General features: G+C 51.5%; 4 protein-coding genes across 15 annotated transcripts; 3 read left to right on the forward strand and 1 right to left on the reverse strand.

The window, feature by feature from the left end:
* Positions 1 to 4,446: 4,446 nt before the first annotated feature.
* Positions 4,447 to 63,675, forward strand: AKT2 (AKT serine/threonine kinase 2). Of its 11 annotated transcripts, XM_064381312.1 has the most exons (17): positions 13,303 to 13,783; positions 14,240 to 14,434; positions 15,773 to 15,848; positions 22,038 to 22,126; positions 26,245 to 26,374; positions 33,776 to 33,904; positions 35,577 to 35,688; positions 48,965 to 49,118; positions 49,584 to 49,715; positions 51,490 to 51,555; positions 52,584 to 52,652; positions 53,488 to 53,610; positions 54,624 to 54,752; positions 54,869 to 55,083; positions 55,628 to 55,715; positions 55,832 to 55,934; positions 57,011 to 63,675. In XM_064381312.1, exons 5-17 carry the CDS (start codon positions 26,329 to 26,331, stop codon positions 57,088 to 57,090), a joined length of 1,446 nt encoding a protein of 481 aa, XP_064237382.1. In that variant the 5' UTR covers positions 13,303 to 13,783; positions 14,240 to 14,434; positions 15,773 to 15,848; positions 22,038 to 22,126; positions 26,245 to 26,328; the 3' UTR covers positions 57,091 to 63,675. The 11 variants fall into 11 exon arrangements, 9 of the variants coding, with proteins under 9 accessions (XP_012316813.1, XP_012316815.1, XP_012316818.1 ...); XM_064381311.1 differs by having other exon boundaries at positions 14,240 to 15,848; XM_012461388.3 differs by lacking the exon at positions 15,773 to 15,848.
* Positions 63,676 to 66,794: 3,119 nt separating this feature from the next.
* Positions 66,795 to 74,646, forward strand: CCNP (cyclin P). The gene is made up of 12 exons (XM_064381313.1): positions 66,795 to 67,055; positions 68,580 to 68,669; positions 68,748 to 68,903; positions 69,804 to 69,962; positions 70,051 to 70,202; positions 70,859 to 71,097; positions 71,508 to 71,899; positions 73,102 to 73,199; positions 73,453 to 73,643; positions 73,724 to 73,823; positions 74,184 to 74,248; positions 74,608 to 74,646. The coding sequence occupies exons 1-6, from the start codon at positions 66,795 to 66,797 to the stop codon at positions 71,028 to 71,030; spliced, it is 990 nt and encodes a 329-aa protein (XP_064237383.1). The 3' UTR covers positions 71,031 to 71,097; positions 71,508 to 71,899; positions 73,102 to 73,199; positions 73,453 to 73,643; positions 73,724 to 73,823; positions 74,184 to 74,248; positions 74,608 to 74,646.
* TTC9B (tetratricopeptide repeat domain 9B) lies at positions 74,469 to 76,745 on the forward strand. Its single transcript, XM_012461385.2, has 3 exons — positions 74,469 to 74,889; positions 75,446 to 75,628; positions 76,530 to 76,745. Exons 1-3 carry the CDS (start codon positions 74,469 to 74,471, stop codon positions 76,637 to 76,639), a joined length of 714 nt encoding a protein of 237 aa, XP_012316808.1. The 3' UTR covers positions 76,640 to 76,745.
* MAP3K10 (mitogen-activated protein kinase kinase kinase 10) lies at positions 76,256 to 97,862 on the reverse strand. Of its 2 annotated transcripts, XM_012461387.2 has the most exons (10): positions 97,181 to 97,862; positions 92,744 to 92,924; positions 86,994 to 87,142; positions 86,329 to 86,504; positions 85,470 to 85,716; positions 83,634 to 83,750; positions 79,931 to 80,099; positions 79,723 to 79,835; positions 78,713 to 79,414; positions 76,256 to 77,834 (listed from the first exon to the last, which is right to left on the reverse strand). In XM_012461387.2, exons 1-10 carry the CDS (start codon positions 97,860 to 97,862, stop codon positions 77,512 to 77,514), a joined length of 2,859 nt encoding a protein of 952 aa, XP_012316810.2. In that variant the 3' UTR covers positions 76,256 to 77,511. The 2 variants fall into 2 exon arrangements, with proteins under 2 accessions (XP_012316810.2, XP_064237380.1); XM_064381310.1 differs by lacking the exon at positions 76,256 to 77,834 and having other exon boundaries at positions 78,045 to 79,414.
* Between the last annotated feature and the right edge of the window lie 38,634 nt (positions 97,863 to 136,496).

Here is a 136,496-nt window from a genome sequence, read left to right on the forward strand (position 1 = left end):
AGGTGGATCACGAGGTCAGGAGTTCGAGACCAGCCTGGCAAGCATGGTGAAACTCTGTCTCTACCAAAAATACAAAAAATTAGCCAGGCATGGTGGCACGTGCCTGTAATCCCAGCTACTTGGGAGGCTGAGGCAGGAGAATTGGTTGAACCTGGGAGGCAGAGGTTGCAGTGAGCTGAGATCACGCCACTGTGCTCCAGCCTGGATGACAGAGCTAGACTTTGACTCAAAGTAAATAAATAAATAAACCACATTTAGTCAACAAAGATTTTTTGATCCCCAAGTCCCAACTATGTGCCTGGTGTAGGGGAGCAAAAAATGGCTTCCCTCTACCCTTCTAGGTTCTTTGGGCTACATATTAAATTGACACAAGCAGATTAACAGAAGAAAAAACTCATTTTAATTATGTAAGTATGCACGGGAGCCCCACAATATATGTGATTCAAAGAAGGGTCAGAGGATTGAAGCTTATATAGCATCCTGAGCTACAGGAAAGAAGAGGGGCTTGGGGCTTCTGGGAAGTGGTGGAGAGATAGGTTATGGGAAGGTGCAGGGAGGAAGTGTATGGTGAATACAAGTTGTCTTGTTATGCAGATTATGTCTCTTAGATAAGAAAAGTTGTAGTTGTCCCAGAAGAATAGGTCAGGGTGTGGTGCCAACCTTGAGTCTCCTCTCCTGTGATCTGAGTTCATCTTTCCTTGATTGAGAAGATTCCTGGGGAGGGGATTCATGACTATGGAGTTCCTTTTGGAGGATCCATGCTTGGGCAGATAAGGGAAAGTCAGAGAAAGTCCTCCCTGCCCTTGCTGTCCCCCAGGTTCCCTTCCTTTGAAGTAATCAGCATATCAAAGGGGCATATTTTGGGATGGCATTTCTCAAACTTCTTCCTTTCTCCTGTCTGAAACTTCTCTAGAAGTCCCACTTGCTGCCGGGTGTGGTGGCTCACGCCTGTAATCCCAGCACTTTGGGAGGCTGAGGCAGGCGGATTACCTGAGGTCAGGAGTTCAAGAACAGCCTGGCCAACATGGTGAAACCCCGTCTCTACTACAAATACAAAAACAAAAATTAGTCGGCTGTGGTAGTGTGCACCTGTAGTCCCAGCTACTTGGGAGGCTGAGTCAGGAGAATCACTTGAACGCGGGAGGCAGAGGTTGCAGTGAGTCAAGATTGTGCCACTGCACTCCAGCCTGGGTAACAGAGCGAGACCCTGTCTCAAAAAAAAAGAAGTCCCACACACTAAAAGTTGAGTTGGTGATGGATGAGAGAAATATCAGATTAGTGTCTGAATAGTATGAGACCTGGGACTAGATCAGTCCAATTAAACAGCTCTGTCTCGTTCCAGGAGGCGGTGCGGCAGGTGGGCTCCTATCAAAGTCAGGTTTCTATGGCACAAGCGCAAACAGGTATTTAATAAGAGGAAACAAAAGAAAAAGGTCAGTTAATGTTTGGGGCACTCTGTAAACTAGTTTCTGAGCCTGGAGGGCAACCAGTTGAGATGATTTCTAGATGTTGGGCTCAAAGTATCTTCAGTTGGAGTAGGGGCAGGCAGTGATAATTTGACAGATTTCCTGGTTGCAATTTGCATCGGGGGTTCCAGTGAACTTTCGTTTTCCTTTTTTTTTTCAGATGGTGTTTCGCTCTTGTTGTCCAGGATGGAGTGTGGTGGTGTGATCTTGGCTCACTGCAACCTCTGCCTTCCGGGTTCAAGTGATGCTCCTGCCTCAGCCTCCCAAGTAACTGGGATCACAGGGATCACCATCACGCATGATTAATTTTTGTGTTTTTAGAGATGAGGTTTTGCCATGTTGCTTCGGCTGGTTTGAACACTTGACCTCAGGTAATCCTCCCACTTCGGCCTCCCAAAGTGCTGGGATTACAGGCATGAGCCACCACACCTGGCCTCAGTAAATTTTCTGATTAGTTTGTATATTAGTAGGCATGAAGGTGGTCTATACCTTAGTGTTTGTGGGTGATTTCTCTGAAGTCTCTATCAAGTCTTCCAGTTTTAGCTTGCAAGCCTTCAGGAAAGGAAGTCTTGGCTAACACCCTTTTCGGCCTTAGCCCACCTGCACCCAGGCGAATTAAAAAAATAAAGAAAAGGCCGGGTGCGGTGGCTCACGCCTGTAATCCCAGCACTTTGGGAGGCCGAGGCGGGTGGATCACGAGGTCAAGAGATTGAGACCATCCTGGTCAACATGGTGAAACCCCGTCTCTACTAAAAATACAAAAAATTACCTGGGCATGGTGGTGCGTGCCTGTAATCCCAGCTACTCAGGAGGCTGAGGCAGGAGAATTGCCTGAACCCAGGTGGCGGAGGTTGCAGTGAGCCGAGATCGCGCCATTGCACTCCAGCCTGGGTAACGAGAGTGAAACTCCGTCTCAAAAAAAAATAATAATAATAAAATAAATAAATTGCCGGGCGCGGTGGCTCAAGCCTGTAATCCCAGCACTTTGGGAGGCCGAGGCGGGTGGATCACGAGGTCAAGAGATCAAGACCATCCTGGTCAACACGGTGAAACCCTGTCTCTACTAAAAATACAAAAATTAGCTGGGCACGGTGGCGCGTGCCTGTAATCCCAGCTACTCAGGAGGCTGAGGCAGGAGAATTGCCTGAACCCAGGAGGCGGAGGTTGCGGTGAGCCGAGATCGCGCCATTGCACTCCAGCCTGGGTAACAAGAGCGAAACTTCGTCTCAAAAAAAAAATAAAAAATAAAAAAATAAATAAATAAATTAAAAATAAAATAAATAAAGGAAGTCTTAATTTCAGTAACTCCAAGTCAGAGGGTGGAAGAAAAACTGGAAATGTCAGTTTGGAGAGTCATAGCCAGACATCTGAGGAAACTGAAAGAATTCAGGATCCAGTCAAGTTTCCAGATAAATAACAAACCCTCCAAAACAATGAACTAGAATCTAATAATGGATACACTATCGTTTTCCTCTGAAATATAATTTTTCTCTCTATAGTCACCCCCGTTTCTGCCAAACAATCTCAATAAGATCAGTTGCTTGCCGGGAGTGGCGGCTCATGCCTGTAACCCCAGCGTCTGGGGAGCTGAGGCAAGGGCAGATTGCTTTAGTCCAGGAGACCAGCCTGGGCAACATGGCAAAACACCATCTCTACAAAAAACACACAAAAAAATCAGACGTGGTGGCACACGAAATACAAAAAAAAATTAGACATGTTGGTGTATGCCTGTAGTCCCAGGTACTCAGGAGGCTGACCTCAGAAGGATCGTCTGAACCTGGGAGGTGGAGGCTAGAGTGAGCTGTGATCCTACCACTATACTCCAGCCTGGGTGACAGAGCAAGACCCTGTTTCAAAAACACAAAGATCAATTTGTTGCAAAATAAGGTTAGTTTCTTATTAAACATGATCTGATTGTTTATGTAAGAGCAGTAAGAATAATGATTGATCATATAGGTTCTTTTTTTTCTTTTCTTTTTCTGAGACGGAGTCTTGCTCTGCCGCCCAGGCTGCAGTGTAATGGTGTGATATCAGCTCACTGCAACCTCCGCCTCCCAGGTTCAAGCAGTTCTGCTGCCTCAGCCTCCTGAGTAGCTGGGATTACTGGTGCCCAACACCCCAACCAGCTAAATTTTGTATTTTTAGTAGAGACGGGGTTTCACCATGTTGGCCAGGTTGGTCTCGAACTCCTGATCTCGTGATCCGCCTCCTCGGCCTCCCAAAGTGCTAGGATTACAGGCGTGAGCCACCGCGCCCGGCCGCAGGGTTTTTAAGACCTTTATGGGCCCAAGTTACAGTATAAAATGTTATATCTCAGATTCACTGGAATATGTACGAGAGCAGGTGGCATTAGTATTTGGCAGTCATGAACTAATTGGTAAAAACCGTTTTGTTTACATTAAGAGTTCAAAAGCCAGCGACACGATGATGTTTCCATTTAGCAGATGTGGATACTGAGGCACAGAAAACGGTCAAGACTTCTGCCTACAGTCACCAGAAAAGAGGAAATTCAAATCTGGGGTTGCGTGGCTTCAGAGCCTGAGTTCAACCATGACGAGCACACTGAAAAGGAAACCCCTCCTAACTCCTGCTCCGGGGTCCTTTAACAGCCTCGAAACAAGATCAAGGCGTATGTAAATACGGCCAGCGGCTGCCGGGAAATAATCGCTGCCACGAGTCCCTAGGGAAAGCAGGCGTCGGAGTCCAAGTGCGCCTGCGTAGCCCCATCTCGCCTTCCGCCTCACGCCTTAGCGAGGCCCATCTCTAACCCACATTGGCCCAAAGTTGTCTAATGTGCGCAGGCGTCCTGCTGTGAACCCGCCTCCTTCCCTGCCCTGCGCTTGCGCTCTCGCTCTCTCAGAGTCCGTCTCCAGTGCTTTGTACGTCACTTCCTGTTTGTGGAGCGAAAGGGCGGTATTTCCGTCCAGAGGGTGGGAGGGGGCGGTAAGCGGGGGCTGGGGGGAGGGGGCGGGGGGGCCGCGCCGCGCGATCTGTTGGACCTGGCTGGGAGGAGGCGTCGTAGCCGCCGCTGCCTTCGTAGCCGCCGCCGGGAAACACAAGGAACGGGAACCAGCGCAGCGTGGCGATGGGCGGGGGTAGAGCCCCGCCGGAGAGGCTGGGCGGCCGCCGGTGACAGGTGAGTGCGCCAGCGCGTGTCCCGGAGCTCTCCCCCCTCCGCGATGGTCGCGTCCGGGCCCCCCGCAGTGCCGCGATGGGCTGTACCACGGTGCCCGCCGGGGGAACCGCGGCCCTCGAGCCCCCCCTTCCGGAGCTGAGTTGGGGTGGCCGAGCGGGGGCGGTGGGACTAGCCCCGGGGGAACGGGGGCGGTGGCGGCGGACCGTACCACTGAGGCGGCGGGGGGAGCGCCGCGAGTGTGTGGGGCAGGGAGTGCAGGCCCTAGCGTGCGCGGGCCCGGGGCTGGACCTGCGGGCCGTGGCGGGGAGATGGAGCTTGGCGTGCGCGGGCTAAACCATCGAGGGGTCGCGCCGCATCAAGCGTAGAGGGCTGTACCTTTTTGGAGCTGTGGAAGCCGTTTCTGTACTGTATTTACAGGGGTGGGGGCTTCTGGGGAGGAGGCTGTACCGAGTGGCTGGGTTATATCATCACAGCGCTGGGGGAGCCCTGCTTAGAACGTAGGGGAGCCCAAATCAGAGGGCTGTGATGTTTGTGCTCTTTGAGGGACTGGGAGAGGGTGGGACAGGGGTGCGTGGGTTTTAGGGGCGCGTTTTGGGAGGACTGTTATGCCTAGTGGTGAGGAGGGGTTTCTGCTTCCTGTATTTGACGTGTGTGGGGTTGGGGGTTTACACTGAACTCAGCCTTCATTGAACTTCTTAATGACTTTGGAGAGAACCGCATGGTTACTGGGGTGCTTTGGACCATGGAGTGCTCTGACTCCATTACCCTCTCAGATTATTCACCAGGCAATAACAGTTCCTTCCATGATGGAGGGAGGAAAGATGTGTTAGAAGTCACTGAAGTTGTCTGAGCTTTAGCCTCCACATTTGGAAGAGGAAGAGGGATTGGGCTTGGATTTGAGGAGCCGTGCCCCAGGACCAGCTTGTTAAGACTTGGGAAGAAGCAGTGTTTGGGGGAACACCTCTTCCCCCCGGGGCAAGTTTTCTAGGGGCATCTTGATCTTAGGATTGTGAGGACCTCTTCCTCTCCTTTGGAGACCTCTTGGGGCTCAGCAAGACGCGTGGGCTGGAGTAACTAGGGCCTCCAATGGGCTGCTTTTCAACCTCATCTACTACTCCCTTCCCAGAGAAGCAGCAGGAGTTCAGTCGGGGGCTGACCTTGGTTGGCAGTGGGTGTGAAGGGTCCAGGAACCAACACAGACCACTGCATGCTCTTCCGTCGCTGGCCACGAAGCTGTTTGTGTCTCCGGGTTACCAGCTCAGTCACACATCGTGTTTACACTCTCCACCAAGGCAATAACAGTTGGCCTTGCAGTGAGGCCGAGAGCTGTTTTCCCAGCTGTTCCTCTTTGCATAGGCCAAGGGGACTTGGAGGGGGGTGCCCCTGACCCAGCCTGCCCCAGCCTGGCCCAGGGAGGAAGGCTGCTCTGAAGGGCTTGGGACAATCAGGTCTCCCACGGATCTGGTGTCTTACTGTGGACTGTGGGCTGGTGCTGGGAGCAGCCAGCTCCAGAGACCAGTGTCCCTGTGGCCAGTGTCCCTGCTCCCTAGGCCAGATCATGACCTTGGCTTGCCCTGTAGCCTTTGCTCTGGGTCTGGAGTTCCCGGAGGACTGGCTGCAGTCCCTGATTGACCCAGCAGACCTGGGCTGGTGATGTGGTCAAAGGGGGCAGACGGTTGCCCCTGGTCAGCAGCGGTGACTTCCAAGCTGACTGACTTCCATGCCTCGTGGTTCCTGGAGATAAAGGTCCCACAGTTGGTAAGGCAGTGGGGGGCTCTGTAGAATTTTTCTCCATTAGGGGTTTGTTCCTCTGGTCCTCTCCTGCCAGGTTTTAGAGGGTTAACCTGATGGGGCTAACAGCAGCAGTGAAAACAGTAATCATGAGATTGGCTGATAGTAACTGTGTGCATTCCGTGGACCACTCACTGTTTGCAATGCTTCATATAGATAAACTTGCTGAATACTTGAATTCTAGAGTGGTAGACATGGTTGTTATGCTCCCTCTTTTAGATGAGAAAACAGCGGCTCAGAGAGGCTAAGCATTTCCAGAGCTAGTGGATGCCCAGTGTTTATAGCGTTCACCCTATGCCAGGCCTGTGACAGGCCTTTTGCACATGTGACCTCACTGAAGTCTCAAAACACACCTGTGGTTAGGCCTGTTTTATGGAGACCTATGAGCTACTGTGATACCATTTTACAGATGAGGAATCATTTCACTCGCTGTGAAGTGCGAAGATGTCCCTGAGGTCTCATAGCTGAAGTGGTGGAGGTGTGATTGGCCTCAGCTCCTCTTGTCAAGGAGAAATTGGAGCAGTGGCTTTTGTCTGTGAGCATATACTCTGCCCAGCCCTGTGTGTGCGGCTTCATATGATGTTTGTGTCCTTTTCTTGCAGAGTCCAAAATTGGAAGTTCAGAGGAGAAATTGCCTTCCCCTAGGTCCTATCAGACCCTGTGGGGGCCATTTGAACCCAGGTCAGTGGACCCCTAGTGCCATGCATTCCTTGCTCACCAGGTCCCAGGCTGGGTGAAAGGAAGGAAGGGCATAGGACAGAGGTGACTGTATCCCATGTCTTTCCTTTCACTCCTGAACCTCAGGCTGCATTGAGCACCTCTGCCTACAGCCAGTCCAGCATTTCTTCGTGCCTCCTCAGAGTTGAGCGAGGGCATCCTGTAACCCTGGGCAGATGTGTGCTGGGAGCAGGAGAAGACAGCAAGAGAGCCATGCAGCGGGTGACACAGATTTCGGGGAGCTGCATTAGCCTGTGGCCGGATGGCGAAGTGGGTTTTAGCTGTGTGGCCTTGGACCACAGTGTTCACTCTCATACAGTGGTCTCAGAAGGACGTCCACTTCGGGCTGCTGTGAGGATTAAATGAATTAATCCATGAGAAGCTCCTAGAATGGTGCCTGGCACTGTGTAAATCTCGGTTGGCAGTCATGATTATGTTGTTATGGAACCAAGGCATCCAGCCTCCCCCACCTCCTACCTTTGGTCCCCTTGAGCGTTCTGGGATCCAACTCCCCAGCCTGGCCCAGCTAGTATCCAGGACTTTGATGTTCTGGTTTCCAGCCTCTGTGAAGAGCTGCATGGAAGCGAGTCAGAGCACAGGGTTCAAATGCAGCCCTGCCACTCCATGGTTGTGTGACCTTGAGCATGCTCCCCAACCCTTCTGAGCTCATTCCATCATTAGTGTCATGGGGATGATGATAATTCCCACCTGATAGGATTGTTGTGAAGGTTGAGTGGACTAATTTGTGGGAAGCATTCATAACTGTGCTGGCATACAGTAAGCCTACCAGAAACGTCTCCTCACTAAGAAGAGTGCCCGACACGTGGTGAGCCATTGGTATATCTTTGCAACTGTAATTCTTAATATTTCTGCCAGGACTTTGAAGGCCCTTGCGAGTCCACAGAACCATGTCAGAGAGCACTAGGAGGAGATCAGGGCCCAAATTAGCATCTCAGTTTTCCAAATGCAGAAACAGAGGTCGGGGGAGACGTGCAATCAAGTCAGAACTGACGAGGGCAGCTCCCGGGCCCACTCCTCTTGCACACAGTGGCTTTGCAGCCTGAACTCCTCCCAGGTAGACACATTCAAGTCTTTTCAGAGGTCAGGCTCTGTGCTTTTTTTTTTCTTTTGAGACAGGGCGTCGCTCTGTCACCCAGGCAGGAGTGCAGTGGTGTGATCACAGCTCACTGCAGGCTTGACCTCCTAGGCCCAAGTGATCCTTCCACCTCATCCTCTTGTGTAGCTGGGACTGCAGGTGCGCACCACCACACCCATTTAATTTTTAAATTTTTTGTGGAGACAGGGTTCTCACTATGTTGCTCAGGCTGGTCTTGAACTCCTGGGCTCAAGCGATCCTCCTGCATCAGTCTCCTGAGTAGCTGGGACTACAGGTGCATGCCACTGCCCCTGGTTCTCAGTCCTCCACAGCTCCGGGAGTGGCAGGAAGGCTGTGCCTGGGCAGGGGGGCAGCAGAAATGCCTGTGGGAGTCAGTAGCTGTGCTTTGCAGGCCTGTGGGCCTGAGGGAGAGGTGAGGATTGATCCTGAGGGCATTGTAGAGCTGAGGAAAAGGTTTCACTCATCTGCCACCATTTACTGAGCACCTCCTATGTGCCAGCATTGCATCAGTACTGGGAATGCAGCAGTGTACTTGTCAAGGTCCCTATCCTCATGGGGCTGAGGGAGACCCACCTGAAACAGGTGAATAAGCAAGGAGCTGGTTAGAGGGGAGGTGCTAGGCAGCGAATTCAAATCAGGTGACGACTGGGTGCTGCTTTAGATGCAGGCGGCCTCAGGGAGGGCCTGTGAGCTGATCCCAGTTTGGCAAGGTGAGGCAGTCATGTGGGGTGGGAGGAGAAGAAACAGCTCTCCAGGTGGAGGGAACCACAGTGCAAAGGTCTGAAGGGAGGACAGAGCTTGGTGAGGTGCAGGGACAAGCCTCACAGAGGCCTGTGTGGCTTGGCAGAGTGAGGGAGCAGGGAGGAGACCAGACCAGGGCTGTGGGCCTGGCAGGGCCTGTCACTGGGAGCCTTGTGGACTGTCTGAGAAGGAGCTTGGAGTTGCAGCAGGAGCAGCCTGGTCAGATTTAGGGTGTTAGCAGGTGACACAGGAGAGAGTGACAGGCTCCTGCCTGGGGATTTGGGGAGATTTGACTGAGCCAAGCAGGGTGTTTCACAGGCCTCCCACTTCCCTTCAAGTAGCATCACTGCCTTGGAGCCAGCAAAGGCCTGAGGGTTGCCTCCCTCTCTGTGGTTTTCACACTGTGTTCCCCAGAGCCCGAGGCTGTTACTTTTAGGGAGAGAGGTGAGGAGGCTCAGTAGGCCGATTTTTCTGCCCATCCCTCCCCACCCCAACCAACTGGACTAATACCGAATAGCAACACAGAGCAGCAGTCCACATCTGATACAGACAGCACCCGCTGACCCTGCTTCCGTGCCGCTGTGGGCCTGCAGGCCTGCGCCATTCCCGGTGCTCCTCTGGAATTGGAAAGACCAGGCCTTGTGACTGGCACCCAGCAGACATGTCTCTGGTGGGCATCAGGTGTGGTTGATGTTACGAAGGCAAAATAAATGAGGGCCAGGTGAGAGTGTGGCCATGTTTCTCCACTGTAGCTGGGTGATCAGGGAGGACCTCCCTGAGAAGGTGACTTGTGAGCAGGGACTGATGAAGTGCTGTGAGGGAGCCATGGGAGGATCTGGGTGAAGACCCATTAGACCCAGGAGAAATCTTCTCTGATTCCCGCTTTGCAGTGGTGAGGCATGGAGAGCCTCTGTAGCTGGTGCTGGGTCCCCCAACCAGGAAGTGTTGGGGACAGGCTATGAATCTGGGTCTCCAGAGGTTCCCCCAGCACAGCTTGGTAGCCCCGGTGCGTGTGACTTCTGATCCCACCCATGGGCTCATCCCTAAGGCTTATCTTCATATTTAAATTTTTTGTGGAGCTGGGAGACTCGCTGTGTGGCTCAGGCTGGTCTTACTTATCTTGCAGGAGCAGGTGCCCTGGCATTTGTTTTTTTGAGATGTGTTCCAGGGTATCTTCCTAGAAGGAGCAGAACCCCTCAGAACAAACCTCTAGGGTCTCCAGAAGCCCCCTGGGATGGGTTGGGATGGAAAGGAATGTCTTTCAGACTTGAGCTCCAAGCCCCTGGAGGGCCCAGGGACACCCCTTCCTGGGCCTCTCTTCAGCTTCCCGGAGCTCTCAGCGGAAGGCCCTCAACCACAGGCCTCCAGGCCGCACGGTGGGGTGGTTCTATGGCAGGCTCTTCTGGACAGCCAGCCAAGCAGCGAGAGGCCCAGCTAGGGGAGACAGCCTGGGAGCGGGACCAGGAGGGAGGGAGCGTGTGTGGGAGGGGTGCTGGGTGGGAGCGCAGCCTGGCCCCCTTGGGGCAGGACCCACTGCCAACTCGGCACCCACAGCAGAGCCCGGGTGCTCTGAGTGTGCCCAGCAAGGGACAGCAAGCCGGGCCAGCCAAGAGGACAATGGATGTCAGAGGTCCCCGCAGGAGTTTCTCCAGCCCAGCTGTCCTGCTGGAGAAGCTCGTCCGCAGATGTTGTTTCTAAGGGTGAGGCCAGAAACCTAAGCCTTCCTTGGTTTGCCCCCTTGTGGGCCCTTTCCGAACGGGCTGGGGCAGCTGCCACTCCCCGGTTCTCCTCTCCAGCCTGGCTTCGAGTTCTTCATGATCTGGTGGGTCATTGGTGTACCCTTACTCAGCTGGGGCTGCTTAGTGACCTGGTCCCAGGGACAGCTGACGTGGGTGAGAACCCTGCTCCTGGCACCCCTTTCGGTGGCCGTGGAACCCTGGGGCTTGATTTCATCTCCCTAACGTGCAGTTTGCTCAGCTGTAAATGGGAACCTTCCTGCTGAGTGGGGCAGTGGGGTGATGCCGGGAGCTGCTGTGTTGGAGGGTGCAGGCCTCCTGAAGAGGTACGGGATGAATTTGGGCCAGTGCTGCTGGTGGGGATTGCCAGACACGACTGACGCACCTGAGAGCACAGAAGAGTCTCTGCGGGGCAGCTGGCACGGGCTCATCCTTGGTCCTTGGGAGAGAGTGGTGGGGCCTGATAGCTGATGGGAGGGTTCTGAACAGGAATATGAATTATTCCCACTGCTGCACGTTAGCTCAGCACACCTGCACAGCAGCCTGGAGGTGGGCAGTGTTAGCACCCCATCTCGTAGATAGGAAACTGAGGCACGGGAAGCCACATAGAATGTCCAGTCGTTCCCGTAAGTAGTCGCCTCTCTGTGCTGGGAACTGCTGCACAGTTTAAGGTGTCTGCTCTCATTTGTCCTCACCACAGCCGGGAAGCTCACTGTCACAATTGTCCCCATTTTCCCGGGCAGGAAACAGGTATAGGGAGGTTATTGGATTTGTCCGAGGTCAGTAATAGGCAGGACAGTTGAACCCTGCTCTGTCGGCGAAGCCGCCTTTTGAAGACTGCCTCGTCTCCTTGCCCTGCCTGCTGTGATTGGCGTTGTCGCTGTGGTCTTCATGGTTTCTTTCCCACTTTCTCTTCTTCTAGACAGCTGGCACAAAGTAGGCCTCAGTCATCCAGAAATGACTCCATTCCATGCCTGCTCGGGAGGTGGGGTGTGGCTGCTTCTCTGCACCCCCAATGCCATGACCTTGGCCCTTCCTTTCCCAGAGCCCAGGGGGAAGGGGTGAGGGTGGGAGGCATCCCCTCCCGGCTGCCTGCCGTGGGGTCTGATTGCCAAACAGCCTCAGGAGCCAGCCCTTGGCTGTTCTTGGTCGTTTGTGTATTCCATCTGTCAACAAATACTGATTGAGTCACTACTGTCTGCCACGTGTAGTTCTGGATGGGGTCGCAGGAGGCAGAGACGTTGCATTTGCCTGTGAGTGCTTGTTGTGGCTGAAGGAGGGAGCAGAGACCAACTGGACCTGGTGGGAGAGGGGCCTGGGAAGGCTGCTGAGGAGCCCCTATGACGTGAGAGCCCGAAGAGGTGGGCTAGGAGGGTGATATCTGGATGTGCTGGTGGAACAGCAGGCCCGTGTGACTGGAGCTGGGGGAGTGGATGAGGGGGAGAGAGCAGGGTGGCAGGGCGCAGGGCCTGGCTGGGCGCGGAGCCAGGGCTTTATCCCCAAAGAGGAGGGACACAGGTGGGTGGGGAGGGACCTGTGGGGAAGACAGCTGGTTAGATTCAGGTGCTGCCAGGGATGGAGAAAGCAGACCATATTCTGCTTTGGAGACAGGATCCCCTACAGCCCAGCTTCTCAAACTGGTGTCCAAAGGCCTTGGGAGGTGGGCAGAGGTGTCTGCAGGGCGTTGACTTTTTTTAGCTGTGTGTTTTCATTTAGACGATACTTTCAGAAAGTTAATAGGGGGATTTTGGACATAGGATGATTCCTTTAGAACCAAATGGTGACAGCAGTAACATTAACTTGCTACTCTGTGGCTCTGACAGGCTCAGGACGGTCCCTGACTTCAGAGTTCTTTAGGTAATTTGCACCTATTTTTCAAGCACTGGCCCTGTCCCCAGCTGTGTGTGAGGCCATCTCTTTGGTCCCCAGGACAACTGATGGTTATCAGAAAACTTATCTTTTTTATTTTTCCTTTTTATTTGAGACAGGGTCTGGCTCTGTCACCCAGGCTGGAGTGCAGTGGTGCCATCATGGCGTATTGCTGCCTCGACCTCGTGGGCTCCAGTGATCTTCCCACCTCAGCCTCCTGAGTAGCTGGGACTGCAGGCGTGGACCATCACACCTGGCTAATCTTTAAAAACAAATTTTAGTAGAGACGGGGTCTCCCTATTTTGCTCAGGCTGATCTTGAACTTTTGGGCTCAAGTGATCCAGCTGCCTCAGCCTCCCAAAGTGCTGGGATTACAGGCCCGAGTCACTGCACCTGGCCTACAAAAATTCTTTTGAGATAACATAAGCATGTGCTTGGGCAGATTGGTGTTAAGATCCCATTCTACAGGCCGGGCGCGGTGGCTCATGCCTGTAATCCCAGCACTTTGGGAGGCTGAGGCGGGCAGATCACGAGGTCAAGTGATGGAGACCATCCTCGCCAACATGGGGAAACCTTGTTTCTACTAAAATACAAAAATTAGCTGAGGCAGGAGAATCACTTGAACCTGGGAGGCGGAGGTTGCAGTGAGCAGAGATTGAGCCACTTCAGTCCAGCCTGGCAACAGAGCGAGACTCCCTCTCAAAAAAAATAAAAGATTCTGTTCTACAGATGCGGAAGCTGAGGTTCAGAGGAGTGACCTGTGTAGCCTGGAAGTGGTAGAGTCAGGATTTGAGTTGACTAGAGGTGTGAGTTTGGGCCTGAGTCCTGCTCCAATTCCCCCCGGGTAAGCTGCGCTGGGATGCGGGAGAGTTGGGGTGTAGCATGTGAGCTTCCAGCCAGGCTGAGATGATCCGGCTCCTCTTGGGCCTGTGAGAGTCACACCCCCGCCTCCTGCCTTTAGGCTCCCAGTGCTAGTTAGCAGGGATCCCATAGAGTTGCACTCCAAAATGGTAGCTACTAGCTATGTATAGCTTTTAAAATTTTAATTAATTGTGATTAAATAAAAGTAAAAAGTCAGTTCTTTAGTTATCGTTCAAACTAGCCATCGTTCAAATGTTCAGTAACCACGTTTCTGTTGTCACAGAAAGGTCTGTGGGTCAGTTCTGCTCTGGTCGCGGCCCCTCTCCTGCACCCACTGGCTGTGACTATGGTATGTGTGACTCTGTCTCCCTGGGCCTCAGTTTTCCCATGTGAGGAATCGGGATAGTAACACAGGCTGGCGCTTCGCGAGTGCTTGCTGAGTATTAATCACGATGCAGACCCACTGGTTTCTCCTTCCGCCACCCGGCCCTGTCCCGGAGCTCCCAGGGAGGTGGTAGTGATGCAGAGTGACACGGGTCAGGGATGCCCCACGCAGCCCGACTGGAGGGGTCCCACGCATGTGTGCACATCAGGGACGGTGAGGGAGGGCTGGCTCGGGTGTTGGAAGAGGCAACACAAGATGGGAGGTGGCTGTTTCTCTTGGGAGCAAAGGCAGAGGGAGGTGGAGGCAGCTCAGGGCTCGGAGGACAGGGATCTGGGCTCCGTGGCCGTGTCCCTGCCGTCTCTCGCTGTGGGTATTCACCGAATCTCAGCCATCCTTGGTTTTCTCATCTGCTGCATGCAGGTCCTCATGGTTCTCAAGTGAGGCTCGTGGCGAGCCCGTCAGGCCGGTGCCCAGGGCTTATTCTGGGGACAGCTCCTGGAGAGGAAGTGTGCCTCCCTGAGGAGTCCTGCCCTGCTCTGGGCACAAGGGGTTCCACCTGCTGCCCCTCCCCGACGCCCAGCTTGCCTCAGGCGGACAGTTCCCTTCTCACTCCAAGTAAGAGCCACAGTGCTGACAGTGGCCCCCAAGGCCCTGCCCAGCGGTCCCCAGCTTCCTCTCTAGCCACATCTCCCGGCCCTCCCCTTCACCAGCTCCTGAGGGCGCCTCGAGCACGCCTCAGCCCTGTTCCCCCCACTGCCTGCAGTGTTCCTCCCTAGTCTCCAGTCTCTACCTGGCTCTTTCCCCTGCTTCTGGTTTTGCTCAGACCTCGCTGTCTCCTTCTCTCACCATCCTGCATAAAATCGGAAACCCCTGCTCCCTTTCCCGTGCACTTAATCTTCCATGCGCTACTTTTCTCCATGACATTTGTCAGCTTTGGATATCCTGTCTAATTTGCTTATATGTTAGTTTTTATTTTGCTGCCTGTTTCCTCGTCCCCTTGACTCCCCGGTGGCTGTTTTGGTCACTGCTGAACCCCTGGTAACCCGAGCAGTGATGACACAGAGTTGGTATGATATTTGTGGAATGAATGAATGTAGGATTTTTTTTTTACCTTCACTTGGCACAAATGCTGTGGTTCTGTTTGCCACTCCCACCTGGAATTAATGAAAGCAGCGGGCCCATCCCTGTGCTGAGTGGAGCTGGGGACACAGTGGGAGCTAGGACAGACTGTGTCCCTGCCTTGTGGAACTCACAGTCCAGTGGGAGAAGCGACATTACCCACATAGTCATGCAGGTGACAGAGACAGGTGCTGTGAGGGGAAGGGAAGGCTGAACTCTGAGAGTCAGCTGCTTGTGGGAGGGGGCGGTCAGGGAAGGCCTCCTTGAGGAAGATGGGTGAACAGAGTGCCAGGCAGGGGGTATAGCATATGCAGAGATCCCGGGGTGGGAGAGCACGGAGTCTTCACGACCAGGAGAAGGGGAGATTGTGTGTTGGTGCGAGCAGACCAGCAAGGCTGGAGAGCAGGCAGGGCCATGGCAGATGGGCCCTGGCAGCGTCCGTTAGGGCCTTGGGCGTGATCCATGGGCACTGGGGAGAAGTCCCGAGCCGGGGAGGGACAGGGTCAGAGCTGTGTGTGGAGGATCCTGCTGGCCACAGCATGGCGCTTTCGGAATGTTTGGAGCCCATGGCCAGGCAGACTAGAATACTGACAGAATAGACTTCTGTGGGTGCTGTAAGGCCCTGGGTGGCGTGAGGGGGAAGGTGTATGGGGGGCAGGGAGGAGAAGGAATCTGCTCTGTGCTTATTCTTGTCCCTGTTTCTTTTGCAGCCTGCCCACAGCTTCAACCTGCCTCCAGTCCCACCTGCTCCAAGCAGACAGATGGGGCGAGTGTGGGGAGCATGTGGTGTTTAAAAGAAAAAAAAAAGTTTCTCTTTTTTTTTTTTTTTTTAAGTAACAGACCTTTTCTGGCAAAAAAAAAAAAAAAAAAGTCTCTTCAGTGCCACCCGCTCACCAAGGAGGCATAATAGGTAAAAAAAAAATTGACTTGTTCAGAAATATACAATATAGAAAGTGAAGTTTCCCGTGTCTCCACCCATCAGAGAAAAAATGATAATCGTATATATATGCGTGTGTGTGTGTGTGTTTTTGAGATGGAGTCTTGCTCTGTCCCCCAGGCTGGAGTGCAGTTCAGGCTGGTCTCGAACTCCTGACCTCAGGTGATCCCACCCGCCTCAGCCTCCCGAAATACTGGAATTACAATTTTTGCATTTTTAGTAGAGACAGGGTTTCTCTGTGTTGGTCAGGCTGGTCTCGAACTCCTGACCTCAGGTGATCCCACCCGCCTCAGCCTCCCAAAATACTGGAATTACAATTTTTGCATTTTTAGTAGAGACAGGGTTTCACCATATTGGCCAGGCTGGTCTCAAACTCCTGACCTTGCGATCCACCCCACTCAGCCTCCCAAAGTGCTGGGATTACAGGTGTGAGCCACGGCGCCCGTCAATGATGATAGTATTTGATATGTGTTAAGTAGTTGCTCTTTCAGGCTCTGTTGGGAGGACTGTATGTAGATTAACTCACTGACCCATCCCAATAGCATTAGAGGTATGTGTAGTTATTATCGCTAATACACAGATGAGGAAACAGGTGAAGAAAGGGAACGTGACTTTCCCAAGGTCCCACAGCAGGTGACACAGCCAGGGCTGAAACGCTGGCATTTGGTTCCTGAGGCTGCCTCGACTGCTGCACCCACTCCTGCCTCTTTAGTGTGGCGGATTTCCTTTTTTCTGTGCATGTAACATTTGAACACATACCTCCTCATGCCTTGAAGTCTAAGACATTATGCCCTATAAGGTCGGTTATTCATCCCGTAACTGCTTTTCTGAAAAGAATGTGATAGGTGAGTTCTGTCCAGGGATTTCGAGGTGCATGTCAATCTCAATCACATCAGCATGTGAAATGATCCGTGTATTGTAGAATTGAGGTGATAGGGGAGTGCCTGTGTGTGTTTCAGAAAAGACGTCCCACCTAAGTTCTGTCGTGCCGAGAGCCTTTGTTAGCGAATGCTGATGGTCTCAGTGTCGGCCCGGTGGGGCTGGTTTCTGTGTTTCTGTGCCCAGGATGGCTGTGTTGTGTTGCGTGTCCAGCCCCTCCACGTGCTGGGTGCTGTGCTGAGCCTTTCCCTGTGTGACCCTGTGATGAAAGCACTGCTGTCTGTCCCTGTAGGGACAGGAGGAAATGGAGGCTTGAGAGACCAGAAAGTCGGGAATTGAGGACCCCGGTCAGGATCTGCCTAACTCTCAAGGCTGTGTGGAACAGTGTCATGGGGGAGCCGGGCCACCTGTACTTCCTGAGATCGGGTCACAGGGCAAGTCATTTCACTTCTGTGCCTCGGTTTCCTCATTAACGTAGAGACAGTAGGAGTGTCGGCCACTGAGGGTTGTGATGAGGGTTATATTGATATGTGCAAAACACTCAAATGGGCCTGGCGCCTGGTATGGGCTACACGAGCCTTGCTCTTTATAGTAGAGTCGTGATATTAACCACTGTGATAGCACCAGACCCCTGTTGTGAGCTTTCAGGTTGCTGCCAGGTTTCTCTGTTTCAGCAGTACATACTTAGGACAGCGGTCCTCAACTGGTGGTGGTTTTGTACCCCCGGGAGACATTTGGTGATGACTGAAGACACGTTTGATTGTCACAACCAGGGGAGGGTGTGATGTTGGCTTTAGTGAGTAGAGACCCAGCATGCTGCTAAACCTCTTTAGGGCACAGAAGAGTCCCCACATCAGGGATTCTCTACCCCCAAATGTCACTAGTGCTGCAGTTGAGAACTCCCGCCTTACAACCTCTGTGCCCTGGCACTAGCATTTTCTTCAGGAGAAATTCCTCCAAGCACATGTGCAGTTTCCACTTTATCAGTGTTTCCAAAATGCCCTCACAGGACACTGGAGCAGTTTCTAGAGTGGTGAATGGCCAGTGGCAGGTGAGGGAGCTGATTCCTTCCTCTCTTGTCCCAGGTGCCTTTGCTCCTGAGTTCCCATCAGCCCAGCAGATGCTGCCTGTTACACCACTAGTTCCCGTGGTCTTTGGCTTTCGTTGGTTTTGTTTGTTTTTTTGAGACAGGGTCTGGCTTTGTCACCTAGGCTGGTGTGCAGTGGCACAGTCTTAGCTCACGGCAACCTCTACATCCCAGGCTCAAGCCAACCTCCCACCTCAGCCTCCCAGGTACCTGGGACTACAGGTGCACGTCACCACACCTAACTACTTTTAATTTATTTTTATTTATTTTTAAATTTTTTTTCCCCGAGACAGAGTCTCACTCAGTAACCAGGCTGGAGTGCAGTGGCGCCATCTCAGCTCACTGCAGCCTCCACCTCCCAGGTTCAAGTGATTCTTCTGCCTCACTCAGCCTCCCGAGTAGCTGGGATTCCAGGTGCCCACCACCATGCCTGGCTATATTTTGTATTTTTAGTAGAGATGGGATTTTACCATGTTGGTCAGGTTGGTCTTGACCTCCTGACCTCAGGTGATCACCCATCTTGACCTCCCAACGTGCTGGGATTACAGGCATGAGCCAGCACACATGGCCTATTTTTTTATCTTTATTTTTTTGGTAGAGACAGAGTTTCACCGGGTTGCCCAGGCTGGTCCCAAAGTCCTGGGCTCAGGAGATCCTCTCGCCTTGGCCACCTGAAGTGCTGGGATTACAGATGTGAGATATTATGCCCAGCCAGTTTTTTTTTTCAGTTTGTCTGTTTTTTGAGACGGTCTTGCTCTGTCTCCCAGTCTGGAGTGTGGTGGTGCAGTCATAGTTCACTGCAGCCTCAACCCCCTGGGCTCAAGCAGTCCTCCTGGCTCAGCCTGCCAGGTAGCTGGGACTACAGGTGTGTGCTACCACACCTGGCTAATTTTTGTATTTTTTGTAGAGATGAGGGTCTTTCTATGTTACCCAGGCTGGTCTTGAACTCCTGGTCTTAAAAGATCCTCTTGCCGGCCGGGCGTGGTGGCTCACACCTGTAATCCCAGCAATTTGGGAGGCCGAGGTGGGTGGATCACCTGAGGTCAGGAGTTTGAGACCAGCCTGGCCAACATAGTGAAACCCCATCTCTATAAAAAAAAGAAAAAAAGAAAAAAAAAAGATCCTCTTGCCTCAGCCTTCCAAAGTGCTGGGATTGCCGGTGTGAGCCACAACGTTCAGCTTTCTGTTGTCTTTGAATTTATCTCCAGAAGGAGACATACAGTGAATTCTGTAAGTAGAAAGAAAAAACAAAAACAAACAAAAAAGTCCTGAGCAAGTCTTCCTCTGGGCGCTGTAGAAAGGGACAGATCTGAGTGCAGGGGACAGAGGCTCCTGAGGGGGTCGCTGCCACCTCCCCAATGAGCCTCCGCAGCTCCAGGAAGGAGCCCCACCCACCAGCTCCCGCTCCCAGGGATGCAGATCTCTGCTTCCCCACCTGCCTCCCTAGCCCATCTGTGCTGTCTGGCATCGAAACCAGGTCAGTTAGAGGGGGCGAGAGAAAAAGGACTTAGCAAGTAGCAAGGAGAGGAATTGAGCTTATTTTGAGCCTGTTCTGGGCACAGGGCTTCACTCTGTACATGTTCATTCCACAGATATAAGTACCCACTCTGTACCCAACACCGTACAGAGCTCTGGGGTTCCAGCTGTGGCCAAGGCAGCCAAGAGCCCTGCCCTCACCGAGCTGACGTTCCGGTGCGGGAGGTGGGCGGTCAGCCTAAGCAAATATGTGTGTACAGTAATGTCAGTGGTGATGGGTGCTTAGGGGAAAGTGAAGGGTAAGGGTGAGAGGAGGTAGGGTGGGCGTGCTTTGCCTAGGGAGGTTAGGAAGGTTTCTCAAGAAAGCAGTGTGAGCAGAGGCTGAAAAGAGTGGGGTGCGGCCCGAGTTTCCACCTGAGGGCCCTGAAGTGGGGTGTCCCGGTGCATCCTGGCAGCTGAGGGGGCAGGCACCGCTGAAGTGAAGTGCCTTCAGAGAAGCAAAGGGGGATGGCGCAGGCTGTGTAGGGTCCTGGGCTGCTGTGGGGACTTTGGCTTTTACACTGGGGGGAGCACGGGAGGGTTCGAGTGGAGGAGGGGTGGGAGATGACTCAGGTGGTCACAGGGCCCTGGGCTGCAGGAGGGGTGTAGGCAGAGTGCTGGAACTCATGGAGGCCTCACAGCCCCCTTAGCGGCCAGAACCACAAGACCCTCATTTTACAGATGAGCAAACTGAGTCTTGGAAGGACCCACCCCCTTCCCAAGGCTGCCCAGCCAGGATGGGTTCCCTGAACGCCTCTCTCTGCTCCCCTCTGCCCGGGAGCAGCCAGTTCAGGTCTGGCCACATCATATAAGTCACCTCTCGTGGATCTGACCCCCGTCCTGCAAGATGAAGCTTCTGAGGGGACCTCTGTTTGGAAACCGTTGAGAAATAAGACCCATGAGCCCGATGATGGAAATAATGTCTTAAAGAAATTTTGGTTAGGCGCGGTGGCTCGCACCTGTAATCCTAGCACTTTGGGAGGCCGGGGCAGGTGGATCATGAGGTCAGAAGTTCAAGACTGGCCTGGCCAACATGGTGAAACCCCATCTCTACTAAATATACAAAAATCAGCCAGGTGCGATAGCGCATGCCTGTAATCCCAGCTACTCAGGAGGCTGAGGAAGGAGAATCTCTGGAACCCAGGAGGCTGAGGTTGCAGGAGCCGAGACTGTGCCACTGCATTCTAGCCTGAGCAACAGAGCAAGACTCCGTCTCAAAAAAATAAAAAGAAATGTTAAATTAGTGTTAGAGACATAAAGATAGCATTAGTCAGTGATAATCCATCCACCCGGCAGCTATTTAAAAAATAAACCCAGCAGTGCAGTCAGAGCCCACATGGGGGCCTCTTCAGTCACCTCCCTGCTCAGAGCTGACCACTGAGTGTGGCGATTTTTTCTTTTTTTAGAGATGGGGTCTCGCTATGTTGCCCAGGCTGGAGTGCAGTGGCTATTCACAGGTGCGATCCCACTACTGATCAGCATGGGAGTTTTGACCTGCTCTGTTTCCAACCTGGGCCAATTCACCCCTCCCTAGGCAACCTGGTCGTCCCCTGCTCCCGGGAGGTCACCATATTGGTGCCAAACTTAGTGCGGACACCCGATCGGCATAGCGCACTGCAGCCCAGAACTCCTGGGCTCAAGCGATCCTCCAGCCTCAGCCTCCCGAGTAGCTGGGACTACAGGCATGAGCCGCTGCGCCCGGCAAGTGTGGCAATTTATATTCCTATTCAGATTTCTCCCCTGCCAAGTCAAACATACTCCCCCAAATTTCATCCCCTGCCTGGGCTGCGGGACTGGAGCTGTGCCACCTGCTCCCGTCTGCTGTACAGAACCCTCTGAGGATGTCACTTGCATTTGGCTGCAAAGTCAAGAAACAGCAGAGCCTGAGATTGAACTTGGATCCTCTGGACATGAGATCGCACCTCCTTACCCATGGGTGACTGGACCTTTTTGAGGGGGAAATTGAGGCAGGCCAGCCTTGCTGGGGAGGCAGGGGAGGGTCCTGCTGTGGGAGCCAGGAGGCCCAATTTCAGCTCCTCTGGGTCATCTGGACTCCCAGACCCTGGGTTCTTTTGTACAGTTACTTCTTTTATCATAAAATACAGATAACATTAAACACATTTCACATAGTAGATAGAGTGTAACAGCTAAGCAAGGCCCTGCGTAACCACAAAAGAACATTGTCAGCTCCCAGGAGGCCTCCCCACTCTGTTACTCCTAAGTGGAACCACTCCTTTGGGATCTGTGTTTTCCTTGATTTTCTGCCTGGTTTTACAAGCGAGAAAGGCATCCCTACATAGTGTTGTTTTGCCTGTTTTGAACTTGCTGTGAGTGGAGTCATCTTTGATGTATGACTTTCTGTCTGGCTTCTTTCAGTCTGTAACATTCTCCTTCCGTGCTGGATTCAGCAGCAGCTCAGTCCTTTCCGTTGCTGAGTAGTGTTCTACTTTGGATCTATGTGTTTTTTATCCATTCTCTTGTGGGTGGACTCCTGGTCTGTTACCAGTTTGGGGTTACTGTGAATATTGCCACTGCCGACATTCTAGTACAAGTCTTACTCTAGAATGGAATTACATATACTGATTTCCTTGAGAGGCATTGCTAGGTCATGGGGTAGCCGGATATTGAGCTTTAGTTTTGTCTGCTGAACAGTTTTCCACAGTGGTTGAACCATTTTGCAGCTCCCATCAATAGTGAATAAGGATTTTGATTCCTCTACGTCCTTGCCGACACTTGGCCTCGTCAGTTTTTAAAATTGGAGCCGTCCCAGGTAGGTGGTTGTAATTTGCATTTCTCTGTAACTAATGAGATGATGATGTGTGTTTCTTGGTTGTGTGGGTATCCTCTCCTGTGAGGTGCTCTTGCTCTTTTCACCTTGCCTTCCAGGTGGCTTGCCTTGAGTCAGCAGCTGCAGCTCTGGCCCAGGCCCTCAGAAGACTCATACCCAGCCACCCCCAGTAGTGAGTGGGGTGGGGTCATGTGGGGCCTCCCCTCTGCGGGGTATGCCGCAGGGGTTCCACAGGCGAGACTCTGTCCCCCAGCCTGGGTGTCCTCCGTCGGCAGTTCTGCAGTGAGCAGGCCATCTTCTTGGCTGCAGTGGCTGGTATTTCATCACCCCAGGACTGCGTCACGGACACCTCAGCTGAGGCGCCACCCTCAGTGGGAGGACAGGGCAGGATCCAGGCGGGACGCAGGGGATCTTCCAGTTCCTCCCCCTGCGCTCCCTCCAGCTGTGCTGACTCCTTAGTTGCTGAAATGAGATTATAAAAAGCGGCTCTGTTGATCCCAGCAGCGGCCAGGGCCTCCACTGCTTCTCGGCTGGGAGACCCAAGGTAAACAGCTTCCCTTCTCTGAGCTTTTGTCTTTACCTGGGCATGGTCACCGACTCTGGTGGGGTGTTGGGAGCGTTCAGGAGTGACTCCATGGGAGTGCCGGCACCCTGCCCAAGGCCACCCACTGACGGTGGCTCTCGGACTCTGGAACCCTGCCCACTCTTGGCCACACCTCGCTGCCCTTGCTTCTCTGGAATAACGGCAGCCATGTGTTTGGCTCTTCGCCGAGCCCTGGTCCCACAGTGGGTGCTTTAGTGCTGCCGATAGCCCAGGTGCTGCCACATCACGAGGGCCCTGAAAGGTGATGTCCCTGGGGCGCTGTGGGCAAGCGGGATGGGAGATGAGACATGGTGCCCCTGTTCTATTCCCTCCACATCAGCCCTTGCTTTGGACTCGGAGTTCTCCCTCCCAGCCATTTGGGAAGTCTTTTGAACTGAGCTGGTGTCAGGGAAGGCATGGTGTGGGTCTGTGTAGGGAGCGGGCTTCTCTAAGTCCTAGCTGTAGCCCAGAAGGCCTGAGCTTTCTCCCCTGCCCACCTCTCCCTGGCTTTCCCTCACCAGCCCCCCTCCTGCCTCAGGTCCTTGCATTTTCTGTTTCCCCAAAATGCATTTCCTCGTGTGTCTACACAGCTCACTCCCTCACTTAACTCGGGTGTCTGCTCATGAGTCCCCCACACCAAGTTAACATCCTATTCTTGCCGCTTTCCAGCCTCCCCACCGCCCGACATTGTCATTTGCATATCTGTGTATTTTTCTGCCCCTCCTACCAGCCTGTGAGGCTCATGAAGGCAGGGCTGTGTCTTAGTGACATTCTGTTGCTGGTACCATCCGGAGCCTAGGACGCACCCCAAAAAAGATTGGTGGCATGAAGAGCATCTGGTAGTGTGTCTGACTGTGTCTGGTCCTAGGGTAGGGGTCTGTCTGTTGGGGACACTTGGCTTCTTTCTTTTCTTATTTTATTTTTTGAGGTGGAGTCTTGCTCTTGTTGCCCAGGCTGGACTACAATGGTGCAGTCTCAGCTCACCACAACCTCCGCCTTCCAGGTTCAGGCGATTCTTCTGTCTCAGCCTCCCAGGTAGCTGGGAATATAGGCATGTGCTACACTCCCGACTAATTTTGTATTTTTACTAGAGACAGGGTTTCTCCATGTTGATCAGGCTGGTCTCGAACTCCTGACCTCAGGTGATCTGCCCGCCTCAGCTCCCAAAGTGCTGGGATTACAGGTGTGAGCTGCCACGCCCGGCCTTGGCTTCTTTCTTCATGTGCTCAGTAGATACCAGACTCTTTGCTGGCCCACTGCATTAGCGTTTATAGTTATGGGGAGGGTTGCTCAAGGGGTGCACAAAGGGCACCCAGTGCAGCCTCCTTCCTGGAGGGGGCACTAGTTGAGCTGAGACCTCAAGGAAGAGGAATAAGAACGCCCAGGAGGCCCTGTCCCTGATGGAGGCCAGAGGGAAGTACCTGAGTGACAGAATCGTAACTCGGAGAGTAGGGTGGGGAGGAGAGGCAGAGAGGTGCAGTAGTCAACATCATGCTCCTTAGGCTTTCCCGAGAGCTTTCTAGGTGCTCGTCTCAGCTCGTGCACCTGGAACACAGGGCTGCAGAGGCCACATCCTGAAGGGCCTCGGATCCTAAGCTGAGGAATTTGGCTTTTTTGCTGGAATACCAGGGAGCCACAAAGGGTTTTGAGCAGAAAGACAGGTTCAGCATTGAGGGTCCCTCTAGCTGCTAAGTGTGGGGTGAGTGGCAGGGGAGCAAGAGTGGAGTGTAGGAACTCGGGGAAGAGGTGGGGGCAGACCCAACTAGAGCCAGGCCAGACCGCGGGCAGGATGGGAAGAGGTGGTGACGTTACAGACTGACACAGAACAGTGGGAGATACAGAAATACATACTTTATATATATTTTTTTTGTGTGACAGGGTCTCATTCTGTCTCCCAGGCTGGAGTGCAGTGGTGCAATCAAGGCTCATTGTAGCCTTGACCTCCCAGGCCCGAGTGATCCTCCTGCCTCAGCCTCTCAAGTAGCTGACATTACAGGTGCATACCACCATGCCTAGCTAATTTTTAAACTTTTTTTGTAGAAGAAAATTATGTAGTGAGACAGGGTCTTGCCCAGGCAGGTCTCAAATTCCTGGGCTTAAGGGATCCTCCCGCCTTGACCTCCCAAAATGTTAGGATTCCAGGCGTGAGCCGCTGTGCCCTGCCGAGATATGGGGTGTTGAGGATTGAGAGTCTGGCAGTCCTGTGTGTATGGGTTGTGGGGTGCCAGGCGTGCTACTGGCAAGGGGAGCCCCTTGTTGCTGCCCCCCGCCTCACATCGTTGACTTTGCAGCTTGGAGTCCAGAATGTGATCCTCATCCTTCTGTTTACTTCCCTCTCATTGTCCATCTTGTCTTTCCTCCCGCTTCCTCCCACTTACCTCCCTTCCTTGTGCCCAGGGCCTGGGCATCATGCCACTGTCACATGCCAGGCAGTAGCGTGTCCGGCCCACCAGCTCCCCTGGGGCACGAGAGAAAGCTGATGCCCACGGTATCCCTAGAGCCAGCTGCCACTTCTCTGGGGGCCACCGTAGCTCCTGACCTGCTGTCCGCAAATAACCCCAGGCTGGGAAAGGCAAAGGCGCCTTGGGCTCCGTGGATCCTGGCCAGGCCCCAGGCTCCAGGTAGGGGCCCAGCTGGCGGCCACCTCACGCCCTCCTCCCCTCCGCTCCGGGAACCTGAGACGAAGCAGCGGCCTCGGCGTCTGTCAGTCTGTCAGTTGCTGGTCCCTGAGGACAGAAGTGGAAGTCCTGGGGCAGGGTCCAGGGCCTTGGTCAAGCTCCCGGAACTGGCTTCCAGGCCATAGACTGGGCATAAGCAGTAGGTTGCTTTCTTGTTCAAGATCCTGGAGTGTCTGAGACCTGTGTTTTCTCTGTCATCTGACAAGAGGAGGGAGGCCGAGGAGGCTCAGGAAGTGGCGTGGGATGGCATGAGGAGACGTGAGTGTGGTTGGTTTGTTAAAGGTGGCAGGTTGGTGCTTCCTGGTTTGGAAAGAAGTGGTGGGGAGAGAGAGAGAGAGGAGTGCCTCTGTGTGTGTGTGTGTGTGTGTGTGTGTGCGCGCGTGCGCGCGCGTGTGTGTGTGATGGGGTGCGGGCAGATACTGGTGGTTCTGCGCTCTGCCTCAGGTGCCCTGGGTTGTCTGATTTGTCCTGGGTCATTTCAGTGTTGGTCCATGGGAGTGACGTGGAGGTCACAGCACAGCTACCTTGATGCTCGCTCAGTCAGGAGTGACTGTGGATGGAGGGGCCGCCTCTACCCAGCATGGGTGTCCAGAGTTTGGGGTCTGGCCTGCACTCAGGCTAGGGAGCTCTGCTTCCCCTAGATTAGGGTCCCTGGGGACGTGGCCATATCTCTCTGCTCAGAATGGGTCCTTGAGAACAGGGCTCCATGCCACCCTTGCTGGCCCTACCCTTTGCTGAGTGGGCAGAGCAGCCAGAGGGCCTCAGAGCCCGGTGTCCTCAGGGAAAGGGCTGGTGTGGAACCCCCTCCCTCCCTGACCACTTCCTCTCTTGTCTTGCAGACTGTGCCCTATCCACGGCGCCTCCTGCATGTCCTGCTGCCCTGAGCTGTCCCGAGCCAGGTGACAGCGTGCCACGCTGCCACCATGAACGAGGTGTCTGTCATCAAAGAAGGCTGGCTCCACAAGCGCGGTAAGGGGCCGCTTCTGCCCACCGGATTGAGTCCTTCTCCCACCCTGGCTCCTCCTGGAAGCTGTGCCAGAGGCGTAGGGTCTTACTGGCCTGAGGAGCCAGCGTCCTGCAGCCCCAGGCCCACAGCTGCTTCCGACTCATTTCATGGACTCCTTCACTGGTCGCCTGGGCAGGAGAGCAGGGATCTACCTGTGCATGAGTGATCTCATTTATAGCCCCATTTTATAGATGCAGAAACATCTATAAAGGGGAAGTCACGTAACTGAACTAACACGGTGAGGCAGTATTCACTGACTGTGTGTTGTGTGCCGAGTAGCCCTGGGCTCCGGGACACAGTGGTGCCCTGATGGAGCTTACATTCCAGTGGGGATGGGGCAGACAGTAAATAAGCAGACGTGGAATGTCGGGGTGGCAAGTGCTGGGGTGAAAATCGGGAACTGTGAGGGCCAACGGCTGGAGAGAGGGGACGTCGAGAGGCTGCCCTGAGGAGGCGGTAGTGGGAAGAGGCCTGGAGCCTGGAGGAGGCAAGGGCGAGGGTGTCCCAGGGAGGAGGACACAAGGACAGAGGCTCTGAGGTGGGGGTGTGCCTGGTGTGTTCTGGTAACAGCGAGGCTGGGGCAGTGTGAGCGAGGGGGAGCTCAGGGAGGCGAGCAGAGGAGTAATGCGGGGTCTAGCTGTGTCGCGCCTGCAGGCCATGGAAAGGACCTTGGCCTTGGCGCTCCAGGTGAGAGCAACCCTGCGATGTCGTGAGCTGCTGCATGGCTTGATCCATTTGTACTAGTGGGAAGTTAAGGTCCCCTTTTGGTGAAGTTAGGACAGGGAAGAGTCCGTTTTTGACCCCACGGCTGCTTGTCCCCAAGTGGCTGCCAAGCAAGACTGGGAGGCACATGGGGAGAAGTGCCACGTGCTGAGAGGTGGCTTTGTCCCGGGCTGGTTTCTGTTGACCCCCTCCCGGGAGGAAGGGCCCCAGGTGTGGTGGCGGCTGCCCTGTGTACACTTGCATTCATTCAGCAAACGTGCTGAGCAGCGCCTGTGGGCCGGGTCCTGTTCTAGGTCCTGGGGTCTAACAGTGAGCCAGATGGGCGGACATCCCATCCTTGTACTGGTATCTTGGGCAGTGACGGGGAGGCAGACAGCTCACAGGCAGACAGGTGTGTACTGCAGTGGTGTGAGCCATGGAGAAAACTAAGCAACGTGAGAAGGATGGAGGGCATGAGGCAGGCGGGACGGCCAGAGGGGGCTTCGCTGAGAAGGGGGCATCTGAATAAAGGCTTGAAGAAAGTGGGGGAGTGAGCCCATGGTTATGTCAGAGGGGACAGCCAGTGAGTTCTGAGGGGGTAACTGGGCTTGTTTGAAGAGGGGTAGGAGGCTGATGGCTCTTGTGCTGTGGGCATCGGGAAGAGCCTGGGATCCTGCACTGTCCCAGCCTGCAGACAGGGAGCAGCCATGAGGGATGGAGGCCCCTCCCTGGGACAGCCTCCCCCGTGACTGAGCAGAGGAGACCCATGTCCTGCTGCTCTTTCTGGACAGAGATGGCTTTCAAGGCCCCTTGGCCTAGACCCCCAGCCTCAGCCTGGAGTTTGGGGTTGTTGATGGAGCTTCCTGAGCCTTGGGAGATATCAAGGTTCTAACCCTGGTTCTGCTGCTTCCTCTTGGTGTGACTGTGGGCGAGCTGTGTCAACTTTCTGGGCCTTGGTTTCACATCCGTAAAATGGGTTAACAAGCAAGGCCTCTGATGTCAGATCCACAAGGGCAGGCATTTTCATGTGGCTTCTTCACGGTGGTATCCCCAACACTTCTAAAAGTGGTGAGCATACAGTAGGCACTCAGTAAATGATGGTTGAATGAATAATTGGCATTGTGTATGGATGATATGCTGGGGTACGTGGGGTCATGGGCTCCTGTCCCTTGGCCTGCACTTTGGGAGGCCGTGGCTCACTAGGCTGGACTATGAGAACCTTGGGATGGGTGCAGAACTGTTGGGGAGGAGTTTCTCCCTGGTCAAATGAGTCTTGGCCCCTCTTAGTCCTTCAATGTCCCCATTCATGCTACAGAGGGCCAGATGACCCAGCTACAGGCCTGCCCCCGTCATCTAGGATAGCCCAGCTCTGACACACCTATACACATGCATGTGCACACCTGCACTCCTGGACCCTCCCAGTGCCCATCTTTCTGAGTAGCAGCTGGCAGAGGTGGGCGAGGCGAGGTGGGCCCTGCTGGCTACTGCTGTTTTGGCACCTGTGCCACCCCACTCCCACCCTTGGTAGTTAAAATAATAGCAGTGCTGGTTAACTGAGTACTTACTGTGTGCCAAACACTGGGCTCTGCTCTAGGCAAGCCTGATGTTGAATTTTCATAGATGCCCTGAGGGGCACGTGCCACCCTAGAGACTGGAATGCTCAGGCTCAGTAGGAAGAGTGACTTGTTTGAGGTTTCAGCAAGGAGTGAGTACAGCTGAGGTTGGATCAGTCCCTCTGACACCTGAGCCAGTGCTCTCAAGGCCTGGCCCACGTGCTGCCTCTCACCCAGCAAGCTGTGCTTAAGGCCTAGAGTGTAGTGATGGTGCGTCGAATCAGAGTCACTCATGTGCTGGTCCCACTTCTGACACAGCTGTAGCACGCCACCACTAGCAGAGCATCTGCCCTCTGTCAGGCCCCATGCCAGGCCCCATCTGCCAGTTTAGAGGCAGACAGCACAGTAGTCAAGATGTGGGCTGTTTTCTCCAACCCTAGCTTTCCTGGGTAACAACTGGGAAGCTTGCGCAAAGTACTAGGACCTCTCTGTGACTCAGTTTCTTCATTTGCAAAATAAGAATACAATTGTGAGAATATTTTTCCTTCTACCTGTTTTTTTTTCCCCATAGAGATGGGGTCTTGCTATATTGCCCAGGAGGGTCTCGAACTCCTAGCCTCAAGTGATTCTCCTGTCTTGGCCTCCCAAAGTGCTGAGATTACAGGCATGAGCCAGTGTGTCTGGCCTTTAGGTTTATTTTCTCAGCTTGTTACCAAATTATGGAAGGCCACAGATAAAGGCCTAGGTAATAAAGTCACCTCAATCCCAGTGTACAGTTCAAGAAATAGAATGAGACAGACCCCAGAAACTCTTGTGCTCTTCCCGGCAGGAACCACTGTCCTAACCTCCGGTAACACAGATAAGGTTGTTTTTAGTATTTATCTTTTTTTAAATAAAAGGAGATGAAATTTACATAATGTAAGATTAACCATTTTGAAGTATATGATTCATTGGCCTTGAGTATATCACAGTGTTGTGTAACCACTACCTCTAGTTTCAAAACATTTTCATTACCCCAAAATAAAACTTTGTACCCATTAAGTAGAGAGTTTTTGTACCCTCTGTCTTAGTCCATTCTGTGCTGTTATAACACATTACCCGAGACTGGGTAATTTATAATGAACAGAACCTTCCCACAGTTCTGGAGGTAGAGAAGTCCGAGATTCGGGGCTGGCATCTTCTTGTTGCACATCCCATGGTGGAAAAGGGAAGGGTGAGAGAGAACAAGACAGGGCTGAACTCATCTTTTTTTTTTTTTGAGACAGAGTTTTACCCTTGTCGCCCAGGCTGGAGTGTAATGGCGTGATCTTGGCTCACTGCAACCTCCGCCTGCTGGGTTCGAGCATTTCTGCTTCAGCCTCCTGAGTAGCTGGGATTACAGGCAGGTGCCACCACACCTGGCTAATTTTTGTAGAGATGGGGTTTCACCATGTAGGCCAGGCTGGTCTCGAATTCCTGACCTCAGGTGATCCATCCGGCTTGGCCTCCCAAAGTGCTGGGATTACAGGTGTGAGCCACCACACCTGGCTGAACTCCTCCTTTTATAAGGAACCCACTCTGCATGATGTCATTAATCCATTCATGAGGGTGGTGCTCCCTTGTCTCAGACACCTCCCATGAGGCTTTGGGATCAAGTTTCCAACACATGAACTTTGGGGGACAATTCAGTTCATAGCATCCCCTTCCTCCCAGCATCTGCTAACCACCAGTTTATTTTCTGTCTCTATGAATTTATGTACTCTGGACATTTCATGTAAATGGAATCATACAATATGTGGCCTTTTGTGACTGGCTTCTTTCACTTAGCAATATGGTGTTTTGAGACAGGGTCTTGCACTGTCTCCCAGGCTACCGTGCAGTGGTGGGACCTTGGCTTATGGCTCACTGCAGCCACAACCTGCTGGTCTCAAGTGATTCTCCTACCTCAGCCTCTAGAATAGCTGGGACTATAGGCGGGTGCCACCACACTCCGCTAAGCTTCGTGTTTTTGAGGTTCCTCTATGTTGCAGCATGTATCAGTATGTCATTTCTTTTTTTTTTTTTTTTTTGAGACAGAGTTTCACTTTGTTGCCCAGGCTAGAGTGCAGTGGCATGGTCTTGGCTCACTGCAACCTCTGCTTCCTGGGTTTAAGCAATTCTTGTGCCTCAGCCTCCTGCATAGCTAGGATTACAGGTGTCCGCCGCCATGCCCGGCTGATTTTTTTTGTATTTTAGTAGAGACGGGGTTTTACCATGTTGCCCAGGCTGGTCTCAAACTCCTGAGCTCAGGCAATTTGCCTGTCTCGGCCTCTCAAAGTGCTGGGATTACAGGTGTGAGCCACAGTGCCTGGCTATGCCATTTCTTCTTGTGATGAATAATCTCTATGTTGTAGATGTATCACATTTTATTGGCTGTTCATCTGTTGATGGACGTTGGGGTGATATATTCTATATTTAACTTTTCGAAGAAGCAGCTGCACCATTTACATTCCCACCAGCAGTGCATGAGGGTGACAATTTATATCCTTGCCAACGCTTGTTTTTTTTTATTACAGCCATTTTAGGGTGTGTAAAGCCGTACTTCATTGTGTGTCTGGTTTTTTTTTTTTTTTTGAGACAGAGTCTTGCTCTGTTTCCCAGTCTGGAGTGCAGTGGTGCCATCTTGGCTCACTACAACTTCTGCCTCCCGGGTTCAAAAGATTCTCAGGCCTCAGCCTCCCAAGCAGCGGGACTACAGGCATGTGCCACCATGCCCGACTAATATTTGTATTTTTAGTAGAGATGGGGTTTCACCATGTTGGCCAGGCTGGTCTCGAACTCCTGACCTCAAGTGATCTGCCCACCTCAGCCTCCCAAAGTGCTGGGTTTACAGGCATGGGCCACCGCGCCCGGCCCTCATTGTGGTTTTGATTTATGTTTTCGGGATGACTCATGATGCTGAGCATCTTTTCATGTTTCTCTTGATCATTTGTGTATCTTTGGAGAAATGTCTGAGTCCTTTGCCCATTTTAAAGTCAGGCTGTTTGTCTTTTTGTTGTTGCATTGTAAGAGTTCTTTACGTGTTCATGTTAATAGACCCTTATCAGATTTTCAAGTATTTCCACCCATTCGGTAGGTTTTTTACTTCTTGACAATGACCTTCATGAACAAATGTTTTTAATTTTGATGTGTTCACTTTAATTTTTTTCTTTTTGTTGCTTGTGCATCGGTGGCATTTAAGAATTCATTGCCAAATTCAAAGTGACAAGATTTTACTCTTAGGTATTCTTACAGGATTTTGTAGTTTTAGCTCTTATATTCAGGTCAATTCAATTCATTTTGAGTTGGTTTTTGTATATGGTATGTAGTCGGACTCCATTCTTTTGAATGTGAATATCCAGTTGCCTCAGTTTCCTCATCTGTAAAATAGGGATAAGATTGTGTGTATAGGCTACTCTGGGCATATTGCCTATGGGGCACTGTTCCCTGCTCTGCAAGGAACAGTATTTAACAAAGATGGTAAGGATATTTTTTCTTCTAGGTTTTTTTTTTTCCTTTTGTTTTGAAAAAATATCTCTTTGAAGAAACTATTCTTTAGCCATTGAATGACCTTGGCACCTGTGTTGAAAATCAAATGTAGATATTTGGGTTTATTTTTTGGCTCTGAATTCTATCCCATTGGTCTCTTTGTGTGTCCTTATACTGCACTGTTTTGATTACTGCGCTGTTTTGATTACTGTAGCTTTGTATAGTAAAATTTGAAATTGGAAAGTATGAGTCTTTTAAACTTTATTCTTCTTTTTCAATATTATTTGGGCTATTTAGGGCCCCTTGAAATTCCATGTGAATGTGAGGATTGGCTTTTCTATTTCTGAAATAAGAGAGAGGCTGTTGGAATTTTGATAGGGATTACATTCAATCTGTAAATTGCTTTGGGTAGTACTGCCATCTTAACAGTATTGTCTTCTAATCCATGAACATAGGATGTCTTTGCATGTATATAGATCTCTAATTTCTTCAAACAGTGTTTTGTTTGAAGAAATTAGAGATCTATATACATGCAAAAGCCCTTCATCTCCTTGGTGAAGTATTTTTTTGGAGGCTGTTGTAAATGCTTTTTTTTTTTTTTAAGAGATAGAATTTTGCTCTGTCACCAGGCTGGACTGCATGGGCACCATCATAGCTTCAGTTTCTTGGGCTCAGATTATCCTCCCATTTCAGCCTCCTGAGAAGCTGGGAATTCAGGCACACGCCAGCCCACTCCTGGCTAAAATTAAAAAATTTTTTTTGTAGAGACTGTGTCTCACTATGTTGCCCAGGCTGGCCTCAAACTCCCTGACATAAGCCTGTCCCGGCCTCCCAAAGCGCTAAGATTTTACAGGCGGGAGCCGCTGTGCTGGCCTTTTATAGCCATGTCGAGGTAAAACTGATGCGCTACATGATTCTTCCATTTAAAGTATACAGTTCATTGCTGATGGACATTAGGATTGCTTCCACTTGATGGCTCCTATGGATAATGCTGCTGCAGACATTTGTGTGTTAAGTTTTTGTGTGGGTATGTTTCACCATCTCCTTTTAATCCTTAGCAGCTCTCTGGGGAGTGAGTTTGTGTGTGTGTATGTGTGTGTGTGTGTGTGTGTGTGTGTGTGTGTGTGTGTAGGGTGCTTGGATTTTCATGGTCAGAACAGTTGGAAGGAGTCAAGGGGTGCTGGGAGGGTGTGGCGGCAGCACTACCCCACCTGGCACAGAGTTGTTTTGGCATTTGATCTACCTGCGCAGCTGTATTGGTGAATACCAGCCCATGGGATTTGGCCTTACAGGGCCACAGGGCATGTGTGTTTGGAAGCCTGGGCCTCCCCTGGGACTAGGCCACATGCTGAGGCAACTGGTGCCCCAGGGCACTGCTGCTGGCGCCTTCCTGGCAGGCATGACCTGTGGATCACTGGGGCTCAGTCCAGCGCCCCAGTCTGCGTCAGCAGGGGCCACCTGGAGGGCTCCTCCAGGAGAAGCATTCTCGTGTGTCCCCCGCCCCCCCACCTGGCACCCCTTGGCACCCCTTGTGAGTCACCATCATACTAGGCCTCCTGCCACCCACCTGGGACATCGCTCAACCTTGTGCTAACCTCTCCCTCCCCTCCTGCCTCATTTCAGGTGAATACATCAAGACCTGGAGGCCACGGTACTTCCTGCTGAAGAGTGACGGCTCCTTCATTGGGTACAAGGAGAGACCCGAGGCCCCTGATCAGACCCTGCCCCCCTTAAACAACTTCTCTGTAGCAGGTGCGTCTTGGGACGAGTAAGCCAGTGTTCTGGTGCTCACAGGATGGCTGGCAGGTCGTGGGGGCTCATGGGACATTGGTTACTGAGCCGTGGGCCTGTCCTGGGCCTGCTTGCCCTTGGATCCGTTTCTGCCCTTCTCCTGCTCTCCCTCCTTGTTAGCTGGCCAGGCGGGGCTGTCCTGAGGGGAGATGCAGAGCGGGAGGGAGGGAGAAGTCAGGACGCTTGCCCACACCCAGCCCCACGCATCACCTCCTGTGGCTCCAGCCTCTGTCGGCCAGGCCTCATGGTCCCAGCTGCTGGCAGGTGCTTTCTGTCCTGCGCTTTGGCAACAGCCGCCATCCTCTGTCCCTCAGACAGAGAGGGGTTACAGCTTCCCACTCAGCCAGTCACAGGAGTGGCCTCGCGTTCTCTGTCCCTCTGTGATACCCAAAGGGATGCCTTCCAGCCGGACCCGGGCAGTGAAGTTTTACAAGCCCCAAGCCCTTGACTGAGCCTTGGAGAATGTGGTCCTGTCTGCACCCCTGCCCTCTTCTGCCTTCTTCCTTCCTTGCTGACCTGATGGGTCACCATTTCCTGTTGTTCTGCCGCCTAAGAACATTACAGAGTCACCCCCATCTCCACTGCCAGTGCCTTAACCCAGACCACTGTCCTCTCCTGTCGTTCTCTGGAACCCAGCCCCCATCCCACGCTGCTCTGCGTGAAGCCTTTTCCTGGTTGCTCTCCACGTGTGCTGGTGACTCCGACACATCTGTTCCCAGCCCCAGGGTCTCACTGGAACTCCCAGCCTGCCCCAGGCTGCTCCTTGGACACGTCTCCCCAGGTGTCCTCTAGGTCCTTCATACCTGCCACGTCCCAACCTCACCTCCAGGCTTCTCCCAGCTTTCTATTCCTGTCTCCATGTCAGAGACGGCAGGCCAGAGGCCTGGGCCTTGTCCTTAACGCCCTCTCCCCATGGCCCGTCTGCCTGCCCTCTCCTCCCCTCTGCTGGGCTCCTCTCTGGTGTGGCCCCCTCCTCCCTGACTGGCTCCCTGCCTCCCTGGCCTCCTGACCTCCAGTCTCACCCTCTACGTGGCAGCCAGAGGGCTCAGTCTGTTTGTGTCCCTTCCCTATCTAAAGCCTTCTGTGGCTCCCTGCTGCCCTCAGGACAAAGTCCAGATTCTTCCCTATGGCCTCCAAAGCCCTGCCCGGCTCGCCGCAGCCCACCTCTCCAGGGTGGTCTCTCACTTGCCCCTCCTCACCTTTGGAGCAGAATTGGCCATCCCCTGAGTATGTCACACCTCCTCTCACCTCTCACCTCTGCTCTTCAAGTACCCTCTAAGTTCCCTTTTCCTTCAGGGCTTAGTTCAGAGAAGCTGCTTCCTCTGGGGAGCCCCCTGCCCCGCCCCCAGGCTGGGTTGGATGCTGCCTCGGAGCTTCTGACACCTCTGGGCTTGTCCCCATCATGGCCCTGTCTACGGAGCCGTCACTCTCTGGTGGGCTCCTCCCCTTCCACACACACATTAGACCCTGAGCCGTGTGAGAGCAGGACCAGGGCTGTCTCAGTCCCTAGAGTGTCCCCAGCACCATCTGGCATGGGGCTGGGCATTTGGGAGGTGGCTCAGGCACTGTGGGCTGCAGGCTGGCAGGGCTGTCCTCTCAGCCCCCTCCTCTCTGTTCCGTCGTCTGCCTGCAGAATGCCAGCTGATGAAGACTGAGAGGCCGAGGCCCAACACCTTCGTCATACGCTGCCTACAGTGGACCACAGTCATTGAGAGGACCTTCCACGTGGATTCTCCAGATGAGAGGTGGGTCTGGGCCTCCGTGTGGCTGCCCTTGAGAGAGACCAAGCCTGGTGTGAGGAGAAGGGGTACATACACAGCTGGAGAGATTTTCCCTGGGACCCTACATAGGGGTTTCGAGTCTGCACTCCTCTTGGTGTGGGGATCTTCTCAGCTGGGGCTGAGAAGAGCTGGAGTTCTTAGTATGAAGATCCCACACTGTCCTCAGACTTGAGGGTACATCGGAATTACAGGCAGAGCTTGTGAACAGTCTAGACCACTGGGTCTCACCTTAAGACCTGTGACTACCTGGAGATCTGCCCAGGGTCAAGGACCTACGTTATTTTTTTTATTTTTATTTTTTTTTGACACAGAGTTTAGCTCTTGTTGCCCACGCTGGAGTGCAATGGCACTATCTCGGCTCACTGCAACCTCTGCCTCCCGGGTTCAAGCAATTCTCCTGCCTCAGCCTCCTGAGTAGCTGGGATTACAGGCATGCACCATCGTACCTGGCTAATTTTTTGTATTTCTAGTAGAAATGGAGTTTCACCATATTAGGCTGGTCTGGGACTCCTGCACACAGATGATCTGCCTGTCTCGGCCTCTGAAAGTGCTGGGATTACTGGCGTGAGCCACCATGCCTGGCTTCCTTTTTTTTTTTATTATTATTATTTTTATTTTATGACGGGGTTTCACCATATTGGTCAGGCTGGTCTCGAACTCCTGACCTCAGGTGATCCGCCTGCCTCAGCCTCCCAAAGTGCTGGGATTACAGGCGTGAGCCACTGCGCCCAGTGCCTGGCTTTCTTTTTGAGATGGAATCTCGCTCTGTTGCCTAGGCTAGAGTGCAGCGGCGTGATCTCAGCTCACTGCAACCTCCACCTCCCAGGTTCAACTGATTGTCCTCCCTCAGCCTCTCAAGTAGCTGGGATTACAGGCATGTGCCACCATGCCCAGCTAATTTTTGTATTTTTAGCAGAGATGGGGTTTTGCCATGTCAGCCAGGTTGGTTGGTCTTGAATTCCTGGCCTCAAGTGATCTGCCTACCTCGGCCACCAAAGTGCCTGAGCCACCTCCCACATGCCCAGCCCCATGCCAGATGGTGCTGGGGATACTCTAGGGACTGAGACAGCCCTAGTCCTGCTCTCACACGGCTCAGGGTCTAGTGTGTGTGTGGAAGGGGAGGAGCCCACCAGAGAGTGATGGCTCCGTAGACAGGGCCATGATGGGGACAAGCCCAGAGGTGTCAGAAGCTCCGAGGCAGCATCCAACCCAGCCTGGGATTACAGGTGTGAGCCACCCTGCCCAGGAGGAGCTACATTCTTAATGAGAATCTCTATTAATAGATTTTGAGGCAGGTGGTCCAGAGAGTCATTTTAAAAAGTTCAATTTAGTAATCAGAAGAGATGATAAAGACTCATCTGTTTCAAAAATGAAACAGTATAAGGAGGTGTCTAGTGGGAGCTTCCCCTCCCTGCCCTTTCTGTTCACCCCCTCACCCCACCCTTCAGTTAATCACTGTTCTTAGGGGCCCTGGAAGAACAGAGGGAGACCTTTGTGCCCTGCTGCCCTTGTTTTTTTTTTCTTTTTATACAAAAGGTAGCATTGTACACGCTCCTGGACTTGCTTTTTCCCTTAGTGTACCTTGCGGAATTTGCCTTGATGTATGGAGAGATGCAGCTGCTTTGTTTCATGTTTTGTTTTTTTCTTTTTGGACAATTGGACATGTGTGTCCCAAGTGTGTTTATTTAGGCATTCTTTATTAGTGATGACTGGGGTTGTTTCCAGCCTTTGGCTCATTATAAGCAATGCTGCGGTGAAATAGCCGTGTCTGTCTCGTTTGATGTGTGCACAGGTAGACCTGTCTGACAACTGTTTAGATGAAGGATTGCTGAGGCACCGGGAAAATGCGTTTGTAGTTTTGCAACGTTTCCATTAGGCGATGCCTGAAAGTGCTCTCGTGGCCTTGTGTTTTCAAACTTTTGGATCTATACCAGTCTGAGCAGTGGAAAATTCAGCGCCTCAGGGTGTTTAACTTGTGAGTTTCTTCTTCTGAATTGTCTATATTGTCTGTATATTTTTCTGTTGGGAGGTTGGTCTTTTTCTTATTTATGTATTAGCTCTTTATATATTAAGGAGCTTAGCCCTTTGTAATCAATGGGAAATGTTCCTTTTCCCCACTTTGTCCTTTTGGACCTCACTTTGAGAAATAGTCTTCTAGCTTTTCCATGGGGTAAGATTTCAGCAGACCCTCTGGAGAGCCCTGAAATAGGAGAAAGAAGAAAATAAATAGGAGAAAAAGCCCTGAAATAGGAGAAAGAAGAAAACTTCCTGCCGTTGGGGAAATGCTCTGTATCTGCACTGTCCAATAGGCACCTATGCCGATTGAGCATTTGAAATTTAGCCACTAAGGAATGGATTTTTTTAGTTTATTTTAATTAATTTAAATCACCACATATGACTCGTGGCTACCTTCTTGGACAGTACAGTTCAGAAGTCTACAATATCATGAGACTTGTTACTACCATCTATACTATAATTACCATTGTGTATCCTCCCAAGGTAAAAAATATACTTGTTCCCCTCTCAAACCAGCTGAGGTGCTACTCAGTTATGGACCAAAACATGAATGGCCAGTAAAAACAGATCAGGACCAGTAGGTGTCTAGGTCCTGGGTGTTGGGCTGGGTTTTGAAGGCTGGATAGGAGTTGGCCACGGAGAGAGCAAGGAGAAAAGTTCAGAAGGGACAGCGTATGCAAAGGCCTAGAGGTGAATAGCTCATGCTTTCCAGGGACCACGGGGGGTTCTGTGTCACCAGAGAATCCAGGGGCCAGGAGTGTTGGAAGAGGGTAATCGGAGGTGCTCAAAGCTGGAGAGCTCAGCCAAGGCCTCGGACTCCAGGTGGAGATCCCCACAGGGCTTGGCAGGCGCTTAATAAATTGGGGTTTGTCCCAGGGTTGTTACACGATGCAGGGGGATGATAAACAGGAGCGGCTGATGCAGCAGTACCTGGCACAGTTCGCAAGCCTGGAACGGGAGCGGGGGGAGCCGGCAAAGTGTTTCAGTAGGCGGGAGAGATGATCTCGTTGCCATTTGCACAAGACAACATGCCCTTTCCTTTACCAAGATTGTGTAAGCTGGAGAGCCCCACCTGCCTTTTCTTCCTGGTACCTGCTGCTGTTGCCAAAGAGAATACTGCCGGAACTACTCTCGGAGACCAGATCCCAGGTTTCTGACCTTAAGTCTGGGTGGATGGAGGGGGTGAGTCAGAAACCCAGCAAGAGGGCGCCCCCTCCACTCTGCTCCTGGCTGACTGATGCTGTCCTCACAGCCCTAGCCCACATAGGCTGATGCCAGCTGGCCTCTCCTAAGCCTGGGGAGGGATGCAGCGGTTGCAGGGCAGGTGGGTGCCACTAGGTGACTGCCTGTTGGTTAGGTGCTGCAGCACCTCCTCACTGGGCTCCTGGTTGCCTCTCCAGCTGGAGAGACCCTCCTCCCTGTCCTCCACTTCACTGCAGATACGTTGTTTCAAACAGAGAAAGGTTGAAAGGATAGTGTAATGAATGGACATCCAGGCGCCCCACTCCTGGTCCCACATTCACCATGTCTGCCTCATCTGGCTGTGTTTTATGCTGAACCTGAACTTGCATTCATACTTTGTGACACTTTACTCCTTACAGCTATGGCAAGCATCTCCTAAGAATAAGGACTTTCTACAGAATCATGATGCTATCATGCCTGAGATAGTTATAAAATAATTTGTTTACTAATACCTTCTTATCCATGCCATACTTGAATTTCTTTGGTTACCTTTTGAAGGATACGCAGCCTCTAGAATGTTGTTTTTCAAACCAAGATTCATGCAACGTACATGTCTCTTTGACCTGTTTTATTTAATCTAGTTCAGTCCTTTGTCTTTTTTCTTCCCTTCCAAAGACATTGATTTTTTTTTTTTTTTTGACAAACCAGGCTAGTTGTCTTGTAGAATGTCACACCTTCTGGGTGTGTCATATTATTGTCTTTTAATGTCATTTACTTTTGTTCCTCATGTCTGTATTTCTTGTAAACTAGAATTTGATCTGGAACAGGGTAGGCAAACTATGGCCCTGCCTTCTATTTTTGTAAATAAAGTTTTATTGGAACATGACCATGTCCAGTTTGTTCATGAATAGTATGGCTGCTTTTGCCTTACTATGGCTGAGTTAAGTAGTTGTGACAAAGACTGGCTTGCAAAACCTAAAACATTTAAGAATTGGCCCCTTAGCTGGGCGCGGTGGCTCACGCCTGTAGTCCCAGCACTTTGGGAGGCCGAGGCGGATGGATCACGAGGTCAAGAGATCGAGACCATCCTGGTCAACATGGTGAAACCCCGTCTCTACTAAAAATACAAAAAATTAGCTGGGCATGGTGGCGCGTGCCTGTAATCCCAGCTACTCAGGAGGCTGAGGCAGGAGAATTGCCCGAACCCAGGAGGCGGAGGTTGCGGTGAGCCGAGATCACACCATTGCACTCCAGCCTGGGTAACAAGAGCGAAACTCCATCTCAAAAAAAAAAAGAATTGGCCCCTTAAAATTTTAATTAAAAATTTTTTAAATTTTAAACTTTTTTAAAAATTGACACAAGTTCTTGCTCTGTTGCCCAGGCTGGCGTGCAGTGGTACAGTCATAGCTCACTGCAGCCTCAAACTCCTGGGCTTAACCCATCCTCATGCCTCAGCATTCCGAGTAGCTGGGACTAGGGTGTTGTACTACCATGCCTAGCTCATTTTTAAATTTTTTTGTAGAGGCAGAATCTTGCTGTGTTGCCCAGGCTGGTCTCAAACTCCTGGTCTCAAGCAATCCTCCCTCTTCCACCTCTCGAAGTGCTGGGATTATAGGCATAACCCCCCACACCCAGCTTTCTGGTCCTTGAAAGAAGAAGTTTGCAGAACCCTGGTCTTGGCAGGCAGGAGTGCTTAATAGTGCATCAGATGAGTATGATCTTTTTTTTCCCTTTCTTTTCTTCCTCAAGTGTTTTACTTGGTATGATCTTTGTTGTTGTTGTGACAGGGTCTCTGTTGCCAGGCCGGAGTGCAGTGGCACAATCACAACTCACTGCAGCCTCAACCTCCCAGGTTTAGGTGACCCTCCCACCTCAGCCTCCTGAGTAGCTAGAACTACAGGTGCCTGCCACCACACCAGGCTTTTTGTACTTTTTGTAGTTATGCGGTTTCACCATGTTACCCAGGCTGGTCTTGAACTCCTGGGCTCAGGTGATCCGCCCATCTTAGCCTCCCAAAGCGCTAAGATCACAGCCATGAGCCACTGCGCCTGGCCTTGTGCCATCTTTTTGCTGTAAATCCTATGTATTTTCTCTGCTTAGAACTCTGAATGGCTTTTACACTCCCACTTAGAGTAAACTTTGAGGTCTGTGCTGTGTCCTGCAGAGTCGTGTATGATCAGCCACTTCTTCAGAAGCGTTTCCTCCCACAAGCACCCTTACTTAGCCACACGTCTCCTTGCTGCTCCTTCAACATGCCCAGCACATCTCTTGCCCCAGGGCCTCGGCGCTTACTGTGGCGTTTGTCTAAGGCCTCTTCCCCGAGATGCCATCACGGCTCTCCCCGACTCCACGAGGTCTCTGCTCTATGCCGCCGCCCCAGCAGATCCTGCCCTGCCTCCCCTCCCTCTGTTGCCCTTCCCCAGCTGTGCTTTGCTTCATAGCCCCTGTCTAATATAAAAGTGGGACATTTATATTTATTTATGTATCTGGCACACAAACGGGTGTTCAGTAAATGTTTGTTGGATGAAGAAAAAACAAATTATCTGAGCTAGATCCTGTTCCGAGTACATATATTAATTTATTTTATCCTCACAAGGGAGGCTGTCTGCATGCAGGAGGGGCCCCAATGCCCTCCAGCTGTACATACCCCGCCAGTTGGTGAGGGTGATGGCTAGGGGAGAGTCCCCACAGTCAGCCGTCACTTCTGAAGTGGTGAGGACAGGTTCGTGCATGAAGGACAGCCCTGCCACCTCCACTTTATCGAGCTTCTCTCGGGGGTGCCCCCAGGGCGGGGCTCCAGGTCCTAGATTCAGGCCAGCTGCTGTGCCCCTTCCTCAGTGTGAAGGTGCTGGCGCGGGGCCTGCCCACGGCAGCCTTCAGCACACGCAGCGCTGGTGCCTTTTACCGCTGTCTCCTCTGCCACCAGCACCTCTTTCCTAGAGGATGCACAGGTCTCCTCTCACTACCCCCAGTCCATAGCCCACGCAGCAGCCACTGACTTAGAACAGAAATCAGAGCCTGTTCCCCCGACTAAAACCGTCAGCAGTTTCCTCTGGTGCTGAGGATAAGCCCCGTATCTCTAACACAGGGGCACGTAGAGCCCCAGTGGTCTGGGCCCGCCCTCCCTCCTGACCTCATCTCCTCCGCTGTCCTCTGTTGGCTCCAGCCACTTGGGCGCCTGTGTGCCTTCCACAGACACCCCCAGCTCGCTCCTGCCCTGGGGCCTTCACCACACAGTTCCCTCTGCCTGGGTTCCTTTCCCGCCCAGTCCTCTGCCTCCTTCCCTCTCTGTTTCATTTGTCAGCTATGTACCAAGGGCCTGCTCTAGGCACTGGGGATGGCCATTGTCCAGGTCCTGGTTTAAATGCCACGTCCTCAGGCCTCCCCTGACTGCCCCCTGAGAAGGGACTTCCCTGTTTGGCCCCCACCTTGGAGCTTCTACACACTTGTCTTCCCCTTCAGGTCAGGAACCCCGATGGGCCTGTTCCCTGCTGCATCCTCAGCACCTCAAACAAGCCTGGCGCACAGAAGCGCTCCACATCTGCAGGCCGGCAGGTGGACTCCCACCACGGCCTTCCTAGACCTCACTGTGCAGGGCACTGCTCAGCACGTGATGTCCAGTGTCTCATTTCACCTGACAGGACCCTCTAGGGCCTCACACACTGAGGCACAGGAAGGACACACGACCTGCCCAGTGTTAACTGCAGGAAGGGGCAGAGCTGGGATCCGCCCCCAGGCCATCCGTCCTGGAGCCTGTCCTCTCGCCCACTGTGAGGTCTCCAGCTGGTGTGGGAGGCAGGCACCGCATTGGGCACCGAGGGCCCCGTAGCTCCCGGCCCAGAGCCTGTGCCCTGCCCAGTGTTGGGGTGAACGTGACTCCCCTATGCCCCTCCCCTGGCCCTGAGCCCAAATGAAGATGAGAAGGTCCTGGAAAATACCTGATGGGAGAGGTGCTCTCCGAGGGAGAAGTGCCTGAGTTGTGTCCCCAGCCTCTGTAGGTGGGGGGACGAGCCTCTCTGTGCTTTGGTCTTACCGTTTTAGCATGAAGTGAATGGCAGTGCCTACTACACAGGGTTGCTGGGAGGGCGACAGGAGTCCTTTCCCATAACACACAGCAGTGCCAGCCTCTGTGAGTGGAAGGTGTTCGTGGGATGCTGTTTAGTGGTGGGGATGGGGGTCCCTCTCTGAAAGGCAGGTGCAGATCATGGCTTCCGAGAAGAATTGTTCCTTCCCTTTGCCCCTGGACTCCCTGGCAGGTGTCCCATGAGCCTTCCCTAGAGAGGGTCCCTGCTTTATCTTCCTGGGCCTTGCATAGCTTTCGGCAGCTTTGCCGAGGCTCGGGGACAGGTGGGTGGTGCCACGGAGGAATGGGCTGTGCACAGGCGAATCCCAGCTCTGCCACGTCCCTGCTGTGTGACCTTCACAGGTGACTCCACCTCTGTGTGCCTCAGTCCCCACAGCAGAAATGCTGGCTCTTGAGAATTGCAGTGCTCTTAAGAATCGAGAGAGGCGGTGTCTGGAGCTGGCCATTCTGTGCTGTTACTTTTCCGGTTGTGGTTTCCCTGGGGGCTCTCCTATAGGGGGTAGAAGATACTTGAGCCGTAGCTTTAGAGGGAGCTCCCCTTTGCCCCAGACCTCATGTTGCAAACCCTTGAGAAGGATCCTGGACAGAGGCCCTTGCTTTTTGTCTGGAATTCCGAGTGCTGCAACCTTGCGACTTTGGTCCAGTTGGAACTGGATTGGAGGGCTTGTGAGGCAGCAGGCAAGCCCAGTTACTCCTGGACAACCTCCTGCATCGCTGTGGTTTCTGGAGCTCTCTGTAGGGCGGGCAGTGGGAGCCAGGGTAGGTGGGGGAGGTTCGCCCCTCCCGGTGTCTTCGGCACCCTCCCCTAGTTGAGTCTGCTTCACCCAGCTACCTGCGCAGTGCTCTGTACCTGCAGCCCACCAACCTCTTAGCCCCAGGCCCTGGCGGAGGGGAGAGCTGGGAGGGCGGCGCTTGTCCAGGTGGCAGAGCCACTTAGAGCCCCAGCTGGGGTGGCTCCAGGGCCTGTGCTCCTGATTCCCATCCGGAGTAGCCTCCCGGAGCTGCTTCAGGGCTGGCGCTGTGGCTGCGCTGTCCTTCACATGTTCGGGTTCTCTCCACAGAAGGACCGTCTGTGTTCTCTCCACCCGCTCTTTGAAAACAAAGATGATATCACACTCTACATCTTAGTCTGCAATCTGCCGTCTTCACATGACAGTCTCTCAGCATCTTTATATATCAGAGACATATTTTTCTTTTTAATATATTCACTGTCTCTCTTAGAAGATCCATGATATTTTTTCCTCCAGTCCACCATCTTTTACTCAGAGTCAGCATTAAACAAATTTAAAATTTGTGAGAGGACAACTATGTCTGATAAAGCGTGTCATGGAAGGCCGGGCACAGTGGCTCATGCCTGTAATCCCAGCACTTTGGGAGGCTGAGGCAGGCGGATCATGAGATCAAAAGATCGAGACCATCCTGGCCAACATAGTGAAACCCTGTCTCTACTAAAAATACAAAATTAGCTGGGCGTGGTGGCACGCACCTGTAGTCCCAGCTACTCAGGAGGCTGAGGCAGGACGATCGCTTGAACCTGAGAGGTGGAGATTGCAGTGAGCCAAGATCACGCCACTGCACTCCAGCCTGGCGACAGAGTGAGTGAGACTCCATCTCAAAAAAAAAAAGTCATGGAATCTGCTCCTGCCCCTCCCCGCTACCCCCGTTTTTTGAAAAACAGGAATATTGGTGCAGGGTTTGAGAATTAGGCTGTTTATTGTTCCAAAGGGGGCATGGGTTAAATCAAGTTGAGTTAATCAAGTTGAGAAATGCTGGCTTGAGACGTTGGGTCAGGGAGTACAGAAGCCAGCACCGCTCTGCCTGGGCACGCAGCAGGGCTCAGTATGTGCTCTGCCCAGGTCTGCACTGGGCCTTGCTGCGCCCTGGCTCTGAGCCCACTTGGACTTCGGCTGCCTCGCTCATTCATTACCCAAGTATCTGCCGAGTAGCCACCATGAGTTCTGGGGGCAGAAGCATGTTCAAAACAGATAGAAATCTTTGCCTCTGTGGGGTGGACATAGATGGGTTATGGGGACCCCAGTCACTGGGTAGGTAGGGAGGGCATCGTGCCAGCACTTGACGCATATGCATCTGTCTTACAAAGCATGGCACGGTATTCTCACATTTGTCTTGCAAAGCATGGTCTCATGTGAGTGTCACCGGTTCAAGAAGGCAGAGCCTCACGTGTACTAACTGGACCTCTGAGCTTAGTTGCTGCTTGGTTCAGCAAGCCACGGGGCTAATGGAGAACTGCCCTACCTGTTGGCTCTGGGAGAGGCCACAGGCCTTTTGTGATTCCAGCTGCCAGGCCTGGAGCAACTGCTGTTTTTCTGGAATTCGGGTTTTTAATCTGTGCCTCAGTTCCTCCTTCGTAATGGGCGGGGGGTGGAGGGTGGTTGATGATAATGAGTAGTTTCCATTTGTTAGTAGAGGCTGTTTCTTTCCCTCAACTCCCAGTTCCCCTCCCTGGAGGCAGGAAGGGCTCCTGGATCACGACTTCTCTTCTGGAGATGTTTGTGTTTATGTGAGTATGTGTGTGCAGAAATTCATTATTTTCTAACTCAGGAGCACAACCTTTCTTTCATTTCCTTTTTTTTTTTTTTTTGAGACAGAGTCTTGCTCTGTCACCCAGGCTGGAGTGCCGGGGTGCAATCTCAGCTCATTGCAACCTCCACCTCTGGGTTTCAAGCAATTCTCCTGCCTCAACCTCCTGAGTAGCTGGGATTACAGGTACCCGCCACCACGCCCAGCTAATTTTTGTATTTTTAGTAGAGACGGGGTTTCACTATGTTGGTCAGGCTGGTATTTAACTCCTGACCTTGTGATCCACCCACCTTGGCCTCCCAACTTTCTTTTCTCTTCTTTTCTTGAGACGGAGTCTCGCTCTGTCACCAGGCTGGAGTACAGTGGCTCATTCACTGCTCACCTCCACCTCCCGGGTTCAAATTTTTCTCCTGCTTCAGCCTCCTGAGTAGCTGGGATTACAGGCTTTCGCCACCACACCAAGCTAATTTTTGTATTTTTAGTAGAGATGGGGTTTCACCATGTTGGCCAGGATGGTCTTGATTTTTTGACCTCGTGATTCACCCACCTCAGCCTCCCAAAGTGCTGGGATTACAGGCGTGAGCCACCGCGCCCGGCCTGTTTTTCACCTTGCTTAATTTTGAAATTTTTTATGGAGGCGGGGTCTTCCTATGTTGTCCAGGCTGGTCTGGAATTCCTGGGCTCTTGCAATCCTCCTGTCTCTGCATCCCAAAATGCAGGGATTACAGGAGTGAGCCACCTCCCTTGGCCCTGCACCTTGCTTTTTCTCAAGAGGTCTCAGGTCATCCCAAGTCAGCATGCAGACCTGCCTGTATTTCCCCCAGCTGCGGAACACCTCATGGCATAGATGCTTCACAGGCATTCCACCTCACAACAGCCTGTGCGTTTAAGCACTGCTGTTATAGTTCACCAAACCGAAGGCGCTGTCATCGGGGAGGCACCGTATTTCATAAAGTGCCAAGAAAAATAGTGCCCAGTTAAATGAAGACAGGCCCCACCGGTGAGACGCATCTGCATTCCAGCAGCGTGAAATGTGGAAAAGGGTGCGTGGTGGGCTGGATGGAAATAGAAGTAACCTTGCGTGATACACAAGGAAAACAGACGGGATAACAGCCCAGCAGGGTGTCCCGGCTTGGATTTTGAAGCCTAGTCCCAGCCACTTGTTCCCTGCTGGCCTGGGGTGGGGGCTATCTTGGAAGATGCGGGAGAAGGGCTGAACTGTTCTTGGCTCCTTTCGAGCTGGCTGCACTCCCTGTGGCTTATTTCAGCGACTGGGGTTTGGGAGGTTGTCTACTTGCACTCTTTGAATTTTCTCATTCTTAGTGAAGATTTTACTTTTCCTGTGGGTCATCTGAACACAGGGGGTTCTAAATGCATTGAGTTGAAAACACCTAATTGCGGTATGGTAAAAAATGGGGGATGTGGACAATTTGGTGTCATTTAGCCTAATATTTTTTTCATTTTGGTCTCTGGTCATTTTCACTTATTAGGTAGAACAGTTTGTAAGTATCCAAAGAAAATTCTTTTCTTTTTTTTTGCTGAGTGCAATGGCATGATCATGGCTCACTGCAGCCTCCACCTCCTGGGCTCAAGCTGTTCTCTCACCTTAGCCCCGTGAGTAGCTGGGACCGTAGGCATGTGCCACCACACCTGGCTAATTTTTTATCTTTGGTCTCTACAAAATGGGCATCCATGTTGCCTAGGCTGGTCTCAAACTTCTGGATGCAAGCCATCCTCCTGCCTCAGCCTCCTGCCTCAGCCTCCCTAGTAGCTGGGATTACAGGTGCCTGCCACCACGCCCAGATAATGTTTTGTGTTTTTAGTAGAGACAGGGTTTCACTATGTTGGCCAGGCTGGTCTCGAACTCCTGACCTCAGGTGATTCACCCGCCTCAGCCTCTCAAAGTGCTGGGATTACAGGCATAAGCAACTGTGCCCGGCTATTTATTTTTGAGACAGAGTCTAGCTCTGTTCCCAGGCTGGAATGCAGTGGCTCGATCTCAGCTCACTGCTATCTCTGCCTCCCAGATTCAAGCGATTCTCCTGCCTCAGCCTCCTGAGTAGCTGAGACTACAGGCGTGCGCCACCACTCCCAGCTAATTTTTGTATATATTTTTTTTAGTAGAGATAGGGTTTCACCATGTTGGTCAGGATGGTCTCGATCTCCTGACTTTGTGATTCACCCGCCTCAGCCTCCCAAAGTGCTGGGATTACAGACGTGAGCCACCATGCCCGGCCCTTTCCCCAAAAGTTCTAAACAATGAGTGACAGAACTAATTTATTGTTCTTTATTTATTTGTTTTGTATTTTTTTCAGACAAGGTCTTGCTCTGTTGCCCGGGTTGGAGTGCAGTGGCGCAATCTCGGCTCACTGCAACCTCTGTCTCCCAGGTTCAAGCCATTCTCCTGCCTCAGCCTCCTGAGTAGCTGGGATTACAGGTGCCCACCACCACTCCCGGCTAATTTTTTGTATTTTTAGTAGAGACGGGGTTTCGCTATGTGGGCCAGGCTGGTCTCAAACTCCTGACGTCATGATCTGCCCGCCTTGGCCTCCCAAAGTGCTGGGATTACAGGCGTGAACCACCGTACCCAGCCTGTTCTTTATTTTTTGATTTTTGTTTTTTAAAAACTTTTTTAAGAGATTGGTCTTGCTTTGTTGCCTAAGCTGGTTTTGAACTCTTGGGCTGAAGCACTGGGTCCACCTCAGCCTCCCAAAATGCTGGGATTACAGGTGTGGGCCACAGTGCTTGGCCTTTAATTGACTTTTCTTAAACCAGGCTCCCTTCTGCTGGGACCTGCTTCCTGTCCACCACCTTCTCTCCTGTACACCCCTGGGCTGCCGGGACCTCTGTCCCTGCCATGCAGACTCCATGCTCCCAGCGGAGTGTCCCCTCCAGGGAGTCCTGTAGGCCAGCTCTTGCCTTTTAATGTCTTCAGCGGCTTCGGCTAATGAATGCTGCTTCTTACTCTTGGTTTTCCTTTACAGAACATTGGTAACTTATAAACTTGAGCTTGTTAGTTGTTCCAAAGAATTCACAGGAGCACTGTCTCTCCCTTGTTCAAGGCTCAGCGTGGTGGCTCATTTTCAAGGGGCTGTGAAAAGAGAGGGCCATTCCTCTTTGATCATTTCCCTGCTGCCTGCCTTCAAGTGGTCTGCAGGCCAAGTCACTTGAGGGAAATTGGTGATCTCTCTTTGTATCCCACGCTTACCCTCTCCTCACCATCATAGCCAGGGGTCTGTGAAATTTCACTCAGGTCCCTTCAGTGCTCTCTGGCTCATATGGATCTTGCCCAGATTCCCATGGGTATATGGTCATTTGCTCACCTGTTACAGGGGGTGGCTGGGAGGTGGCACTCAGCCCTTCGACTCCGAGGCCCAGGACTCCTGACTCCTGGGACTCACGTGTGTCCCTGCACAGGGAGGAGTGGATGCGGGCCATCCAGATGGTCGCCAACAGCCTCAAGCAGCGGGCCCTGGGCGAGGACCCCATGGACTACAAGTGTGGCTCCCCCAGTGACTCCTCTGTGGCCGAGGAGATGGAAGTGGCGGTCAGCAAGGCACGGGCCAAAGTGGTGAGTGCTGGGAGCAGGGGTGGGGCTGCCAGCCTGCGATGCCCCCACCCCAGTGTTGGCCCTCATCACCTTGGTTTCCATACAGTTGAGGGGGCTCAGCTGTGAGATGACAGGCCTGCCCTGCAGGGTGGGGTGATTTCAGGTGGCAGGTGCCCCAGGGGCTGCTCCATGCCCATGGAGGAGGGAGCAACCCTGGGTGGACCCATTGCAGCTTTGTCCTGAGAGGAGGTGAAGACCTGGCTACCCCCACGTCAGAGCCCAGTCCTCCCAAGGCCCTGTCCCTGGGAGAGGCTGGTCTGAAGGCCACTTCGGAACACACAGTCGCTGCCCAGAGCCTCCCTTCCTGCTCCAGCCTAAGCCGTTTGGCAACAGTGTCTTTTAGTTTTCCTCTTTCTTTTGTTAAAATTTCCTCCCACGGGCCATGAGCCAGGCATTGACTGCCCCCACTCTCCCTGTCCCTGGCAGACCATGAATGACTTCGACTATCTCAAACTCCTTGGCAAGGGAACCTTTGGCAAAGTCATCCTGGTGCGGGAGAAGGCCACTGGCCGCTACTACGCCATGAAGATCCTGCGGAAGGAAGTCATCATTGCCAAGGTGCGTGCCCCGGGACTGCGCTTGCCGGCCTCTGTGGGGGCTGCGGTCTGGAGCCTGACCCTGAAGCATGGATGCTTACCCACGCTGTCTGCTGCCATGGGCGGGGCTTATTTCCCCCACAAATTCCATCCTCACTGGACTCCATCCTCTGAGTCCCCACCTCCACCCTCTGGTAGGGGCTGGGGGTGACTGTAGAGAGAGAGCCTTGGGGCCTCACCCAGCAGGTACTATCCGGGAGGCTGGGGCCTCTTGGGAAGGCTGCGAGGACGTCCCTCTGGGGAGGCCGGGGCTCTGCTCAGGGTGTCTCAGCTGGAAGCCGGGCCAGGAATGGAATTCTGTTTTTTCCCTTATTTGAAGTTTTTGTGATGGAAGATTCCAAACATATTCAGAAATTTAAAAAGAAAATCAATATAGCGGACCGCCATGTAGCCATTGTCCAGTTTCGCCGGTTGTCAGCATGTAGCCAGCCTTGTTTCCTTAGCTCCGCCTGCCCTTGTTGCTCTGGAATACTTGAAGGCCTGTGCTAGACATCACATCACTCCACTCATACGTACTCGGATACGTGTCTCAACAGATGAAGACTGTGAAGAATATAATCATGAGGTGTTGCCATCAGAGCCCACAGAATGAACCGTTCATTCCTGATGCGATGATTGGGCCTAAGGCGGCATTCCGCAGCCTCAGTGCTGTTGACATTTTGGGAGATTGTTCTGTGCTGCGGGGGCAGCCCTGTGCATTGTAGGGTTTTAGCAGCACCCCTGGCTTCTACCCGCTAAAGCCAATAGTAGCTCCTCAAGTTGTAACAATCAAAAATGACGTTTGGGCCAGGTGCTGTGGCTCACGGCTAAAATCCCAGCACTTTAGAAGGCTGAGGTGGGAGGATTGCTTGAGCCCAGGAGTTCAAGACCAGCCTGGGCAACAAAATGAGACCCTACCTCTGTGCTGCTCAGGAGGCTGAAGTGGGAGGATCACTTTAGTCCCAGAGGTTGAGGCTGTAGTGACCCATGTTTATGCCACTGCACTCCAGCCTGGGTGACAGAGCCAGACCCCCAACTAAAAAAGAAAAAGAAAAGACTGTAGACCTTCTCAGGTGTCCCCTGGGGATACACTTGCCCCATAGCCCGTGTCGAAGTTGCTGCAGGTGGCTCCAGATTTTTGGAACCTCTCCTGGTGGTTCTCCTGTACAGTTAGGTACCAAACTCGAACCTGAATCAGAGTCACCCAGAGGGCTTGTGAGACAGTTCTTGGCCCACCCCAAGTTTCTGACTCTGTGGGCCTCTGGGTAGGTCCCAGGAATTTGCATTGCTGCCAGTTCCCAGGCGGTGCTGATGTGGCCAGTGTGGCCAGTGTGGGGGACCGCACCCTGAGAAGCGCTGCTCTGCCATGTAGAGCTTCATTAGGTTCAGTTCCTTCTTTGGGCAAGAATGCTTTCTAGGTGGGGCTTCCCACAGCCTGTGGCGGCACCTCGGGGCTCTCATGATGTCTGTCTCTCCTGCAGGGGTGTCACAGGTGTCTTGCGCCTAGCAGCCTGGCCTCATTGTGACATTCCTGTTGACTTTTCACTTGTGGCTTTGAGAGCCGCTAATGATCCTCGTCTGGGTCTGTTCTTTGCTGAGGGCTTGCGGGCACTCACGTTCCACTTCTATCATTGTTTCTGCGTTTATGGCTGGGAGTGGAATTGTATCTCACAAGGCCTTGATCCCATTCCTCAGGTCGGGGTGGGGGGGCAGGCATGGTGTTGCCCACCAGCCCCTCACCCGCAGTCTGTCTGCAGGATGAAGTCGCTCACACGGTCACCGAGAGCCGGGTCCTCCAGAACACCAGGCACCCGTTCCTCACTGTGAGTTGCACTCCCCTTCCCAGGCAGTGTGAGGCCAGCCTGGACAAAGCTCAGGGAAAGAGCCCAAATCTTCTGCTACAAAGCTCAGCCTTGGGGTAGGCCGGGCAGGCAGGGCAAGGTGTTGCTGCGCCCCCTGCCCCAGTCATCCGAACCAAGACGTGGCGGGGGTGAGCAGGCTCGGGGAGTGGGAGGGTGACAGCTTCTTCATAGATGGAGGCTTCATGTAAGCACTTGAACCAGCTAAAGATACCACGTTATATGATGGCTGCTGTCTATGAGTTAAGAGCACTTGGCCCAGCAGGTCAGAGTGGGTATATTATTTTTTTGTTTGTGTTTTCAGATATGCTCATAGAAGCAGATGTGTTAGCATTGTGTTGTCTGTCAGCTTGGACTGAGTAGATTCCTATTGGGCCTGCAGTCTCCATCAAGGCCAGTGGCCACCAGTTAAATGGACTAGACTGAGGATGGCTTATGTGTCATTTCTTTATCTCAGTTGTTGTCCAGGTATCCTATTAAGCCACAGTACTTTTTCAGATAAAGTCTTACGAGGTTCCTCCATGTAGAAAACAGAGGAGTTGAGTTGTCATGAGCTGAGGGACCCCTGGGGGGTCTCTGAAGAGCTCTCCGTAGTCCTCCTTAGTGCAGACAGAACTACTGCTTGTTGGCTGACAGCCTGTCCATCCTGTCATTGAAGTTGGCTCCCAAGCCATTGCCACTCCCAGCCACAGCAGACATCACTTGTGTGTGGAAGTTGAACACATTTTACTGTAAAAACAAGAGCTCTGGTTGCTCAGAACAGCTCTAGTTTCTCCCCTGGCTGTGCCTGATGGAGTCAGAGGACAAGGTGGTTCTGCGTGTAACCCTTTCCTACCTGCAGAGCCACGCCTTCACTTAACGCCCCAAAAGGTACAGCCGGGATGTGAACCCCATCTGGCTGACTCCTGCAGGCCCCAGCCAGGGCAGGGTGTGTACAGAATAAGCAGGGCCCTCCCGCTCCCACCTCCGAGCCTGCTGCCTTCATCCCCCAGGCGCTGAAGTACGCCTTCCAGACCCACGACCGCCTGTGCTTCGTGATGGAGTACGCCAACGGAGGCGAGGTGAGCCGAGGCTGCCCCGGCCTCGTCTTCTGGGGCCTCCTTCCCTAGGGTGGGGCGGGATGGAGAGGAGCTGTGGGTGAGATGGAGGGGTGGAGGGAAATTTCCTGAATGTCATCTTGTGCCCCCTCCCTTGAGGCAGGTGGCATCATCTTCATTTGCGGGGTGGGGCGGTTACTGAGGCTCAGAGAGGTTCAGTGACTCACCCAAGTTCACACAGTTAGTGAGTGGATGGGTCAGGGGCCAAACCAGTCTGGAGAGGTGTGAAGAGGGCTGCAGGGTAGCTGGCCAACAGCACTGGGAAGGATGGTCTCAAAGGCCCCAGAGAAAGCCCCCAAGGGTCAAAGCCTACCAGCCCTCTGTTCCATGTCCTCCCGAAGGGGATTTACGCAGCCGCGCCACTCCCTATCACAAGGTCACCTCACTCTGTCACCCACTCCTTGCCTCGAGCCTTCTCCGTGCAGCGTATGTCACGCCTGCATTGGGATAGGTGGTTTGCTTACCCATCTGATCTGGGCTTGCCCATGGCCTGTTGTCACTTGGTCATGACGTGCACTTCTCTTTGCCTCCGTGCCGGCCTCCCTCCTCTGCTGCCTCTGGCTGTCCCTCCCATACCCTCTCGTGGGTGCCTCCTGGCAGACCCTAGCCCTTCACACCTAGCTCCGTGTCACTCGTGAGCTGCTTCTGCTCTGTGCCTTGCTTGGTCTCTCTGGCTGTCACTTGCTGGTTCACGATGCAGGTGTCACTGCATCACTGGGCTAGGGCAGGGGGCTGGGAAACTGAGGGCAAGTGAGCGGGCGGGGGCCTGACCTCCTCTCCCCACGCCGTCCTCCCGCAGCTGTTCTTCCACCTGTCCCGGGAGCGTGTCTTCACAGAGGAGCGGGCCCGGTTTTACGGTGCAGAGATCGTCTCGGCTCTTGAGTACCTGCACTCTCGGGACGTGGTGTACCGCGACATCAAGGTTAGTGGCAGCGTGTGCACCAGGCTGGCCTGTGGCATGCACACGGGGCTCACACCAGGGAGGTGGGGCCAAGGCCTTCTGCCCTCATTCGCCAAGCTCTTGCCACCAAGGTCCAGGGTAGTGGTTCAATAGCAAGTGGCCCCAAGGTAGGGACCTTTCCAAGTCTCCATGAGCACTCCTAGGCTGCTAGTGGGGTGTGAACTGGCACAGTCCCTACTTTACTTTTATTTATTTATCTGAGAAGGAGTCTCCCTCTGTTGAGTGCAGTGGTGTGATCTCAGCTCACTGCAACCTCCGCCTCCTGGGTTCAAGGGATTGTCCTGCCTCAGCCTCCTGAGTAGCTGGGATTAAAGGCACACCCTACCACACCCAGCTAATTTTGTATTTTTAATAGAGACAGGGTTTCTCCATGTTGGTCAGGCTGGTCTCAAACTCCTGACCTCAGGTGATCCACCTGCCTCTGCCTCCCAAAGTGCTGGGATTACAGGCATGAGCCACTGCACCCAGCCTTTTTTTTTTTTTTTTTTTTTTAACATAAAATAGAGATGAGATCTTGCTGTGTTGCCCAGGCTGGTCTCAGACTTCTGGACTCAAGCAATTCTGCTTCCTAAGCCCCCACAAAGTGCTGGGATTACAGATGTTAGCCACTTTGTCTGGCTTCATATTTCATAATTAAAAGACAAAAAGTCTAGAAAGAGAAGAAAGCTAGTGCCCACCCCCATGTTCGAACTTAAGACCCTGCAGCTCTCGGTGGGGCAGTGGGTGGACAGGGCCTGGCTCCCAGTTCTCCCTGCCCAGCTCTTCCCAAGTACCTTGAGGGTGGGCCAGAGGGTGGAGCAGGTTGGGTCTGGCCTCTCTCTGAGCCTCAGAGGTTGAGGCTGTGTGTGCTGGGCCCAGCCTGGTCTGAGAGAGTTGACATCCAGGACCCCCTGGCATCTTCCCCTGGAAGGAAAGGCTGGGGCAGCAGGAAGCCCTGGGAGCACGTGCCTGAGATACGTTGACTTTTCCAACAGCTGGAAAACCTCATGCTGGACAAAGACGGCCACATCAAGATCACTGACTTTGGCCTCTGCAAAGAAGGCATCAGTGACGGGGCCACCATGAAAACCTTCTGTGGGACTCCGGAGTACCTGGCGCCTGAGGTGTCTGGGGTTAGGGGTGTGGGAACATGTGAGGCCAAGGGTAGGGAAATCCCAGACCTGTGTGTTTCCAGCCTCAGGGCCACGGGCCCAGCCCCTCATTTCCCCTCTGTCCTCAGGTGCTGGAGGACAATGACTATGGCCGGGCAGTGGACTGGTGGGGGCTGGGCGTGGTCATGTACGAGATGATGTGTGGCCGCCTGCCCTTCTACAACCAGGACCACGAGCGCCTCTTCGAGCTCATCCTCATGGAGGAGATCCGCTTCCCGCGCACACTCAGCCCCGAGGCCAAGTCCCTGCTTGCCGGGCTGCTTAAGAAGGACCCCAAACAGAGGTGAGGGCTGGCGTCGGCCCTGCCCAGCCCGGCCTGGCCCGGCCCCAGCTGCTGTCACTGTCCCTGCAGCCTGGAGGGGGCCATGTCCACAAAGGCACTCGCTTGTGATGTCGCTGTCGTCCCCGCACAGCCCCTGAAAATGTGCGCACTGGCCCTTAGGGAGAGCTCCCCCAGGGCGGGCAGGCCATCCGCCACACTGCCTTGGTTTATGGGGACATTGAGGAACAGGGCAACCCTGGTCCTGGCTGGGCCACCAAGCTGTATGTGGCAGAGCCAGAATGGACCCAAGCCTGCCCTACTAACTCCCTTTCTGGACTCAGGGTGAGGCCAGGCTGTGAGGCCACATGGGTCCAGGCTGCCAACTCCCTGGCTCTGACCCTGGGCATGTGAGCTCCCTCCCTGAGCCTTGGTTTCCTCCTCTGTGAAGTGGTTTGTGGTCAAGACAGAATCATTAAAGGCCATGCAGGGCCTGCCTGCACCGAAAGCCCGTCTCCCTGAACCCAGCTGCTCTGGGAGGCAGGTGCTGACAGCCATCTCTGCCCAGGCTTGGTGGGGGGCCCAGCGACGCCCAGGAGGTCATGGAGCACAGGTTCTTCCTCAGCATCAACTGGCAGGACGTGGTCCAGAAGAAGGTGAGTCCCCACTGCCGGCCCCAGCAGGACCCTCAGGGGCCTGGCCCACCCGTGGTGACATTGGTCGAGGCCTCCTGGCGTCAGGGTCCCTGAGCCTGGGCTCCTCTCCTCCGTAGCTCCTGCCACCCTTCAAACCTCAGGTCACGTCTGAGGTCGACACACGGTACTTCGACGATGAATTCACCGCCCAGTCCATCACAATCACACCCCCCGACCGCTGTGAGTGCATGGGGCACCCTGCCGCAGTATGCCTGGCCCAGTGGTGGAGGGATGGGGTCTGCTTTTAACCCACCTGAGGAGGGCTGTTGAAGGCCGCCTCTTCATGTCGGGGCAGTTTCCTTAAGGCCTGTTCTCAGGCCCTTTTACTGTTGGTCCTCTTTGGACCTGGTGAAGTCACCAGGAGCCATTGGCTACAGCAGATTCTGGAGCTCAGTGGGATCCAGAGCAGGAGACAGCCTGGTGCGTGAGGCTGGCTGAGTTCACTGCTTTACAGTTGTGTGAGTTCTTACTCTGAACCCAGCCCAGGGCTGGGCTATGCTGGGGACACAGCACTGATGGAGCCAGCCCTGGGCCCTGCCCTGGAAAGCTCCCGGCCAGGTAGAGTGATGGCCTGGAGTGGTTGGGGCTAGGCTGTGGGAGCCAGGGACTGGGGAAGCTCAGAGGAAATATCTGACCTGGCCTGCAGGTAGGGAGGGCTTTCTGGAAGAGGAAGCAAACACGTCAGCTGGCAGGAATGGCATGTAGGATGCCAGCAATGGGAGAAGTGTGACATGGTCAAGGACAGGCAGAGCCAGGGAGATAGGGGGAGAAGAGAGGGCATGGGGCCAGAGTGCAAGGGTCTGGGGGGGCCACTGGGAGGAGTGGGGACTGCTTGCATGGCGGGAGCCAGGGCAGGGTTTTGTGCAGAGGGACAGGGTTGCAGCAGGTCTTTAGAAACCCCTCCGGCAGCCTGTGGAGAATGGATGGGAGGGCAAGAGGCAGGCCAGGACAGGGCTCTGGGCTGGACCCTGGCATCATGGTGTGTGGGGCAGAGAGAAGGTGGAGGTTCAGAAGGCCCTGCCAGCTGTGAGGCACATGGGCGAGGGCACAGAAAGCTCCCAGAGAAGGCTGCCCAGGGCTCAGGCATGGGGAGCGGGCCGTGGCTGAGGGGCTTCATTGCAGAGGAGGTTGCTGGGCCTTTTCCTTCTGTCCTGCGGGCAGCCCCCACCAGCTGCGGCCAGTTCCCCAGGGAATCTGGGCAGGTGCCCCAGGCCCTCTGCTGACCGGTCCTCCCCATCCACCTTCACCACCCGCAGATGACAGCCTGGGCTCCCTGGAGCTGGACCAGCGGACCCACTTCCCCCAGTTCTCCTACTCCGCCAGCATCCGGGAGTGAGTGGTCCGCCCACGCAGAGGATGCGCCCACACTGCCATCACCACCGGGTGGCTTTTTTTCCAACTTTTTACTTTGCCTGTTTGGTTTCTGTCCCCACCCCTACCTCCTCACCCGCTTTCCAGTTCTTCAGGTCCCTCCCCGACGCACCCTTGCGGCCCCTGCTTCCAGCCTCACGTTTGTGCCTGGACTCACATTTGGGAGACTCCATCTCCTTCCCAGGCCCGGGCTGTTGGGCGGCTGCAGAGATTCAGGTTTTAAACCACACAAGCCCCGGTGAGGGGTGAAGCATGGCGCCCGGGGCCTGCTTGGGTTTCTGGCCCGGGCGACACGCCGATGGCTGCCTCCGCGCTGCTGCTTCCAGACGAAGCCTGCCTTCTGGTGTGACACGACACCCGGCAGACGGTGCTGCCTTCCAGGCCCGGTGGCCTAGGCTCGGAATGCCCAGGCGCGGGTCCAACCCCCCCACCCGCTGTCCTCCCATGGGGACAGAAAAGCAATAATATCCAGGGACAGGCAGGGGCCCTGGGGAGCTGCAGGGTTGGGGGTTAGGGCCGCTCCCTGGTGAACAGAGCCAGGTCCTAGCATCTGTGCCGTGGGAAACCAGGAGGGGCCGGACTGGGTGCTGCCTCCTGGCCCTGCTTCCTCCCCACCAAGCTGCCATCCTCACCCTGTGGATGAGGCAGGAGGAACACTTGGGGGCAAACCTGCCTGCCCCCAGCCCCGTGCCTTACCAGGGCTTCCTTCCAGCTGGCCTTTCCTTCTGCTGGACCCCGGGCCTGGCCCGGCCTGGCCCCGCCCCACTGGGGGCTGGGCTGGCCCCCTTCTCTACAGGGACGGGAGGGGCACCAGCCTTGGCTGTTACAATCTTACACCAGACAGTATTGGGCCCCATGGACTTGGTCAGGGAGCGGTGGGGGTGGGCGTCTCTGGTACCTGTTGGGGTGGGGGGGCCTCTGAGAAGGGAGGCTCCTAAGCCCTGTCTCCCTTCCCCCTCCCCAGGGCCCCACGTTCTGCAGCCTTAAGGTTGAACATGAGCGCATGTCCATGTCAGTGCCGTGGGACCCCTGTGCGTGCTTCGGACTGCGTGTGTCGGCGTGACTCAGGCACACGTGGGTGTGTGTGCATGTGTGTGCGTGTGTGCGTATGTGTGTTGGTGTGTGTGAGGACAGTATGTCCTCCAGTGTGCATGGTGTGTGGGCTTGGGCCCCATCCCTGGCCCGAGCATTTCATCCTGTGGGGGAGGGGTGCTGACCTAGTGGGAGGAGCCCCGACACCGGGATCCCCGCGCTGCCCCGCCCACGCCTCCCCCTCCCCACAGCAACACCTCTGGGTGTTTGGAGTTGAGCTTTTGTGGGTTTGATCGCCCTACCCCACCTCCTGTACTATGCAGTTCTTGGTGGAGTGGGGAGGGGTGGGGTGGGTTCGGGCGGGTGGGGGTCTTTTTTTCCTCTGTGCGATGTCTTATCTGACAGTTCTTCTCCGTCCCTACTGGCTTTTCTCCTCGTCTTCATATTTGTACGGTACAAGCAATAAAGACACTCATTTCAGACCAGGGCCCAGCCTGCACTCACGCCGGCCCAACCACCCTGGTCCTTGCCTTGGTGATGGAGTCCGGTCCCTGGGCCCCAGCTCCTCTTGTACCAGCCGCTTCCTTCAGCAAGGGAGGGGGCTGAGCAGGGTCGTGGAGGTGAGAATGAGCTCAGGGTGAGGGCAGCTGGGGTGTGTGCTGGAGCTCAGGGTGGAGAGGGTGGGTGGAGCTGGGGCTGTGGGGTTGAGGGGTGTGGGGATGGGGTAGACAGAGACCACTCCAGGCCCTCCGTGCTGCTTAGGCTAAGAGGTGGGGTAGAGGAACAGGGGTGGAAGATCTGGGTGGCCCAGAATGAGGAGGGTGCCTGTGGTGTCACTGAGTGAGAGGGAATGGTTCATTCCACAGGCCCCCGAGCCTTAGAGTGGGGCATTCCTGTCCAGCCACACCTCCCCGTTTATGCTGCCACCGGAAGCCTTGAGGCCCCCAAATTCCAGTACAGACCCAGTGGTGTGTTGATGGTGGTGTGGTTGCTGTCGCCTGGGAGCTCCTGAGCATTTGGTTAGGGCCCGCTCAGCTTGGAGTCAGTCCTCCACCAGGCCCTGCCCTTTAGCCTGGCTGTGTCTGGGCCCCTGCACTTAACATGCTTGAGTCACATGGCTGCCTGGCCGGAGTTCGCTGGGTGGAACACCTCCCCCAGCCGGGAACCAGGAACCCTAGCCCTGCCCTGCCGTGCAGAGAGGGCCTGGCACAAATGAATTTGAGATTTGGCCACAAGGTGTTAGTGCTTCACACCCATTGGAGTCTGAGATTTTGAGTGAATTTAAGCAGAAAAGTCAGATCCAATTTTCAGAAATCAGAGTTAGCTACAGCTAAGACTTTCAGTTTGTCTTTCTAAAGTCACGTGGACCTTAATTTAATTACGAAAGTCTACCCTGGTGGTGTGAGATAGGCCTTTTACCCTTCCGTCTCATCCCAGCCCCCAGAGGTGGCCCACGTTGCTCCTCACACACCCGCGGAGGCAGGTCTCCTAGTGGGCACAGGCCTGGCTACCTCATCCTTTTAGTGGCTCATCTGCAGGATGGGGGTCCCACAGCTGCAGCAGCTAGCCCCGTAGTTGAGCCTGTGTGCTTATCCGGTAGAGCTTTTCCCAAGGAGGGTGTTTGAAGTCTTAATAAAACATTTTGAGTAGAATAATCGTCTTTTACAATGTACATTTAAAAAACTTCACAAGTTCTTTTTTGTATGTAAAGAACGGTAGACTGGGCACAGTGGCTCACACCCGTAATCCCAGCACTTTGGGAGGCTGAGGCGGGCGGATCTCGTGAGGCCAGGGGTTCAAGACCAGCCTGCGCAACATAGGGAGGCCTTTGTCTCTACAAAAAATACAAAAATTAGCTGGGCATGGTGGTGCATATCTGTGATCCCAGCTAACTTGGAAGCTCAGGTGGGAAGATCACTTGAGCCCAGGAGTTTGAAGCTGCAGTGAGCTATGATTGCGGCACTGCACTCCAGCCTGGGACAGTGAGACTGTGTCTCTAAAAAGAAAAAAAAAATGATATATGTCATTTAAAAATAACACAGCAAAGCAGGTGTAAGAGTAAAATTCACTGGAGGTCTCAGGGCCTTGAATACTCATTTTGGTGCTGATTACCTCTGTGCAAATGGACAGGGTATCATAAATCGGTAGTTTCTGCCTCTTTTTGCATAATCTTTTCCAGTTAATGCAAAGTGTCTGGGGGCTGCCCTGCGTGCATTGATGGCCATGTTGAGTCGGGGGTAGCAGTGAGACTCCCTCTTAGCTGCTGTATTTGGGGAACGCAGGCTTTCCAGCTGCTTCCCCCGTGGGGTGGGACACCTCAACCGACTCAGCTGCCCCGCTGACAGGAATTTACTTGGTTTTGTTTGTCTGGTGCTCCCAGCAGTCCTGTAAGGAACCTTAGCGAGCCGTCTGTACTGTGCCTGCACTTTTGTCGTCTGCGTCCCAGGATTTTAATGTCCAGTACCTTTCCCAAAAAGCGCAGCCATTCACATACTTCAAATTTTAAAATAATGGCAGACTTGCAGAAAACTTTCAAAAATAGTACTGTACTAAGATGATTCCAGGACTGGGGTGGAAAATGTACCAGATGAGCCTGGGGCATCTTGCAGTGCCTGAAAGTAAGCACTGACGTGCTAAGTCACAGGGACATGGAGCCCAAGAAAGAGCTCCCAGTGGCCAAAGCTGAAAAGAACTTGAGCCACAAAATAGCATAATATTGGGTTTTCCCACTGCACTCCAGCCTGGCAACAGAGAGACTCTGTCTCAAAAAATAATAATAAAATACAAAAAGCTGAGCATGGTGGCACGTGCCTGTAATCCCAGCTGTTCGGGAGGCTGAGGCAGGAGAATCATTTGAACCCGGGAGACAGACGTTGCAGTGAGCCAAGATAGCACCATGGCAAATGTGAAACAAATGAGTCTACTGCTAAGTAGTAAATGGGGAGAATCCACCAATCTTCACAAAATCACAAATAATTTCTGTAGACAGCCTTCAAGGAGAGGTATGTAACCCCTGCCACTTAGGTGTGGGCTGCAGTGACTCCGCCAAAGAGTGCAGTGTGAAGAGTGGGGAAGAACTCGTTCAGTGAAGATACCTGACAAACACTGCACCATCCAGGTGATCAAGGTCAACGTTACCGATAAATCACGTTCACGGCGTCCCTTTAACGTGATGTAATGGAACCGCACTTTCCCTCTGATCCTCCTCCCGCAGACACACGCCACCTCACTGAGGAAGCAGACGGCAGACAGATGTCCGCTGAGGGATTTGTTAAGGTGGTTAGAAATCAGAAAAGTCTGAGAAAGGGACACATCCAAGATCAACCGAAGGAGTCACGGTGACTAAATGTAGTGTGTCCTGAAACAGAAAAAGAGGAGTAGGGGAAAAGGGGAGGCTGAATAAAGCATGGCCTTAATAGATTATTGGTCTCACTGATAGTGACACGTGCCACACTAATATGTTAATCGGGGAAATTGGGTGTGGGGTAGATGGGAACTCTGTCAATCTATTCAAAAATAAAATGTAAAAGAATTTTAAAATATACTCTTCACTAGGTTCCTCATAGCATTTTATTTCTTAAAATGGACAAAGATGGGATCCGAATTTTACATTCACCCCTCCTCCACGTCTGTATACCTGTCCTAAAGCACGAAGATTCTGCTACATAACTGCTGTCCAGTTGTCAAGGTCAGCAAGCCAACACTGAAGCTGCCGTTCTGCACAGATGTTATCACGTTTGCTGATGGTCACACTTAATGTCCTTGTGTGTGTTGAAAATGACCAGGCTCACACACTGAATTCAGTTGGCAGGTGTGAAACTCACAGGACTTACTTTGCAGTTACTTTCCCTCAACCAGGTTTGGTTGCCTCACGTTTCCCCGTGGTTATGTTCATGCTATTTTGGGCAGGAATTCCCGGAAGTGACGTGCCTTTTTCTGGGCATCCTATCAGAAGGCGCCTGAGGATGCTTGTCCCATAACTGATGATGACTTGGATCCCTTAGTGAAGGTGGTGTCTGGGAGGTTTCTCCACTGGACAGTTCCTACTTTCCCTTTGTAGTTGTGAAAGAAAAATCTCCCTGAAATCACTAAGCCGCAGGAAAAATCAAGCTGGGAACTGCTTCTCTGACAAAGCCGCCTCCCATTCTGTTCCTTAACAACATAGCTACAAAGGTAGGGGTGTGTGTGTTTTGAGACAGAGTCTCTGTCGCCCAGGGGTGTGTGTGTGTTTTGAGACAGAGTCTCTGTCACCTAGGCTGGAGTGCCATGGCGTGATCTTAGCTCTCTGCAACCTTCACCCCCACGATTCAAGCGATTCTCCTGCCTCAGCCTCCTGAGTAGCTGGGATTACAGGTGCCCACCACCACATCCAGCTAATTTTTGTATTTTTAGTAGAGACGGCGTTTCACCGTGTTGGCCAGGCTGGTCTCGAACTCTTGACCTCAAATGATCTGCCTGCCTCAGCTTCTCAATGTGCTGGGACTACAGACGTGAACCACCGTGCTTGGTCTAAAGGTACTTTCAAAAAGCTACTTGCCTCTCTTACCATTTGCCCATGAGGAAATTCCTTTGTGGACAAAGGACAGACAGAACTCAAAATCAGCCCTGTGCTCATGTGAGACAAACGCATATCTAGTGGCTTCCTCTGCCCTGTTGTTTCACTGTGCCAGACTAGGCATAGGTGAGCCTTCCTGTAAACTGTGCATTTGATAAAAGGCTAATCAAACTCAAAAGAATGCAGCCATTTGTCTCTTATCTATGCCTGGAAGCCCCCTCCCCCGCTTCGAGTTGTTTCAACTTTTCAGACTGAACCAAAGTACATCTTACATATACTGATGATGTCTCATGTCTCCATAAAATACATAAAACCAAGCTGTGCCCCGATCACCTCCCGAGGCTATGTCATGGGCGCGTCCTTAACCTTGGCAAAACAAACTTTCTAAATTGCTTGAGACTATCTCAGATACCTTTTGGTTTACATAGTTAATAAGCATCTTGTGTAGAGACATTTTGTAGACACCCCAATTCCTATCAGATGTTCACCCACTAGTTTGAACATCTGTTGATGTTTCTTGCATGAAATGATGCCATGGTGGTTGCTAAATAAGATTTTCCATGCTTCTACGTTTATTAGTTCGGCCAGGCATGGTGGCTCACACCTGTAATCCCAGCACTTTGGGAAGCCAAGGTGGGAGGATCCCTTGAGCCCAGGAGTTCAAGACCAGCCTAGGCAACAAAGTGAGACTCCTGTCTCTACAAAAAATTTAAAAATTAGCCAAGCATGGTGGTGCACACCTGTAGTCCCAGCTACTTGGGACACTGAGATGGGAGGATCACTTGAGCCCAGGAGGTTGAGGCTGCAGCGAACCACGTTCACACCACTGCACTCCAGCCTGGGTGACAAGTGAGACGCTGTCTCTGAAAACGAAACAACACATTTGTTCACATACCAAAGATTAAAGAGCTCCTCCTTCCTACTGCCTGTTTTATATCAGAATAAACTAGTATTTTAATTTTATTCAGTGGTTTGTGATCTCTGAGTATCATCTTGATGCTCATGTTTTCTAGATTTAGCTAGTGACTTCTGCGCCTGTGTGACGTGCCCTGCCATTGGGACACTTTCTGCCGCACAAAGATATTCCAGATCTTGTGTCTTCTCTTGTATGACTGATCCTGGGATTAGCCTTTTCTTCCTTCTCTCTCTCTTTCTCTTTCTTTCTTTCTTGTCCTTTTTCTTTCCCTCCCTCCCTCCCTCCCTTCCTTCCCTTTCCCTTTCTCTTTCTCTTTCCCTTTTCCCCTTTTCTCTTTCCCTTTCTTTCCTTTTTTTTTTTGAGACAGACTCTTGCTCTGTTACCCAGGCCAGAGTGCTGAGGTGTGATCTCAGCTCCCCACAACCTCCGTCTTCCAGGTTCAAGTGATTCTCCTGCCTCAGCCTCTCGAGTAGCTGGGATTACAGGCACATGCCACCATGCCCGCCTAATTTTTGTATTTTTAGTAGAGACGAGGTTTCACTATGTTGGCCAGGCTGGTTGGATCAGCCATTTCTTTAAGTAGCCCTGGTTCCGTTTAGTGAAGAATGGGATGTGGCAGCCAAGGACTGGGTGTTAGGGGTGCTTCTCACTTCTGGGGTGTCACTGCTCTTAAGCCCTCCTAGTGGACTAAGCGAGGAAATACATGTTTGGGTACACAATACTTATTTCTATATAAACAACCACGAGTTCACACAGTTTCATCTCCGATTCCATTGTGACACCGACTCCACAAAGGCCAATCCAACCTCTGGTCTGTGTTTGCACATCCATCCTCTGACGGCGCAAACCCTGATTCCCCTTGACCACGATGCATTTACTTGCACAGTAGAATATATTCAAATATTGCTAACACGCCACTGTAAGAAAGAAACCTACTAACTAGAATTCAGTATTTGTTTATGTTTTTTTGCCTTGAGCTGAAGGTGCACAGTCAAAATACTGCGCTCCCAAATGACTTTTGTCAGTCTCTGCCTCTCCTTGCCAGTGTGGTTGTATTATGTATTTAAAATACTTTTTGTTTTTTGAGACAGGTCTCTGTCGCCCGGGCTGGAGTGCAATGGTGTGATCAAGGCCCACTGCAGCCTCAACCTCCCGGGCTCAGGTGATCCATCTCAGCCTCCCAAGTAGCTAGGACTACAGGTGTGCGCCACCACATCCAGCTAATTTTTGTATTTTTTGTAGAGATGGGGTTTCACCATGTTGCCTAAGCTGGTCTTGAACCCCTGAGCTCAAGTGATCTGCCCACCTTGGGCTCCCAAAATGCTAGGATTACAGGTGTGAGCCACGCACCTGGCCAGCAGGTGATTATTGGCTGACTGAACAAAGGCTTGGTCTTGCTCTGATTTAAGTTACCCTGAAGGCCAAAGGGGAAGGCTGGCTGGGTGCCGTGGCTCACCCCTGTAATCCCAGCACTTTTGGAGGCTGAGGTGGGAGGATAGCTTGAGTCCAGGAGTTTGAGACCAGCCTGGGCAATATAGTAAGATCCCATACAAAAAATAAAAAGTTAGTCCAGGCTTGGTGGTTCACTTCTGTAATCCCAGCACTTTGGGAGGCCGAGGCAGGAGGGTCATGAGGTCAGGAGATCAACATCATCCTGGCTAACATGGTGAAACCCCATCTCTACTAAAACTACGAAAAATTAGCTGGGCGTGGTGGTGCGTGCCTGTAGTCCCAGCTAGTCAGGAAGCTGAGGCAGGAGAATTGCTTGAACCCAGGAGGTGGAGGTTCCAGAGAGCCGAGATCGAGCATCGCACTCCAGCCTGAGCAACAGAGCGAGACTCCGTCTGAATACATACATACATACATAAAAATTAACCAAGCGTGGTGGTGCACGCCTGTAGTCCCAGATACTCAGGAGGCTGAGGCAGGAGGATCACTTAAATCCAAGAGGTCAAGGCTGCAGCAAGCCTTGATGACACCACTGCAGTCTCCAGCCTGGGTGACAGAATAAGACCCTGTCTCCTCCCTCCACAATAAAAAGACATCCAGCCTAGACACTCACTTATTCAACAGATATTTATTCAACATCTATTATGTACCAGGCCCTATTCTAGTAACTGAGCATACAGCAGTGAAAAACAAAACAAAAAACAAAAACATAACCTCTGCCCTTAAGGGGCTCACTGAATATTCAAGTTAGGAAGGAGAGAGTAAACAAGATAATACGTGGTTGGTTAGAAGGCAGTAAGTGCCGGAGAGGATAAAGACAGGAAATGCTAAGGATGGCAATTTCCAGGACAAGGCAGCAGCCGAGTAAACACCTTAAACATGGTCTCTGAGGGAAGAGCATTTGAGGAAGAAGCAACAGCTGGTGCAAAGGCCCTGCAGTAGGAGCACGCCTGGTGTGGGTGAGAAAGAGCCTGAAGGTCTGAGGGGCTGAAGAGGACTGAGGGACATGGAGTGGATGCGCTCAGTTGGAGGCAGAATAACGGGGTGTCACGGGCCTTCCGCTGGAGGGAGGCAGGGCCATGATGAAGTTCTGGACACAGGCAGGGGTAACCTGCTTTAGGGGTGCACAGCTTCCTCCAGCTGCATGTGGGGAACAAAGTCTAGGGGATGGAAATGGAGAGCAACCAGGAGTCCCCCGCACTAGTCCAGGCTGATGCTGCTGGCTTGTGGGGGTCACTTTCACAGCAGTGGACTGAGCTTGGCACAGACGAACCTCGGGTGACTTGCTCACTCACTATACCCAGTGCACAGAAAAGAGGCTGCCTTCCTTTAATATTTGTTAAGTGACTTAGAGCTCCCATGTCAGGAGCTTTTACTGCATCAGGCCTTGTGCTGGACACGTAAACAGAAGGTTGTACATTCCACAGACAACCTTATCAACTACATTTTGAAATCATCCTGACTTTTATGGTCGAGGAAAGTGAGGTTCAGAGGGGCTGCTTCCGGGCAGTAGGATGAGGATCTGTCTTTAGCCGCCTGACTTTAGAGGGCTTCGAGAGAACAGAGCCAGTCTGCGGGGCACTCACCTTCGTGCACCTGCCCAGGCGAGGCGGGCTCAGTGCGCACGCGCCCAGGCGCATTTAAAGAGCCGAATGTGCGTCTCGCCCCAGCTGCAAGCGGTCAGTGCTTAGCCTCACTCGCGACGCCCTTCTGGAGGATGTTGGTGAGAGGCAGGGGCCAGGGGTCCGGCTCGGGCTTCTCTTTAGGCGCTGAGCCACCAAGGCCTTCTCCTTTGCAGAGTCCCACTGCCTCCCTCGATGCAGAGCCTCCGAGCGTCCCAGTCCCCGACAGCTTCCCCGCGGGCCCCAGTGTCTCCCCAAGACGCCTGGAGTGGCCGCCGGGGCTCGAGGAGGCGCTGAGCGCGCTGGGGCTGCAGGAAGAACGCGAGTACGCCGGGGACATTTTCGCCGAAGTCATGGTGAGCCCACCCGCCGCCTGCCCTGGTGAGGCCAGCGCCGCCCACCACCCTCTCAACACCACCCCCGAACTCCCACTGCGCCAGCCTCTCTCCTCCGGGTCACTGGCGGCAACGTCCAGGCTTTTGTCTTGTGTTCCGCTGGGAATGCCCTTTCCCACCGTCCCCAGGCTCTTTGCAGCCCCTTTTGGGGTGTTTATGGTCCCCCGTACTTGTCCTCCACATTTATTCATTTAACAAATATTTAATGGTTCAGTGTCGAATGTTTTAGGCCCTGGAGGTGCTGTGATGCTGGCCTCGTTCTGGGGCGATGAGCAAACATGTAGGACAATTAGAGAAAAACCACCCAAGCCAAAACGTTGGCCTCACCAGCCCTCAGACGTCCCTAGCAGAGGGGTGCTGCGGAAGGAAGACTGAGGGGAGGAATTTATTTAACGTCCTGCCAGCGACTCTCCTGGGCCAGGATCTCTATTAGGACCTGAGAGACACCTGTGTTCTGGTCAGGAGTCCCTGCGTCATGAGGCTGGCAGCCTAGCAGGCGAATAGACAGAGCGCACAGGGAGACACCTTCAAAGTGAAATGCTGAGACAGAGCTGGTGACCAGGTGGGAGGAGTAGAGACAAAGTCATGGAGATGTCGGTTGAACGACAGACCGTGCAAGGAGCTGGGGAAGGACACCCTCTGTAGAGGAAAGAGAGGGTGGAAAGGGCCTGGGGTAGGAATGGGCTTGGCATAGTCTAGGAGCCAAAACGAAGGCAGTTGTGGCTGAAGTGTGGGTTGTGAAGGGAGAGAGGGAAGAGGTGATGTTGGAGCAGAGCCTGAAAGAAATTAGAGTTTTCTCCAAGGGTACTGGGAGCCATGGAAGTGTTTTAAGCTGGGGAGTTCCTTGGTCAGATCTTTCTTTGGAAAGAATCTTCTGGGTGCTCTGAGGCAGATGGGTTGAGAGTTGGCAGTCAAAAGTGAAGTCTGAGGCTGGGCATGTTGGCTCATGCCTGTAATCCCAGCACTTTGGGAGGCTAAGGTGGCCTGATCACCTGAGGTTGGGAGTTCAAGACCAGCCTGGTTAAACATGGTGAAACCCCTTCTCTACAAAAATTAGCTGGGCGTGGTTGTGGGTGCCTGTAAACTCAGCTACTTGGGAGGCTGAGGTGGGAGAATCACTTGAACCCAGGAGGTAGAGGTTGCAGTGAGCTGAGACTGTGCCTTTGCACTCCAGTCTGGGCAACAGAGGGAGACTCTGTCTCCAAAAAAGAAAAAAAAAATGAAGTCTGGGAACCTAGTGGGAGCCACCTAGGAGGCCACGTGGCTCTGGGGGCTATAGACTGGAGAGGTGGGTGTGGGGGCATCTGGAACAAAGCCAGAGTTCTAGGTGAGGGCCTCTAAGAGGAATGCATTTGGAGGCCAGTTTGGGTGTGGCATGCCTGAAACGTTCAACTGACTGGAGGAGGCTGCTGCACCCAGGGCTGGAGCTCAGGAGAAAGGCCAGGCACAGGTGTGGAGAGTGAGGCATCCCTGCCTCAACCCCAGGTGTGCCGCGTTCTGCCCCGGAGAGCCCTGCCCCGAGCTGTGACCCTGGAGATGCGCGCCCTGGTGGTAGATTGGCTGGTCCAGGTGCACGTAGGTATCTGGAAGGGTGTGGGGAGCTGGGTTTGCATCACTGCCCAGGACCCCGTGGTCATCCGTGCCCCTCCTCAGGAGTACCTGGGTCTGGCTGGTGACACACTTTACCTGGCGGTGCACCTGCTTGATTCCTACTTGAGCGCCAGCCGCGTGCGCTCACATCGCCTGCAGCTGCTGGGCGTGGCCTGCCTGTTTGTGGCGTGCAAAATGGAAGAGTGCGTGCTTCCCGAGGTACTTCCGGGGTGGGATTTGGGAGGGTGGATGGAGTCCTTGCGGGAGTCACTGATTCAGTGCCTACTGTGTGCCAAGCACCGTGCTGAGTCTGGGATTCCCAACGTGTGTGAGGGAGGGGCTGTCAATGTGTCCCTTAAACAGAAGAGGAGACTGAGGCCCAGAGAGAAGACACTTGCCCCAAATCAAGCAGCTGGAACTTGGTCTTGAATAGTCTGTCTTAAGGCTGGGTGCAGTGGCTCACTCCTGTAATTCCAGCACTTTGGGTGGCAGAGACGGGCAGATCACTTGAGGTCAGGAGTTCAAGACCAGCCTGACCAACATGGTGAGAACCTGTCTCTACTAAAAATATAAAAACGAGCCAGGCGTGGTGGTACGCATGCGTGTAGTCCCAGCTACTCAAGGAGGCTGAGGCAGGAGAATCCCTTGAAACCAGGAGGCAGAGGTTGCAGTGAGTCACGCCACTGCACTCTACCCCACACACAAAAATCCCTCACTTTGAGAAGCCAAGGTGACCTCATCTCTAATTTAGAAAAGTAAATAAAAACGAACGAGTTCATCTTGAGTTGTTACCGTCAACATGCATGAATTCAGTGCCTTATCAGAACTGCCTGGTGAAGCAGGGAGTAGTATCTGTTTTACAGAGGGAGAAACTGAGGCTGAGAGCTTAAGTTACTGTCCTGTGTCACACAGTGAGCAGACGGTGGGGTTTGAACTCGGACCTAGGTCTTGAACGCAGGACTCTGAAGCCCGTTCTCTCTACGACTTCCAGACGCAAGCCAATAGCCTCATTTTACACACCAGGAAACTGAGGTCCGGAACTTGGGCCGTTCCAGGGCAGGGAGTAAAGAGCTGGGATCCAGGGCTCTTTCACCTCCCCCTCATATCCCCCATCTGCAGCCCACCTGCCTCTGCCTCCTGGGTGCGGACTCCTTCTCGCGGGCGGAGCTGCTGCGCGCGGAGCGCCGAATCCTGAGCCGCCTGGATTTCCGGCTGTACCACCTGGGCCCGCTGCTGTGCCTCGGGCTGCTGGCTGCGCTGGCAGGGAGCAGCCCCCAGGTGGGCCTCGTGGATACGCGGGGTGAGGGTGGGGCCGGGCCGGCGTGGGGTAGGGCGGGGCCTGACAGTCGCCCCGCCTCGCTTGCAGGTGATGCTACTTGCCACCTACTTCCTGGAGTTGTCTTTGCTGGAGGCCGAGGCGGTGGGATGGGAGCCAGGTCGTCGCGCGGCTGCGGCTCTGAGCCTGGCGCACCGCTTGCTCGACGGGGCGGGCTCCAGGCTCGAGCTGGAGCTTTACAGGTGTGGCCTTCTTGGGGGGCCGGTATGGGGTCACCTCAGCTTCAGGGACCTCCCTTCCCGGTCATTTTTATCGTCTCAGAGAATGAGAGACAATTATTGGGGAGGAGGTGGCACCTAGACTTGATTTTTCTGGTTATGGGAGAGAATGGGGTGGGAGGATCCCATTAGTCCAGATCTGGGGGCGCTTAACCTTGCCCCAGGGTGGAAGATAAAGTCTCCTAGGCCCAGAAGATGCCCCAATTGCCTTCCAGGGCTGAGAACGAAGGCTCTCCCAGACCTCGAGTCCTCTAACTCTGTATCTGGTGGTGGATGGCGTGTCCCTTTAGCTGCTAGGGCCGCTAACCGTGCCACCAGGTGGCAGGGCGAACCGTTTTTCTCCCAGCCTGTATCCCCAGGATAGAGAGGATGGCTGTCCATCCTCGGCTCCCCTTCTTGCTGCCTCGAGGGTTCTGGCTCCCCACTAGCTGCTCCCTGCAGGGAGAATCGGGTGTCCACCCTCCCCGGTATCCGCCTAGTCACTCCAGTGCCCGATCTCGAAAGCCCTGGCCCGTCCGTGGGGACCCACAGCGACGCCTCTTGGCCTCGAAGCTCCAGTTCTGAGGATGGGTCATTTCCACCCCCTTGCCCTGCCTCAGTTTCTCCAACTCCCTCTGCAGCTCCGAGGAACTGGGTCCCCTCGAGCCGTGCATGGCCCGCGCTGCGCTCCGAGGTCCCGCGCCGGGCCGCGCCGCCGTCTTCTTCAAGTATGCGCGGTCCCAGCGGCAGGGCACCAGCCTCACCGCTGCCTGCCTGCTCCGCCGCCTCCACCTGAGCCTCCCTGAGTGCTGAGACTCAGTCATCAAAACAAACAAAAAAAACAACCTCCCAGTGTGTGTTCTTCTCTCATCTCAATAAAGTAAGTTTTTATTTTGAGCACTCTCTACCCTCATTGGTCGAATTCCAGTCCCTTCTTGCTTTTGATTGGTCGCTTTCTAGGGCTCGCATCCCTCTGATTGGATGTTCTCACCACGTCCTTTAACGGTTGCTGGATATAAAATGCAAATTCTGAATCCTCCACTAGGGGGCAATGGCGGGCTTCCCCTAGAGCCATTCAGCAGGATAAAACTGGGATCCCCTAAGGATTGGCATGAAATCGGGAAGGAAGGGGACTGTGGGGAACTGAGAAAGCCCGCCCCGGTCGGAAGGAATGCTACCTCGATGCTGCCGGATTTTCAGATCTTACTCAACTAAATCTGAAATTCTGCAATTCCATCTCTGCCTTTAGATGTTGACTAATTCAATATTTCCTTTTTTTCTTTTTTTAAGACGGAGTTTTGCTCTTGTTGCCCAGGCTGGAGTGCAATGGCACGATCTCAGCTCACCACAACCTCCGCCTCCCGGGTTCAAGCGATTCTCCTGCCTCAGCCTCCCAAGTAGCTGAGATTACAGGCATGTGCCACCACGCCCGGCTCATTTTGTATTTTTAGTAGAGACGGGTTTTCTTCATGTTGATCAGGCTGGTCTCGAACTTCCAGCTTCAGGTGATCCTACCGCTTTGGTCTCCCACAATGCTGGGATTACAGGCGTCGGCCACTACATCCAGCCTAATTCAATATTTCTTAATTGTTGTACAAGCCCCAACACATCACCTATATTGGACTATGAAGATAGGGTCTCAGGCCTGGGAGACTCTCTGTGAAGGTCATCAGTTTGTAATAGTAAGTCCTGGATAGTAAGAGTTTAATCAATGGGGTCTGATAGACTTAATCTGGGAAGTGCCCAGGTGTCAATGGGGATTAATTATGGTACCCACCACCTGACACTGTGGGGAGGATGTGAGTTAAAATATACGTAAAGCTTTATGACGATGTCTGACACCTAGGAGGTGTTGTAAGTGTTAGCATTGCATCCCAGCAGCACTGTGATTTTAGGTACAGTTGTCCTCTGCTACTGTGCCTGGGTACCCAGGTATTTACTTGGTCAGAAAACATGTGTTATGAATCAATGGCTCTTTTTTTTGAGACAGGGTCTCACTCTGTCATTAGGTTGGAGTGCAGTGGTGTTCTCAGCTCACTGCAGCCTCCACCTCTTGCGTTCAAGCGATCCTCCTGCCTTAGCCTTCCAAGTAGCTGGGACCACTGGCACACACCACCACGCCTGGCTAATTTTTTTATATTTTTGGTAGAGACAAGGTTTTGCCATGTTGCCCAGGCTGGTCTCGAAATCCTAAATTCAGGTGATCCACTTGCCTCGGCTTCCCAAAGTGCTGGGATTACAGGTGTGAGCCACCACACCTGGCCAGATCTTCATGTTTTTAATTACAAAACAGCCACACCGAGGTGGGGAAAGGTGTGCACACTGCTCAATAACTCACACTCGGGTGTTTTACCTGCCTGAGTTTGGAGATGCAGAAAGGAAAATGTTTCCATGCCTGAGATGTTCAAGGTTGGACCCCAGGGTTGAGGGAGAAACTCACCCAGCAAAAGCATTTTACAGCAAAGTACAATAAGAGACAGAGGCAGATGCTGTGGTTGAGATGGAAGATGCTGAGTTCTGGTTTCTGTCTGTCACATGCAACCTGCATGTGGGACCTTCAGCCAGAGGATGTGCTGTGGGGTTGGATGTGGGGAGAATGGAGGTGCTTGGGACTGAGACCCAAGCTACAGTCTCAGGGGAGGGAGAAGGAGTAGTAATGCAGAATGCTATTCACTCACACGCTCATTCAACTACTGTATGTGGATGCTGACTCAGAGCCAGGCACTCAAGATCACATGACTCAGAGTCTAATGGATAAGAAACACCAATTGTTAATTGCCCATTAATGTTTGAGGCCCTGTGCTAAGTGCCTTACCTGCATAAGATAATTCAGTCCCTGCAACCTCTCTGAGGTTAACTTGCCTTTTATCCTCATGTCACACAGAAAAAGTCGAAGGAGGAAGATGGAGGAACTTGGCCCAGGTCCCACAGCTAAGGAGGCGGCTAAGGAGGACTGAAGGGCAATCAACTCATTCACACTCGGTTTTTTTCTTGAAGCCTCCTGCATGCTTCCTTTCCTGGGGACTTGTTTGCCTTCTCACTGGCTTTCCCATATAGACAGGCGAGCTTGATGAGGGCAAGAAGGAGATCTCTCTTGTTTATAGAATCATTCCCTCCTCCAGGAAGGCTTTACTCACCACCTCAGCCCAGAGCAGTACCTCCCATATCCCAGCCCCGACCCCTCTGCCTGTGCCTCCTCCCCCCTGACCCTGACACCTCTGCCTGTACTTCCCAGGCTAGCCTGCTCAGGGCTGTCACTGTCTGGTCACTGGTCTGTCTTCCCACTGAACTGGGGGCCCAGTGAGGGTAGGATCTGAAGCTCATCCAGTCTCTGCTACATCCCAGTATCATCCAGCACAGAGCTGGGCACAGAAAGGATGTCAGTGAATATTTGTTGCATAAATTAGCAGATGAATCTGAAAGAAGGTATTCTCCCTCCCTTCCTCCCTCCCTCCCTTTCTTCCTTCATTCGTTTTTTTAAGACAGCGTCTCCCTCTGTCACCCAGGCTGGAGTGCAGTGGTACAGTCTCTGCTCACTACAACCTCTGCCTCCCAGGTTCAAGCGATTCTGCTGCCTCAGTCTCCTGAGTAGCTGGGACTACAGGGGTATGCCACCACGTCTGCCTAATTTTTTTGTGTGTGTAATTTGTGCGTGCGTGTGTGTGTGTCTCCATCTCCTGACCTCAAGCAACCCACTGCCCTTGGCCTCCCGAAGTGCTGGGATTAGAGGTGTGAGCCATCGTGCCTGGCCCTAACTGTAATATTATTGTCCCATGTTACTGATGAGGATACAGAGTTCCAGGTAGTTTAAGCGAGCTAAGTCATACCACTAGTGAGAAAATAAGAAGGGATTTGAATTTGGGCGGCTTGGGTCCAAATCCTGTGTTCTCACTCGATATGCCAAATGGCCAGCAGGCTGAGAGCCAGCTTTCCGGGAGGCTGATGTCTTCCTGCTCTTTCCCCCAGGCTTGTCCTTTCCTTCTAGAAATCTTCAGGAGTTTTGGGCACCAGGGAGGAGAGTAGGCAGGAGGGTGAGGAGGGTAAGGGAGTGGGAACAATTCGGGGTCGGGCTGGAGAACTAGGACTTGGCTAATTTGAGAGTGAGCATGGGGGAAGTCTCGAGGGGTTTCCCTAGACCCATAGGGGGCAGCCGGAGTCGGCTGCCGGAGGTGAGGGGGCGGAGAAAGGGTGGGGACCAGCCCCACGGGGGGCGATGCGGTAGCTGCAGCGCGGCGGCAGGAGTTTCCCACAATGCAGCGCGGTGCGCTGTCCCCGGTGCTGATGCTCAGCGCTGCCCCGGAGCCTCCGCCGCGGCCGCCTCCCGCCCTGTCCCCACCGGGCCCGGGCTCTGGCTCCCGCCATGGCTCGACTCGTCCCGGTCCTACCCCAGAGCCGTCGGGGAGCCTGGGCGCGGCGCTCGACAGTAGCCTGCGCGCCGCCGTGGCGTTCAAGGCGGAGGGCCAGCGCTGCTACCGAGAGAAGAAGTTCCGGGAGGCCATCGGCAAGTACCACCGAGCGCTGCTGCAGCTGAAGGCGGCGCAGGGGGCCCGCCCTGGCGGCCTGCCCGCCCCCGCCCCCGGGCCCACCAGCAGCCCCGGGCCGGCGCGCCTCAGCGAGGAGCAGAGGCGCCTGGTGGAGAGCACGGAGGTGGAGTGTTATGATTCTCTCACGGGTAAGCACGTGGGGAGGGGGTTGGCGACCTGGGGGACAGGGGCCCCGGGGCTGAAGGGTCTGGGGCCGTGGGCCTCTGGGGGAGACTTCAGAGCTTGATCAAGGAAAGAGATTAGGGGTAGGGGATGACTGCTCTGTGGCTAGAGGGAGCTGGGATGCCGGAAATGGTCTTTGGGTGGGGTCTTCAGGGCCTACTTCCAGAGTCATTCTTACCACCTTCTGGCTGCACGTGGACCTAAGGTGAGGAAGTCTCCCCTGAGTGAGCTGCTGGAGGTCCTGGCCCTCGACCCCCGCCCCGCCCCCGCGACGCCCTTAGTACCCTTGCCCACCGACAGCTCCGGACAGATCACCTAGCGGCCAGCGCCGTCCGTGTTTTGGCGCCCCCTAGTGGCGGTGCAGTTGCATCTGTTTTGATAGGCGAGCAGATTGGCGTCCCCGGTGGCCCGAGGTTCCCTTAGGCCAGGTTCCCTGCAGCCTGGAGCCCTGGCTTCTCGTGGTCAGGTGGGTTCTGAGGGTGCCACCAGGCTCTGAGAACCCCGGCCCCGGTGCCCCCGTAGCTTGCTTGCTGCAGTCGGAGCTGGTGAACTACGAGCGCGTGCGCGAGTACTGTCTCAAGGTGCTGGAGAAGCAGCAGGGCAACTTCAAGGCCACCTACCGTGCCGGCATTGCCTTCTACCACCTAGGTGACTATGCACGTGCGCTGCGCTACCTGCAGGAGGCCCGCAGCCGGGAGCCCACAGGTGAGTGGCAGGGCGGGGCAGAAGTGAGGGCTGGCCTAGGGATTGGAAAGGTGCTGGAGCAGAGGGAACGGGCAGGAAGATGGGGCAGAACAGTAGAGTCCTCCTCCCCCCACGGAGCTGCCTCAAGGGAGGGCTGTACCACCCACCCACTCCCTACATGCCCACTCCTCCACTTACCCCTCCACTCACCCCACCATTCACCCCACCATTCATCCACCCACCCTTCACCCATCCATCTCCCCATCGCTCCTCTGACATCTCCCCAGTCATTTCTCATCTACTGTCATTGACACACCTGATAACTCCTATTCACGGCCTCAGCCACTTCCCTATCCACCCACCGTCATCTCATTCCCCGCTCCCACCCTGTATAACGCACACACTTATTCCTCCATTCACCCACTCACCCATTCACACACACCTATCATTCACTCCCTTCACCATCCACTCATCCACCCGGGTGAGCGATGCCAGGAAATTGCGGTGTGCGCATGTGTGCACTTACGAGTGCAAGAGGGCAGACACGACACTCGGTTTTGTATTAAGAGCCAATGAGGGATGAAGAGGGATTACAACAGGTGCAGGGTTGTGGGAGTAGAGACGAGATTAGTTTTCCCATTAAGTGGCTGGGAGAGAACAGACTTCTTGCAGATGTCACCGGAGGATGAGAAGTGTGATGGGAGCCTCTGCGAAGAGGCATTCTTGGCACAGGGTGCTGCAAATACAGGTGCATAGAGGTGTACAGTGTCACTGGCTGTGGCTTTGGGGAAAGGCTCTGGCACTACTGGCTGTGTGAGTGAGCTGCTGGAGACTGCGGAGAATAGAGTGTGAGCCAGGATGGTGTGGAAGTCACCTGCTGCCCCAGGACACCCAGATGATGCCCTGCCTGCCTCCCCTGCAGACACCAACGTGCTCCGCTACATCCAGCTGACTCAGCTGAAGATGAACCGTTGCAGCCTCCAGCGGGAAGACAGTGGAGCTGGGGCCCAGACTCGGGATGTGATTGGCTGAGGCCAACCCAAGAGGACCGTCTCTACCCGCTCATCCTCCCACCTCACCATGTATGTAACTTCCCCCTGACTCATATGTTTGCTGGTAAAACACTTGTCACTGGTGATCATAACTTGTGTGGTGTTCTTGGGGGGGACCAGGGAGGGTCACATCCCTTGGACCTTAGAAACCCAGAGAAGCCCAGGGAGGGTGTGTGGGGTGGGGGAATGTTCCACTGGGTTGACCCAGCATCAGGGACTGGGCCCGGGAAAGAAACAGTCCAGGCCCAGTGCGGTGGCTCACGCCTGTAATCCCAGCACTCTGGGAGGCTGAGACAGGTGGATCACTTGAGGTCAGGAGTTTGAGAGCAGCCTAGTCAACATGGTGAAACCCTGTCTCTACCAAAAATACAAAAATTAGCCAGCTGTGGTGGTGGGTGCCTGTAGTCCCAGCTACTCAGGAGGCTGAGGCAGGAGAATCACTTGAACTCAGGAGGTGGAGACTGCAGTGAGCTGAGATGGTGCCACTGCATTCCAGCCTCGGCGACTGAGCCAGACACTGTCTCAAAAAAGAGAAAAAAGAAAATGAAAAAGGAACACAGCCAAGTGCGGTAGGGGGCAGGGGTTACCTTTAATGCTGCATTTTTGTGCCAAGTCCCCCATGATGCCCTGTCCCTGAGTATCCCTGCCCACCCTCCCCTCAGTGCAGGGCGGACACAGGGCTCCACCCCCTGGGGTACAAAGGAATAAGTTAAGTGTCCCCCCTCCCCCCTTCCCCAATAAATAGAGTGAGCATCCTGCCCAGGGCCTCCCCCACCTTCTGGCATGGCGGGCTGGGGCGGGGCCTGGGGCGCTACATTCATGGCTGCCCAGGCGGGCGGTGGTGGGCAGGCCTTAGTGGGAGCCATGGGCCCCGCATAGGGGCACTGTGCTGTCCTGGTTCTGCCCCTCCATGTCCATGTCCAGCAGTGTGGGCTGCATGCTGGGGGGCCCAGGGCTCTCCGGAGTGTCTGGCCTGCTGGGAGGCGAGATGGTGAGCGTCCGGCCAAAGGAGACCAGTTTCCAGGGGTCCAAGCGAGGGCGACTGGCAGCTGGCCGAGGTCTCGGGGCAAAAGTCAAGGTGGTGGGGCGGCCTGGGAACTCGGGGGGCCGGCGGCGGGCTGGGAACAGGGCCTGGGGGTCGGGCAGGCGGGGGAAGTCCAGAGGGTCTCGAGGGCCTGGTAAGAGAGGTTCAGAGGAGGTGAGTGGGGTAGGGCAGAGGGTGGCATTGAAAAGCTCAGTTCTGGTTTCTCCCGAGAAATCCATGGATCTTGTTGTACCCAATTTCCAGCTGCAGCGCGGCAGTGCTGGGACCCTGACCTAGGCTGGGACCCCTCCTAGGTGCTTGCTGTTCTGGGTGGACCCTGGCATGCTTTTTTTTTTAAAAAAAAAAAGATGGGGTTTCCCCATGATGGCCAGGCTGGTCTTGAACTCCTGACCTCAGTTGATCCACCCACCTCGGCCTCCCAAAGTACTAGGATTATAAGCGTGAGCCACCGTGCCCGGCCTGGTATGCTCCTTAACCTTCTGGAGCTGCTGCTTAGCAGCCCCTGGGACCAAAACCCTGGTCTTCCTGACTTTCGTACACTGGGCTAATAAGCCCATGCAGGCAGACTTCAGGCATGGCTTACCTCTGGATGGGGATAAACATGGCACCTCACTACAGAGGTGAGGAGCAAATAAAATAATTTAACACAAGCAGGAGTGCCCGACAGTGGGTACTGAATAACACTGCCATGGCGGCATCTCTGCCCCAGTTAACTGATAGAGGAGAGCAGTGTCTAGGCGCTGTGTAAGAGTTGGCAATGGCCATGCTGGTCACTATTGCTAAAGGCACCCACCTGGCCTTGTAGGCATCAGTTTGCCACCCGTGTCTCAATCCCCTGGACACCCCCAACGCCTCCAGAAGTGAGGGGCAAAGGGACACAGACCGTCCCTCCTCCACAAGAAGCAGGAGGTGGCCGCTTGAGGGTTTGTGGCTAGGCTGGACTTGTGACCCTGGCAAAGGAGGGAAGAGAGGGTTTTCTGCAACCTGGGTGCAGGGTGCCTCACTCACCAGGGCCGTGGGCCGCGGGCTCGGGAGGACCCCGCTGCCCCAGCACCCCGTCCGATGGAGTCCGCCGGTGCCCGCGGCTCACAGCGCCGGCGCGTGCAGCCGTGACGTGGGTGGGCGTGAGCGACTGGCGGGGGTCCTTCTTGAAGCTCTCCAGCTCCAGGTCCACCAGGGGGTTGGCGCTGGGTGAGGGTGTGGGAGCAGGCGGGGAGGGTGGAGGGGAAGGCGCGGCCGGCGCGGCCTCGTCACTGTCTGAGCGCAGCAGTGAACGCGTCGAGTTGCAGTCGGACACTGACGAAAGCGACACGAGGGTGACCGAGGGCACCAGGCCCAGGCCCACGTCGTCGCGGTGGCCATGGGAACGCGCGGGCGGGCTGAGGCCCCGCGGGAAGCGGCCGGCGCGGGGGAAGAACAGGCCGTCTAGCCAGCGCCGCTGCTCTTCGCTGTCACAGGCTGCGCGCGCCTCGGCCACGTCAGCGCCCAGGCCTACGGCCCCCAGCAGCGTGGCGCAGCCTAGCAGCGCCAGGTCGCAGCGCCGCCGGGCGCCGTGTCCCCACCGAGGGGGGGGCAGGGACGGCGTCGGCTCCCATGGCGTCCGCGCCCCCGGGGAGGGCTCGGAGGGCAGCGGCACCGAGAGGTAGGACGGGGTCGAGTAGGGGGAAGGGGGTACGCTGCTGCCTCCGTCCTCTGCCTCAGCAAACTCCTCTGCAACAGGAGAGGGCCATCTGTCACTCAGCTGCGGGGCTGGCCAGGGCGCCAAGGGGACCCCTTTAACGGTAAGACCAAGACTCAGAAGCCTCGTTCTTGAATCTGTCTCCCCGAGGAGCTTCGGGGAAGAGTGCTCCCTGCCCCTGGAAATAACCTCCCACCTCCCAGGGGCCACCATCTCCTTTTCTAGGAAGGCCTCCCACCCACTGACCCAGTGAAATCTGGGAGGCTCTTCCCTCAGCTCCGGGAGGCTCACCCCTTTGGCCAGGGAACCCCCATCCCCTTTCAAGCACCCAGTCTCTTACCCATCTCATTGAGGCTGGCGAAGCCGGGGGCGATGGGTGTGTGTTTGGGGGACTTGCCCAGGTTGGGGGCGCTTGATGACCACTGTTTGCTTCCTTCTCCCAGCCCCTTCAGCCTGCAGGGGACCAGGGAGAGATGGAGACCTCAGTCCTGTGGTCTGGAGCCTGGGAACTGGGGCCTGGGCACAGGGCGGGCACCACCACGCCTTACCTCTCCTCTCCCACCCGCTCCTTCTGCAGGGTGGAACTGGGCCCCCACGTTCGTCCCTTCTTCTTGCCCCCGACCAGTTCTTCCTTCTTGGGGGGCCCACTGCGGCTCCATGTCCCACTGCCTCCGCTGCTGCTGCCACTGCTGCTGCCACCACAGTCCACGGGAGTCACTGGGGCCAGAGAAGCCACTTGGTTACTGGATGGAGGATCTGTCCCCACTGGGCTCCCAGCCCCCAGGGCCCCAGCACAGAACCACCGTCTGCTTGGGAGTCCAAAGGCTCTTTCGAACTCCAGTCATGACCTTCCCTCCTATAAATCCTCCCATAGCTCCCTACTGCTGTCAGGACAAAGTTCCAGTGCCTCCACCTGGCACTGAAGGCCATGAGCGATTCCCTGTCAACTCCTCCAACCTACCCTGCTCTTCACAGCCTAACCTTTCACCATTCATTCCAGCTGGCTGCCTGCGCTTCCAGCTTCCAGCTCTGGGTAGTTAGTTCCCTGCGGGTCAACTGCCCTTATCTCTATCTCTGCGACGCACTAGACCTATCTGGTGCCACTGCTTGCTGCCATGGTATGGGTATTTATCTGTGTGTCCCCTGCAGGACTGACCTCCTGGGCCTGATACAGAGCAGTTGCCCGGACAGAGGGCAGGGGGGCTGTGGGTGGGGACAGTGCTGGGGTAAATGAGGGATTGGAACTTGGGAAGTAGCCTTTCACCCTTCAGCCCACCAGCAAACTCCGACAACCGTATCTCTGCCATATCGCCTCGATGGTGGACATGTGTCCCTTCCAAGTCCCCCCACCCTGGTCTGGCCTCCAACATCTCACTGCTCTCTCCACCTTTATTTCTTATAGCAGCCAGAGGGAAAAGGTCAATTCGATTCCTTCAGTGCCTTGCTCACATGGCTCTGGGGGCTGTCCCAGAGCCGCTAAAAGAAAATCCATAGCCCAGGCCTGGCGGCTCATGCTTGTAATCCCAGCACTTTGGGAGGTCAAGGTAGGCAGATCACAAGGTCAAGAGATCAAGACCATCCTGGCCAACATGAAGAAACCCTGTCTCTACTACAATTACAAAAATTAGCCGGGCGTGGTGGCATGTGCCTGTAATCCCAACTACTTGAGAGGCTGAGGCAGGAGAATTGCTTGAACCCAGGAGGTGGAGGTTGCAGTGAGCCAAGACTGCCCACTGTACTCCATCCTGGCAACAGAGCAAGATTTCATCTCAGAAAAACAAAAAAACAAAAGGAAAATCCATACCAGGCCAGGTGCAGTAGGTTTCACCTAGAATCCCAGCACTTTGGGAGGCTGAGGTGGAGGAATCACTTGAGGGTCAGGATCAGGAGTTCGAGACCAGCCTGGCCAACATGGTGAAACCTCTACTAAAAATACAAAACTTAGCCAGGCCTGGTGGTGCAGGCCTGCAGTCCCAGCTACTCAGGAGGCTGAGATCAAGCCACTGCACTCCAGCTTGGGAGACAGAGCAAAAGCGTCTCACCATGGAATACTATGCAGCTATAAAAAGGAATGAGATCATGTCCTTTGCAGGGACATGGATGGAGCTGGCAGCCATTAGCCTCAGCAAACTAATGCAGCAACAGAAAACCAAACACTGCATGTTCTCACTTATAAGTGAGGTGAACAGTGAGATCACATGAACACAGGGAGGGGAACAACAGACACTGGTGCCTGTCGTGGGGGCAGGAGAGGGAGAATATTAGGAAAAACAGCTAACGCCTGGGCTTACTACCTAGGTGATGGGTTGATAGGTGCAGCAAATTACCACGGCACACATTTACCTCTATACCAAACCTGCACGTCCTGCACACGTGCCCCAGAACTAAACATCAAAATTAAAAACACAAAATCCATACCAAAGATGTCAAATGAAAATTTAAAAAAACAAAAACGAAAAAAAAAAAAATCCAGACTCCTTATCCTGCTCTTAGGCCTCTGCCTGATCTGACCCCTGTGAACTCCCTGACCGCAAAACCTACGTCCTCCTCCCATTCACTGTGCTCCAACCAAGCGGGCTAACAAGCAGCCCATGCTGCTCCCACCTCCAGCTTTTACCTTTGCTGTTCCCTCCGCTGGTTAAAAGTAGCTGGGATCACAGGCATGTACCACTACGCCCAGCTAATTCTGTATTTTTTTTTTTTCTGAGACAGAGTTTCGCTCTTGTTACCCAGGCTGGAGTGCAATGGCGTGATCTCGGCTCACCGCAACCTCCGTCTCCTGGGTTCAGGCAATTCTCCTGCCTCAGCCTCCTGAGTAGCTGGGATTACAGGCATGCACCACCATGCCCAGCTAATTTTTGTATTTTTAGTAGAGACGGGGTTTCACCATGTTGACCAGGATGGTCTCAATCTCTTGACCTCGTGATCCACCCACCTCGGCCTCCCAAAGTGCTGGGATTACAGGCGTGAGCCACCGCGCCCGGCCCTAAGTCTGTATTTTTAATAGAGATGGTGTTTCTCCATGTTGGTCAGGCTGGTCTCGAACTCTCGACCTCAGGTGATCTGCCTGCCTCAGCCTCCGAAAGTGCTGGGATTACAGGCGTGAGCCACTGTGCCTGGCCAGGTCTTTGGACTTGATGTGGAACTACATCACTGGCTTTCCCAGGCTTGCAGAAGGCAGATTGCAGGACTTCCCAGCCTCCCTAATTGCATGTGCCAATCTCTTATAACGCATCTACTTTTTTTTGTTTTTAAGTAGAGATGGGGTCTCACTTTGTTGCCCAGGCTGGTGTTGAACTTCTGGGCTCAACCAATACTCCCACCTCATCCTCCCAAAGTGCTGGGATTACAGGCATGAGTCGCCGTGCCCAGCCAATATATCTCTTTCTATATATCTAAACATATGCAGCTGGGTGTGGTGGCTCATGCTTGTAATCCCAGTACTTTGGGAGGCCTAGGTGGGTGGATCACCTGAGGTCAGGAGTTCAAGACCAGCCTGGCCAACATAGTGAAGCCTTGTTTCTACTAAAAATACAAAAAATTAGCCAGGCCTCGTGGCGCATGCCTGTAATCTCAGCTAGTAGCAGGGCTGAGGCAGGAAAACTGCTTGAACCTGGGAGGTGGAGGTTGCAGTGAGCCAAGATCGTGCCATTGTACTCCATCCTGGGTGACAGAGCAAGACTCTGTCTAAAAAAAAAAAAAATGCTAATCATTCTGTTTCTCTGAAGAACTCTGACTAATACACCTCCTCTTTTATTCCCTTCCCTGAGTTCCTTTAAAGAACTTATCACTACTAGAAGTCATTCTGTGGCCGGGCACGGTGGTTCACGCCTCTAATCCCAGCACTTTGGGAGGCCGAGGTGGGTGGATCCCTTGAGGTCACAAATTGGAGACCAGCCTGGCCAACATGGTGAAACCCCTAACTCTATTAAAAATACAAAAAATTAGCTGGGTGTGGTGGTGTGCACCTGTAACTGCAGCTACTCGGGAGGCTGAGGCAGGAGAATCACTGGAATTGCACCACTGCACTCCAGCCTGGGAGACAGAGACTCCATCTCAAAAAAAAAAAAATTATCCTGCTTACTGACTTACTTGCTTACTCTGTTTCCTGTGATAAGAATAAGGAAAAGGGCCTTGTCTGTCTTGTTTCCTGCTGTTACTCTGGCTTGGTGCCAGGTACAAACATCAGGCTCAAAGATGTTTGTTGACTGACTGATCGACTGACTGGTCAGGGCCTTGGGAGATACTCACGGCGAATGGCCCTCAGCCGGGGGATGATGCTGGGGCTTGCCGGGGGGCTGGCGCCGTCGGATCCTTTCCGCTTATCCAGAGTTGGAGAGGCCTGGACTGTGATCTTATGCTCAAAGCCTGCAGAAAGAAAGAGAAGCTTTCCTAAGCAAATGGTTCCACGGGTAACCAAAGGGAAGTTTCCACTGTAGAAGCAGAGAAGGAATTCTAGAATGGGGGGAACACTGCCATTTTTCATTCCTTAATGCAGTAGTTCTCAGAGTGTGGGCCCCAGACCAGCAGCATTACCATCAGCTGAAAATGTCTTGTCAATGCAAATTTTTGGGCCCTCCCTGAATCAGCAAGTTGGGGTGAGGCTCAGCAAAGGAAATGTGGTTTAATAAGCACAAGTGCAGCAGCTCTAGCAGACCAAGGACCTAGGCCTGTGTCCAACATGGCGGCCAGTAGCCACGTGTAGCAACTGAGAACTTGAAATGTGGCTTGTGCCATAAAGGAATTGGAATTTAACCTTTATTTATCTAATTTTAAAATTGTATATATTTATATATATGGAGGTTTCTCCATGTTGTTCAGGCTGGTCTCAAACTTCTGACCTCAAGTGATCCACCCACCTTGGCCTCCCAAAGTGCTGGGATTACAGGTGTGAGCCACTGCACTTGGCCATAAAAAAATAAATATATATTTTGTGACAGAGTCTTACTCTGTCACCCAGGCTGAAGTGCAGTGGCGCAATCTCTGCTCACTACAACCTCTGTTTTCTGGGTTCAAGTGATTCTTTTTTTTTTTTTTTGAGACGGAGTTTCGCTCTTGTTACCCAGACTGGAGTGCAATGGCGCGATCTCGGCTCACCGCAACCTCCGCCTCCTGGGTTCAGGCAATTCTCCTGCCTCAGCCTCCTGAGTAGCTGGGATTACAGGCATGCGCCACCATGCCCAGCTAATTTTTTTGTATTTTTTTAGTAGAGACGGGGTTTCACCATGTTGACCAGGATGGTCTCGATCTCTTGACCTCGTGATCCACCCGCCTCGGCCTCCCAAAGTGCTGGGATTACAGGCATGTGCACCATCACACCTGGCTAATTTTTGCATTTTTAGTAGAAATGGGGTTTCACCATGCTGGCCAGGCTGCTCTAGAACTCCTGGCCTCAAGTGATCCACCCTCTCTGCCCTCCCAAAGTGCTGGGATTACAGGCGTGAGCCACTGCACCTGGCCAGATTTAAAGATATTTTTGAAGAGAGAACAAAAGTTCAAAAGTATCCTAAATGTCAAGACAGATGTTCCTCTTAGAGGGTGGTGTGAGGTTGTGTTTGGGAGGGCAAGTGGAAAGCACTTGGGATGGCTGTGGGGTTCTCTCTGCTTTCAAGGGTGGGTGACTAGAGTAACTCATTTAGCTGTACATGTTTTCGGTCACGTCCCTCCCTCCCTCTCTCCTTCCTTCCTTTTCTTTTAGGTATAGGGTCTTGCTCTGCTGCACAGACTGGAATCCAGTGGTGTAATCACAGCTTACTGCAGCCTTCAACTCCTGGACTCAAGTGATCCTCCCACCCCAGCCTCCCCAGTAGCTAGGACTATAAGTACATGCCAACATGCCCAGCTAATTTTTTTTTTTTTTTAAATCTGGGGTCTATGTTGCCCAGGCTGGTCTCAAACTCCTGGCCTCACCTTGGCCTCGCCAGTAGGCTGGTGCTACAGGTGCTCGCCACTGCACTGGGCTGATCATTGACTATGTGTGATACATTTGGCAATAAAAACAAGTTGGAAAAGAAAAGGAAGAGAGAAATCCTAGGTCAGGGCTGCTCCCAGCAGCCTGAGGGGCGCTCTGGGGACGCGGGTGGGTACCGGAGGGCAGGCTGATGTGGCTGCCGCCTTCCCGCAGCTTGAGCAGGCGGCTGCGCTTGAAGTTGCCCTTGCGCTTGCGGACCCGGGGCTTCTCCTGGCTCAGCTGGCACATGAGCAGGTGCAGCTCCCGCTCCACGATGTCCATCTCACGCTCTGCCAGCTCCTGCTCCCGCCGCCGCAGCTGCTCCTCCTGGAAGCGCTGCTCCTGCGCCGCCCGCAGCAGCTCCTCCTCACGGCTTCGAAGCTCCTGGGGAGGAGAGGCGGGGGCTGGGGGAGGGGCTTAGCCACTCTGCTCCCTGGGGAGGGACCCAGGGCTGCTGGGTCTGGTTGGTGCCTCACACAAGGGTACTCTGCTGTGGGGCACACTGGGTTCACCACTGGACTCGTGCTTTGCTAGCCAAGCTGGGTGCCAGGGAAGGGAACTGTTAGCCCAAAGAAAGGGGTGCCTTTTCTTTCTCTTTTCTCTTTCTTAATGGTTCCATTTAGAAAACTTCAAACATCCACAAAAGCAGAGAACAGCGCCCCCCAGTACCCATCACCCAACTTCAGCCATTACCTATGCTTTGTGAATCTTGTATCCCCATCCTTCTCTCCTCTTGCCCTTTCTTCATTTCTGCTGTAGTATTTTAAAGCCAACCCCAGACATCATGCAATGTCACCTGTAAGTACTTCAGTACAGGGTGCCTTTTTCTTATTAATCCACCAGCAGGAGGCTGTCTTTTCTTAATATGCAAAAAAGGCTCCCTTGACCCTGCATGGACCCAAAGGCTGGGGTTCAGGGGAAGGGTCTCTGAGCAGCCCAAGGCATCAGAACTCAGGGGTCTTGCTCCATCTTTCCCACCTCGCCCCCTGCCTTCACCTTCTCCTTGGTCCGAAGGTCATCAAACATGTGCTGAATCTCCAGCTTCCAGTCTTCCTGCAGCGAGTGGAAGGACTCCAGTGGCATCTGGAACAGGGCTGACTGTTCGATGACTTCAAGCTGCTTCAAGATGCTGCCAAAATCTGGCCGCCCGTGGGGGTCTGGGTCCCAGCATTCTAGGGTGGGAGGAGGAAGGACAGTGGTGTGGGGTAGGGGTGTCAGTGGTCATGCTGTGGGGACTCAGCCTGCGCAGAGGAAGGCAGAATTTCTGCGGACTGAAGACAAACAGCTTCTCTGGAGCTGAGGGGAAGGGATTCAAAGCCAAGCTCCTGGTCAATTCCACTCAGCGAAACGCTGGGAGAGAAACCCCAGGACCTGTACCCTAAGGAGGGGCCGGTGGTAGAATCAGGATCACTGCAGAATCCCAGGGCCAAGGAGTCCTAACAGATTGTCTTGGAGAGCTCTGGGCCTGGCTAAAACAAGGGGTCAGGGGTGGGGGAATGGAGCCAGCCATGGGGAGACTGTTTAGAGTCCAGTGGGTTCCAGCCCCTTCTCCCTCACTCCTGGGCCCACTGGTATGGATGGGTGTGAAGGGGCGAGGTCTGGGCCCAAGGGTCCCTGCCACTCCAAGCTGAGCCAACCCTCTCCATGGGGCCCCAGCTCACCTTCCAGGAGACGGGCAAAGGGCTCAGGGCACGTGGAGGGAATGGGCAGCGTCAGCTTATTCATAGCCACGCCATACGCCACGGCCAAGGCGTCGATCTCACGGTAGGGGACCTCCCCCGTCAGCAGCTCCCACAGCAGCACCCCAAAGCTGCAGGCAGGGGAGAGGAAGGGGTGATGTCACAGCCCACCCCAATCCTCACCTATACTCAGCCCTGCCCTCAGTCCCATGTAGGGCTGCCCTCACCCCAACACCCACCCCTGGCCAATGAGGTCACAAGAACTTGCTTTGACCTCCATGGCCTTATTCTCCAATAGATGGGGTGGGCTGAGCTGTCTGATATCTCTCCTTTGTTCGGCCTCTCTTCCCTCGCCCCTGCCTGAAAACCTTCAGGTCCCATGTTCCTACTGGGCAAATCCATCCTTCTTACTTTTATTTTTGTAGACCTGGAAGTCTCACTATATTGCCCAGGCTGGTCTCAAACTCCTAGGCTCAAGTGATCCTCCTGCCTTGGCCTCCCAAAGTGCTCGGATTATAGGCATGAGCCTCTGCACCTGGCCTATATCCATCCTTCTTGACTCTGGCCTTTGATGACCCCTGCAGCCTCACCTCTCAACACCATCAGCCCATTCTAACCCTGACTTCATCTTTCAGCCACACTGAATACTGAACAGGCCCTGTTCTTCTGACCTCTGGCCTTTGCACATGCTGTTCCCTTTGTGGAACACACTCTTCCCTTGTGTAACTATTTGTTCCTCAAGTCTCAACTCAGGTTGCCCCCTTTGCCAGGAAGCCTTCCTTGATTCCACAGCCTCCAAAGCTATATTAGAGGCCCCTCCTCTATGTTCCCACAGAACACGAAGCACTTACCTCTAAAAACCAGTTAACACTATTTAACATTTATAAAGCACGCACTGCAGGCCAGGCACTGTGCAAGGCACTCGGTAATCCTCACAACAGCCCTGTAATTTGGTATGACCCCTGCTTTATCTGATGAGCAGGTACAGGCTCAGAGAGGTTAAGGGGCTTGCCTGAGGTCACACAGCTAGTGAGTGGTGGAGCCACTCGGATTTGGGTCTGCCTGCTGCCCAGGACAGTGCCCTCAGTGGCTCCAAGGTTCCAGAGCATGCGTCACTGTGCTGTGGTCACCTGCAAGGCTATCTTCCCCTGCAAACTCTGCATCCTCCCAGGTCCTGATGGCCATTCTGTGTGGTGCCTATCCTGGAGTAGATCCCTGGTCTCCTCCATCATCCACTCATCCATTCATTCAACATATACCTTTTTTTTTTGCTTGAGACAAGAGTTTCTGTTGCCCAGGCTGGAGTGCAGTGGTGCGATCTCGGCTCCCTGCAACCTCTGCCTCCCGGGTTCAAGTGATTCTTGTGCCTCAGCCTCCCAAGTAGCTGGGATTACAAGCACACACCACTACCCTGGCTAATTTCTGTACTTTTAGTAGAGACAGGGTTTCACTATGTTAGGCTGGTCTTGGACTCCTGACCTCAGGTGATCCGCCTGCCTTGGCCTCCCAAAGTGCTGGGATTACAGGCATGAACCACTGTGTCCAGCCCATTCAACATATACTCGTTAAGTGCCTACTGTGCGCCAAGCACCATTCTAGACACTAGAAGAGATAGACACAAATCACTGCCCCCATGCAACTGACAGCCTCCCATTCTTCAGTGACAGTGCTGGTGAAGTGGAGCTGGCCACATGCTGCCTGCATGAGTTTTCCATTCTCCTTTGCAGCTAAGCATGTCCACATGACCACAGTTCTGGTGCATGAGACGTAGGAGGGTGTGTAGTAGGCGATTAGCTTCTGGGAAGCGTCCTTAAAAAGAAGGTATGCCCTGGACGGGTGTAGTGGCTCATGCCTGTAATCCCAGCACTTTGGGAGGCTGAGGCAGGCAGATCATGAGGTCAGGAGTTCAAGACCAGACTAATATAGCGAAACCCTGTCTCTACTAAAAATACAAAAAAATTAGCTGGGCATGGTGGCGCATGCCTATAATCCCAGCTACTCAGGAGGCTGAGGCAGGAGAATCACTTGAACCCAGGAGGCAGAGGTTGTAGTGAGCCAAGATCACACCACTGCACTCCAGCCTGGGCAACAGAGTGAGACTCTATCTCAAAAAAAATAAAATAAAATAAAATAAAAGAAGGAGTACCCCTTTCCTCTTTTCACCTTCCTATGATTGGAATGTAGACATAAAAACTGGAATAGGGGCTGGGGGCAAGGGGAGGGAGAGACTTATGACAAACACCTAACGCACACAGGGCTTAAAATCTAGATGACGGGTTGATGGGTGCAGCAAAGCACCATGGCACATATATACCTCTAACAAACCTGCACATTCTGTACATGTAACTCAGACTTTAGAGCTAAAAAAAAAAAAAAAAGAAAAAGCTGAAGTCTAGAGCCGGGCACAGTGGCTAATGTCTGTAATCTCAGCACTTTGGGAGGCCAAGGCAGGAAGACCTCTTGAGCCCAAGAGATTGAGACCAGACTAGGAAACAAAGTGAGACCTCGTCTCTACAAAAAATTAGCCTGGCGTGGTGGCACGCCTGCAGTCCCAGCTACTAGAGAGGCTGAGGTGGGAAGATCCCTTGAGCCCAGGAGGTTGAGGCTGCAATGAGGTGTGATGGCATCACTGCACTCCCCCAAGGTGACAGAGCAAGACCTTGTTTAAAAAAAAAAAAAAAAACTGGAGCTTGAGCAGTCATTTTGGATCATGAAGTAAACTTGAGAATGGAGACCGTACAAGGTGGGGGAAACCAGTGTTTTTAACTGGAGGGTGGCATGATCCTCCCCACTCCGCCATGTCCCTGGAAACCTACGGCGATATTTGGATTGTTGTAATGACTGGGAGTACCACTGAAGTTTGGTGGCTGGGAGGTATGGATACCCTGCATCCTGATAAGTACAGGACACAAAGAATTAGCCTGCCCGGCCGGGCATGACTAACTCACACCTGTAATCCCAGCACTTTGGGAGGCTGAGGCAGGTGGATCACCTGAGGTCAGGAGTTCAAAACAAGCCTAGCCAATAGGGTGAAGCCCTGTCTCCACTAAAAATATAAAAAGTAGCTGGTGCATGCCTATAATCTCAGCTACTTGTGAGGCTGAGGTAGGAGAATTGCTTGAACCCGGGAGGCGGAGTTGCAGTAAGCCAAGATTATATCATTGCACTCCAGCCTGAGTGACCAAGTGAGACTCTGTCTCCAAAAAAAAAAAGTGATCGCATAAATGAATGCCTGATGTAAAGCCATTTGGAACTTTTCCCAAAGGGCTACTCTGCTCTAGGCTGAGCTGGGGACTTCCTGTCTGATCTGTCTCTGTCCCATACCCATTAATTTGCTGCTCGGACAATCTGGCGCCTTGGCTGGGAATTGACGGGAACAGTAAATGGGGAGACCCAGGTTTGGCTCCAACCAAACAGAAAACTCTGGGTTGAAAGTTTCCACGGCCTCCATCAACTCTCACTGGTGACAGCAACAGTCCCATCATTAGCTGTCTCTACCTAACAGCCAAAGGAGCATTATTATTATTTTTGAGACAGAGTCTCACTCTGTCGTCCAAGCTGGGGTTCAGTGGTGCCATCTCGGCTCACTGCAACTTCCGCCTCCTGCAGTCAAGCGATTCTCCTGCCTCAGTCTCCTTAGTAGCTGGGACTACAGGCACCTGCCACCACGCCCGGCTAATTTTTGTATTTTTAGTAGAGATGGGGTCCTTCCTTCCCTTCCCTCCCTTCCTTCCCTTCCTTCTTCCTTTCCTTTTTTCCTTTTTTTTTTTTTTTTTTTTTTTTAAGAGACGGGGTTTTACCACGTTGGCCAGGCTGGTCTCGAACTCCTAACCTCAGGTGATCTGCCTGTCTCGGCTTCCCAAACTGCTGGGATTACAGGCATGAGCCACCGCACCCAACCTCTGTCTCTCTTTCTTGAGATGGAATCTCACTCTGTCACCCAGGCTGGAGTGCAGTAGCACCATTATGGCTCACTTACAGGTTGATGAGTGCAACACACCACCATGGCACATGGGTTCAAGCAATTCTTCTGCCTCAGCCTCCTGAGTAGCTGAGATTACAGATGTGCGCTCCCACGCCTGGCTAATTTTTGTATTTTAAATAGAGATTCGGTTTCACATATTGGCCAGGATGATCTTGATCTCCTGACCTTGTGATCCACCCACCTTGGCCTCCCAAAGTGCCAGGATTACAGGCATGAGCCAATGTGCTGGCTGAATTTTTGTATTTTTAGTAGAGATGGGATTTCACCATGTTGACCAGGCTGGTCTCAAACTCCTGGCCTTAAGAGATCCACCCACCTCAGCCTCCCAAAGTGCTGGGATTACAGGTGTGAGCCACTGCACTTGGCCCCCAAAGAAGTTTTTATTTACTTCCTTTTAAAAAAATTAATTAAAAAATTTCTTTTTCATACAGATGGGGTCTCCCTATGTTGACCAAGCGGGTCTCAAATTCCTGGCCTCAAGTGATCCTCCCACCTTGGCCTCCCAAAGTACTGGGATTACAGGTGTGAGCTACCACGCCATTCACAGACATGGCTCCTCAAGGCTTCCTACTTCATTGGAATAAAACCTGCAGGCCACTCCCTCACCCACAGGGCCTTCCAGCTCACTCTCCTACATCATCTCCTTCCTCTCTCTTCCTTGCTGGCACAGTGGCAGCCACGTGGGCCTTGTTGCTGTTTCTGGAACACACCACGCTCACCTCAGCCCCTCCTTTCGGGTAGCTGCTCCCCCTGACTGGGACACTTCTTCCCCCAAACTTCTTGTGGCTAGCTCCTTTTTGCCACTCAGAACTCAGATGAAGTATCATTTCTCAGACTGCTCAGAGAAGCATTCCCATCCCAAAAGTAGTCTTCCAGTCATTAAAGTACCTTCCTTTCAACCTCCGAGCACTTCGTACTAACACTTTTTTTTTCTGGTGTACTTAATTATCTTTAAAAATTATAATTTTCTTAAAAACAGCTTTTTAAAAAAGAGCTTCTCGTGTATTTATTTACTTCCTGAGGGCAGGGATTGCATCTATTTTTGTTCGCTGCTATATCCCTAGAACCTGGTAAAGTTAGATGAATTAATGAGTGAATTCATCATTTTCCTGTCTGACAGATGGGACGGTGCACTGGCTCATGTCTGAGGGGACTTTCAGAGCTGGCATCCACATGCTATCTCTAGGTCTTTTTAAATTTTTTCTTTTTTGGAGACAGTCTTCCTCTGTCACTCAGGCTGGAGTGCAGTGCCATGATCTCGGCTCACTGCAACCTCCACCCCCTGGGTTCAACTGATTTTCCTGCCTCAGCCTCCTCAGTAGCTGGGATTACAGGCATGCACTACCATGCCCAGCTAATTTTTATATTTTTAGTAAAGCCAGGGTTTCACCATGTTGGTCAGGCTGGTCTCAAACTCCCGACCTCGTGATCTGCCAGCCTCAGTTTTCCAAAGTGCTGGGATTACAGGCATGATCCACCACACCCAGCCCTGACTCTAGATCTTATGAATTTTTTATTCTAATCCAATGTGCCCTCCAATTGCCACTTGTGCTAGCTGAACAGGTAACTGGCACTTGTCTGGTGGCCTGACCTTGCCGGCAGGCCCCTCTGCCAGACCCAGGTCCTGGCTTCAGCAGGAGACCCTCCCTCCCACTCTGCCCTCACCCCTTCCTCCCTCCCTCTCTGCCCTCACCCCTTCCTCCCTCCCTCACTCCGCAGAGGCCAACCCGGCCGCGCCTTTTAGCACCTCCAGACATCACTGCTTTTGGAGAAGAGGGAGAGACGGATAACCTCCGGCGCCATCCAGGCGTAGGTCCCCGCGGCGCTCATCTTGGTGGTCTTGTGCCACTCACGGGCGAGGCCAAAGTCCGTGATCTTGAGCACCGTGTCTGCGAGGTTGTGGTTCTCGATGGCCTCGAGGATCAGGACTGTGGGGTGGGAAGAAAGGTGGGTCACCTTAGACCTGCTGTGCTGCAGACCCAAGTGTCCTGGCCTGCTGCCTCAGCTGGAAACACATTTCTCCTCTCACTGCCTCAGGCTGCCCCACTCTGTGGCAGCTCCTTTCCTGGCCTGGAATATCCACAAGCCCCTCCACCCAGGTCTAATCCCTGTCCCAGGCTCCCACGAGGGAGGAGGGAGCTCCTTCTGCATCCTCTGCCCTCCTGACTTTGTCCTGGGCTCTGCGGAGCACCATGAATGGTCAAGAACCAACAGCCAAGGCTGAGGTGGGTCACTTGAGCCCAGGAGTTCAAGACCAGCCTGTGCAACATAGCAAGACCCCATCTCTACAAAAAATAAAAAAAAAAATAGCTGGGCATGGGGGTGTGTGACAACAGTCCCAGCTACTTGGGAGGCTGTGTTGGGAGGATCACTTGAGACTGGGAGGTTGAGGGTGCAATGAGCCATGTTCTCACCACTGCACTCCAGCCTGGGCAACAGGGAGGCTGAGGCATGAGAACTGCTTCAACCTGGGAGGCAGAGGTTGCAGTGAGCCGAGATCATGCCACTGCACTCCAGCCTGGGTGACAGAGTGAGACTCCATCTCAAAAGAAAAGAAAAAGGCAGAGTGTGTTCCTGCACCCTGACTCTGGCTCAGCCGCATGACTTGCTTTGGCTAAGAACGACAGGGTCAATTCCAAGCCCCGGCCTCGCACGTCTGCTGGCCCTCTTGTACTTCTGCCATCACCATGACAACATGCCTCAGCTAGTCTGCCTTGTCCAAGAAGATGAGAGCTACTTGGAACAAGGCCTCTCCAGCCGAGCCCAGTGTCCAACAGTTCACCCTCCAGCTGGCCTGCAAATGCACAAGCAGTAATCAACAACAGTTGTTTTTAAGATGCTGAGTTTTGGGGGTAGCTTCTTACATGGCATTATTGTGACAAAATCTGACTGATGTATTCCGCAAACATACTGGATTGTTCCAGCTTCCTTACTGCCTGTAAGTAAGTTGTCACTAACAGCGATGAGGATCACGGCTAGTGCCTGCACTATGCTAAGCTCTTTATATGAATTGACTCACAAACCACCCCTCCCTTTTTAAGGAGACCAGGGTTGGCCAGGCACAGTAGCCTCCTAGCACTTTGGGAGGCTGAGGTGGGTGGATCATTTGAGATCAGGAGATCGAGACCAGCGCGGCCAACATGGTGAAACCCTGTCTCTACTAAAAATGCAAAAATTAGCCAGGTGTGGTGGTGGGTGCCTGTAGTCCCAGCCACTTGGGAGGCTGAGGTGAGAGGATCACTTGAACCCAGGAGGTGGAGATTGCAGTGAGCCGAGATTGCGCCACTGTACTCCAGCCTGGGTGACAGAGTGAGACTCGTCTTAATGAAAAAAATAAATAAATAAAGGAACAGGGTCTTTTTCCGTTACTAAGCTAGAGTGCAGCGGCGTGATTATGGCTTGCTGTAGCCTCAAACTCCTGGGCTCAAGCAATCCTCCAGCCTTGGCCTCCCAAAGTGCTGGGATTATAGGAGTAAACCATTGCACCCAGCTACAACCCATTTTTCTAGACCAGCCAGCAGAGGCTCAGAAGCCACTTGGCTAAGAGATCACATGGCTAGAAGATGGCAGGACAAAGGCTTGAACTAGTTTTGTAATCAGAGCCCAATCTCTTAACTGCTGGGGTTATTTACTACCTTCTATCACACGGAGGCCCCAAAGTATTCAGTGTACTGCCTGGGTCTGAATCTCAGCTCTGCTTCTTCCTAGCTGCATAACCTTCAACACTTTAATCTTCACACCCAGACTTTTCCTCTATTAAATGGAGCTGGTAACAGAATTTACCTTCTAGCATTGTGGTAAAAATTTACTGCCTGATGCAATAGGGCCTTTGAAAGTGTTAGCTGTTATTGGCCAGGTGCAGTGGCTCACACCTGTAATCCCAGCACTTTGGGAGGCTGAGGGGGGCGGATCATGAGGTCAGGAGTTTGAGAAGAGCCTGGCCAACATGGTGAAACCCCCTCTCTACTAAAAATACGAAAATTAGCTGGGCGTGGTGGTGGGTGCCTGTAATCCTAGTTACTCGGGATGCTGAGGCAGGATAATCATTGAACCCAGGACATGGAGGTTGCAGTGAGCCAAGACCCGCACGACTACACTCCAGACTGGGTAACAGAGTGAGACTCCATCTCAAAAAAAAAAAAAAAAAAAAAGAATTACTGGTGGAATTAACCAATGCATGAATAATGGCAGATGAGAAGCTCCTTAGGGTAGGATGAGTGGGGAAGCAGTGCTGTGGAGGCGCTGTGTCCTCTCTCTCTGGCACAGAGCAGACCCATCACCCCAGGAGGAAGCCCTGCCCATAAGAGGCCCACTGACCCTTTGGCTAGAAAGTACTGGCTACAATAACCCTGGGGCTATGGGGTGTGCTGTCAATCAGCAGGGGTGAGGAAGGGCTGAGAAGGAGCCCCAGCCTTCAAAAGGAACATGCTGGGTGGCCCTGCCTCCATTTACCCAACCTTTCAGAGGTGCTGGGGCATAAGCATCAGTTCCCCAGATGTGGCACCAGTCCTGACACATGTGGGCATGTGTTAGCTCTTTTTTTTTTGAGATGGAGTCTTGCTCTGTCACCCAGGCTGGAGTGCAGTGGTGTGATCTCGGCTCACTGCAACCTCCTGGGTTGAAGCAATTCTCCTGTCTCAGCCTCTGAGTAGCTGGGATTACAGATGCATGCCACCACGCCCAGCTACTTTTTGTATTTTTAGTAGAGATGGGGGTTTCACCATATTGGTCAGGCTGGTCTCAAATTTCTGACCTCAGGTGAGACACCCACCTCGGCCTCCCAAAGTGCTGGGATTATATGCATGAGCCACCACGCCCAGCCAAGCTCTCTGTTGATATACAAACGTTAGGCTTGGAAGGCAAGAAAGATGCAGTCCCTCTATTCTAGGGGCTTACCATTGCTATGGGTGGGGGGACAGCAATACATATATAAAAATAGTGGGATGGATTAAAATAAATTTCAAGATGTAGAAGTGACAAAAATCAGGATAAGATGTGGGCATTGAGAGCAAAGGGGGCACCCTCATATTTCAGGGCTTAAGTGAGTGATGTGAGGGCTGGGGACATGAGTCTCCTCCACTCCTGGTGCCTTTGCTTAGCACATGATCTGGCCTGGTAAACATCAAATGGAAGAATGAACAAATGAATGAAAAAATGATAGGGAGTGAGATGGGGCAGAGCACGAATGGGAGAGCCAGGAATGTAAGATTTTTTCCTTGCTGTATCCCTGGGACAGGGCCTGGCACAGCACTCTGGAAATATCTGTGGAATGAATGAATGAAATTACTAGCCCATGAGTACTGTCAGGGCAGAAACCATGGCTGTCTTAGTCCCAGTTAGGCTTCTGCTTAATAGGTGCTCAATTAATATTCGCTGATGCCACACGAAGCTCCTTGATCTAGATTCTAGATATGAGTCCTGTAGAACGTTCCCTTCTGCCTGGCCCCATTATTTATTCAACCAACCAATCAACTTTGGAGAACCTGACAGGCAGCCTGGAAGCTTTTATACAAGCCACATCCATTCAATTCCTCCCTCATCTTTTCCAGTTTGCCTTGGCCAGCTGGGCCTATGACGACTCCAAGAAATGGTTCTCAACTGGGGGTGATTCTGCCCCCAGGGGACATTTGCAATGCCCAGAGACATTTTTGGTTGTCATAGCTGGGGATGGGGGCAGGGAATGTTAATGGCATCTAGCGGGAAGAGGCCAAAGATGCTGCTAAGCAACTTTTCAATTCACAGGACAGCTCCTATAACAATGATCCGGCCTCAAGTGCCAACAGTGCCGGGGTTGAGACACTGGCTTCAGACGGGGTAGGCTCTTTTTGTCTCTGCCTGGCAGACTCTGGCAGCATGGCTAGATGGTGAGCACCTTGAAGGCAGGCACTGCATCTGTGCTGTTCACGCAGGTGTTCATGGATATATGTTTACTGAGCAACTGTGACTCTGCAGCCTGGGAGGCAGTTAAGTCCTTCAACCTTTCTGAACCTCCTTTTTCTCCCTTAAGGTGGGCAAGGCCTACCTCACCTTCACCCTGAAGGTATCATACTGCTGCCCCCTTCTCGCCCCAGGCACAGTGTCATCTGGTGTCCCTCAACCTGTTTCCCTCAACCTGTTTCCCGCCACCTAGGCATGGCCTCGTGAGGTTCTGTGGAAGGAATTTTGGGGAGAGGACACCACTTACTGTTGATGGACTTGAGGTCACGGTGGATGATGGGCACAGGGGCATCACTGTGTAGGTAGTTCATGCCCCGGGCCACCTGCACAGCCCAGTTGACCAGCACGTGAGGTGGCACCCGGCGGCCTGCCAGCACCCTGCTCAGTGCGCCACCCCGGGCATACTCCATCACCAGGCAGAGGTGTGGGGGTTTGAGGCAGGCACCCCTAAGGGCAATGATGTTGGGGTGCTGCAGGGCTCCAAAGAGCCGGGCTTCCTGGCACACCTGTTCTGCTGTCACTGCCGGGTCCTTCTCAGGGTCCAGCCGGGCGGCCTTGACGGCCACCTCCTCACCACGCCACAGGGCCCGATAGACCTTGCCAAAGCCCCCCACACCGATGATTTCTTCTAGCTGCAGCTCGTGGAAGGGGATCTCCTGGGGCAGCTTGAGGCCCGCGGGTGCAGCGGGGGCGCCGGGGGCCACGTAGTTGCTGGGGAAGACGCCCACGCGACCGCTGGGGAGCTGCCCGGTCCACCAGCCCTCGTCGCCGGAGACCGCACAGTCTTGGGAAAGCACCTGGACGCGATCGCCCCTCCGCAGGGTCAGCTCCTCGTCGCCCGCCGCCTCGTAGTCGAATACCGCGGTCCAGACGGGCCCCGCGGGGGTCGTGCCCCACTCCTTGGCTGCCGCCCCCTCCTCCTCCTCCATGGGGGAGGGGCCGGGGGCTGCGGGTGGCCGCTTCACACCGGCTGCCCGCGGGATGCAGAGGGCGGACCCTGGCGGCCGGGATGGAGGGCAGTCCCTGTGGGGTCTAGGGGGTTCCTGGGGGCCATGGCTGGGACGCCCTCCGCAGAAGCAAGAAAAAAAACCCTTTCAAAGGGCAGGCTCGTCCACTCCGATTCGGCTGTCCGGGCGGGGCAGGGTGGGAGTGAGGCAGCAGGTTCACCTGTGCCCTCCAAACGGCAGGGCGCTAAGAGGGCCTGGCCGCGCGACACTCGAATGGCCACCGGGGTCCGCCGGTGGGAGACGAGGGCGAGGGCGGCAGGCAGTCCCGGTTCCCCGCGCCGCTCACCCCGCGCAGCTCCACCGGCGGCCCCCGGCTCCGCATCCCGGACCACGACCGCCGGGCCAGGCGGGGGTGGCGGGGCCCCGGGGGCGGCCGCCCCGGGCCGGGGTGGCGCGCCCCTCGGCCTCCTCACGCGCTAGGCGGTCGGGCAGCCCCCATTCTTGGCACCGGCCTCCCGGTCGGCCCCAGCCCCTACCCCCGCCCGTGAGGCTTCCCGGGGCCGCCGGCGGGGCCCGAGTGACGTATGGTCGACGCCGCCGCGGTGCCGCCTGGGAGTTGTAGTCTCGGGCTGCGCGGCTCCGGGGCCCAGCCCTTAGCGCCCCCCGGCAGAGAACCGCTGCCAGCCTCGGGCCGCAGTGGACACCCCGTGGGGTCGAGGGAGTCCTCCCGAAGAGATGAGCCCGGCCTCGGCCCCTCCTTCCGATGCGGCGTAGTGGGTGCCCGGGGCGGGGGGAAGCGCTCCTCACAGACCCTGCGGGGGCCGCTGCCCAGGGTTGGGTGGATCGCAACGAACGCGTTTAGCAACGCGAAAAATAGGAGCTGCATGCATGACGGTGACTGCCCGGAGCCTGGAACTGCCTGGAGCCTGCAAACGCCGCCTGGACCCGGTCCCTGAGGCAGGACTGCCCCGCGGGCCCCGAGCCGAGATGCAAGCCGGGAAATGTAGTCCGCCTGGGGACTCGTGCTGCAGGGGGCGGCACCCAAACCGCTGGCTGCCGGCGTTGGCTAGTGGCTCCAGGAAGCTAGGGGTCAGGCTGGTAGCTGGACCCTGCGGGGAAGACGGGGCTGGAAGGATGTGTTTACTGTCCCTGGGGATGTCACAGCCACATCTGCTTTCTCCATCAGCTCTGGGTTCCTCTGCTGAAGTCAGAACTCCTGCTCTCGAGAATCCCCCATCCCTATTTTATAGGAGTTTCGGTCTGGGGAGCTTAATGTGCATGTTGTGTTAAGTGCTTTGTACACGTGGTATCGTTAAGTCTTCACAAAGAGCCCCATTTTACAGATGACTCATAGAGAAGTGAAGTCATTTGTGCAAGGCTACAGAACTATAAATGGCAAAGCAAGAATGAAAGGCAGTTTTAAAAATTAACAACCCAGGCCGGGTGCGATGGCTCCTGCCTGATAGCTCAGCACTTTGGGAGGCCGAGGAGGGCGCATCACGAGGTCAGGAGTTCGAGACCAGTCTGGCCAACATGGTGAAACCCCATCTCCACCAGAAAAAAAAAAAAAAAAAAAAAAAAGCCGAGCATGGTGGTACGCGCCAGTAATCCCAGCTACTAGGGAGGCTGAGGCAGGAGAATCGCTTGAACCCAGAAGGTAGAGATTGCAGTGAGCTGAGCTCACACCACTGCACTCCAGCCTGGACAACAGGGCAAGACATAGGCATAATTTTCTCCCAGGATGTTTTGTACATGCTTTTTTCAGTTCACTCACTGGGACTTCATTGTTTTTACTCATTTATGACTGGGATTTTTTTTTTTTTTTTTTAAGAATGAGTCTCGCTCTGTCACCCAGGCTGGAGTGCAGTGGGGCCACCTTGGCTCACTGCAACCTCCACCTCCCAGGTTCAAGTGATTCACCTGCTACCAGGTTCAAGCGATTCTCCCGCCTCCCAGGTTCAAGCGATTCTCCCGCCTCCCAGGTCCAAGCGATTCTCCCGCCTCCCAGGTTCAAGCGATTCTCCCGCCTCCCAGGTTCAAGCGATTCTCCCGCCTCCCAGGTCCAAGCGATTCTCCTGCCTCCCAGGTTCAAGCGATTCTCTCGCCCACCCCAGTAGCTAGGACTACAGGCACGTGCCTCCATGCCCAGCTAATTTTTGTATTTTCAGTAGAGATGGGGTTTCACTGTGTTAGCCAGGATGATCTTGAACTCCTGACCACATGATCTGCCCGCCTTGGCGTCCCAAAGTGCTGGGATTACAGGCGTGAGCCACTGCGCCCGGCCAAGGATAGGTTTTTAAGTGTTCTCTCACACACACAAAAAGCTCCCCAACTCATTACATAGTTGAATGGCAACCTCTGCATCCTGGGTTCAAGTGATTCTCCTGCCTCAGCCTCCCTAGTAGCTGGGATTACAGATTGAGCTACTATGCCCACCTGGCTAATTTTTGTATTTTTAGTAGAGACTGAATTTCACCATGTTGACCAGGCTGGTGCTGGGATTACAGGCAGGAGCTATTCCTGACTTGAAGTGATCTGCCCATATTGGTCTCTCAAAGTGCTAGGATTACAGGCATGAGCCACCTCGCCCAGCTGTGTTAACTTTTTCAATGATGTCCTGATGTCCTTGTTTGGAAGAAATGTTTAAATTTAATATAGCCAAGGCTGTCACATTTTCACCATATGGTCTGTGCTTTCTTCTGGGTTGAAGAATTTTTGCTCACTCCAAAGCTATAACAATATTCTACATTTTTCTACTAGCTGTTTTGGGTTGAATTGTGTTCTTCCAAAAAGATATGTTGAATTCATACTCGCAGTACCTCAGAATGTGACTGTATTTGGAAACGAGATTGTGGCAGATGTAATTAATTAAGATGAGGTGATACTGGGTAGGGTGGGCTGCTAATGCCATATCACTGTTGTCCTTAGAAGACAGCCAGGCTGGGTGCCATGGCTCATGCCTATAATCCCAGCACTTTGGGAGGCCAAGGTGAGAGGATCACTTGAGCCCAGGAGTTCAAGATCAGCCTGGGCAACATAGTGAGACCCCCATCTCTATAAATAAATAAATAAAAAGAAAATAGCAGCCAGGCACGGTGGCTCACGCCTGTAATCCCAGCACTTTGGGAGGCTGAGATGGGTGGATCATCTGAGGTCAGGAGTTTGAGACCAGCCTGGCCAACATGGTGAAACCTGGTCTCTACCAAAAATAGGAAAATTAGCTGGGCATGGTGGTGGGCACCTGAAATCCCAGCTACTCAGGAGGCTGAGGCATAAGAATCGCTTGAAACCAGGAGGTGGAGGTTGCAGTGAGCTGAGATCGCACCACTGAACTCCAGCCTCAGCATCAAGAGCGAAACTCTACCTCAAAAAAAAAAAAAAAAAAAAAAAAGATAGCTATGTGAGGACACACACACACAATGAGAGAGAGAGAGAGAGAGACAGAGAGAGAGAGAGAGAGAGAATGCGATAGGACAACAAAGGCAGAGATCGGAGTTATGCAACTACAAGGCAAGCAACTCCAAAAACTACCAATAAATCCTCAGAAGCTAAGAACAGATGAGGAAGGATTCCCCTGCAGGAGTCAGAGCGGGCATGGCTTGCTGACACCTTGAGTTTGGACTGTGGGCAACCAGGCATGGGGAGACAATACATTTCTGTGGGGTTAAGCCACCCAGTTTGTGGTACTTTATGGCAGCCCTAGGAAACTAATATACCGTCCTAGCCTTCTGGTTTTACCTTTGTTATTTAGGTTTCTAGCTCATTTATTTGACCTTTGTATTATGGGGAGAGGTAGGGAACCAACTTTACTTTTCTCTTTACAAATGCCAGGTTCCCTAATACTGTCTTCTAATGATTTCTCTCTTTTCTTCTTTTTTCCTTCTTTTTTTTTTCCCCCCTTTGAGACAGGGTCTTACTCTGTCCCCCAGGCTGGAGTGCGGTGGCTCGATCTCAGCTCACTGCAACCTCTGCCTCCGGGGCTCAAGCAATCCTCCCACCTCAGCCTCTCCAGTAGCTGAGACCACAGGTGCATGCCATCACGCCTGGCGAATTTTTTTTTTAATTTTTAGTAAAGACAAGGTCTTGCTATGTTGCCCAGGCTGGCCTCGAACTCCTGGGCTTGAGTCATCCTCCTGCCTCAGGATCCCAGAGTGCTGCGATTACAGGCAGGAACCACTGTGCCTGGCTGTACCTTGTATAATTTCTTCCAATATGCCTCTAGTTACTTCTCTTTTTAGCTGTGCTGTAATCAATTTCATTTGCTCACTGGGTTTAAAAGTTTTCCTTTACATAATTTTTAGTTTTTCCTCTTCAAATCTTCCTTGACAGTTTTTTTTTTTTTTTGAAATGGAGTCTCACTCTCATCCCGTCTGGAGTGCAATGGTGTGGTCTTGGCTCACTGCAACCTGCGCATCCCAGATTCAGGTGATTCTCCTGCCTCAGCCTCCCGAGTAGCTGGGACTACAGCTGTGTGCCACCACACCCAGCTGATTTTTATATTTTTAATAGAGATGAGGTTTCACTATGTTGGCCAGGCTGGTCTTGAACTCCTGACCTTGTGATCTGCCCACCTTGGCCTCCTAAAGTGCTGGGATTACAGGTGTGACCCACTGCACCTGGTGACAGTTTTAATAATCTGCTCTCCTTCAGTATTTTTAAAGTTCCACCATTAATTTCTTTAAAGTTTTAATGTATTTATTTTATATTCCGTACAGATAACTCCAATGGCTGTGCCATTTGTGAGTCTGATTCTGAGGCTTATTGCTTCTGCTTATGTGCTTTATTCCCTATTCATTTAGTGAGTTTTCAAAATATCAACTTATGTTCCTTGGGATTTTACCTGACGAAATTGTGTAGTTTTGTTTTGTTTGTTTGTTTTTTGAGATGGAATCTCGCTGTATCGCCCAGGCTAGAGTGCAGTGGCACCATCTCGGCTCACTGCAACCTCTGCCTCCTGGGTTCAACCAATTCTCCTGCCTCAGCCTCCGGACTAGCTGGGATTACAGGCGCCCGCTACCATGCCTGGCTAATTTTTGTATTTTAGTAGAGACAGGGTTTCACCATATTGGCCAGGTCGGTCTGGAACACCTGACCTCAAATGATCTGCCCGCCTTGGCCTCCCAAAGTGTTGGGATTACAGGCGTGAGCCACTGTGCCCCGCCCTAAGGAAATTCTTTAAAGCCCAAGTTTAAATGCATTTTCCTGGCTAGGTGCAGTGACCCAAGCCTGTAATCCCAGCACTTTGGGAGGCTGTGGTGGGAGGATTGCTTGAACCCAAAAGGTCAAGGTTACAGTGAGCTCTGACTGAGTCGCTGCACTCCAGCCTGGGCAACGGGTTCAGACCCCGTCTCAACAGCAACAACAACATCAACAAAAGACTTTTTTGTCTCTTTTCAGTCTTTTATTTACCATACTCTTTTGTTTCCTTTCCTTGTTTCCATGAATACATCAATTATTTTCTACTTCTGATTTGAAAATTACGCATATTTCAAAATTTTTCTAGTAGTTATTCCTAACATGTTCAGACTAATTTGTGTTTATTCTATCACACGAATTCTGCCCTCTGCTTCCTTTTGCCCTGAAACTGCCATACTGATACTTTTTAGAATTCTGATTTTGGATTTGTATAAATATGCCTTTGGGGGGCAGTATTTATTTATCATTAGAAATGTACTCACTATTATTTCCTGTGTCTCATAAGTTCTTTCTCTTCTTGCTGTAATACTTCCTCCAGGATTATTTTTGAAGAAGATTTTTGTAGTGTAAACTTTATTTTTTTTTTAAAAGACAGAGTCTCATTCTGTTACCCAGGCTGGAGTTCAGTGGCACACTCTAGGCTCACTGTAACCTCTGCCTCCCGGGTTCAAGTGATTCTCCTGCCTCAGCCTCCTGAGTAGCTGGGATTACAGGCGTGCACCACCATGCCAGGCTAATTTTTGTATTTAGTAGAGACAGGGTTTCACCATGTTGGCCAGGCTGGTCTCGAACTCCTGATCTCAGGTGATCCACCTGCCTTGGTCTCCCAAGGTGCTGGGATTATAGGCATGAACCAATAGGGTACATTTTTTTTTTTTTTTTTGAGACGGAGTCTCACTCTGTTGCCTAGACTGGAGTGCAGTGGCATGATCTCAGCTCACCGCAACCTCCACCTTCAGGGTTCAAGCAATCCTCCTGCCTCAGCCTCCTGAGTAGCTGGGACTACCAGGGTGTGACACCATGCCCAGCCAATCTTTTTTTGTATTTTTAGTAGAGACGAGGTTTCGCCGTGTTGGCCAGGCTGGTCATGAACTCCTGACCTTGTGATTCGCCTGCCTCGGCCTCCCAAAGTGCCGGGATTACAGGTGTGAGCAACCGCACCCAGCCTGGGGTAAGCTTTTGACACTTTTTTATGTCTGAAAATATCTTTATGTACTCTCACATTTAAATGACAGTTCTGCTAGACATAAAATTCTCTAACTTCCAGGTTTTTTGCCTTTTACTCTTCAAACAAAATAAACACTACCCCATTGTCTTCTTGTGTCTGTTGTTGCTGCTGACAAGTCTGGTGTTTACTTCCTGAAAGCTGTTAGGATTTTTCCCTTTGGTGGTCTTCAGATGAATGGAAAATTATCCACATATTTTGAAACCTATTTGTCTATGAGCCTGGTATGGGTACCCCACCCCCAGATTCACATGTTGAAGTGCTAACTCCCAGTGCCTCTGACTGTATTTGGAACTAGGGTTGTTACAGGTATAATTGGTTAAGATGAGATGATACTGGAAGAGAGCAGGTCCCTACTCCGATATGACTGGTGTCCTTATAGAAAGGGGAAATTTGGCCGGGCGTGGTGGCTAACGCCTGTAATCCCAGCACTTTGGGAGGCCGAGGTGGGTGGATCACCTGAGGTCGGGAGTTCGAGACCAGCCTGGCCAACCTGGTGAAATCCTGTCTCTACTAAAATTACAAAAATTAGCTGGGTGTGGCGGTGGGTGCCTGTAATCCCAGCCACTTGGGAGGCTGAGGCAGGAGAATCACTTGAACCTGGGAGGTGGAGGTTGCAGTGAGCAGAGATCGCGCCACTGTACTCCTGGGTGACAGAGTAAGGCTCCGTCTCAAAAATAATAATAAATAAATAAATAAAGGGGAAATTTGAGGCCAAGTGCAGTGGCTCTCACCTATAATCACAACGTTGTGGGAGGTGGGTAGATTGCTTGAGGCCAGTATTTGGCGACCAAGCCGGGCAACTTAGCGAGAACTTACCTCTACAAAAATTACAAAAATTGGCCAGGCGTGGTGACACATACCTGTAGTCCCAGCTACTCGGGAGGCTGAGGTGGGAGGATTGCTTGAGGTTAGTATTTGAAGACCAACCTGGGCAACATAATGAGACCTCATTTCAACAAAAAATACAGGCCAGATGCGATGGCTCACACCCATAATCCCAGCACTTTAAAAGGCAGAGGCCGGTGGATCACCTGAGGCCAGGAGTTCGAGATTAGCCTGGCCAATATGGTGAAACTTCGTCTCTACTAAAAATACAAAAATTAGCTTGGCATGGGGGTGGATGCCTATAATCATAGCTACTCAGAGGCTGAGGCAGAAGAATTACTTGAATCCCGGGGGGCAGAAGTTGCAGTGAGCTGAGATCTAGCCACTTAATTCCAGCCTGGGTGAAAGAGTGAAACTCCATCTCAAACAAAACAAAAAACAAACAAACAAACAAACAAAAAATAAAAAGTTAGCTGTGCATGGGTGACATGCACCTCTAGTCCCAGCTACTCGGGAGGCTGAGGTGGGAAGACTGATCAAGTCCCAGGAGTTTATGGTTACAGTGAGCTATGATTGCGCTACTGCACTCTAGTCTGGGCAAGAGAGTGAGATCCTTTCTTAAAAATAGATAAATAGGCCGGGTGCAGTGGCTCACGCCTGTAATCCTAGCACTTTGGGAGGCCGAGGGAGGTGGACACCTGAGGTCAGGAGTTTGAGACCAGCCTGGCCAACATGGTGAAATCCCATCTCTACTAAAAATACAAAAATTGGCCAGGCGTGGTGGTGCACACCTGTAATCCCAGCTACTGGGGAGGCTGAGGCAGGAGAATCGCTTGAACCTGGGAGGCAGAGGTTGCAGTGAGCTGAGATCATGCCATTGCACTGCAGCCTGGGTGACAGAGCAAGACTCTGTCTCAAAAATAAATAAATAAATAAAATAAATAACAAAAAAGGGGGACATCTGGATACAGACATGCACCCGAGAGAACACCCTGTGAAGATGAAAGCAGGGATTAGGGTGATGCCACAGAAACCAAGGAATGCCAAAGATTGTCAGCAAACCACCAGAAGGAAGGAGAGAGGTGTGGGACAGATTTGTTCCTCTTGACCCTCAGAAGGGAGCAACCTTTAGCTGGGCACAGAGGCTCATGCCTGTAATTCCAGCACTTTGGGAGGCTGAGATGGGCAGATCACTTGAGTCTGGGAGTTTGAGAGCCGCCTGGCTAACATGGTGAAACTCCATCTCTACTAAAAATACAAAAATTAGCAGGCTGTGGTGGCATACCATATAGTCTGCTACTCGAGAAAATCGCTTGAATGTGGGAAGTGGAGGTTTCAGTGAGCTGAGATCACGCCTCTGCACAATAGCCTGGGTGACAGAGCCAGACTCTGTCTCAAAATAAAAATAAAAATAAAAGGAACCAACTGTGCGGATGCCTTGATCTTGTTGAACTTGTGGCCTCAGCAGCTGTGAGGCTATACATTTGGATTGTTTAAGCCACTCAGCTCGTGGCCTGGTGTTACAGCAGCTGTGGCAAACACATACAAGCCCTTTTATTTGGAGTCTTACCTTTTTCCTTTGATCTTTGTAAAATGTAGTCATTATGCCGGGCGCGGTGGCTCACGCCTGTAATCCCAGCACTTTGGGAGGCCGAGGTGGGTGGATCATGAGGTCAAGAGATCGAGACCATCCTGGTCAACATGGTGAAACCCTGTCTCTACTAAAAATACAAAAAATTAGCTGGGCATGGTGGCGTGTGCCTGTAATCCCAGCTACTCAGGAGGCTGAGGCAGGAGAATTGCCTGAACCCAGGAGGTGGAGGTTGCGGTGAGCCGAGATCGCGCCATTGCACTCCAGCCTGGGTAACGGTCGCGAAACTCCGTCTCAAAAAAAAAAAAAAATGTAGTCATTATTTATTCCAAATAGTTCTTCCCTTCTGTCTTTCCTATGAGTCTGCTGCTTTACAGCTGTTACCATTTCTACTTTTATCCACCATAAAATGTTGAAGTTTTTTGTTTTTTTATTCTAAAATGTTAATATTCTCCATGTTTTATCTCTTGCTCTTACCTTCTGAAATCGATACATGTCTTTCACCTAAGTTCTTTGCAGCTTGTATCATTTTGCTGTCTAGTCCCTCTAGTGAGTTCTTTATTTAGAATTTATAATTTCTTGTTTTGGTTGTTTTTTTTTTTTGAGACACGGTCTTTCTCTGTTGCCCAGGCTGGAGTACAGTGGTGTGATTGTAGCTCACTGCAGCGTCGACCTCCTGGGCTCAAAGTGAGCCTCTCACCTCAGCCCCCTGAGTAGCTGGGACCACAGGCATGTGTCACCACACCCAGCTGACTTTTAATTGTTTTGGAGAGATGGGAGTCTCCCTATGTTGCCTGGGATGGTCTTGAACTCCTGGGCTCAAGGGATCCTCCCACCTTGGCCTCCCAAAGTGCTGGGATCACAGGTTGCAGTGAGCCATGATCATGCCACTGCACTCTGGCCTGGGTGACAGACCAAGACCCTGTCTCAAAACAAAACAAAACAAAACAAAAACATAGTAAACTTCGAGGACCAGGAGGGTGTTGATGGATGTTTGCAACTCCTTCACTCTCTTTCCTTCCCCCAAAACCTATTTTGGTTTGTATAACCTAGAAGATCCCCGGAGTCTTCCTTGGCTGTATTTATTTTTTTGTCTCAATTTTTTTTTCTTTTTTTTTGAGATGGAGTTTCGTTCTTGTTGCCCAGGCTGGAGTGCAGTGGTGTGATCTCGGCTCACCGCAACCTCCGCCTCCTGGGTTCAAGCGATTCTCCTGCCTCAGCCTCCCGAGTAGCTGGGACTACAGGCTCGTGCCACCACACACGGCTAGGTTTTTGTATTTTAGTAGAGATGGGGTTTCACCATGTTGGTCAGGATGGTCTCAATCTCCTGATCTTGTGATCCACCTGCCTTGGCCTCCCAAAGTGCTGGGATTACAGGCGCGAGCCACGACGCCCGGCCGCTGTCTTTCATTAGTTATACAAAGGCAGTGTCAATCCCTGAGCAAGAAGGGGGTTAGTTTTAGGAAGGGACTGTTATCAGCTTTATTTTATTCTTTTTATTTTTTTGAGATGGAGTCTCGCTCTATCACCCAGGCTGGAGTGCAGTGGCATGATCTTGGCTCGCTGCAACCTCTGTCTCCTGGGTTCAAGTGATTCTCCTGCCTTACTCTCCAAAGTAGCTGGAATTACAGGCACACGCCACAACGCCTGGGTAATTTTTGTATTTTTTTAGTAGAGATGGGGTTTCACCATGTTGGCCAGGCTGGTCTCGAACTCCTGACCACAGGTGATCACCTACCTCAGCCTCCCAAATTGCTGGGATTACAGGCATGAGCCACCACGCCTGACTTGCTTTGTTTTAAAGTTAAACTATAAACTAAATCCCTCTTACGGTTGGCTTGGCCTATTGCAGGAATGAGCAAAGACAGCTGTGGGCTTAGAAGCAGGACGGAGTCAGTTACGTTAGATTTCTCTCACTGTCATAATTTTTGCAAAGGCAGTTTCACAGCCAGCCAGCTGGAATGGGGGCAGTTGATGGAGGAGGCTTTGCCGGGAGCTGAGTGTGGGCCCAGTAATAGATCTTTCATTTCCTGAGAATGCAATTAGAAGCTATCAAGAATACTCACTTCTGGCCAGGTGCAGTGGCTTACACCTGTAATCTCAGCATTTTGGGAGGCCAAGGTGGGCGGATCACTCGAGTTCAGGAGTTCAAGACCAGCTTGGGCAGATCAGACGTGGCAAAACCCCATCTCTACAAAAAATACAAAAATTAACCAGGTATGGTGGTGGCATGTGCCTGTAGTCTCAGGTGCTCAGGAGGCTGAGGTGGGAGGATGGCTTGAGCCTGGGAGGCAGAGGTCGCAGTGAGCCAAGATTGTGCCACTGCACTCCAGCCTGGGTGACAGGGCCAGACCCTGTCTCAATTAATAAATAAATAAAAATAAAACGAATGTTCACTTCCTTCTTCCTCTGTAACACCCTGTCTAATGCAAAGGGCTGTTTGTTAATGAGAGTCTCCATTCTCTATAATTCTTGTCGCTTTCTTCTAAGACAGAAATACTTAGCATGGACATGTTCACAAGGGAGAAGCAGCTTGGCAGTGAGTACTCCTGCCCTTCACCCACCATGGTCTGTGGCCAGCTGGGTCAGAAGGGATGGAGGGAGAAGAAAACTGAGGTCAGAAGTCTTTGGTAGAAAAATAAAAAGCCAATTGTCTTGGTCATGGACGAGGAGAAGTGACCCATGCACACCTGGGACCTGCTGTCCCATGAATCTATGATAAAAGTGTCAGATCTGAACTTGATTGTCTGTTGTATTTGAGAGGATTGCCCCTCATTAGGGAGAGGCAGTGAGTGTCAAATGAAGTTCTGGTGTTCTTCTTTGAACTCTGGGTATTGCCTTGAGTCTGAAGATGTTAGAAATTCATGGCACTACCAGAGACCTGGGAGGATTTCCTCAGTGATGGCATCCATCACACAAGCAAGAATGTTAATATGGCTGGGCACCCTGGCTTACGCCTATCATCCCAGCCCTTGGGAGGCCAAGGTGGGAGGATCGCTTGAGCCCAGGAGTTTTAGAGCAGCCTGAACAACACAGAGAGACCCTGCCTCATTGAGAAAATATTTTTATTTTAGCCAGGTGTGGTGGTGAATGCCTGTAGCGCAAGCTACTTGGGTGGCTGAGGTGAGAGGATCACTTGAGCCTGGGAGGTCAAGGCTGCAGTGAGCTGTGATGGTGCCACTGCACTCCATCCTGGGTGAAAGAGTGAGGCCTCATCTCATAAAAAAAAAAAAAAGAAAAGAAAAGAAAACCTGGGGCCTTTTGGGAGGTGATTGGTCATAAGGGTGGCTGGAATTAATGCTATTGTAAAATAAGGCCAAGAGAGCTTGTTTATCTCTTCCACTATGTGAGGACACAGTCAGAGGGCGCCATCTAGGAAGTGGGCCCTCAATAGACACCGAATCTGCCTGCGCTGTGATCTTGGACTTCACAGCCTCTAGAACCATGAAAAAGAAGTATGTGTTGTTTGTTCTCTTCCTTCTTTCCCTCCCTCCTTCCTTCCTTCCTTCTTTTTCTTTTTTGAAACAGGGTCTCCCTGTGTCACCCAGACTGGAGTGTGGTGGCATGTTTTCAGCTCACTTCAACCTCTGCCTCCCGGATTCAAGAAATTCCCCTGCCTCAGCCTCCCAAGTATCTGGGATTACAGGCGCCTGCCACTATGCCCGGCTTATTTTTGTATTTCTAGTACAGATGGGTTTCACAATGTTAGTCAGGCTGGTCTCGAACTCCTGACCTCAGTTGATCCGCCCACCTTGGCTTCCCAAAGTGCTGGGATTACAGGCATGAGCCACCACATCTGGCTTTTTCCTTCCTTCCTCTCTCCCTCCCTCCTTCTTTCCTTCCTTCCCTTTCTTTCAAGTTTCACTCTTGTTGCCCAGGCTGGAGTGCAATGATGAGATCTCAGCTCACTGCAACCTCCGCCTCCTGGGTTCAAGTGATTCTTCTGCCTCAGCCTCCTGACTAGCTGGGATTACAGGCCCATGCCACTACGCCCAGCTGATTTTTTTGTATTTTTAGTAGAAATGGGGTTTTGCCATGTTGGCCAGGCTGGTCTCGAACCCTTGACCTCAGATGATCCGCCCACCTCAGCCTCCCAAAGTGCTGGGATTATAGGCATGAGCCACTGCACCCAGCCTGTACCTATTCATTCAAAAATTGATAGTATCCTGTCCCTAGCTTTCACAGACAAGACATTCATTTACTTATTCTTCCAATGGTTATTGCTCTTATTCAGAGATGCCTGAAGGATTGGTAATATCCTAAATCCAAGGACTGTCTCTGTTATGGCCAACTTCTTTTCCCTCTCCCCCAAATTCATATGTGGAAGCCCTAACCCCCAGTACCGTAGAATGTGACTGTATTTAGAAACAGAGCTGTTAAAGAGGTGATAAAGTTAACCGAGAATCATGAGTCTGGGCCCAATTCCAAACTCACTGATGTCCTTAATTAATTAATTTATTTATTTTGAGTCAGAGTCTCGCTCTGTTGCTCAGGCTGGAGTGCAGTGGCACCATCTTTGCTCACTGTGACCTCTGCCTCCTGGGTTCAAACAATTCTGGTGTCTCAGCCTCCTGAGTAGCTGGGACCACAGGCATGCCCCACCACACCCGGCTAATTTTTGTGTTTTTAGTAGAGACAGGTTCTCTATGTTGCCCAGGCTGGTCTTGAACTCCTGGCTTCAAGTGATCCTCTTGCTTCTGCCTCCCCAAATGCTGGGATTATACACCTGACCACCATGCTTGGCCAAGAAGAGGAAATTCAGACACAGAGAGATAGCAGGGGTGTGTGTGCAAAGAGAAGGGACCGTGTGAGGACACAGTGAGGAGGCGGCCGGCCGCAAACCAGGGACAGGGGCCTCAGAAGAAAGCAAACCTGCCAACACCTGATCTTGCACTTCCAAGCCTCCAGCATTGTGAGAAAATAAATTTCTGTCGTTTAAGCCACCCAGTCTGTGGCACCTTGCTATGGCAGCCTGCGAAGACAAACACAGCCTCCAGTGCTATAGTTTCAGACACCCCACCCCCACTTTTAGCCCAGAGGGAGGAACTATGATTTGACACGGGGGAGGGGGCTTTGCAAAACTGTCCACATCACACTCAAAGCACAGCCTGGTTTGGCAGACAGACTTAGCAAGCCCAGGCCTGGGATGTGTCTCACGCTTGCAGCATTCTGTTTCTTTTTTCAGGGTGTCATTTCTGAGGGTTTCAGATTCTTCCACTCAGGAATGAGCTTAGGGACAGGCGACAGCCTGGTGAGGCTCCAGGCTTCTGCAGAGGACTCTGCTGAGAGGGCTGTGGGAGTCTCAGGGTGGGTGAATGGGGAGGACTCAGGAGGATTGTGGGAGTCTCAGGGTGGGTGAATGGGGAGGACTCAGGAGGATTGTGGGAGAGGTGAGGCAGCAGGAGTTAGGGAGGGCAGAGGGAAAGACGCACTCTCAAGAGTGAAACTGGCTTCCTTTCAATAGGCATGGCAGGGAAGGGCATTTCATGAGGTCTAGAAGCATAGAAGGGGCCAGGTATGGTGGCTCATGCTTGTAATCCCAGCACTTTGGGAGGCCAAGGCAGGAGGATCACTTGAGGCCAGGGGTTCAAGGCCACATAGCGAGACACTGTCTTTTTTTTGTTGAGACGAACAGAGTCTTGCTTTGTTGCCCAGGCTGGCATGCAGTGGTAGGATCTTGGCTCACTGCAACCTCCACCTCCCAGGTTCAAGTGATTCTCCTGCCTCAGCCTCTTGAGTAGCTGGGACTACAGGCCCTCACCACCATACCTGGCTAATTTTTTTTTTTTTTTTTAGTAGGGATGGGGTTTGGCCATGTTTGCCAGGCTGGTATTGAACTCCTGGCCTCAAGTGATCTACCCACCTTGGCCTCCCAAAGTGCTGGGATTATAGGCATGAGCCACAGCACCTGGCCCAATTCTTTTTATTTTATTTTATTTATTTTTATTGAGACAGGGTCTCACTCTGTCACCCAGGCTAGAGTGTGGTAGTGTGATCATGGCTCACTACAGCCTCAACCTTCTGGGCTCAGGTGATCCTCCTGCCTCAGCCTCCCCAGCTGGGACCCCAGGCTCATGCCACCTTGCCTAGCTAATTAAAAAAATTTTTTTTATTTGTAGAGATGGAGTCTTGCTATGTTGCCCAGGCTGGTCTCGAACTACCAGCCTCAAGCAATGCTCCTGCCTCGGCCTCCCAAAGTGCTGGGATTACAAGCATGCACTACCACGTCCAGCCAAATTTCTATTATTTATAAATTATCCAGTCTAAGGTATTTTGTTACAGCAACCCAAGTACACTAAGACATCCAGGAAGCTAATTTAATAATCATTCATCATTATTATCCATGACATGTATTATTCAACTATTAGTCATCCATTAATCAATATGAATTATCTAGTAATCATTAACCATTGCATCTATTAACCTTGCCAACCTAAACAACAGAGAGAGCTTCTCTCCATGAAAAAGGTATTTACTCGGGAGCAGAGCATTGCCATAGGAATACAGGTGTCACAGTAAACTCTGTGTATACTTAGGGAGGTGAAGGGAGACAAAGGTTTTTAAACAAAAAATGAGGAGGCGTTCATAATTGTTTTCAGATAATTATCCTTGGCTACAAAGATCAATAACAAGCATATCATGCCAGTTTGAGGCTGGACAGGCAATTGCTGAGAAAAAGTGCTTGCAGAAGTTTTTGTTTTTTTTTCTGAAACAGAATCTTGCTCTGTCAGTCAGGCTGGCGTGCAGTGGCATGATCTCAGGTCACTGCAACTTCTGCCTCCTGGGTTCAAGCGATTCTCCTGCCTCAGCTATCTGAGCGGCTGGGACTACAGGCACCCACCACCACGCCAGTGAATTTTTGTATTTTTAGTGGAGACGGGGTTTCACCATGTTGGCCAGGCTGGTCTCGAACCCCTGACCTCAGGTGATCCACTCACCTCGGCCTCCCAAAGTTCTAGGATTACAGGCATGAGCCACTGCACCCGGCCAGTTAATCTGGTTTTATCAAAAGTTATTTTACATGTACTCAACAAGGGTAGGATGAGTGTCTACTCTAGGGAAGATACTGTGCTCAGAATGTGGAATCTGAAGATGGAAAGCCACAGCTTCTGCCCAAAAGGTTTAGCATGGTAGAAAGATAGTCGAATAAACAGAGCCTAGAGTTCTCCTCGGAAGCCTTCATGAAGGAGTTCGTGCTGGAGAAAAACTAAAGAAGACGTGTCAGAAGTCACCTGATTTTTTTTTTTTTTTTGAGGCAGAGTCTCACTCTGTCGCTGAGGCTGGAGTGCAGTGGTGCCAATCTCGGCTCACTGAAACCTCCACCTCCATGCCTCAGCTTCCCGAGTGGTGGGGATTACAAGCACCCACCACCACGCCCAGCTAATTTTTGTATTTTTAGTAGAGACGGAATTTTACCATCTTGGCCAGGCTGGTCTTGAACTCCTGACCTTGAACCCCAGCCTCCCAAAGTGCTGGGATTACAGGCCTGAGCCACTGCACTCGGCAGAAATCACCTGATTTAAGAAGAAAAAACGTTGCAGTAGAAAGGGTGGGGAGCGCAGAAAGCAAAGTCGGGCTGGGCACAGCCACTCACGCCTGTAATCCTAGCACTTTCGGAGGCCAAGATGGGAGGATCACTTGAGCCCAGGAGTTCAAGACTTGTCTGGGCAACATAGTGAGACCCCCGTCTCTACACACACACAAAATTAGCCAAGTGTGGTAGCAGGCGCCTATGATCCCAGCTACTCAGGAGGCTGAGATGGGAGGGTCACTTGATCCTGGGAGGTTGAGGCTTCAGTGAGCTATGATGGCACCACTGCACTCAGGAGCCTGAGTGAATAGCGAGACCCCGTCTCAACAAAACAAAACAAAAGAAACAAAAAGCAAAATCACCCTCTTAACCAGATAACCATGCAAGCTTAATAGCCTTTGAATTTAAGGAAAAGCTTGGTAAACGATTGCAGAATCATGTATATCTCCCCTAATGTTATTTTATAAACCATCTCTAATTTTCAAACCAACCACTGTTTTTTAATTTATGGAATCATTCTAAAGCGGTGCCAAACCTTAAAAAATATATACAGCCAGTGCAGTGGCTCACACCTGTGATCCCAACACGTTGGGAGGCTGAGGTGGGAGGATCGATTGAGCCCAGGAGTTCAAGGTTACCGTGAGCTCTGCCCAAGCCACTGCATTCCAGCCTGGGTGATACAGTGAGACCCTGCTTCCAAAAAATTAAAAAATAAAAGAATTCAAGTATAAATATCTTTAACAGGAAAGAAAACCTAACAAGTCTCATTAGCACTGGGAGCGTTATCTTTCTTCTCCTTGGGTGTCAGAAGTGTGAGAACAGTAAATACTGTATAATTCAAAAATACATTTGCTTCCATTTTCTTTGGCCTTCAAATCCAGCTAACATTGAGCTGATCAGAAGCTAACTTCCATTCTTAAAGTTGAAGCACATCTTTTGATCTCATATTTTCTTCTAGGATTTGTCTGGGCACACAGTGGCACACGCCTGTAATCGAAGCACTTTGGGAGGCTGAGGTGGAAGGATCACCTGAGGCCAGGAGTTCAAGAGCAGCCTGGGAAAAAGGGCAAGACTCTGTCTCTCCAAAAAAAAAAAAAAAAATTAGCTGGCCGTAGTAGCGTGGGCCTGTAGTCCTAGGTATATACTCGGGAGACTGAGGTGGGAGGATCACTTGAATCCAGGAGGCTGAGGTTTCAGTGAGCTGTGTTCACACCACTGCACTCCAGCATGGGTGACAAACCAAAACCCTGTCTCAGACAAAGTCTTGCTCTGTCGCCCAGGCTGGAGTGCAATGGTGTGATCTCGGCTCACTACAACCTCTGCCTCCCGGGTTCAAGTGATTCTTGTGCCTCAGCCTCCCAAGTAGCTGGGATTACATGTGCACACCATCATGTCTGACTAATTTTTGTATTTTTAGTAGAGACAGAGTTTTACCATGTTGGCCAGGCTGGTCTGGAACTCCTGACCTCAGGTGATAGCCCACCTTGGCCTCCCAAAGTGCTGGGATTACAGGTGTGAGCCCAATCTTCTTTTTCTCCAGATGACGGACTAGTGTATTAAAAGCATGCAAACTGGGGAATATGATTTGTTTTGAGAAATTCAAAGATTTATATATTTCTGGAATATAAAGTTCAGGAGAGGAGATAAAACTGGGCCATAAGTGAGGATAACATTTTATGCCTCATTAAAAAGTTGAAATTTCACCCTGATTGGCTGGTAGGCAACTATGGAAAAACTTTTGGCAAGAGTCTGAACGGATCAATTTTATCTATTTATGAAGCTCCTCTCAATGGCAGGCCAGGGGACAGATTGGAGAGGACCAGGAAGATCATAAACAGTCAGTATTGGGCTGGGCCTGGTAGCTCATGCCTGTAATCCCAGCACTTTGGGGAGTTGAGGGAGGTGGGTCACCTGAGGTCAGGAGTTCAAGACCAGCCTGGCCAACATGGTGAAACCCCGTCTCTACTAAAAATACAAAATTAGCCGGGTGTGGTGGCGCTTGCCTGTGGCCCCAGTTACTCTGGAGGCTGAGGCAGGAGAATCACTTGAACTCGGGAGGCGGAGGTTGCAGTGAGCCAAGACTGTACGATGCTCTCCAGCCTGGGCAACAGAGCAAGACTCTGTTTCAAAAAAGAAAGAAAAGAAAAGAGTCAGCACCAATTACAGAGTTACTGTCTCTCAGCTCCAAACCCACCCTCCTGTGCTCTGCTTTGTGATGCTGGGACAAGCAAAGCACATTTCTGCTTTGCCAGATGGTTCTATGTTGGGCTTTGGCAAGAGGGTTTGCTAGGAGACTGCAGAAGTAGCGTAATCAACTCGTCCCACTTTCCCCAGATCTTTCCCATTTTTAGCACGCAAAGTTCTGCATCCCGGAACCCCTTCCGGGGGGGTTGCTCACCTCCAGGAGAAGGGACTCCTGCTTCCTGTCTGCCTGCTGTTCTTGTGAGCGTTACCCCAGCAGCACTTTACTCCAGCGGCAGCAGCAGCTCCTTCCTGTGGCAACCACGGTAAAAGTGCTTGCCCAGTTTCCTCCTGTCTCTTCTCCTAACCGACTCAGGGGCTCCCCCGTGTGGTCCCCCATGGCATCACGTGCCACTTCCTCTTGGGAATTGTAACAAAGTATCTTTTCCATAGCAATCATCTCATCTGTTACCTCAAAAATTTTTTTTCTTTCTTTTTCTTTCTTTCTTCCTTCCTTCCCTCCCTCCCTCTCTCTCATTCTTTCTCTCTCTTTCCCCCATTCCTTCCCTCCCTCCCTCTCTTTTTCTATCTTTCTTTCTTTCTCTCTCTCTCTTTCTCTCCTTTCTTTCTCTTTCTTTTCTTGAGTTTCACTCTTGTTGCCCAGGCTGGAGTGCAATGGTGCAATCTTGGCTCACTGCAACCTCTGCTTCTGGGGTTCAAGTGACTCTCCTGCCTCAGCCTCCTGAGTAGCTGTGATTACAGGCACCCACCACCACCCCCAGCTAAATTTTTGCATTTTTAGTAGAGACGAGGTTTCACCATGTTGGCCAGGCTGGTCTTGAACTCCTAACCTCTGGTGATCCACCTGCCTCAGCCTCCCAAAGTGCTGGGATTACAGGCTTGAGCCACCGCACCCAGCCTCTTTTTTTTGTTTCTTTAGAGACCATGTCTTCTGATTGTGGTTTTGCTGTACATTAAAAAAAGAAGAAAAAGAAGAAGAAGAAAGAAGAAGAAAAAGAAGAAGAAAGAAGAAGAAGAAAGAAGGAGAAGGAAAAAATAGAGACCGTGTCTAGCTCTGTTATCTAGGCTGAAGTGCAGTGGTGCCATCTCGGCTCACTGAGGTCTCCACTGCCTGGGCTCAAGTGATCCTCCCCCCACCTCAGCCGCCTGAGCAGCTGGGACTACAGGCATGTACTAACATGCCTGGCTAATTTTGATATGTTTTGTAGAGACAGGGATTCACTGTGTTGCCCAGACTGGTCTTGAACTCCTGGGCTCAAGCAATCCTTCTGCCTCGGCCTCCCAAAGTGCTGGGATTACAGGCATGAGCCGCTGTGCCTAGCCTCAGATTTTCTATTAGTATTACATTATATTTTAAGACAGGAGGGTAGCTACTGAAAACCATTTGGCAATTAAGTATTGATAATTTGGATGGGAGTGGTGAAGTTATTATTTAAAAATAGCTTTCCAGCTTCTGCAGCACATGAGGGCACAGGAGTGGGAGCCTGGACGTGGACAAGATCTTGGCTCACTGCAACCTCTGCCTCTGGGGTTCAAGAGACTCTCCTGCCTCAGCCTCCCGAGTAGCTGTGATTACTGGCACCCATCATCACACCCGGATAAATTTTTACATTTTTAGTAGAGACGGTGTTTCACAATGTTGGCCAGGCTGGTCTCGAACTCCTAACCCCATATCCACTCCCTTCCCCATATCCCATATTCACGATGGAGGGGCAGGGCCCAGTTACCACAGATTCTGCAGAGGCTTAGTCGAGCTGAAGTACCAGAGGCGAGCTTGTTCAAGGGCTGTGCCTGGACGGTTGGATGCTTGGCTGATGAAAAATTGATGCCACAAGAATTCAGGGGAATGGGGCTTAGTAGCCTAAGACAGTGGTTCCCAACCCCCAGGCCATGGACTTATACGGGTTCATGGTCTGTTAGGAACCGGGCCGCACGGAGGTGAGCAGCGGGTGAGCGAGGGAAGCCGAGCTCCGCCCCCTGTCAGATGGGCGGTGGCAGTAGGTTCTCATAGGAGCGTGAACCCTATCGTGAACTGCGCATGCAGGGACCTAAGCTGCTCGCTCCTTATGAGAAGCTATTGATAAAGGTAATGTGCTTGAATCATCCTGAAACGATCCCTTCATTCCCACCCCACCCACCGTATCCATGGAAGAATTGTCTTCCACAAAACTGGTCTCTGGTGCCAAAAAAGGTTGGGGATCGGTGCTCTAAGATGTCAAGGTTTAAAGAATCAATTAATTCAACAAATAATTAATTGGGGTTTTGGTGGCAGGTGCTGTTTTAGGTAGTGTTGCTACAGTGGCGAGTAGAACAGAGACAGTCACCATCTTTCTGAAACTTGTGTTCTTGGGGAAGAGAGACACAAAAGGGAGACGTGGCTGGGCATAAGGGCTGATGCCTGTAATTCTAGAACTTTGGGAGGCTGAGGCAGGAGGATCATTTGAGGCCAGGAGTTTGAGACCAAACCATCTCTACAAAAATAAACTAAAAAAATTATCCAGGCATGGTAGTAGGCACCTGTAGTCCCAGCTACTGGGAAGGCTGAGGTGGGAGGATCACTTGAGATCAGGAGCGCAAGACCAGCCTGGGCAACATAGCAGGACCCCACCTCTACAAAACATAAAAGATTAGCTGGGCGTGGTGGCATGTGCCTGGAGCCCCAGCTGCTGAGGTGGGAGGATTTCTTCAGCCCAGGGGGTCGAGGCTGCAGTGAGCTGAGATCATATCCCTGCCCTCCAGCCTGGGTGACAGATGAGACCCTGTCTCAAAAAACAAACAAAGAGCCAGGCGTGGTGGCTCACGCCTGTAATCCCAGCGCTTTGGGAGTCTGAGGCAGGCTGACCACAAGGTCAGGAGACCAAGACCATCCTGGCCAACACGGTGAAACCCCGTCTCTATTAACAATACAAAAGATTACCCAGGTTTGGTAGCGTATGCCTGTCATCCCAGCAACTCGAAGGCTGAGGCAGAAGAATCCCTTGAATCTGGGAGGCAGAGGTTGCAGTGAGCCAAGATCGCGCCACTGCACTCCAGCCTGGGTGACAGAACGAGACTCCATCTAAAACAAAACAAAACAAAAAAAAAGGAAAACAAAAGCAAAGAAAAACAAAAACAAACAAAAAAGAACATTCAAAGGAAGCAATCTCAGTTATATTTTGCTGTGGTTTGAAAATGACAAAGTTGCTTCTTGCATTTTCTCTTCCTGTTTGTCTCTCTTTCTCTTTTAATTTGTAGGAGAAAAAGCACATATTTAGGGATCTGTGGGTGCTGAATGAGAGTGCTTGTGAGCTAAGCTCACTGTGAGCTGATATTTCTCCCGTTTCTGCGTTACTGTAAGAGTTAAGTGCAGAATGTTCCACTTTCTCTTGCAGGTAGGAGTGGCCATGATACTTAGTTTGCACAAATTAGATAGGATTGGAAGTCTCTGAAGAGGGTTTTCTTTTTCTTTTCTTCTTCTTTGTTTTTTTTTTTTTAGATAGAGTCTCACTCTATTGCCTAGGTTGGAGTGCAGTGGCGTGACCTCCGCTCACTGCAACCTCTGCCTTCCAGGTTCAAGCAATTCTCATTCCTCAGCCTCCTGAGTAGCTGGGATTACAGATATGTGCCACCACTTCCAGCTAATTTTTGTACTTTTAGTAGAGCCAGGGTTTCACCTGGTTGCCCAGGCTGGCCTCCAACTCCTGACCTCTAGTGATCCACCTGCCTGCCTTGGCATCCCAAAGTGCTGGGATTACAGGCATGAGCCACCGCGCCCGACCCTTTGTTTGCGTTTTTAAGATGGAGTCGCGCTGTGTTGCCCAGACTGGAGTTCAGTGGCATAATCTTGGCTCACTGCAACTGCCACCTCCCAGGTTCTAGCAATTCTCCTGCTTCAGCCTCCTGAGTAGATAGGATTACAGGCACCTGCAACCATGCCTGGGCTAATTTTTTGTATTTTAAGTAGAGATGAGGGTTTCACCATGTTGGCCAAGCTGGTCTTGAACTCCTGACCTCAAATGATCCACCCGCCTCAGCTTCCTAAAGTGCTGGGATTACAGGCGTGAGCCACCGCACCTGGCCGAAAATTTGACTATTTCTCTTAGAGGCGGGTCTTGCTCTGTCACTCAGGATGGAGCTCAGCAGTGGGGTCACAACTCACAGCAGCCTCGCCCTCCCAGGCTCAAGTGATCCTCCCGCCACCACCGTCTGAGTACCTAGGACTACAGGAGCGTGCCACCACACCTGGCTAATTTTTTGATTTTCAATTTATTTTTTGTAGAGATGGGGGGGTCTCACTATGTTGGCGGGCTCCTGGCCTCAAGCCCATTGAACTCCTGCCTTGACTTCCCCAGTGCTGGGGTTACAAGCTGGGATTTCAGAGCCCAAAACATCCTTATAACAATATTACTGACTAGTATGATTATAAAAGTAAGTCATGGTAGTTGTTGAACATTTGGAAGCTACACACCAAACAGAGACAAAATAAAAAACACCCAGGTGGAAAATAAAAATTACTGTTAATTTCATTCCGATTAAGACCAATTTAGTATGTCTAAGAAAAATGAGAGTGAAAGATGGCGGGGGTGTCCCCGGATCCACAGAGCTGTGTGGTTGATCCCAGCGTGTGCTGTCTGCGGAATCGATCCTGCCAGCGCCCCTGTGGGGGCAGCCACGACACAGAGCACGGCGCCGCACGCCCTCTCCCACCCCACTCCCTGAGCGTGGAGGGGCTGAAGGGTTCGTTTCCGACAAGAGAGCAGCTGCTCCTGCGGGAGGGTGGGAATCAGGGCGTGGGGAGAGCGCAGCAAGCTCACGCTCCCTTCCAGACCTTGCCGACTCTGCCCCGGCGTCTCTGGCGTCTCTCTGCGCTACTCCAAACCTCTGGAGCCTCCGGAGGTGTTGGTCGTTGGCCAAAGGGCAGAGGTGTAATTCTTCCGATCCCACCCTGCACCTCTGTGGAGCCCCGACCTCGTCACTAAGGGTTTCCCACCAGTCCCAGGTGCCCTGCAGGAGTCAGTCTTACAAGTCTCTAGACCCACAAGGGCCGTCCTCCAAGCCCTGCCTTTAAAGGAGTCACTGTTTCTGAAGGAGCAGCTCTCAGTGATTTCACATCTGGGAGGCTCCAGGGTTTCAGGAAATGTGAGTCATAGTTGAGAGTTTGTGCAGATCTAAATTATACAGAGAAAGACAAGAGTAAGACTGGGTATGCTTCCCTAATTTTTTTTTTTTTTAATCAGGGTTACCTAATGTAGATGACAAGTTGATGGGTGCAGCAAACCACCATGGTCATGTGTATCTATGCAACAAACCTGCATGTATCCCAGAACTTAAAGTATATATATATATACATATATATATATGAATGTAAATAAATCATGGAGAGTAAAAAAACACAAGCAAAAAATCAGGGTGAGGTGGGGGATCTGTGCCTTAAAGTAGGGTTCTACAGGTTGTGCACTGCACAAATTCGTCTGACCCAGGAGGCACGTGGAGGCTGAAACGTAACCTGTGCCTTTTCACCAGCCACACATCCTGGTGTGGGGCTGTGTTTACCTGGAGCAAGGGAGGACAGCTTTTTCCTAATTTGCACAAAGTCACCTCCAGGGGAGCTCAAAGGTCCTGAAATGCCAGTTCCAGTAGCCTTTGCTGACTCTGACTGGACCTATGTCCTAAGTAGCACCTGTAAGTCCACATTAGGTCTGAGACCTGAAGAAATAAAATGGCCAGCAGAATAGAATCAGACCGCACTTTGAGATTTCGGTAAGCTGAATAATGTGGCCTCCAAGGTTTCCATGTCCTGGCCGGGTGCAGTGTCTCAAGCCTGTAATGCCAGCAGTTTGGGAGGTCGAGGCAGGAGAATCATTTGAGTCCAGGAGTTCAAGACCATCCTGGGCAACATAGTGAGATCCTGTCTCTTCTAAACAAACAAACAAATAAATAAGCCATGCATGGTGGCACGCATTTATGGTACCAGCTTTGGGAGGCTGAAGTGGGAGGATCACTTGAGCCTGGGAGTTTGAGTCTGCTGTGAATTGTGACTTCACCACTGCACTCCAGCCTGAGCAACAGAGGGAAATCCCATCTAAAAAAAAAAAAAAGGGCCGGGCAAGGTGGCTCACGCCTGTAACCCCAGCACTTCTGGGAAGCTGAGGCAGACGGATCACCTGAGGTTAGGAGTTCGAGAACAGCCTGGCCAACATGGTGAAACCATGTCTCTACCAAAAATACAAAAATTAGCCAGGTGTGGTGGCAGGTGCCTGTAGTCCCAGCTACTCAGGAGGCTGAGGCACGAGAATTACTTGAACCTGGGAGGAGGAGGTTGCAGTGAGTTGAGATTACACCATTGCACTCCACCCTGGGCGGCAGAGTGAGATTCAGACTCAAAAAAAAAAAAAAAAAAAGCTGGGTGCAATGGCTCATGCCTGTAATCCCAGCATTTTGGGAGGCCAAGGCAGGCGGATCACTTGAGGTTAGGAGTTTGAGACCAGCCTGGTCAACATAGTGAAACCCCATCTTTACTAAAAAACAAAAATTAGCTGGGTGTGGTGGCGGGCTCCTGTAGTTTCAGCTACACGGGAGTCTGAGGCATGAGAATCACTTAAACCCAGAGGTGAAGGTTGTGGTGAGCTCAAATTGTGCCACTGCACTCCAGCCTGGGTGACACAGGGAGACTCGATCTCAGAAAAAAAACAAAACGAAACAAAAACAACAACCAAAAAAAAAGAAGAAAGAAAGAAAAGAAAAAGGAAAAAGAAAGTTTTTCTTGCTCCCCAATGCTAGGCTAAATAATAATAATAATAATAAAGAAAGTTCCTACATCCTAATCCCTAGAACCTGTGAACGTTCCCTTATATGGCAAAATGGACTCCCAGATGTGTTTCATTTTGTAGAGATGGGGAAATGATCCTGTTTACCTGGGTGGGTCCTGACTAGAATCACAAAGATCCTTACAAGAGGGACACAGGAGAAGTTGGTCAGAGGGCTGTTGATGTGACAATGGAAGCAGACATTGGAGGGATGCGGGTTTTCTTGCTCTGTTGCCCAGGTTGGAGTGCAGTGGTGTGATCTTGGCTCTTTGCAACCTCCACCTCCACCTCCCGGGTTCAAGTGATTCTTCTGCCTCAGCCTCCTGAGTAGCTGGGACTATAGGCATTCACTGTTATGTCCAGCTAATTTTTATACTTTTGGTGGAGATGGGGTTTTTATCATCTTGGCCAGGCTGGTCTCGAACTCTTGACCTCAGGTGATCCACGTGCTGGAATTACAGGCGTGAGCCACCGCCCCTAGCTGAGGGACACATTTTGAAGAAGGAGGAGGGGACCAGGAGCCAGGGAATATAGGTGGCTAAAAAGACAAGGACATGAGGTCCCTCAGTGCCTCCAGAAGAAATCAGCCCTGCCAGCCCCTTGACTTTAGCCCAGAGAAGCTGATTGCTGGCTTCTGACCTCCAGAACTGTAAGAGAATAAATCTGTGTTATTTCCTTCTTTCCTTCCTTTCTTCCTTCCTTCCTTCCTTCTTTCCTTCCTTCCTTCCTTCCTTCCTTCCTTCCTTCCTTCCTTCCTCCTTCCTTCCTTCCTTCCTTCCTCTGTCTGTCTGTCTGTCTGTCTGTCTTTTTTTAAAGACAAGTTTCTTGCTATGTTGCCCAGGCTGGTCTCAAATTTCTGAGTTCAAGTGATCCACCCACCTCAGCCTCCCAAAGTGCTGGGATTACAGGCGAGAGCCACTGTGCCCAGCCAATCTGTGTTGTTTTAAGCTGTGGGGTTTGTGGGAGTCGGTGACAGCAGCCACAGGAAATTGATACAGAGGTACTGCTCAACTTCTTCCTTGCGTGAACTTTGCAGCATGGCCACTCAGTACGGAGGCTTGGATCTGAGCTTATCTGGTCCATGGCCTAGTAAAGCTCAAGATAGCTTTGCCCTATGCTAAGCATCTTACTTCTGTTAAGACAGTTTATTCTCATGACAACGTCTATAAGGGAGGCATTGTCATGTCTCAGTTTTATGTGTGTGGTCATAGAATCAGAGAGGTTAAGTGGTTTCATTAAGGTCACGCAGCTAGTAAGTGAGGGAGCCAGACAGAATGCGAATCTAGACAATCTGAATCTAGATCAGAAGTTCTCTACATTTGATCTCACTATAATCTTGTAAGTGAGCCGGGTGAGAAGGCTCACCCAGTACCTGTAATCCCAGGACCTTGGGAGACCAAGGCAAGAGAATCCTTTGAGCCTAGGAGTTCAAGGTTGTAGTGAGCTGAGATCACATCACTGCACTCCAGCCTGGCCGACAGGATGAGACCCCTTCTTTTTTTTTTTTTTTTTTTTTTTTTTTTTTTTTTTTTTTTTGAGGCGGAGTTTCGCTCTTGATACCCAGGCTGGAGTGCAATGGCGCGATCTCGGCTCACCGCAGTCTCCGCCTCCTGGGTTCAGGCAATTCTCCTGCCTCAGCCTCCTGAGTAGCTGGGATTACAGGCACGCGCCACCGTGCCCAGCTAATTTTTTGTTTTAGTAGAGACGGGGTTTCACCATGTTGACCAGGATGGTCTCGATCTCTTGACCTCGTGATCCACCCGCCTCGGCCTCCCAAAGTGCTGGGATTACAGGCTTGAGCCACCGCGCCCGGCCTGAGACCCCTTCTTTAAAAAAACAAACAACAATAAAGGCCAGGCTCGGTGGCTCACACCTGTAATCCCAACACTTTGGGAGGCCAAGGCCGGCAGATCACAAGGTCAGGAGTTCGAGACCAGCCTGGCCAACATGATGAAACCCCATCTCTACTAAAAATACAAAAATTAGCAGTGAGCTGAGATCATGCCACTGCCCTCCAGACTGGGTGACAGAGCAAGACTCTGTCTTGGAAAAAAAAAAGCTTGCACGTGGAGAGAGAATTGCAACCTTTAGGGCACCTTTAGAAACTTCCGAAGCATTTGTGTTTCATAGAGAATGCTTTTCTTCTTGACCTAAGCCTATTTCTTAACACACTAGAAAGAAGCAAAGTTTCCCAAGGAGGAGCTTTGTAATTCTCAGGAAATGCTGCATTTCAAGTGGTTTCACAGCTAGCATAAGGTTGTAAAAGCAAAACTATATTCAAAATTATTTGACATTACAGAGGCCCAAAATAATGCTGATCAAGATGTCTGGTACAGTTGTTTTCAAAGAGTGCGCTGACTTCATCAGCCGGCGCTCCCAACTTAAAATAAGGAACACAAAGGCGCAAGTCCCAGCTTCCCAAGTTTTTGATTCTGTGATGGTGGAGATTTTTTTTTCCCCTAAAGAAATGCAGATCTCCTTATTGGTGGATTTTTTTCTCTACAAGAAGTTTTATTTCTAGTTTATTACGTGTTGATTCATATAATAAACATTTTCTGGAGGATCCAAGAGGGCCGAATAGGAACAGCTCCAGAGTGCAGTTCCCAACGACAACAGCACAGAGGCCCTCACGGGTGACCCCCAGGCAAGCAGGTCTGGAGTGGACCTCCAGCACTCCTGCAGCAGAGCGGCCTGACTGTTAGAAAGAAAACTAAGAAACGGAAAGGAATAGCTTCAACATCAACAAAAAGGACATCTACTCAGAGACCCCATCCGAAAGTCACCAACTACAAAGACCACAGGTAGATAAAGCACTAAGATGGGAAGAACCCACTGCAAAAAGGATGAAAACACCAAAAACCAGCATGCCTCTCCTCCTCCAAGGGATCACAACTCCTCACCAGCTAGGGATCAAAGATGGACGGAGAATGAATCAGATGAATTGACAGAAACAGGCTTCAGAAGGTGGGTAATAACAAACTTCTCAGAGATTAAAAGAACATGTGCTAACCCAATGCAAAGAAACCAATAACTTAGAAAAAAGGTTAGATGAGATGCTAACTAGAATAAGCAGAAAGAATATAAACGACTTGATGAAGATGAAAAACACAGCACGAGAACTTCACGAAGCATACACAAGCTTCAATAGCCGAATCGACCAAGCAGAAGAAAGGATATCAGAGATTGAAGATCAATTCAATGAAATAAAATAAGAAGGCAAGATTAGAGAAAAAAGAGTGAAAAGAAATGAACCAAGCCTCCAAGAAATATGAGATTATGTGAAAAGACCTAATCTACGTTTGATAGGTGTACCTGAATGTGACGGAGAGAATGAATCCAAGCTGGAAAACACTCTTCAGGATATTATCCAGGAGAACTTCCCCAACCTAGCAAGGCAGGCCAATATTCAAGTCCAGGAAATACAGAGAGCACCACAAAGATATTCCTCAAGAAGAGCAACCCCAAGGCACATAATCGTCAGATTCGCCAGGGTTGAAATGTAGGAAAAAATGCTAAGGGCAGCCAGAGAGAAAGTCGGGTTACCCACAAAGGGAAGCCCATCTGACTCACAGCGGATCTCTCCGCAGAAACCCTACAAGCCAGAAGAGAGTGGGGGCCAATATTCAACTTCCTGAATGTTGACTGGATAAACAATGAAATGAAGGCAGAAATAAAGATGTTCTTTGAAACCAATGAGAACAAAGACACAACGTACCAGAATCTCTGGGACACATTTAAAGCAGTGTCTAGAGGGAAATTTATAGCAATAAATGTCCACCAGAGAAGTGAGGAAAGATCTAAAATTGATACCTTATCGTCAAAATTGAAAGAGCTAGAGGAGCAAGATCAGAAAAACTCAAAAGCTAGCAGAAGACAAGTAATAACTAAGATCAGAGCAGAACTGAAGGAGATAGAGACACACACAAAAAAATCCTTCAAAAAATCAATAAATCCAGGAGCTGTTTTTTTGAAAAGATCAACAAAATGGACAGACCGCTAGCCAGACTAATAAAAAAGAAAAGGGAGAAGAATCAAATAGATGCAATAAAAAATGATAAACGGGATATTGCCACTGACTCCATGGAAATACAAACTACAGAGATTACTACAAACAACTCTATGCACATAAACAAGTAAACCTGGAAGAAATTGATAAATTCCTGGACACTTGCATCCTCCCAAGCCTAAACCAGGAAGAAGCTGAAACCTTGAACAGACCAATAACAAGGGCTGAAGTTGAGGCAGCAATTAATAGCCTACCAACCAAAAAAAGTCCAGGTCCAGACAGGTTCACAGCTGAATTCTACCAGACGTACAAAGAGGAGCTGGTACCATTCCTTCTGAAACTATTCCAAACAATACAAAAAGAGGGAATCCTTCCCAAATCATTTTATGAGACCAACATCATCCTGATACCAAAACCCGGCAGAGACTCAACAAGAAAAGAAAACTTCAGGCCAATATCCATGATGAACATAGATGCAAAAATCTTCAATAAAATACTGGCAAACCGAATTGCAACAGCACATCAAAAAGCTTATGCACCATGATCGAGTAGGCTTCATCCCGGGGATGCAAGGCTGGTTCAACATACGCAAGTCTATAAACGTAATTCACCACATAAACAGAACCAAAGACAAAAACCACATGATTATCTCAATAGATGCAGAGAAAGCCTTTGACAAAATTCAACAGCCCTTTATGCTAAAAACCCTCAATAAACTAGGTATTGAAGGAACATATCTCAAAATAATAAAAACTATTTATGACAAACCTACAGCCAATATCATACTGAATGGGCAAAAACTGGAAGCATTCCCTTTGAAATCTGGCACTAGACAAGGATGCCCTCCGTCACCACTCCTGTTCAATATAGTATTGGAAGTTCTAGCCAGAACAATTAGGCAAGAAAAAAAAATAAAGGGTATTCAATTAGGAAAAGAGTAAGTCAAGTTGTTTCTATTTGCAGATGACATGATTGTATATTTAGAAGACCCTATCATCTCAACCCAAAATCTCCTGAAACTGATAAGCAACTTCAGCAAAGTCTCAGGATACAAAATCAATGTGCAGAAATCACAAGCATTTCTATACACCAATAACAGACTTAAAGAGAGCCAAATCATGAGCGAACTCCCATTCACGATTGCTACAAAGAGAATAAAATACCTAGGAATACAACTAACAAAGGATATAAAGGACCTCTTCAAGGAGAACTACAAACCACTGCTCAACGAAATAAGAGAGGACACAAACAGATGGAGAAACATTCCATGCTCATGGTTAGGAAGAATCAATATTGTGAAAATGGCCATACTGCCCAAAGTAATTTATAGATTCAACGCTATCCCCGTCAAGCTACCAATGACCTTCTTCACAGAACTGGAAAAAACCACCTTAAACTTCATATGGAACCAAAAGAGAGACCATATAGCCAAGACAATCCTAAGCAAAAAGAACAAGCCAGAGGCATCACGCTACCTGGTTTCAAACTATACTACAAAGCTACAGTAATCAAAACAGCATAGTACTGGTACCAAAACAGAGATATAGACCAATGGAGCAGAACAGAGGCCTTGGAGGCAACGCCACACATCTACAACCATCTGATCTTTGACAAACTGGACAAAAACAAGCAATGGGGAAAGGATTCCTTATTTAATAAATGGTGTTGGGAAAACTGGCTAGCAGTGTGCAGAAAGCAGAAACGGGACCCCTTCCTGACACCTTACACTAAAATTAACTTCAGATGGATTAAAGACTTAAATATAAGACCTAACACCATAAAAACCCTAGAAGAAAATCTAGGCAAAACCATTCAGGACATAGGCGTAGGCAAGGACTTCATGACCAAAACACAAAATAGACAAATGGACCTAATTAAACTCCAGAGCTTCTGTACAGCAAAAGAAACAATCATTAGAGTGAAGAGCAACCAATAGAATGGGAAAAAATTTTTGCAATCTACCCATCTGACAAAGGGCTAATATCCAGAATCTACAAAGAACTAAAACAGATTTACAAGAATAAAACAGACCTATTCAAAAGTGGGAGAAGGATATGAACACACACTTTACAAAAGAAGACATATATAAGGCCAATGAACATATGAAAAAATGCTCATCATCACTGATTATTAGAGAAATGCAAATCAAAACCACATTGAGATACCACCTCACGCCAGTTAGAATGGCGATCATTAAAAAATCTGGAGACAACAGTTGCTGGAGAGGATGTGGAGAAATAGGAACGCTTTTACACTGTTGGTGGGAGCGTAAATTAGTTCAACCATTGTGGAAGACAGTGTGGCGCTTCCTCAAGGATCTAGAAATAGAAATTCCATTTGACTCAGCAATTCCATTACTGGGTATATACCCAAAGGATGATGAATCATTCTATTATAAAGACACATGCACATGTATGTTCATTGTGGCACTGTTCACAATAGCAAAGACCTGGAACCAACCCAAATGCCCATCGACGATAGACTGGACAAGGAAAATGTGGCACATATACAGCATGGAATACTATGCAGCCATAAAAAATGATGAGTTCGTGTCCTTTGTAGGGACATGGATGAGTCTGGAAACCATCATTCTCAGCAAACTGACACAAGAACAGAAAATCAAACACTGAATGTTCTCACTCATAGGAGGGTGTTGAACAATGAGAACACATGGACACAGAGAGGGGAGCATCACACACTGGGGTCTGTTGAGGGGGGACCAAGAGAGGACAGAGGGTGGGTGGGGAGGTCTGGGAGAGATAACTTGGGGAGAAATGCCAGATGTAGCTGATGGGGGGATGGAGGCAGCAAACCACATTGCCATGTGTGTACCTATGCAACAATCCTGCATGATCTGCACATATACCCCAGAACCTAAAGTACAATTAAAAAAAAAAAGAAAAAAAAAATCCTTTCGAAAAACAAAGTACTATATTTCTTTGTCAAAAATACCCAGGAAGCTCTTAAAATAGGAGTTCCTGAAATTCAGCAAAAACACAAATTGCGTTATTTTAAGGCAAGCCACTTGTAACCACATCTAAGTCAAGAAATAGAATTTGCCAGCTGTTCATAAGTCTCTCCATGTGCACTAGCCCAGGCGCCCAGGCCCAGCCCCTCCCTTCTCTCTACCAAAATTCACCCTCAGCCTGACTTTTTGTTTTTTGTTTTTGTTTTTTTTTTTAAGACAGAGTCTTACTCTGTCATTCAGGCTGGAGTGAGGTGGCATGATCTCGGCTCACTGCTACCTCCACCTCCTGGGTTCAAGTGATTCTCCTGCCTCAGCCTCCCAGTAGCTGGGATTATGGGTATGTTCCACCATGCCCAGTTAATTTTATTTATTGATTGATTGATTTTGAGATGGTATTAATATCATTATCACTAGTAATATGATGACAAAATATAGTTTTAAGATTTTCTTATGGTGCTTTTTTTCCAGTAGGACATACCCCATTAGGGATTTATGTCAAATTAATATATCTTAAATTACTTTAAGGCAATGTTTTAGCCTGGGCAACACAATCAGACCCCCATCTCTACAAAAAATAAAAAAAATTAGACACACATGCAGACATGTGTGTCTGTAGTCCCAGCTACTCCAGAGGCTGTGGTGGGAGGATCACCTGAGCCCAGGAAGTGGAGGCTGCAGTGAGCTCTGATCATGCCACTGCACTCCATCCTGGGTGACAGAACAAGACCCTGTCTCTGCTCATCATCACTGGTCATTACAGAAATGCAAATCAAGACCACATTGAGATACTATCTCATGCCAGTTAGAATGGCGATCATTAAAAAATCTGGAGACAACAGATTCTGGAGAGGATGTGGAGAAATAGGAACACTTTTACACTGTTGGTGGGAGTGTAAATTAGTTCAACCATTGTGGAAGACAGTGTGGCGATTCCTCAAGGACCTAGAAATAGAAATTCCATTTGACCCAGCAATCCCATTACTGGGTATATACCCGAAGGATTATAAATCGTTCTATTATAAAGACACATGCACACGGATGTTCGTTGCAGCACTGTTTACAATATCGAAGACCTGGAACCAATCCAAATGCCCATCAATGATAGACTGGATAAAGAAAATGTGGCACATATATACCATGGAATACTATGCAGCCACAAGAAAGGATGAGTTAATGTCCTTTGCAGGGACATGGATGAATCCTAGAAACCATCATTCTCAGCAAACTGACACAAGAACAGAAAACCAAACACCGCATGTTCTCACTCATAGGCAGGTGTTGAACAATGAGAACACATGGACACAGGGAGGGGAGCATCACACACTGGGGTGTGTTGGGGTATGGGGGGCCAGGTGAGGGATGTTGAGGGGTGGGGAGATTGGGGAGGGATAACATTAGGAGAAATACCTAATGTAGGTGATGGGGGGATACACATATACCATGGTGTGTGTACACCTATGTAACAATCCTGCAAGAGCTGCACAGGTACCCCAGAAATTAAAGTATACACACACACACACACACAAACACACACACACACACACACATGACTCTGTCTCAAGAAAACAAAAACCCAAACTGGCCAGGCGCGGTGGTTCACGCCTGTAATCCCAGCCCTTTGGGAGGCCGAGGTGGGTGGATAACTTGAGGTCAGGAGTTCGAGACCAGGCTGGCCAACATGGTGAACCCCTGTCTCTACTAAAAATACAAAAATTAGCCAGACATGGTGGCCCAGGCCTGTAATCTCAGCTATTCAGGAAACTGAGGAAGGAGAATCGCTTGAACCTGGGAGGTGGAGGTTGCAGTGAGCCAAGATTGCACCACTGTACCCCAGTCTGCTCGATGGGAGCGAGACTCCATTTTGGAAAAAAACCCAGAAAACAAAAAACCAAAACCATTGTTTTGTGGGTGATTGAGTCCCAATCGCAACAAAAAAAGTTTCGACATTCCATTTACTTGGAAAACATAAACCAATGAACATATGTATCATTTCCCTCTCTATTGAGCAAAAGATACGTACCGTTTATACCAATTTGCACCTTGGGTTTTTCACTTAACTACATCTTGGAGGTCACTATATAAGTGTGTACATATGGGTCAGGCGTGGTGGCTCACGCTTGTAATTCCAGCACTTTGGGAGGCCAAGGTGGGCAGATCAGTTGAGGTCAGGAGTTCGAGACCATCCTGGTCAACATGGTGAAACCCTATCTCTACTAAAAATACGAAAATTAGCCGGGCATGGTGGTAAACGCCTGTAATCCCAGGTACTCGGGAGGCTGAGGCAGGAGAATGGCTTGAACCCTGGAGGTGGAAGTTGCAGTGAGCCAAGATCACGCCATTGCACTCCAGCCTGGGTGAGAGAGCAAGACTCTGTCTAAAAAAAAAAAAAAAGTGTGTACGCACTTGTATATACACATGTCATATATATATATATATATGTAATCTCAGTATACCTTATTTATTTTGACAGCTGTACCGTGCTCATGTTTGTGGATGTAGCAGTTGATTTAAGCAGCACCCTCTATTGCATGGTGTCTAGGTTTTTGCTATCATGCATAGGGCTCCAATGAAGAGGCACATTCATATGAAGTTTCCTATTTCTGTCTGTGTGTCTTTGGGACAAATTCCTAGAAGTAGGACTGCTGGGTCAAAGGGCAAATTCACTAGATATTGACAAATTCTCCTCCATGGAGGTTTTATCTTTCTGTGTTCCATCCGTAAAGTGGAAGAGTCCCTGTGTCCCCACAGCACTGCCAACGGGGGTGTTGCCCACCGTTTGGATTTTTGCTGCTCTCTTAGGTGACAGATAGGATCTCAGAGTAGTTTTAATTGTGTTTCTTTTATTATGGGTAAGGTTGAGCTTTTTATTTTTTATTTTTTGAGATGGGGTCTCACTCTGCCACCTAGGCTGGAGTGCAGTGGCACGATCTCGGCCGGCTCACTGCAACCTCCGCCTCCCAGCTTCAAGCAATTCTCCTGCCTCAGCCTCCAGAGTAGCTGGGATTATAGGCACCTGCCACCACGCCCAGCTAATTTTGTATTTTTAGTAGAGACAGGTTTCGCCATGTTGGCCAGGCTGGTTTTGAACTTCTGACCTCAAGTGATCTTCCCGCCTCGGCCTCTCAAAATGCAGGGATTACAGATGTGATATGTTATATTTTATTTTTTGAGACAGCATCTCACTCGGTCACACAGGCTGGAGTGCAGTGGTTCAATCAGCTCACTGCAGCCTTGAACTCCTGGACTCCAGCAATCCTCCCATTCTCCCACCTCAGCATCCCAAGTAGCTGGGACCACAGGTGTGTGCCACTGCGCTCAGCTAATTTAATTTTTTTTTTTCTTTAGAGGCAAGGTCTTGCCGTCTTGCCCAGGTTGCTCTCAAACTCCTGGGCTCAATCAGTCCTCCCACCTTCCTTCCGTAAGTACTGGGTTACAGGCATGAATCGCTGTGTCTAGCTATTTTTATAAATTAACATGACATTTGCATTTTTTAAACGTGAACTCTCTGTTTATGTATCTTGCCCACTTTCAATAGGTTTCTTGCTTTATTCTCTTAATTTTTAGACACTTTTTATATTTTAGGGATTTTAACTATTTGTCTTCTGTAAATGGTATTTTTCTTACTTTGTCGTCTGTAGTTTTTAGTTGCATATGGCTTATTTTGTGGCCATGCAAAAAGTTTTTGTTTTTTTTTTTTTTGGTCATTTAACACAATTCTCTTTTATGGCTTCTGAGTCTTGAGTAATAGTTTGGAAAATTTACACCCTCCCAGGTCATAAGGGAACTCACCAGTGTTTTATTATTTGTGAGGCTGTATTTTTTCATTTACACCTTTGATATGGCTAGGATTTAATTTGGTATATGGGGTGGGAAATGGATTCAACCTTCTTTTTTATTTTTCATGTGGTCATCTAGCTGCTCCAACACTACTAAATTAGAACCTTTTCTAAAGTCCCTTCCTGAATTAGAAATGACTATATCATCATATAAATCTCCATAAGCAATTGCTTCTGTCTTTGGATTTTCTAACTTTCTCTTGATCTGTTTGCTTATTTATGCATCAGTAACACATTGTTTTAATTTACTTTTTTTTAAGCCCAACCATGGCAAGGGCACTTAAATTGTTTTATTTTTATTTATTTATATTTTTTTGAGACGGAGTTTTGCTCTTGTTGCCCAGGCTGGAGTGCAATGGTGTGATCTTGGCTCACTGTAACCTCTGGCTCCCGAGTTCAAGCGATTATCCTGCCTCAGCCTTCTGAGTAGCTGGGATTACAGGTGCCCACCACCATGCCCAGCTAATTTTTGTATTTTCAGTAGAGACAGGATTTTGCCATGTTGGCCAGGCTGGTATTGAACTCCTGACCTCGGGTGATCCACCCGCCTTGGCCTCCCAAAATGCTGGGATTACAGGTGTGAGCCACCACTTCCAAACACTTATATTGTTTTAAGTATTTGGTAGAGCTACCACCTAAGCTGCTTTTTGCAACCAAGGCTGCTGCTGCTCCTTTTCAGTTTTTTTCCCCTGTATTTTCCTGTTGTCCTTCCAAATGAGCCAATAACCAAGTTGTCTAGCTCTAGGGAAAAAGCGAAAGTGAAAACAAAAAACAAAAACAACCTTGATGATACTTGTACTGGGATTGTGATAAATTTGTAAACTAACTCAGAGGCGATTGACTTCATGATGCTGGTAGCCTGCTTCTATCCTTGGGATTCTGGTGCCCTCTAGTGGTCATTATGTGAAACAGCAATTTTCTGAATTTCAAAAGGAAAATCTGGGAGATCAAAACAGTAAACATTTATTGTCTCACACTTTTTGTGGGTCAGGTATTTGAGAATGGCTTATCCACATGGTTCTGGTTCGAAGACACTGTCCTGGGATCTAGTCATTAGAAAGCTTTAAAGGGACTGGAGAATGCCCTTCCAAGGGGGCTCATTCACACTCCTCTGCGTCCACTTGCTCTGGGGGAAGCTGGGCCAGTCCTGGGGACTGTGGGGAGGGCCAGATGGTGACCAAGTTGACCCAGACAGTGAGGTGGAGGCTGCAATGCAGATAATTTTAAACTTGCAGAAAAGTGCAGATAGTAGAGTGAGGTCCCGCATATCTCTCATCCTGCTCCTATTATTATTAGCCTAGTACAATAATTAAAATCAGGAAATTAACATTGGTACCATAGTATCAACTAAACTGCCAGTCTTATTTGAACGGTAACACTTTTTCTACTGATGCCCCCCACGTTTGTTTTTCTGTTCCAGGATCCCATATTGCATTTAGTTGTTATGTTTCTTCTAGACTGGAATAATTCCTCTGTATTTTCCTGTCTTTCATGACTTTGACACTTTGCTTTTTCTTTTTTTTGAGACGGAGTCTCACTCTGTTGCCCAGGCCGGAGTGCAGTGGCGAGATCTCGGCTCACTGCAACTTCTGCCTCCCAGGTTCAAGCAATTCTCCTGCCTCAGCCTCCCAAGTAGCTGGGACTACAGGCACCTGCCACCACGCCCAGCTAATTTTTGTATTTTTAGTAGAGACGGAGTTTCACCCTGTTAGCCAGGATGGTCTCAATCTCCTGACCTCGTGATCCGCCTGCCTTGACTTCCCAAAGTGCTGGGATTACAGGCACGAACCACCATGCCCGGCTGACACTTTGCTTTTATAAGAGACAGGGTCTCGTTCTGTTGCCCAGGCTGGAGGGCAGTGGTGCAATCATAGCTCACTGCAACCTTCAACTCCTGGATTCAAGGGATCCTCCTGCCTCAGCTTATCCAGTAGCTAGGACTACAGCCACATGCCATGACGCCCGGCTAATTTTTTTGTATGGATGGGGTCTCACTATGTTGCCCACGCTTATTTGAATTCTTGGCCTCAAGCAATCCTCCTGCCTCAGCCTCTGAAAGCTTTGGGATTATAGGTGTGAGCCAACATGCCCGGTTGACTTTGGTGCTTTTGAATGATATTGATCAGTTAGTTTATAGAATATTCCTCAATTTGGGCTTGTCTGATGTTTTGTCATGATTGGAATAAAGTTATGCATTTTTGCCAAGAACACCACAGAAATCATGTTGTGTCCTTCTCAGTGCATGATATCAGGAGGCACCTGGTGTCAGTGTATCTTATTACTGGTGATGCTGATCTTGATCACTTAAATTGCTGTATGCTGCATATCTCAACTGTAAAGTTACTATCTTGCCCTTTGTAATTAAAAACTATCTTGAAGGAGATCCTTTGAGACTACACAAGTCTTTTTCTTTCTCAAACTTTTCTCCACAAATTTTAGCATCCATCA

The sequence above is a fragment of the Aotus nancymaae genome, unplaced genomic scaffold (genome assembly GCF_030222135.1).
Source record: "Aotus nancymaae isolate 86718 unplaced genomic scaffold, 86718_ANA_hifiasm-v0.15.2.pri h1tg000028l, whole genome shotgun sequence".
In the NCBI taxonomy this organism is placed as follows: Eukaryota; Metazoa; Chordata; class Mammalia; order Primates; family Aotidae; genus Aotus; species Aotus nancymaae.

Coding starts and splice junctions, on each gene's coding strand:
- AKT2 (XM_012461390.3), top strand. CDS start 26,329: ATGAACGAGGTGTCTGTCATCAAAGAAGGCTGGCTCCACAAGCGCG. Junction 49,119..49,583: donor GCAAGGCACGGGCCAAAGTG/GTGAGTGCTGGG, acceptor TGTCCCTGGCAG/ACCATGAATGACTTCGACTA. Junction 49,716..51,489: donor AGGAAGTCATCATTGCCAAG/GTGCGTGCCCCG, acceptor GTCTGTCTGCAG/GATGAAGTCGCTCACACGGT.
- CCNP (XM_064381313.1), top strand. CDS start 66,795: ATGTTGGTGAGAGGCAGGGGCCAGGGGTCCGGCTCGGGCTTCTCTTTA. Junction 67,056..68,579: donor ACATTTTCGCCGAAGTCATG/GTGAGCCCACCC, acceptor CCTCAACCCCAG/GTGTGCCGCGTTCTGCCCCG. Junction 68,670..68,747: donor ATTGGCTGGTCCAGGTGCAC/GTAGGTATCTGG, acceptor GCCCCTCCTCAG/GAGTACCTGGGTCTGGCTGG.
- TTC9B (XM_012461385.2), top strand. CDS start 74,469: ATGCAGCGCGGTGCGCTGTCCCCGGTGCTGATGCTCAGCGCTGCCCCG. Junction 74,890..75,445: donor GTGTTATGATTCTCTCACGG/GTAAGCACGTGG, acceptor GTGCCCCCGTAG/CTTGCTTGCTGCAGTCGGAG. Junction 75,629..76,529: donor CCGCAGCCGGGAGCCCACAG/GTGAGTGGCAGG, acceptor CCTCCCCTGCAG/ACACCAACGTGCTCCGCTAC.
- MAP3K10 (XM_012461387.2), bottom strand. CDS start 97,862: ATGGAGGAGGAGGAGGGGGCGGCAGCCAAGGAGTGGGGCACGACCCCC. Junction 92,925..97,180: donor TGACCTCAAGTCCATCAACA/GTAAGTGGTGTC, acceptor CCCACCCCACAG/TCCTGATCCTCGAGGCCATC. Junction 80,100..83,633: donor CCGGCTGAGGGCCATTCGCC/GTGAGTATCTCC, acceptor CTCTGGCCCCAG/TGACTCCCGTGGACTGTGGT.